The sequence below is a fragment of the Molothrus aeneus genome, chromosome 14, assembly GCF_037042795.1.
Source record: "Molothrus aeneus isolate 106 chromosome 14, BPBGC_Maene_1.0, whole genome shotgun sequence".
Classification (NCBI taxonomy): Eukaryota; Metazoa; Chordata; class Aves; order Passeriformes; family Icteridae; genus Molothrus; species Molothrus aeneus.
The window spans coordinates 3,194,905-3,338,586 of NC_089659.1; the positions used below are offsets into that span (position 1 = coordinate 3,194,905).

At 44.0% G+C, this 143,682-nt stretch overlaps 3 protein-coding genes and 1 long non-coding RNA gene across 4 annotated transcripts; 2 read left to right on the plus strand and 2 right to left on the minus strand.

Moving 5' to 3' along the window:
- Positions 1-16,056: 16,056 nt before the first annotated feature.
- LOC136562633 (calpain-5-like) lies at positions 16,057-61,258 on the plus strand. Its single transcript, XM_066559577.1, has 12 exons — positions 16,057-16,221; positions 40,900-41,031; positions 41,872-42,080; positions 42,443-42,635; positions 46,963-47,156; positions 48,738-48,815; positions 49,992-50,187; positions 53,221-53,343; positions 55,284-55,486; positions 56,608-56,729; positions 60,079-60,215; positions 61,076-61,258. Exons 1-12 carry the CDS (start codon positions 16,057-16,059, stop codon positions 61,256-61,258), a joined length of 1,935 nt encoding a protein of 644 aa, XP_066415674.1.
- Positions 61,259-65,216: 3,958 nt separating this feature from the next.
- Positions 65,217-75,993, minus strand: LOC136562798 (serine/threonine-protein kinase PAK 3-like). Its single transcript, XM_066559804.1, has 12 exons — positions 75,891-75,993; positions 74,944-74,993; positions 73,994-74,101; positions 73,405-73,558; positions 72,431-72,494; positions 71,613-71,661; positions 70,198-70,310; positions 69,244-69,361; positions 67,914-68,013; positions 67,600-67,796; positions 66,471-66,608; positions 65,217-65,376 (listed from the first exon to the last, which is right to left on the minus strand). Exons 1-12 carry the CDS (start codon positions 75,991-75,993, stop codon positions 65,248-65,250), a joined length of 1,323 nt encoding a protein of 440 aa, XP_066415901.1. The 3' UTR covers positions 65,217-65,247.
- Positions 75,994-77,974: 1,981 nt separating this feature from the next.
- On the minus strand, positions 77,975-79,493 carry LOC136562668 (uncharacterized). Its single transcript, XR_010784543.1, has 2 exons — positions 79,304-79,493; positions 77,975-78,731 (listed from the first exon to the last, which is right to left on the minus strand). It is a non-coding gene; the product is annotated as an uncharacterized lncRNA (long non-coding RNA).
- Positions 79,494-137,834: 58,341 nt separating this feature from the next.
- Positions 137,835-139,671, plus strand: LOC136562556 (transcription factor SOX-3-like). Its single transcript, XM_066559462.1, has one exon. The coding sequence runs from the start codon at positions 137,893-137,895 to the stop codon at positions 138,847-138,849; it is 957 nt and encodes a 318-aa protein (XP_066415559.1). The 5' UTR covers positions 137,835-137,892; the 3' UTR covers positions 138,850-139,671.
- Positions 139,672-143,682: the final 4,011 nt, after the last annotated feature.

Sequence of the window (143,682 nt, forward strand, 5' to 3'; positions counted from 1 at the left end):
AGGAAGTGCTCCTGCCCATGCAAAATGTTCTGAAAAACCTGCTGTGTGCATCTATCACAGCTATTCCAGGGACTCTGGAGAGAGAGTTAAAAGGAAATCTAAATGCTGGTAGTGTGGCACCCCCAACCAGCACTGCAAGCCATTGGAAATGATGCTGCTGTCTTTGCAGGAACTCCTCTGGCACATATGGAATCACTCCAGATTTATTGTTGTGTCAGTGAGAGCAAAATTCAGCTTCCACAGCCTGGCCTTCCTGCTGCATCAGCCTGGATCTAGACAGAAATGAACATCAGGGATGCTGGAACATGTTGGTACATCAGAGCAGCACGAGTGTTTGCTTCTGAAAAGTCTCAGTCCAAGTGTGTCAGCCCTTATGTGGTATCAGTTGCTTGGACTGAAGTAACTTCTGGCCTGGTTCAAAACCCCTTGGCTGCTGTCTTCTGCTTTTCCTGGTTTGTGAAGACAACAGAGAGGAGAATATTAGAGCCCTGGAAATGATGCCAAACGTCTGTGTTCAGATTTTGGGCTTCCTGAGCCATCAAATCCAGAGTTCGACCCCACTTTCTGCTGCTCCCTTTCACCATCTGCCATCAAATCTTGTGATTTAAAAAGCTTTTTTCAGGTTGTCACCCCAGGCTGGCTCTGTGCTGTGCTCCAGACAGCACACCAGGCAGTGCTGAGCCACGTTCTAAAGCAGAGGTGTCCCAAAGGATGGGAGTGACCATAACCATGGGGAGATTCTCCAGGGAGATGTGAAAACCCCTGAGTGGGATGAACACCCCAGTGGCACTGCTTTAATTGTATCAGTGCTTTGTCAGCCTCATCAGGCTGACCTGCATCCTTAGCTGCCTTAAAAACTTATGCAAAAGCATTTAATATTCATATATTCTGAACATGAGAGACCTGACTAAGAGTTCCCTGGTCTGGTTTTGGCTGGGAGAGAATTAATTTTCTTTGCAGTAGCACCGGCTGTTGTGGTTTGGAGTTGGTGTGAGGATAATGTTGATAACACTCTTGCTTTCAGCCATGGCTAAGCAGTGTTTGTGCTCAGACTTTTCAGCTTCTCATGCCCTGCCCAGAGGGGAGATTCAGGGCACAAGGAGCATGGAGGGGTCACAGTCAGGACAGCTGACCCCAACTGACCCAGGGATATTGCAGACCATCTGGAGTCATGCTTATCACATAAACTGAGGGAAAGCCATCCATGGGCTGGACAACTGCATTGTGCATCACTTGCTTTGTACATCGTAATTCTCTTTTATTATCATCATCATTAGTTTCTTCATTTCTGACACATTAAACTCTCTTTATCTCAACCCATGAGTTCTCTCACTTTCACCCCTCTGACTCCTCCCCATCCCCTGGGAAGGCAGTGAGTGAGTGGCTGTGTGGGGTTGGGGTTAAGCCAGGGCTTGGGGTTAAACCAGGGCTTGGGGTTAAACCAGGCCACCTGAGATCATCCCCCTGTGTGACAGGGCAGGGGCTGAGCTGGGCAGCACTGCTGGGAGGCAGCACAGCTCCCTCCCTCTCTGATGTGGCCTTGGTGTCTTTGGGGACATCGCAGGGTCCCTGTGAGTGCCACAGCCCGTGGAAGAGAACACTGGGGGAAGCAGAAGGACCTTCCTGGGATCTGCTCAGGTCTTCAGGGTTGGTGGAACAGGAGAACTCAGTTGCTCTTCTTGGGAACAGGAGGGGGACAAAGATGCCACTCTGACATGGCCTCAGTTTTGCTGAAAAATAAGGCACCAATGCCAACATAAGGTTGAATTAACACAGGACAGAAGCCTGGAATAACCTGCAGCCAAATCTGTCATCAACCTGTAAAATGGTGTTTCTTCCAGTGCTGCCTAGAAAGGTGAGCAGCACCTAGAGCAGGGTGCAGCAAAAAAACCTTCATTTTAAATTAACACACGACCAGCCTGGCCTCTGGAGAGAGCCATATTTGTGCAAGCAGGAAAGAAAATCTTTGGAAAATGCCATTCTGTCACAAATTGTCCATGCTTTAATTAAGAAGTCCTCATCAGGCAGGAAGATAACTATGAGATCCATGAGGGGAGGAACACATTTATCTATAATGAAATCAGCTCTCAAATGAGGTCGCCCACCCAGGCACTGCTTGTGCACACGCCGCAGGAGCAGGAGCCCAGTGCAGGGAGATGAGGCCAAGCTTTTGTAGCTCTGCAAATGAATGGGTCATGCTGTGGGTGGGGAGGGGACACGAGGGGGGGGAACACAGTTACGTGCTGGAGAACTTGAGGACAAGGGCAAATGTGTCCTCCTGTGCTCTCCTCTTAAAGGACAATTCCCTTATTCCTGTGTTTTGTGACAAAGTGCCCTGGAACAGGCTCCAGGCACACACAGGCCAGTGCAGCATCCCCACAAGGCATACCCCATTAAAACAGAAAACCACCTTTCTGTCCCCTTGACACAGATTTAGGTACATAAAACCAAGCCTGCCCTTAATATCCTTCATTTTTTAAATGACTCACCATACTCTGCTTTTCTGGTCAGAAAAGTAGATCATCTAAATGCCAGGCACCAGAACTAGGAAAGGACTATTTAGAGCAGTAGGCTAAAACTCAGGAGACTTTTAGCTCTTGATGTGGCCACAGGTTTCTGTGTCACCTGGGGAATCACCTGGGACCACAGAAAAAACACAGCAAGTGCCCAAAATGGGCTTAGAATTTCTTTGGTCTCCAGGCACCAGCAGGATGGGGATAATCACACTTCCAGCAGGACAATCACACCTGCAGACTCCACATGAAGAGTTTCACCTGGGAAAAAACAACAGCACAAGAAATCACCTGCACTGTGAGAGCAGAGCTGGCACCTGAAACTGCAAGAAGACAAACATTCACTAAATAAAAAAATGGCATTGCATGATCAACATGCCACCAAAAATGGCATGTTCCAAGGTGGAACATCCCAGTGTTCAAAGCAGATGTGAACTGCAGTGAGCATGGCCTGGGCACTGCAAAAAAACCCTAAAGCTTGGTGCAGTGGGTTCTATCTGGGGGTGCAGAGCTGCTCCTGTGCTGAGGGAGGTTTGGACAATGTTCCTGCAGCAGCAGCATCCCACAGAGCAGGAATGACAGGGCAAACATGAGCCAAACCCCGTCCAGCTCCTGCCAACATTAAACAAGGCTCTGATTTCAGGCTGTGTGAGAGGGGCAGCGCTCCTGGAGGCCCTGGAATCTCTGATGGAGAAGGGGAACACGCTAAGCCTGAGCACATTTCTCATGACCCTGAGACAGGAATGGCTTTATCCAAATCCCACCGCGAAACAAGAGTGCTACAGGCAATATTTTAAATATTTAATGTTTACACAACACTTGGAATACAAATGGCAATTCAAAGAGAAGGGAACTCCTGTCTCTGTGAGTTCCTCAGGGAGTTTTCTCTTCATGTGTGTTTTTCAGCTTGATTGACGCCTGCCCACACAGAGGGCGAATGGCAGCAGGGGATGTGTCCTGTGTGCCCCAAAAACACCGGTCCTGCTCCACTGCACAGGACCCTCACTGCCAGAGAAGTGGGGAAGAACTGGTGATTTCAGCTCCTTTGGTCCCCATCCCACTGGGCTGCCCCTGGGCAGCTCCATCTCCTTCCCTGTGGCATTTATTTCAGCTCCACGTGGGTTTGGGTCTGCCTCCAGTGCTAAGTTTTTATGTTCCCTGTGGCCCCAGTCCTACAACCTTCATTTCATAAACATTACTTACCTGTGACAGAGTTCACAGGGGTTTTTGGATGAGGGAAGAGACGAGGATCTGACTCCATGTTTCAGAAGGCTGATTTATTATTTTATGAAATATATTATATTAAAACTATACTAAAAGAACAGAAGAAAGGATTTCATCAGAAGGCTGGCTAAGAATAGAATACCAAAGAATGATAACAAAGGTTTGTGGCTCAGGCCTTGTGTCCAAGCCAGCTGGGCTGTGATTGGCCATTAATTACAAAGATCCAACATGGGCCAATGCCAGATGCACCTGTTGCATTCCACAGCAGCAGATAACCATTGGTTACATTTTCTTCTTGAGGCCTCTCAGCTTCTCAGGAGGAAAAATCCTAAGGAAAGGATTTTTCATAAAAGATGTCTGCAACACTTACCTAGTAAACGAATAAAAAAATACAACAAAAATACTGTATTGCAAAACATTAGTGGCACATAAAAGCAACATAATAACAGAACAAAAAAAATTTATGGATTATATTTTTAATATTACTTCAAGCTGTACTGGGCCACATCCTGCAAACCCCTCATTCAAGGACAACTCTCCCCACACAGGCTCTGCACCAGCCTCCAGCAGTGCCTAGGGTTAGGGTTAGGCTTCTGAAAACCACAAAGCCCAGAGCTCCAGGCACAATGCAGCTGTAAAAGGCATCCCAAGGGGGACAAAAACCAGGATGCCTCCCAGACTCAAGCTGGCACCAATGGCAACTCAGGCTGGTTTGTCAGTGCAAGTGGCTCCTGCAAAGTGACATCAGGAACCTGGGAGGATGAGTTTTGTTTGCCAGGGAAAAGGGCTGGCGTTGGTGTTCGGGGCCTGGGGGCCGGAGTGGCTGGCTGGCTCCTGAAATTCCACATTGCACAGGATGCCTCCCAGACCCAAACTGGCACCAGTGCCAGCTCGGGCTGGTTTGAGAGTCCCAACTGCCTCCTGCAATCTGCCATCAGGAACCTGGGAGGATGAGTTTTGTTTGCCATGGAAAAGTGCTTGTGTTTTTGTTCAGGGGTGTTGTCTTATATATCAAGAGTTCCATTATCATTATAGTGCAAGGATTCCATAGCCTCAGAGTTTTGTACCTCCTCGATGTTTCTCATAGGCAGCTCCTCTAAGCACTGACTATTCCTGGTCCTTGCAGTGGTCATCTGACTCCAGATCCCACCAACCCACTCTTTTATACCACTGTTCTTATTGGCTACAGGTGTGGTCTGTTAAGATCAGGCCTGCTCCTAATCTTTAGTAATTGGTCCAGCTACAACTCATTGGGGGATAAGATTACATTCTCTACCACCTTCATTTACTCATCCTGTACCCCCCTACACAGGGGCCTGTGGGTGCCCAGTCATCTGCTAGGGTTCTGAAAAGCACCAAGCCCAGGGCTCCAGGCACACTGCAGCTGCAAAAGGCATCCCAAGGGGAACACAGAATTATCAAAACATGGCTCTGTCTCTGTGGCCCTCCACTCAGGGCCATAGCCCCCTGTAGACTGACATTGGTGGTTTTCTCTGAGAAACAATCTCACCAGGTTCCTGAAGGCAGTTTGCAGGAGGCCTTTGAGTCTGCCAGGGTAACCAGAGTTTTATTTCGCTGCAGATTTGCTCTGGGCCATATGGGGTTGCCCCCTCCTAACCCTTACCTTCTCCCCTCAGCCCTCTTCTGTAATGTCTCCTTCTTGCTCCCCGCCCCTACTCCAACTTCCAGCCCAGCCCTGCCCCATCCCTCTCTCCCCCCACTGCCCACCTGTGACTCCCTGCAGCTGCACATGGGAGCCCACTGCTGGCAAGGCATAAACATGATATGGCTGGGGGTGAAACCCCGTGGGGCAGGGACAGGGTAAGGACTGAAGGGCTGGAGATAAAATGAAAATGCTGCCAAGAACCTGGAGCAGCTTCACCTGACAGCAGTGGGGAGATGGAGAGCTGGAGTGGAAACTGGACTGGCAGTGAAGTAAAGCTTGTGAGGCTGGAGCTGAAAGAACTGTGGGGTTGGGATGGGAGAGCAACTGTAGTGGTGGAGCTCATGGTGGGGCTGGGCTGGCAAAGAAAGGCAAGAGGTGCAGGGAAGGGAAGGCAAGGAAAGGTGCATTAAGGCAAGGGAACACAAAGCAAGGGAAGAATATGCGAGGTCAGGCAAGGGAGCTATCACACCTTAGCTACTCGTCCCTTGCCTCGTCTTTCTCACCCATCCCTTGCCCTTCCCACCCTCGCATCCCTGGGCGATGCCGCCACCTCGCGGCCGCGTTCCCCCCTCCCCGGGCTCACAGGAGGGAGGGAGGGGAGGATTTCGCGTGTCCTGCAGGGAAATAAATCCCGGGGCCCTTCCCTCGCAGGGCTGTTCCCCTGCTCCTCCTTCCCCCTGTGACCAGTCTGCCTGGAAAATAACTCCAAACCCCACTTCAAAGCCTGCAGGGTAGTGCTGCCTTGTCTTTTTCGAATTTTTTCTGCTGATTGTGGTTAAGGTAGTTGGGGGTTGGGGGATAAAGCCTGCTCTGTACACATTCAGCCTCTGTTACAGCTGTACACAGGGGCAAAGCACAGCCCCTTCTGTGACTTCTGTTCTAGGGATTGTCCTCCTTTAACTCAGTGCTAGCAAGCCACCAGTCTGGGGCTGATCCCTTACTCCAACCCCTCATGTCATTTATGCTTTAGGACAAAGTAGGAAGGAACCTGTTATCAAAATTCCACAATGTGAAGGATGAGTGATCCAGGTTCAAAATGCTGTTGTTGAGCAAAATCAGGCATGACTGAATACACAACTCTGAAAATTTTCAGTGAATCTTGCTTAGTTTTCAGATTTTTTGGCTCTTCTTTATTCAAACTGCTTAAATTAGAAAGGGTAGAGTAAACATGTAGGTTTTAAGTCAAATCTCTGCTGGAAACCACCTCATGTTTTATTAATAAATTGCCCCATGCAATTAAGTGAATAATAGATGAACATATCTCTGGTGGGACACAAGAACCTGGCAGCGGAGTGTGTGTGCAAGGTGACGGGCAGGAATTCCTGAAGGTGTGATGGGCTCTGAGCTCAAGGTGCTGAACATACAGATGTGGGGTATAGAAGACCTTGTGAAGGAGCAAGTTCTGGTGGTTCCTTGCACTGTGGTGTCTCTTTACAAAGCAGGCTGGCTCTGGGCTCTGGTTTGCTGCTGAGGGTGCAGGAGGAGTCAGGTTTAGAAAGCAGCAAGTCTGGAGCAGGGGAGAGTGTGGTGGGGCACTGCTCAGGGAGTGCAGGCTGTGCAGGAGAGCAGGGAGCAAACTGGGGACACCAGGAGATGCAGCACAGCCATGGGTGGAAACCAGTCCAGAGGAGGTGACACATCCACCAAGGAAGCTAAAGGCTGCAGGGTTCATTCAAGGATTTCAGGTACGATGTTGTAAGGTTAAATGGTTCACAATAACTGAGACCTCTTTTCCAGGTTTTTGGGTTTTTTTTCCATTAGTTGCCATCTGTGTAGCTCATCTTGCTGCCTGTCCAAAGGAATTTCTGTTTCTGACAAGACTTCCAGCAGGAGCTCCTCCTCAGCCCAGACAAATCCCATCCAATTCTTGGATTACACCGCTCACATCAAAAAGTTCTCATGGTTTTGTTCTGCACTGGATCAAAGCAAAGGCAGCTACTGCGAGACCACTTCTTATAAGCTGTGAATATTATTATCAGCTCAGAGAGTGGAATTTTGTTGTGCTCTTGTGGGAGTTTTCATGTTCTTCCCTCAGCTGTGCAAATGAATCACAGTGTGCACGTAATATACAGGCATCAGCTTTTTATTATGATTTAAACTCTGGGCTACTTACTCAATCAGGAATTGGAAACACATGGCTTTAGTTTGTAAGGCTTTTTTACTCAGGGAATGGTAAAACTGTAGTGGCAGCTTCCAGGGACTTTCAGTCCAAATTTCAGCGTGTGTTCTAAAGGAATTGGGGTAAAAGAGCAAAGAGTCCTGTGGTGAACCTTGCAGTACAGAAATTTGTGATACTTCTTAATCTTCTTCAGAGTAGTTTGTGGATGTAACTCATCCCCTGAGGTCCAATCTCCTCTAGGAAATTTGTTCAATAATAATGTTGAGGAGAAGGAATTAACCTATTTGTAAACTTAGACCAGTTATGCAAAAATGAGGATTAAATGGAGGAAGAAAACGGGGGAGAATATATAAAACTATGGTACAGATGAAATTTTGTAGTGCATTTTGAAATGGTGCTTGTTCACAAATGGGACTACATTTACTAAAATACAAATAAAAGCCACGTAATGGCAAAATAAAGGTATTATAGTCCTCAAATCAGAAAAAATTCAAGTCAAAGTAACCCAGATGTTTAGGATTTACCCAAGAGGAAATTGAGGCTGAGCAAAGTACGGAGAGAAGCTTGTTTTTCCAAAACAATTTCTTGTTGAGAATTTCTTTGTGTCCTGCTTTTTATTTTGCTACAGCACCTAGAAATGTATTATTTTCTGTGTTCTAAACTTTGTTACCCCCATAAAGTGATACCAATTCCTTTAACAGGACAGAGAGAAAAGAATGAGTGCTGTGCAGTCTAATAAGGAATGTAACTTTTTTTTTTCATGGTGCACATTAATCTGCTGTTTTCCCTCCAACCCTACAAAAAAAAACTTAAAAAAAAATCCAAACAAACCCTGCAACTCTTGCCAAACAGCCTGGCCTTATCTCCTTCTTTAAGAGTTCATTCACAGTTCCAGCCACAGCTGATGGTTTGTGTGTCAGGAGCGCAGGAGCCTCTGCACTTTTGGTCAGCTCGGGGCTTTCCTGGTGTCCCTGGGACATCCCTGGAAGAGTTGTCCCAACACACACCCCCCTGGAGATGTGATCGTGGTACAGCCCAGAGAATTGCACTGAAGAAGCCGAGGGATCAGTGTTTGCAGGAGCTGCTTTGGAGCTGGGTGTGCCCAGCAGGTCTGACCCCAGCCAGGTGAGTGCCTGACGGGTGTTTGCTGATTAACACCTTTAACACCTTTGTCACCAGGAATGAAAGCTCTGTGTGAACCCTAACGAGCCAACACAGTGAGAAAATGCTTTGGATTACTTGAGTTTGTTTAATATATAGTTCTTTCAGAAAGTCACAGCTCTGTGCCAACTCTGAGCCAAATTTATTGCAGGATTTATTACCAAAGCGTGGGTACTCTCCTTTCTTCTGGGACAACCAGTTCTACTCTTCTCTCTACAGGCATCCTTACAGTTATTGTCCTTTACAGACTGAGAAAGTGTGATTTGATCTCTGCTCATATAATTCCATTTGCCATCCTGTCTCTGATCTTCCAAAATATTGTCAGTTCTCTCCGTGGATTCTTTCACTGTGAAATTCAAGGGTTTGTTTTGGTTTTTTTACTTTATTTCGTTGTTCTTGTGAAGGAGAGATTTTTGTACTGTATCTAAAATAATTGATAAGTGGATATATAAAATAATGGAGTGGCCTGATAAGGAGTTACTGATTAATTTGCAATCTCTTTTTACCCTCTTTATTTAAACTAACTTTTCATAAAAGGCAGAATGGAGAGGTACCGGAATTCTGAAGAAAGCTTTTTCCTGTGCTTTCAGCACAAAACCTTGGCTTGAATGAATTAAGTGACGATGCTATTTGCATTTTCTTCAGAGCTTTTTATGGATCACTTGATTGGATTAATGTTAATTGTAACAATTGCCATCTACTGTACTAAATGACTTTTTAAAAAAATCTAACTGGAATTGTACCTCTCTGATGTTAACTGAAAATGTGTCTGATTCTGAGGCTATGCTGGAAGCCACTGAAGGACAAGGTTTCTTAAAACATGAGGACACCTGTGCACTTTGGAAAATCCTGAAAGGAGCCATGGGTTTTGTCTCTGCTTGCAGTGATCTTTAAGAATTTCAGGATTTTGTGGAAGGTTTCACCTGGAAGTCAGGTGGAGGCAAAAGTCTTCTCTGCTGCTAATGCCATTGCTTTTTAAATCTTTGCCTTTGCCTGGTGGGGGGAGAGAGAGCAGGTAAAGTGTTTCACGGGCAGCTACTGTGGGCAAACTCCCATGGGGAGAGGGAGTCCAGCCAGAGTTTATCCCCTCCAAGTGTGTTCTCCCAGGACTTTGACTGGTTTTGACTATGAAGTCAGCATTGTACTGCTGAACAATCACGGTGTATATTGATATCACTCTGTTCTCAAACTGAAAGATCCCACACCCCCTGACCATCAGCCAGCCCTACAAATCTGGGGTGTTTCTGCTCCTGCCAGGTGCAGCTGCTCCCCCTTGGGCACAGTCACAGCTTTCCTCAGCAGCTGTTTGCTTCTCTACTCCCATCCTGAAGGGTCAGAATGAGTTTGCACTTCATCTCACCGAGAGCTGGTGAGATGGAGAGAGAACGAGCTGTGAAAATCAGTGGCAGGTTCTTGGCAGAGCTCCTGCTCCACTCCCGGGCTTAGGGAATGTCAGGCTTGGTCCTGACCCAGCACCCGCCCTCTGCAGTGCAATCTGAGTTCTGACTCCTGCTCAAGTACCACACAACCTCTCCTATCCCAGTGAGATGAGAAAGAAGAACCTGGTTAAGCACTGTGCTGCTGCAGTACCAGTGTTGTAATTAATTTTATTGTGGAAAAACTTTGGTTTATAGCCTGTTGATTCTGCCAGGCCGCCATGCTGTCTGTGAAAGCAAACAGCTTGTGGGCTGTCCAGTTGCTCTCCCCCACATTCCTGCTCAGAAGTGATAGGATATGGGTTGGGATACTCCCAGATGAAAATATGTGGTTTTCTTTCTCGATTTTAAGTGTGGCAAAACTGCACAGCAGAACAAGGTTGGCATGGTCCTGTTTCTGCAAGAAGGCAAATGCTTGTGTCTCCTTCCCATAGCTAATTCTTGAGCTGAGCAACAGAGAAACCTTCTTTGTATGCCTATAAAAGTCCTGAGTTACAGAGGCTATAGTCAAACTAACCTTATTTTGTTGGAAAGCCCAAATACTGGGTGAAAGAAGGGCTAATGCTGCACAGCCATGGCATCCCCAGAGCACACAATAAACTTGGTGTTTCACCCAGTCAGGGAGAGCACTGCCATCCAAAACTACTGAGAACCCTGGATCACAGTCATTTATACTGGACAGGGTGCTATTAAATTATCCTGTGCAGCAAATTTGATCAACATTGAATATATTCTTACTAATGCAATTGCACATCCATGCAACACAGATTTAACACTGACTTTATACATTTTTATTGGCTTATGCAGAGGAAGAGAGGAGACCCAGTCCAGCATAAAGCCTCCCAGTTAATGTCTTGGGCTGTTTAAAGAATTTGAATGAGTAAATTTCTCCAGAAGAGATGCTTCTACTGCAGCAGTAGCAGTGAAATAGCCAAGATCATAAAACCACAGTGTTTATGAAGTGGAAGATTTTCAACTGCTTTAAGTTCCCCTATACTTAATACAGATTTGCAAAGTCACTGTGTTGTAAGGGCCTGTGATCACTCTGCACAGCAAGAAGGAGCAATAACCTTTTCCAGCTGGAGATTTGGAAGTTCCTTTAATTAGTTTAACAGAAACCCAGTTCAGAGTAATTTAAAGCTTTTGGCTGCAGGGCTGCTTTTTTGGAGGCATTCACTGGTTTGATTGTTCTGAAGCAAACTCTGGAGACAGAGATGTTTGGGAAAATACAAAACTATGTTTGCAAACAGTGAAATACTTGAGTCCCTGTTTTGCTTTTGTAGTCCAAACAGTGGCTTTGAGGTTTGGTGAGGAGTTAATGTTGAAGGAGCAGAGTTTGGAGCTGGGATGTTTTTTGTGCTGTCAGGACAGGCACACAACTGTGTCACAGACATCTTTTCATGAAAATCCTTTCCTTAGGATTTTTTTCCTCCTGAGAAGCTGAGAGGCCTCAGGAACAAAATGTAACCAATGGTTATCTGCTGCTGTGGAATGCAACAGGTGCATCTGGGATTGTCCCATGTTGGATGTTTGTAATTAATGGCCAATCACAGCCCAGCTGGCTCGGACAGAGAGTCTGGGACAGTTGCCTTTGTTATCATTCTTTCTGATTCTAATCTTAGCTAGCCTTCTGAGGAGAACATTTTCTTTTATTCTTTTAGTATAGTTTTAATGTAATATATATAATAAAATAATAAATCAAGCCTTCTGAAATATGGAATCAGATCTCCATCGCTTCCTTCAACACAAGACCCCTGTGAACACCATCACACAACTGCAGGTACAAAAGAGAAACCTGAGAACCAGGTGTGGCCCTTAGTCCTGCCAAGGTGACAACTTGGTACCTGCAAACGGACAATAATCTTCAAACTGGGTTCATACAATAACAGAATGCTTTGGGTTGGAAAGCTCATCTCATCCCACCACCCTGGGCAGAGATATCTTCCAGGCTGCTCAAAGTCCAGTCCAGCCTGGCCTTGAACACTTCCTGGCATGGGCAACCTGTGCCAGTTCTCAGGAAAGAATTTCTTCCTGGTATCCTAATCTAAACCTCCCCTCTTTCAATTTAAAACCACTTTCCCTTGTCCTATCAATCTCTGCCCATGTAAAAAGTTGCTCTCCCTCTTTTTTTTGTAAATTCCCTTTAGGAACTGAAAGGCTGCTCTAAGGTTTCCCTGGAGCTTTCTCTTCTGCAGGCTGAGGCACCCCAGCTCTCTCAGCCTGGGAGGCTCCCCCAGAGCATGGAATATGCTGTGTGCATCATTCCTGGCATCCCTCCATGGCCTTCCCAGTCAGGGGCTCCTGAACCAGCAGGAATGTGGGCCTGAACTCAGGATTCTCAGGAAGAAGCAGTTTCATTTTCAAAGTTTTGTCCAACCGTGGCCTTAAATCCTGCCTGGAAATGCACTTTGCCCTTTTAGTCCTGGTGCTGTGCATGGAAATTCCTTGGAGTCCTGCAGCTGGAACAGCAAAGTGGGGTGTGTGATAGAATTTATGTGTTACAACACATCAAGCCTCCTCCTTGCAGAGGAGTTTCATCTGGCACCAAGGGCCCTCTGCAGCTGCTTGGCCTTTGGGGCTGGAAATGCTGGGTTTGGTTAGGAAAAACCCAGCCCTGCTGTTCCTGAGCCCCTTGGGCCAGGATGGGAGTGGGAGGGATGGCTGGGCTTAGCAGCTGCAATAACTGCTCTGCCTGGGTTTTTACCTTGCATGTCACTTGGTCACACATAGTAACCAAACTGGGATGAGAGCAGGTGAATTCTGTTCAGGTTTGTGTGTTTATTGCATGAATTCAAGGATAAGGAGGGTGTAGTTCTCCCACACACACCTGTCTGGACAGTCAGTGCTGTTTGTTGTGGATCTCCTGTGTAGCAGCTGGGGGAGAGAACGGTTAAGACAGGGAAATGTGAGTGTAAAGAAACACTGTTGGGTAGTTTAACACTCGAAGCTTACCTTAATGCTCTGGTGAATACCTGGATTTCAAGTGGATGTCCCTTTAATTTCTGGCTGCTGCTAAGGCCAGGAGCTGCTATTTGCCCAGTGCTGAATGGGATTTAGCTGTGCTCTGGCTGGCTCCGGCAGAGGAATCATCTCTGAGAATCAACTGTAAGTAAAACTGAGATTGTTCTATGGTCAGGCTGAGGAGGGGACTCTGCACCAGCTCCACTTCACTCTTCTGCTGAATCCCTTTTCTTAATCAAAATAGGAAACTCTCTGGAAAAACAGAGGGGCAGAGAAAGACTTAAAAGCTGCAAGGTTGAAAGCTCAGTAACGTGAGACCTCCTGTACTTCTGCTGATACCCCAGGGGATTGGGTGACCTGTAGAGCTCTTCAGCGGTTTTTTCCCCCTTCTTTTCTCCTCTGTCCCTCCCCTGCAGTGGTCCCTTCTCTCTGCAGAACCACAGTGTCTCTGGGCTGGGGTGCAGTATTTTTAGGACTGTGTTTCTTAGTCCACTGTGCACAGCTGATGGGTATCACATGGCAGAGCAGGTGCCAAGCCCTGCAGTGTTTCCTCAGCCCTGCAAGGTTGGAGTGCCAGCTGAGCCAGGGTAAAGCTGTGGGTGTGGAGCAGGGGTTGCTCTGCTGCCCCAGCTGCAGGAAGGAGGAAGGAGTGTGTGCTTCTTAGTTTGGGAGATTCAGTCATCAACTGAGTGTCAAAAACTGGGACCTGCTTCAAAAATAAACCTTGGAATGGGAGCCAGGTCTGCCTCAGGCCATGTCCTGGTAGGTGAATGCTCCAGGAGAGGTGGGCTCAGCTGTGCTCCTCCATCCTCAGCACTCAAACCACCAGGCTGTTGTATAGAAACTGCCCTGGCATTCTTGATGGAGGGCTTTCCAACAAGAAAGAGATCTTTTTATTGAATTTAAAATGGGTAGATCTGGGTTCCTGTGAAAGTGGGTTCCTCCAGATGGTGATGAGACTTCAGTTCAGGGCCTTCTGGGGAGGGGTGAAACATTCAGCAGCCAGGATGAGCAGCCCTGGGAGCCTGAGCCCCTAAAACACACTGCAGATATCACAGGGAGCCTGGAGAGGGGCAGGAGAAGAGGCTGGCAGGAGAAGCCTCCTCCTTGTTGGTGTTTCCCTCTCTGTGCAGCCCAGGGCAAGGCAGTGCTTTGTCACCACCTTCTGTGCATTGCCACAGAACATTCCAGGCTGTTGTGGGATGGAGTGTTAATCCTGGAAGGACTCACGTTCCTGTCTGGCAGATAGGTGGGGAGAAAGGGCAGGGGAATGAGGTCATGAAAGACCTGTCTCAATGAATTAGGCAGTGACAGAAACCTCATCACCCAGGGGCTATTTTAAAAACAAATAGACTCGGTTTAGAATGTTAGATAGGTCATGGGGAATTTTTAATGATCAAGAATGCCAGTTATCATGAAATAATCTATATCCCACCCAAATTAGTCAGACTATTTTGTTGTGGTCCCTGAGGTACCTCTGTAAAATTGACAAGTTGTTCTACACTTGAATTTGAAGAACTGGTTTGTGGGGGGAAGCAAATCTATTTGCCCTGTCTTGGGAGGCCACCTGCCAAGTGAGAGGCCTTGAGACTTTTTATTGAGGGAGATAAGTAAGCAGAAAGCAATAGAATCACAAAATGGCTTTGATAGGGAGGGATCTTAAAGCCCATCCAGCCCCACCCCCTGCCGTGGGCAGGGACATCTTCCACTATCCGAGGTTGCTCCAAGCTCCATCCAGCCTGGCCTGGGACACTTCCAGGGATGGGGCATCCACAAAGAGCTTTCACTCACAAGAACAAAGACCACGATAAATTTGATGTTTCCAAGTGTTCCTCATTACTCTTCTGTATTTCTCTCACTGTGCTCACTTGCACACCTGCAAAAGCTTGGTTTAGTTTCCTGCAGATTTGTGGAATCTCATCCAGTTTGTGCTGCAGGTGGCTCAAGGAGCACCAGCTGAGCTCCCTGCAGCTGGACACAGCGGGTGGCTGCCAGGACCGTGTGGTGCCATGCTCCAGAGCAGGATGTTGGTTAATTCAGCCTGCACTTGTCTTTATTGCTGTAGGCAAGGAAGGGGAGATACATCTCTAACTCCAGCCTGTGTCCAGAAGGAAGAGGAAAGGGACTGACACACAGGACCTTTCAAAAGAGGGTAAGTTCAGATGCTCTCGCCTCTCTCTCTCTTGAAGCGGAGATAGCATCCCTCATGTCCTCCAAATGTCAAACTACCCTGAGTGATTTCTGTAACTGATTCCTCATTTGTAAAATGTTTTAAAGCAATTTATTTGAGCTCTATGGGTGCGACCATAAACCTGCCAAGTTTGATAATCAGGATTCTGGGAATTATGGTTTGAAACACGTTGTTCGGGTTTTTTATTGTTGTTGTGCTTTTTAAAGATACTTTTAGTTCTCGTCAATTATTTGCAAATATTTTCTCCTTCTGGGAAACTGTTCCCTGAAAAGTAACATGAAGTTCAAAGATGATAGTACAAGCCAAAGTATTGTCACTTAAATTAAGATGGAGAAATGTGGAAATCTGGTTTTGGTTTTTTTAGGCTCAAGATTTGGAGTAGATAATTTGAGCTTTAGAGACCAGAAGAGGAATGTAGGACAGAAAGATGGCCCAGCCCTTCACACATGGTGCAGACTGAGAGCCAAGCCTCACTCTGCTACCTTTCCAATCAATTAGACAAAGCAAAATGTTGGGTTTGTGCCTGCCCTGGCCCTTTCCTGATAAAAATTCTGTTCAGACAAAAATATGATCCCTATCTATAAGATCTTCTTGGGTTTATACTTTCCCAGTCTTTAACCTAATCTAATTTATAATCTGGGGTTTTTTGTTTTATTGTAAATAAATCAGTGACCTCATTTAGAACAAGTTACATGCTCTCTTGTTCAAGACCAGGGAGTGGTACCAGCTATGGACTTTCAAGAGCCTTCATAGTTTGTCCAATATTGATCTTATCTAGACAGAGGATGTCCTCATCAGTGCAGCTCTTCCGAGATCAGAGGTACCACGAGCTGAAGGGGCAGTGCCTCCAGCAGGGGATCCTCTTTGAGGACCCTGAGTTTCCAGCCTCGGATGAATCCCTGTACTACGACTCAGCAGCAAAAGGGAAAGTGGAATGGAAGAGGCCAAAGGTAATGGATGGGCGTGCTTGCACTCCTGCTGGCTCCTCCAGCAGAGACACTTCCACCAAGAGGTGTCTGAGCAAAACTTTGTGTCTTGGTTTGGAAAGACAGGAGTCTGCTAAGGAAGGCAGGAGCCTCCCCTGAAATGGAGAATGTAAACCCTCCCCACCCCTCCGAATTGCTGTAAATTTTAAATTAAGGGGCTCTCAGGCAAAAATATGGAAGTGGAAAATAACAGTTCTTTAATAGGGAAGAAAAAAATAAAAGGATAAAATAAACAATGCAGTGAACTAAAGCAACACTGCCAGAGTCAGAACCCAGCCTGACACCCTGTGGGTCAGGGTGCTGGCAGCAGTGCCATTGGAATTGTGGCTCAGCCCTCCTGCAGTGTCAGGGGTGGCTCTGCTGGAGCAGGGATCCTGTAGAGAAGGATGGATTCTGCCTCTGAAGATCCAGGGGAAGGAGAGGCAGCTGCTGCTCCTCTGGGGAATCCAGTGCAGAAGCTGTGCTGGTGTTCCAGAATCTCCAGATTATATCCAGGTAGGAATGCTTGGCTCCTCCCCCTGGGCTCACATCTCCCAATGGGATGCTGTAGCTCTTATCAGCCATGCAGGGACATTCAATGGCTGTTATCAGCAGATGTCCCCTCCCAAGGAGGAGTGATTGTTGTCACTCAAAGAGAGATAAGGCAAACTGCCCACTTGACAAAGGTAATCTGCCATACAGATGGTAATGGAAAACATCTTGCATTGCAATCTGGAACACTTTGTTCTGTTCTGAATTGCCACCCTCTCCCTCAGCTGTTTCAGTTTGGTTCTGGTGAAGCCTTAGCAGCAAGTTCTACACAGAGAGAGTGGGAACTTCTCCTTTATTGGTTGATGCCAGCTCTGGTCTCTGCATGGCTGTGCTGAATTCACAGTGGATTTTGTCTCTGACTTGTGTAGAACCTCAATTACCCACCAGTGATTTTCTGTGCCAAATGATCAGCAAATGATCTGTAAGCAACCAAGAATGCTTGTGTCTGTTTGCCACTTTTACTGGCATCTTAACGGGAAAACAAATATGTCATTTGCTTTGAATTGGAACTAATGTAGTAGGCATTCCAAATCATTAATACCACCTATATCTGTGGTCTGTTAATTCATTTGCTCTGAGGTTTTATGCTTCACATGTATTTTTAAATCAGTTCACAGCCATAAGCAAACAATTCAGAAGAACAAAAACCCATCCCCAGTCTGGCTTTCCATCAGTGTCATCTGTTCTCTTACTGTGACAAGTGTAATGGAGAGGACAGTGGAAGCCTCCAGCCAGATGTATGCAGTATTTTTGCCCTTAAGCATGATGAATCACTCCTTTACTTCACCCATGTCCACTTTTGGGATTGGAGTTCATCTTCTGGAAGCACAGACTTGGGTGTCTTTCCTTAGAAAACACAATGCCAATGTGATGTCCTTCATATGCATCTGGGGCTGTTCTGTGTCCTCTGTGACAGGGAACAGCAGATGAGGCTGACCAAGGCTGGACTCTCTTTGCCAGGATGGCCTGAGGCTGCTTCTCTTTTTTGCTTCTCTTCTTCTTTCCTGGTGGTGCTCATTCCTCACAGCAGCTTCTCTACTGGAATTCCAGTGAGCAGTCCAAGGGTTGCTTTCCTTCTTCTCATTTCAGTTTTCCAAGTAAGACATGAGACTGAAGAGTGGGGAGAAGTAATTTGGGAAAGAAAAAGAAGACATTCCAAAGTCTGTGGGTTTATTTTTATTTCTGAGCACTTTACTGTTTATTGGAGTCTTTCATCCCCTCCTAGAAGAGGAAATACTGTGCAACCATTCACAGTGAGGTCAGGAAGAGTGTTTGTTCTTCATAAAAGATGTGAAGCAAGAGCTAAACTCTAGCCAAGGATGCCATTTTGGGCCATTCTTGTGCGTATGAGATTGTTCAAAGTGGTGGTCAGTGGTTTGAAGCCTAATTGTAGGTCAGTGATTTCCTTTGCATTCAGTTATTACCCATTAAACAGGATGTTAATGTAGGAAACCTCACATATTAATTAATGTTAGTTAATTAATGTAACATATTTATCCTAAAACCAAGCACAGATTGACCTGACCCTCCTGAGATGTTGAACCATATCCCACCAGTCCCTGCCCTCTGCCAACCAGAAGTTCAGAGGGTGAATTCTGGTGTTGATGCCAACAACACAGAACCATAGAATCTTCTAGGTTGAAAAAAGACTTTTAGGTTGAAAAAGCCTTCTAAGATCACTGAGTCCAACACTTACCCAGTCACTACTGAGTCCATTACTAAGCTGTGTCCTTAGCACCAGGTCTCTAAGAAACCACTTCCAGCAGCAGTCAGTTCCAGTGCTTGACAACCCTTTTGGTAAAGAAATTCCTCCTTGTATCTAATCTAAGCCTCTCCTGGTGTGTGAATCCTTTGCTGGTGTTTCAGAACTTTGGGGTCTGCTAATACCCCAGTTCCTCTGAGAGAAACCTGTGAAATAACTGGGCTGAGCATGACCATTTCAAAGGTGCAGCATCTTCCAGAGCCCTTCAGCTCATGCAGGAAGCCTCCTGGGGAGGTTCTCTCTGGAGAAAACCTGCTGGTTTGTTGGAAAAAGGGTAAGAAACATTCCCTCTGGTTAGTGGACATTCTTTCTGCCTGCTGATATTAGCATCATCCTGCTCTTTTCCTGTGATTTCCTGGAGTTTCCCCCCTCTGCCAGGCTGAAGTGGGGCTGGGGGCAGCAGTGTCCTGCCAGGAGGGGGGTCCTTGGCCACCTGTTCTGGTTAACACTGCCTCTGTGTGGTGGTCCTGCTCAGCATGGCCTGAAAATAGCCAGCAATTCCTGTCACTGCTGAATGGATGCTTTGTCTTATTTTTAACTAAACCTCGGGTTTGTGTGAACTTTTTCACTGACCCTGCAGAAAGGATGGAATCTCAAGGACATCTTTGTCAGTGTTAAACAAACAGCAGTGATCCCCCAAGCAGGGCAGGCAGGCATGTGAGGAAGGAGTGGGTAAGTTTGCTTCAGAGATAAACAGTGTTCTTTAGCTATTCACAAAGGAAAATAGTCTGATCCTACAGAATGAGGCTTTTATCATGTGCTTGCCTGGTTTCCCTGCTTGACCCAGTGTTTTTAAGCCCTAATTCTGCTTTCATCTGCATCTTTGCTTTATGAGGGGGCTGTGATTGCACCCTGATGTTCTGGGAAGACAGAGCTGGTCTGTGTCCATGAAACAGCACAGAAAGGCACCGTGAGGCAGGGCTGCTGATCTGCTTCCCCAGAAACCCCTCCTGTGTCCCAGCCCACTGAGGGACACTACTCTGTTTGATTGAATTCCCATTAACTCCAAAGGTCAGATACCTGGCTGAAGGTGGGCAGTTGCATCTGCACAGCCCAGTGCCCTTTTTCCTGGAAATACTGCATGCCATGGGCCCCATTCTCCACTCTTCTCACCAGTTTTCCAGCCTTTTTCAGGGGTGGTTATCACCATGGAAGTGAAAAGTCCAGGAAATAAGGCAGTACTGTGTTCTGGAATTATACAGTGATAGGAATAGATGGAACAAGTGTCTCCCCACTTCCCAAATTGGGGTGTGTGTGGGATGAGCAGGTTGGTGATTTATCCAGGGCTGAGGTGCCAGAGGATCCAGGAGCTCTGACTTCTGCACCTTCACATGTTTATTGGAGGCAGCACCAGCTTTTGTTTGCTTCTAACTGGTGGGAAATGATCCATTGTCTCAGGAGCTGAAACATCTTCATATTTACAAGTGCTGATTGAAACCCTAAACCCTCCCCTCCCTTGTTACCTGAAGGCAGAGGAAGCTTGGGGCAAATCCCTGTGTAGGCATTTAGTCTGGGTGAGCTTTACATTTTGCATTAATGTTCTTTTTTCCACAGGATTTGTGGTCTCAGTGTCCTCCAGAATATTCAGCAATAACCCAGTTGTCATAAATTTCATGGAATGAGGGTCATGAAAGATTTGGCTGTCAGGTTAAATGTCCCTCAGATGTAATGCTCTTCATCATTTAATTCCTGTCTCCTCTGTAGCTCTGTCACTCCAGTCTTACCCTGTTTTCCACTTTGAACAAGACCAGAGACATCTGCTTATGTTTGGGACTGCTGTGGAGCCCAGTGGTGCCTGCAGGAGAGGGAGGTGTCCTGGCACTGTGTCAGGCTTTGAGCAGTTCCATGACCACTGCAAGAGCAGTTTTGGGGCATGGAGAGGAGTGGCAGCTCCTCACACCCTGGGATATCTGCCAGGATGGGGCCTGGGGGGAATGCAGAGCTGGAGGAGAGTGGGTATGAAAGGGGAATGCCATCAGCTGGCATGGCAGTGATGTGCACTCCTCTCAGAGCAGCTGCACTGCTGCCTTCTGTGTGACAAATGCTGGGCTTGTAACAGCCCCCGTGAACAGGGACACTTCCCTGGTCTGCCAGATCCCCTCTCCATGCTCCCAGCTCCCTTCTGGAGTGTGGCTCATGGTTCAATGATCACTTTTCCACATCTGAATGTGCCTTTTTCATTCCTTCAGCCCCCTTTTTTTCCAGTTAAAAATATGGAGCAACAGCAATCATCTTGCTTAATTAGAATAGGGGTCCCTCCCCACCTCTCCTCCTCACCCCTAAAGATTTGCATGATTATAGTTATTAATACTTATTCTGCAAAGGCTACATGTACTGAAACAGCTGAAGTTTAGGCTTCTGTTTCCCTGCCTATCCCAGAATTGTCCACATTTCTCTGCTCTTGGTGGTCCTTGACTCTTGTTCAAGTGTAGGTAAACACAAGTTGCAAAGCTCTGTGTGCTGACATTCGTGTTTGCACTGGAAATAATGGCACCTGTGGCATCTGGGGGGTGAGGAAATGTGTTTCAAAAGGTGCTGAACTTCTGCTGAGCTTTGAGGGAGCTCACAAATCCTTTCATGTGCCTCAAGCACAGCTGGGGACACAAAGGTGGTTTCAGGTTGTAGCCTGTGTGAGCCAGTGTCTGGTGGTTTTGCTTGTTTGCTGGGCTTCTCTGGGACCTGTCTGTAGCAGAAAAGGGCTGTGAAAGACTCAGCTTTGCACTAAGATGAAATCAATCCTGTACTGTCTTCTTTTCCTTGTGTGTCTGTCACATCCTGGATCTCTACACCGTGGATGTTGTCCTCACAGAGAGTCCAGCATCCTTCAGTGGGTGACTTTCAGACATTCACTCCATGAGTGCAGCTGTACAGGGCTACTGGAGGATTTCAGGACTTTCTAGATGGCACTGGTGATCCTCTCAACAGGCACTTTGTGTGCTGTAATTAGCTGTGAGTGCACTAGCAGGGAGGCTGTTTGCCATTGTTGGAAATAGTTTTCCTTGCCATTAAAAGCAGATTTAGCTCGTGTTCTTCAGCTACAGCTCATTATCTGTGGAAAAGTTGAAAGTCAGATATTCCTTTGTTAACTGCATGTGTGTGTATATAAAGAGAATGATTGCAGTGCACCTTATTTTTTACAGAAGGGCTTAAGCCTTGCAGACTCAAAAGTGGTATAAAAGGTCATAGGCAAAGTAGGCTCTGACCTCAGTTTAAACCCTTCATCTTAAAGAAATGGGAAAGCTATTAAGAGCTAAGCACTGGGGAGCAGTCTGCCCTGGAAGATAATCACAGATTGATGGGGAGGTTTCTGTACACATTAATCATGGTTTTTAGGTTGAAATTGTGGAGGCAGGGCCTGTGTACTCCTCCAGACATGGTGCAGTCCTCTGTTAGTGTAGAGGGGGTGGGTGAGGGGACAACAACAGGCAGATGGGTGTTGCAGACATCTTTTTATGAAAATCTTTTCTTTGGGATTTTTTTTTTCTTCCTGAGAAGCTGAGAGGCCTCAGGGACAAAATGTAACCAATGGTTATCTGCTGCTGTGGAATGCAACAGGTGGATTTTTGATTAGCTCATTTTAGATGTTTATAATTAATGGCCAATCAAGGCCCAGCTGCCTTTTATTATTATTGTTTCCTTTCTATTCTATTCTTAGCCAGCCTTCTGAGATGAAACTTTTTCTTCTATTCTTTTAGTATAGTTTTAATATAATATATATCATAAAATAGTAAATCAAGCCTTCTGAAATATGGAGTCAGATCCTCATCTCTTCCCTCATCCAAAGACCCCTGTGACCACTGTCACAGATGGGAAACCACCAGAAGCAAATAATTCCTGAATGATGGTGAAGCATCTTTTCTTTCCTCACTGAGGACAAACCACGTACCCCAAAGCTCCTGCAAACGGAGTCTGGCACTGCTGCAGTTTGAGGGGAGCTCTTCCAGCTCCTGGGTGCCCGGAGCTGTGGAGCTGAGCTGCAGCATCTGTCCCTGCCGTGCGGGTGTCGCTCTGCAGAGCGGGAGGAGCCGCCTGCCAAGGGCTGGCCATGGCAGGAGGGACAGACAGGCGGCTCCCGGGCAGGAAGGCGTTAACCCCATCCCATCCCAGCTGCGGGAGGTTGGCACGGCTCCCGAGGATGCAAGTGGCAGCACAAAAGCATCCTCTCCGCACCCGTTGCCCTGGCAACTGCACATTCAAAGGGCGGGATTGGCAGCGGGATCCTGCAGGAGATGATGCAGTTGCAATTAAGTCGAATTGTCTTCACGTTGTTAGAATTAATTCTGAGCTGGGAGGGAAGGGGAGGGGTGGTGGAGGTAGGACAATGAGCTGCCACCCCTCTGAGATGCCGGCGTGGGCAGGGCTTCATCGTGCTCTGGGCTTCTTTAAGGGTAAATTAGTGCTGGCACTTGGCTTCTGAACCTTGGGGGTTTTTTTGTTGGAGCGACTAAAAATCAGCCTCGGGAGCTTTATTTGTTTAATGAGGGTGGATTTGGTGGAGTGAGTGATCTGCTGTGCAGCTATTGCTGTTCTTGCATCCTGGTGATCCACAGACTGGAAATGTAGGGATCACCGAGATCCATGGGGATTGGGCTCCTAGGAGGAGGTGTCCAAAAGTGGGACAAGGAGGAGGTGTCCAAAAGTGGAGGAGGTGGCCAAAAGTGGAGGGCAAGGTCTTTCAAATCCAGGTCAAAACAAGTCTCACCCCTTCCTGTATGGCTGCAATTCTGGATCAGCTGGGTTCAGAATCTTCTTTCTTCTTTTATTTGGTGAAATCAGTTGTTTTGGATATTTTTATCAGCGGCTGGAAATGTAATGTCATTTTCAAGAGAAGTGTGGCTGCCTGGTTTTGCCCTGGAGTGATGAGACAGAGGAGGTCGATTGTGATTTGGTGCATGAGATACATGGGAATTCACTGAAATTCAAAACTTTCTAAAGCACTTAGCAGCCAGGATTTTGAAATCTAAATGTAATCTAAATAAGAGTTCTAATAACTCAAATACATGATGCACTGATCTACAGAGATCAAAAAAGTCACTGGAACCCCTTGGAACTGGAATTCTCATTTTACCAACCAAGAATGGAAGTTCTCATAGAGCACATCATGATAGAATAACATTGTCATTCTTTGTGCTACCCTAATACAATCCTGTAATCATTTTGAAATTAAGAACAGTCCCAGCTGTTCCAAGGAATTGAACATTTTGAGGAGCACACACATTTTGTAAGAATGGAAGGGAGAAATAGTGGTTTTTTTGTGGGAGAAAAATACTGGGTTAAAATACTTTTTGGTTTTAATTTTAATGTTGCAACTTTTCCCCAAATGTGCTAATAAAGCTGAAATATTTATTGAATTTTTTTTCTTGGAGGCAAGGAAACATTTTTCAGCCCTGAAGGGCTTTCCCTTGTTGGTGATTTAGGGTATTTAGAACAGCATGTTCTGATGGTGTCCAGCCAAACAATTCACTGAAAACATTATGGGCTTTGTTTTATTTTTGCCCTTCTCCCATTATTATTTTCTCCTAAGGTTTTGAGGTTGGGTTGTTTTATTTTTTTTTTCACTGAACATGTTCTGAAGAGAAGATGTGGCACCCTGGCAGGTGAAGATAGGCAGCTCCAGGCAGCTGTTTCCTACAGACCATTGCTCTTTTTTGGCTGAGAAATAGCACAGGTGTATTTTTTTTTTTGGGAGTGTGTTTGTGTGTTTCACAACTGGGAGGTTCATTTGGGATTTCTTTTTTCATAGCTGGATGGAAAAGGAAGAACCCAACAGGAGGATTTTTGTTACATCAGGCATGTAAAACGTGCTTTACAGCTCACAACATCTGAGAGCAGCCTCCTGAGGAACCAGGAAGACTCCAAAGGAGTTTCCTGTATTCCAGGCTGGTATTATTATCAATGTGTTTGTTAGCTAATCTTTTCTGGAGCCAACCTGCAGTGCAAAGGGAACGGCCTTTATTGCCACAGCAGAAGACACAGCCCCCACAAAATATACCTTGTTGAATATAGTAAAAATACTTAATAGTCAGCTGAGGAAATGTTATGTTGATCCCAGGAAAAGGGGATGGGAAGGTTGAAATGCCTACACCGTGGCTACTGTGCTAATTCATGTTCAACATGACACTGATCCTTTCTCTGTGGCTATGACATCTCTGCTGCAAGCCCTGCCTCAGCTTCTGCAGGTGTTCTGCTGTCACCAGACAAACTGGAAAACGTGTGTTGACTTTGTCTGCAGGTTTGGCCTATTATTATTCTAAAGTAACCTTTGTCACCAAAGCCTCCAAGTAATAATTAACAGGCTTGTCTCTGGAAATCTGATGGGCATCGGACCCTGAGAAAATCCTGTTAAGAGCAAATATTTCATATTGGATTGCATTTTGCTAAAGAGAATTTTAAATTAAACAATATAAACTTCATATACAATTATCAATTTCACAATGTAACCCCTTAGCAAGCTTGAAAATCTTGATTAATTTGCAACAGCATTTCTGCCTGTGATGAGACCAACCCGATTTCTAACACAAAAATGAAGCCTGGATGGTGGGCTGTGAGGGCATGAACCCAGAGCAGGCAGGCAGGGATATGTTTAAATGGACATATGCACATGGATGTGTGTACATGAATGGGGCAGGAGCTTGGGAAGCAGGATGCTGAAGGGTGAAGGCTTTGGACTTGCTTTGCCACCCTGATGAGGTCTCTGGTGTCAAGATGACCCTGAGGTGTTAGAAAGTCTCTTTTTCCCAGCCCCAAGACCGAAGAAGGAGTCAGGATTCTTCTATTCTGGTGTTCAAGGTTGTTTATTTTCTCTTATCTATAACATTCTTTCTCTGACCTGCTGAGGTCTGTCCAGCAGGTCAGTCCATGGCACACTGCCTGCCCTCAGGGCAGTGTTGTCTTTTATACTAAAAACTCCATGTACATTATTTACCATTATTTTCCAACACCTATCACCTATGTCAGACAGTGAGCTTCTACCTTAAACCAATCCAAAAGTGCCAGCATCACCCAGAACATGGAGGCCAGGAAGAAGGAGAAAGAAGGACAGGGTACACCCAAATTCCTCCATCTTGGGACCCCGAGCCCTGATTCTAAAAACCCCAAAAATCTTCTTTTCACCCTGTGACAAACTAACTATCATTCTGCTTAAACTTTTGTGGCTTTTAAATCCTCATATAAGGTTGGTAATTTTTTCCATGGGTCGAAATCAAAGGCACAGGGGTCTTGAGCTCTGTGCCAAGGTCTCTGAGCCCCCTGGCAGGGGCTGGAGCCATCCAGGGCAGCCAGAGGGATGTCCTGGGTTCTGACACCACCCCAGGGCACATCTGAGGCATTCGGAAAGCAGGCAGAGCCCCAGAATCTGTGCTGTACAATTTCAATGGTGGTAGCTTTATAAGGGAAATATATTATTTTTTTTTTTGTACTAAGAGTGATGGGAAAGAGGATGGGTCCAAGGAGAAGTGACTGGGCTGAGCAGCCACCAGACACAAAGGGTTGTTGCAGATGTGTTGTTAAGCACTTCCTTTCCCAGCTGTTTGGGTCCGGGAGGCAGGAAGTGGAGCAGAGCTGTGTGTGGTGCCCCCAGGACTCCTCTCACACAGCCAAACAAACAGGGAGGAATCTCTTAATTCCCTGAGTCCCTCCCAGCAGTTATTGCTGGCAGGGGCTGGGATTCCACTCTCAGCCTAAATGGCGAACAAGACATCCGAAAAATAGGAGGACTCCAAATGATGCTACCCACAACCACTGCATGCCTCGCCCTAACAGGAACAGCATTCCTGGCAGGATTCTACTCAAAAGACCAAATCATTGAAAGCCTAAACACATCCTACCTAAACACCTGAGCCCTGCTTCTAACCCTTCTAGCCACATTGTTCACCTCATGACCGTATTAGCACAGACCGGCTTCGTTCGAATTCCACCCTTAACCCCAGTAAATGAAAACAACCCCGCAGGAACTTCCCCCATCACTCGCCTTGCACTCTGAAGTATCCTGGCAGGATTCCCCATCACCTCATTCATCATCCCCACAAAAACCCTTCCAATAACCATACCACTTTCCACTAAAATAACTGCCCTGATTGTAACAGCCCTAGGCATCGCTTTAGCCCTAGAAATTTCAAAAATAGCCCAAACACTCATCCTCACAAAACAAACTCCTCTCTCAAACTTCTCCACATCCCTAGGATACTTTAACCCTTTAATCCACCGCCTAAGCATAACCAACTTCCTCAATGGAGGACAAAACATTGCCTCCCACCTAATTGACCTCTCCTGATACAAAATACTCTGCCCAGAAGGACTGTAGCCAACCTGCAACTAATAGCAACCAAAGCTGCCACCACCCTCCACTCTGGCCTAATCAAAGCTTACCTAGGATCACTCCCTTTATCCATTCTCATCATCCTCATATCCACATACAGAAACAACCAACGGCCCTCAACCTTTGTAAAAACCACCAAATCCTGAAAATCATCAACGACGCCCTAATTGACCTCCCAGCACCATCAAACATCTCAACATGATGAAACTTTGGATCTCTGTGAGGTGTTTGCTTAATTACTCAAATCGTCACAGGGGGTTGTGTCCAGCTGTGTGAGCCTTGTCCAGGTCCCATTTCCCAGGGTCTGCAGGCCACATCCAGGCTGAGGCTGATAGTATAGGGATAAAATGTTTCTAAAGTCATGGTATATTCAGGGGAGGTAGAAAGAAAGTTAGGCTTTGTAGGCCCTGGGAAATGTTAGCCCTTGTGTTTGCCAGATCATGTGAAACTGCACCTGTGTAAGCAGTATATGATAAATGATATAATTGTTAATGTGATGATTGCTTAGTAATTAGATATAATTATTGTTTAATTGTAAGAAGAATCATGAGAAGCTGTGTTCAAGGATTTGAGGGGGATCATGAGAAACCCATGCTTGCATGAAATCAATGTATACAATGGAACAATGGAAATTTAATAATATGTAGTTATAGAATGATAGAATATAAAAAGCATGTTCATCCCAAAGCCATGTTGGAGTCAGATTTGGGTCTGTACCCCTGACACCCAGAGCTCTCAATAAAAGCACCTGCATATAAACATTCTGTGATTATGTGTTCCTGAGCACTAACAAGGTGAGTGCAGGGTGCTGTGGCTCTAGACCAGAAACCCTGAGAACCTGATAAAATTCCATTTCTGTGTCTGAGAAGGTCCACCAGGGACAGGATCAGGAATTCCACACTGTTGTAGGATTTTGTGTCTCTCCTCACCTTTCTGCAGCAGGCTGGTGATGCCCAGCTCTGGCAGAGTGCTTCACCCCAAAGAGATCTTGTGTGTTAATTTGAAAAATGAAAATATGGGAGCACACAGTGCTCCAGAACTTGGGAGGGCCTCACTGTTTTTGAGACGAGTGTTTAATTTAAGAAGCTCTATTGAGACTGAAACAGATACTGTTTTGTACTCTTGGGGATGTTATTTTAAGGATGTGTCTTTTCTAAACAATAGAAACTTATAAACATAGTTTAATTCAGTTTTAGTCCCACCAGTGATTTATGCTGGTACACCTCAATATTAATATCAGGGTTTTTGGTCCCTGGCTCCTTTCAAAGCTTTGGGAATCTCACTGTGTTCTGTTTGTCACCTTGTCTGTCCCCCAACAGGCTGAGTATGGGAGGCATCATGAAAACACTGTTTGGCATGTTTCCATCTTGCTTTCTGACTGGATAAAACATTCCTCCCATAATATTCTGTCCTTAATGTTTTCAGCTGGGGAAGTTGTGACATGTTCCTTTCTGGAATTGCCGAAATGTTCCCAGAATTGAGCTGTTGCGCACCCTTATTCTACGAATTCCATCATTTTATTTTTATTTTGCCTGGAAAATCTTGTTAAGATGGGGCTTGCCCAGAAGAAGAGCTGAGCAAGGCACCATAAAGCCTGGAGGTCTGAGCTCTGCAGTGCAGTCTGGTGACTGAGTGCACCCCATATGACATCAATGTGATGGCCCAATCCCACTCCTGATGTCAGTCAGAAAATTCTTTGGTTTTAGTTGTGCCCTTTGTTGCTGTCTGCATCCTGACAGGAAGCAAAAACCCCACAGGAAATAAAGGCCACCCTTTATTTCCATAGGATGGAGTGGCAATTTTGGAAAGTGGCAGCTTGCTCAGTGGGATTATTCACCCAAGTCTTGCAGGACTATAATTAAAGGCAAACATTTGTAAATGACATGCATGCTTGCCAAGCAGACAGCTCTCCAGATGCCAGTATTCTGTTATCTTCTCTCTTGGCACTTTTTCCAGTTTGTATTTCCCTCCCTCAGATTGGATGAAGGCTTTCTTATGTTGTTGTGGTTGTTTCCTCTAAAGAAAAAAAAAATATTAAACTACTTCAATGTCATTTCTAGAGCACAAACAGTACAATTCCAAGGCTCTGAATGTTTCTTTAAAGTTTAAAATGTCAGGTTTCATTTAGTTGGTTCAGTTGTCATTAGATGAAAATTGGTTTCTCAAACCATTTCTGTTTGTCCTGAGGCAATGTGGTGATGGCAAGAATGACATGGTAAAATTTATTTTGAGACTGTAAAACAAAAAGCCTGAGGATCATATCCCCAGCTAGCATAAGTCTTCTTACAGTAATTGGTAGTTCATTGATTTAGTCTTCCAAAAGAATTAAATGTCTGACTTCTCTGAAGCAAAAATTACAGCCTAAACGTGCCAGTTGCAAAGGAAATGGAGGTATTGTTCTGTCAACACTCTTCAGCAAGAGTGGAAAGCATCCACATCCAAAAAATGCTTTCTGTGTGAAGAGCTTCATGCTTTTGTCATATTATTTCCATATTTAAAAGAGTATTTGGGATGAGCTGGAATTTGAGGTTTAGTAAGCCATTCTGCCTTCAATTTGCAGAGTAATTTGTTTGAATTTCATGCTGTGTTCCTGTGATTCAAATGTATGTTTCCTTCAAGATTAATTCTATTTAAAGATTAAATAAATATGTATGTTTTCTTGGCTAAAAAGAAGCTTTTAAAAATCCTTCACAGCTGAAAGAACCTTTTAGAACTGCTTTCTTGCCTGTATGTGGCAATGTTTCTAACTTAATCACAAAGGCTCAAACATTTTGAATTTGCATTCTTTTTCCAGCTTTCAGGAAATAAAATGTTGCTCCTCTGGAAAAAATACACTTTTTGTTAGAGCAAGGGTTATCTTACAATTATTCAGTTCTTGCACTGAACTTTGGCCAGCGTTGGAGGTAGCAGAGGCCACCTTGAGCTCCTCATGTGCATCAGGAAATGGAATTTGTGTCTGGAGCTGTCCAGGAGCCATCTGGCCACTCCTGGGCTTGGGAGATGCACAAGTGGCTCCCCAAGGTCTGCTAATAAAGGGTGTCTGTGCTGTAGAAAGCACACTGAGGTCTGATTTTTGTCTGGAGACAGCACTTTCTTGTCTGATACAGTGAATGATTATCAAAATGGGGTTGGTTTTTTGCCTAAGACTGTACTGAATCTTCAGTCCTGTGATGGTGAGTAAAAAATTAAATCTCATTTAGCAGTGATCCACCTGTGGGCTGAGCTTTGGTGTGCATGTTTAGAGCTTTATTCCTGCTGCAAGTTTACCATGGGAGCTTTAAGGATGCACTTGTGGGACTGATAAAAGACAAAAATTCAGGAATTTGTGAGTGACCACTGCTTTTTCCTTCTCCCTTCAGATAAGGGCATTTAAGCCTTGGATTTTCCTCCCTAAATGGAGATGTGAATGCAGCACCTCATCCTCTGGCCTCTCCTCCCTCACTCTCTGACTCTGTTCTCCACAAATAAAACTCCTCACAAGTGACAGTTGCCTAAAAGCTGCTTTTCACATTTGGGCCCATGACCTCACTGGTCAAACAGCTGGTGTCTGCACTATAAGAGGAATAACTCAAATTTAATCCAAATATTTCAGATGTAACCCAACCATGGCATTTCTCCTTCCTGATCTTAACGAGCACATTTATTCCCCTAAAATGCTGAATGTCTTATGAACAAAACCAAAGCTGTATGTGCCCGTGGACAGAGGTGGATTGAGGGGATTTGCAAGCACCATCAGCCCCTGGTTTAGCTGAAGTGAGGATGATTTGCAGCTGAGGATCTGCCCTGCAGCTCTGCATTGGGTGGAGTGCAAACTGCAGACCCTGAGGGCCAGGCTGTGCTTGGAACACACAGGGACCCCAGGTTAAGCTGCTTGTGCAGACATTCCAAAATCTGCAAAGAATTAAAAACCAACATTGCCCCCAGTGAACATAATGGCTGAACTGTAAACGCTTATGTTGTAAGACAAGGGAAAAGCAACACTGACAAACCTCAACATTATTAGAAACAGGCTCCTCTCCTGTCTTTTGAGAGTTAAGAAATGTTTCCTTAGGTTTTTCACTGACTTCACTTTAGCTGTTAGTCCCTGATTAAATAAAGATGATGAAGTTCTCACAGCAATTCCTAGATATTTGTAGAGAATCTTCATCTTCAGAGGAAATTTTGTGGTGCTTTGAACACACAACAGGAACTGGAGGTCTGGATCCCTTTTGTTTTACCCAGAATGTGGCTTCAAATCCATAATTCCAAATCAAACACTTTGTGTTCTCTGGGAAGTGCTGTGAGGTTGGGCTCTGTGAATGCTCCTATGGCTGCCAGTAGTCATTGCAAGAGATAGGAGGGAGATTATAGGGATTCCAAAGATTTCTAAGCTGGTAAATCAGGAGGGTAATTTCTCAGTGATGGCACTGATGTTAGTGTTTAACAGAGAAATTTGTCTGAAATGAAGTGATGAATTCAATTCAGTGTATTTACATCACATTGGGAAAATCAAAAATTAGCTCAAGCAGTGAAAGAGCTATGGAAAGAAACAGCTTGATATAAATAGGGAAAAAAGTTTCTCATTCTGTCTTTGCAAGCAAGAGGTCTCTCAAATGTCTGAACAATTTAATCACAAAGATGAAACCCACTGTGCCTCAGCTGGGATAAAGCCATGACCAAGTAAATGTTCTGACTCCACCCTGACAGGCTGAGTCCTCCCAGGCAGCCAAAGGCTCTTGTCCATGGATCTGTCTGACTGGATCTGCTCCAGTCGTTGTTTTGGGTTGAAGCAGAAGAGAATCCAAAATTAATGATCATTAATGGTGCTAGGAAGCTTACAGACTATTTAAACAGTGGTAGAGCTCCACATTTTCACAAGTCCTTAAGTGATTACAGCATACAAGTTCCTCTGGCTTTTCCATGGTTTGGGCTTTTAAGCTGCACAATAATAATATCCAAAGGGACATGCAGAGTTTGTAAAAACATTAAAGCATATTCAGATGGTTTATCCTGGAAATTCTCTTGAGGCTGGAATGAAGAAATCCTCAAGATCACTTTGTATAACAGCATGTTATCCAAACATATTTTATTCATTTTAGTACTCTAATAGCCATCTGTGCAAGACAAAATCATCTACATAGAGGGAAAAGCATGGGCTTGATTGCCTGGCAGATACAGCAACTGTGATTTTCCTTAATTTTTCTTTGGAAGTCACTGATGTGGGTTTTTCAGTGTCATCAATCAAAACTGAAGAAATTTATCTCACATGCTGATAACTTTATTGCTAAATGAAAATCTTTCCAAGACAAAGTTTAAAAAGTTGTTTTAGAGATAGAAGCTGCTGTTTGTTTTCAAGATGTGTAAATCAAAGCCTTCCTGGTAGTTACTGTGAATTTATGAGTCTGTGATACACTGATTTGGCTGAGTCATAAAAGTGCTTTCAGTATTCAGGATTAAAATGAAGGCTGCTGTGTCACTTTTGAGGCAATGTTTTCATAGCTTAGAATTTGAACCCTCTATCTTCCTGAAAGAAAAATACTCTTGTTTACATGTTCTAAGGCTCCTCTTTGCCAGAAAGGATGTCCAGACTAGAATTTAAAGTCTGATATGTGTCATGTTGGGACAGAGACCCTGCATAGACTCTGACCTTCACCGGCTCAGCAAAGCTGTGCTGTGCTGGCTAGAACAAAATTTCTATTAAAAACCAATTCCAAATCCAAAATTTGTTACAGCTAATAGTCTATGAAGCTTGTGTCTTATGCTCAGGGCTTTATGTCATTTTACAGTTCCTCTTTTTATGTTATGAAGCAAACATCTAGTCCAGAATGGTGTGGGGTGGATTTCTGTGCAAGCTGCCACTGGATAGGCCTTGAACTGTTATCCTAAAGCATTCACAGATTTTTGCTTGAGGCAAAGAAGTGGGAGAGCACCTCAAGGTGCAGTCTGAAAAAGATGAGAAGGCTGGGAGAAGAGGATAAAGGATTTTTATCCTTAAGTGTCCGAGATAAATGCCATGATTGGAAGATAGTGGAATGTAGGCTGAAACAAACCCTGCTGGAAAAGGGATGTGGAAAGGAGGAACGTTTTGCTAAAGGGGTTTATGCTCTTTAATGTGGTGTTTAGACTTATGCTTTTTAATCTTTGTAGTCTGTGCATTGCCACCGGGCAGGGGAGAAATATCCTTTAAGGAAAAACAAATCATCTCCCAGATTAATCAGAATTTTCAGTCCAGACAATGTTTGGATGACTTGACTTTAGTTTTGCCACAAAACACTCAATGTAATAAAAAAAAAATAAATGTGACTTTGCTGAAATCTGCCTGATACTCTTTTGTAAACAGCAAATTCCCTTCCTCAGACAAGGCAGTGATGGAGAATTCCATCTGCATCAGTTGCCAGCCCCCTGAGACACAGCAGAAGGTCAGACTGGACAAGTACATGGCCCCTGAGCCAAAATGATGCTCATTATCAGGCAAACAAATATTTTCCTCCCCAGACAGAGCTGGACAGTCAGGAGTACTGACCTGGGAATGGTTTATTCCACACTGCTCCAGTGCTGAATATTTCAGTGCTGTGAAAAAATGTGTGTGCCTTTTTCCAACCTCCTTTTCTTATTGTTTTTATTCCCCATCTGAGGAAACTCATCCAGGAATTTGATGGACAAACATGTTTTGAGGAAGCAATAAAAAGCTGGAGCTGAGCAGTGGGTGGCCTTTGAGTGTGGTGAGTGGCCCTACAGCCCAAGTCTGACCTCAGCCACGTCAGGGGGTTTAGGAAATGATGTCAGGGAGTTGCTCCAAGGACTGGCTTTGTCCCTGGCCATCCTCCTTTATTGCATTTAATGCAAAAAACATTTCCCCTGCTTTGGTGCATGGTTACATTCAGATTTTCTTTCAAATGCTGCTACTACATTTACTTGGTTTTCATGGAGCATCACCAACTCAAAATAACAGTAAATCCTTGTAAAAGCATTTTGCAAGAAAACTTCATATTAGTGATCCTAAAATGGTCCCTTTAGGATGGAAAATTATCACTTTTTCCCAGGAAGTTGAAATATATACCTTTTTAACCAATTAAATTGGGACTTTGATTAAATTTTTCCCCCCCATCATGTCACAGTTGCTGTAGCATTGGAATAGCTGAAAATCAAGTTTCCTAGGGGTTGGAATTGCTGTGGACTGTTGGTTTATATGATCAGTAGGACACAGGGCTCTCTCCTGGAATTGCTGTGGACTGTTGGTTTATATGATCAGTAGGACACAGGGTCACAGCAGCATGGCAGTGGCAGGGTGATGCCTGTGCACTGCCCTTTGGAAGGACCTGAGCTCTGCTTCCCGGGGAGTTTGGATACCTGGCTGAGAGAATTCGATGTTGCCTGAGGTGAATCCTGTCCTAAGAATGGCATCTCTGATTGCTGCTGCTGGGGAAAAGTCACACAAATTGAGTTTAGAGAAGGGAATAGGTCCAAGGGGAAGAAGGCAGAAGGCAAAGGCTGTGTTCTGGTAAATTCAGTGAAAATCCAAGTGTTCTTCTCTGTCGTGAACGGCGGCAGAAATGCCTCACACAATATGCGTGAATTGCAAATCTCAAAGTTTATTGAAAGCTCACCATATTTATATTGGTGTTAATGAAGCTTATACATATTGCAAAAGCTGAGCTCATTATTGGTTAAAGCACACTCAGATCAACCACACCTACTTCTATGCTCTAATGATTATTTTGTTTCTATGTTTGCATTCTTCTAGCTTCTCTACCTAGGATATCTACATTTTCTGGCAAGTGATTTTCTCCCCCATCTTCGCGTTTCAGCGAAGGTCACTGTGACCTTTGTCAGTGATTGGGCACAGGTTACATAATCCCCAGCTTGTTTCCCCTATCCTTATCCATCGGTATCACATCGAAATGGCCTTTCTCAGCTAACCAATTATCCAAAAAGCTCTCTACACTTCTCAAACAAGGCAGCTTTTCTCTAGAGGTGTTATGGATGTGCTGCAGTTCTGTAGCAGCACAAACTCAGAGGGTGCAGCAAGAGGTGATTTGAGGTGGTTTGTCCTTGTCTGAGGGCTCTGGGAGAACAGCAAATCTTTCACTGGAGTCTGCAGTGGCAGAGGACTGGCAGAGCTTCAGCAAAGGCTTTGTCAGGAGGTTCAGGAGGAGGTCAGCCCTAGGGCCCATCCCTCAGTGAGCCCTGCCCAGCCCTGTCAGCATTCTGGAGAGAGCAGCTGTGCTGCTCCAGGGGTCAGGTGAAACCCACAGACAGCCAGGATACACACCACACTGCCCAATTCCAATTTTTTGGGGGGTTTTTCTTCCAAAACATTGGTTCAGATCCTCCCCAAGCACACGTGTCCCACAGGCAGGGCAAGGCTGAAACCCATGGACTGAGCATTAGTCACCACTAGCCCCAAACTGAAAAAGGAAAAAAAGAACACTATAAAAATGTCTGTGATGCATTTGGTTTTGTAACAGGATTTAGCAGAGAGGGAGGAGGGGCAAGAAGCATTTCTCAATCCCCAGATAGCTGAGTTTTCTTCTACACAAGGCTGGAGCTCTGGCATGTCCTTCCCCTTGCTCCTGTGCTGCTCAGTCTCTCTTGAAGCAGCACTGGGCATTTTCTCACTTTCAGGAACTGCATGATGGGCACAGAGCTTTCAGAGGAATTGCACATCCTGAGCTCAGGGTGGACAGACAGAAACCTGGGGCTAAACCTGCCCAAAGTCCCCTCCTGGTCTCAGTTTCAGTCGGGTCACGTCTGACCCTGGGTTTTTTTGGATGCCTCCTGTGGGGTCACTTCTCTTTTTCCACTCCACAGGCAGATGTTTTTCAGCCACAACAAGGTTTAAAAGTCTTTAAGAGTATCCAGTGCAGTTGGGCTTTGTCCTTTTGCTTCTTGGGGCTAACTGCAGGTGCTGTGGCACACAGCCTGTACTGGGGAGAGCTTCTGTGGCCATGCCAGCACAGCTGGGGTTTACTGTAGGATGGACAACCCCATTCACCTGTTCAGCTCCACGACCACACGGTGCTGTCTTTGCTGCCTTCCTTTAGATGAGATTGGTTCAGTGCCAGCTGCAGCCAAAGCTGGATTTTCCCATCCATGTTCAGAAAGAATTGCCTTCCCCCTGCTCCCTGCACTGCCTCTGCAGGAGTTGTCTCAGGATGATGTGAGGCTGGGAGAAGGGAGGAAAATGGAAACAGTTCTCAGCTCTGACAGAAATCAACCTGCTTTAAAGAATTTAAGGCAATGGTGACTGAGCTTAAGTAGATCAGTCTGATAGTGCCTGCCTCTGTAGGTCTCATGTGCAAGCAAAGGTGGATTATTTGTCATGCTAGGGCTGGGTTCTTTAAAGGGTGCTGGCAAAAAAAGAAGCTCTAAAAACCTTTGAAATGTTGCAAACAATTACTGGTCTTCTTTCTTATTCCCTTGACTGAATATCTGTTTTTCTCTGAGACAGCTGACAGGCCCTAATCTGTTAAAAAATCATGTTTCCCTTTTCGTGGATGTCTGAGATCTCTCTTAGTGTTTTACAGTTAATGTTTTTTACAATGCAGCTTCAGTTAATGCCTGTGAAGACACACAGCTAATTAATTAACCCTCTGAATGTCTTTCTCCCTATTTCTAACCAATGCTGCATAACTTTTAGTTAATGAATATTGGTAATACTCACACCAGGAGATGCATCTTCAGAGCTAAGGGGAATTTTCTCCTTCAGCTAAATTCCTCCAAGAGTCAATGCATTTATCAATGCACAATCAGCTACCTGCTGTACTTTCAGTGGTGCATCTGGTCTCAAATAAAACCCATCCTTTCTTTTTAATTTTTTTTTTAATTTTAGGGAATTGTGGCAGAACAACACACAAACCATTTCATGGCTCCAGTGAAATGAGTGGCTGTTGTCTCCCATGGTTCACATTGTTTTGCAAAACTCTTTCATGGGGATGCATAGCTGGAGAAATAAATTACACTTTCAGGTTGTGTTGCTGGAGTGCTACAGGAATCTCCCCCATCAGAATTTTCATTGCTGCTTGGATGAGGGGCTAGGAAGGCAGGTGTGGGAATTCTGTAGGATCCAGACTGGGATAGGATTACAAGCCAGTTGACCAGGTTGCTCTGTTACAAATAAAGGGACCATTTAAAATCAGGAAAAAGGGGTTTGTGAGCCACTTTATTCCTCACAGCATCAGTGTCTGAATGTCACATATTTCAACTACACAGCAAGGATGGGAGGTGACACAACCAGAATTCTGCCATGCAAATGAAAGCCTGGTAGGACAATGAGGGCATCAGGGCTTTCAGCAGAACCACGAGGCCCTGAAACCTCCAACCTCACTTCCAGACTGTTCCCAGCCCAATTAGAGCTCTGCAGATGGTGTTTATTTCACTGTGTACATGTGTGAGGGGAGAAATGGGGAGAGCTCTGCACTTGGGATGCTCCCTGCAGGCACAAATACTGCAGCAACTGCTTCTATTGTGGGGCTGTGTCAGAAATAGGGGGGCTGTCAGGCATTAATGGTGTGTAGTGGGATCCTGTAGTAACTGCCTTTAAATGTTTCCTTGGAAATGGGAACATATTTCTCTCCTTCACAGCACAGATGATGCATGATGAGCCTGAGAAAAAGGATTGGGGTTAAACCATTGTGTCTGCAAAGGAGGAGGTTCTGGTGGAACTCACAGCCCCAGTGCTTGGGTGCTTAGGCAGCAAGAGAGAGAAGGGATTGGGGCTCCTGAAGTGCCTGGATCACCTCTCCTGTCAGTGTCTCCTCCTTGGAATTCCTCTGATAGTAACTGGCTTGATCCTCAGCTATCCTAAATTGGGAACATTATATTGTCACAGACATCTTTTATGGAAAATCCTTTCCTTAGGATTTTTCCTCCTGAGAAGCTGAGAGGCCTCAGGAACAAAATGTAACCAATGGTTATCTGCTGCTGTGGAATGCAACAGGTGCATCTGGGATTGGGCTCATGTGGTTGTTTCTAATTAATGGCCAATCACAGTCAGCTGGCTTGGACAGAGAGTCCAAGCCACAAACCTTTGTTCTCATTCTTTCTTCTTCTATTCTTAGCCAGCCTTCTGATGAAATCCTTTCTTCTATTCTTTTAGTGTAGTTTTAATATAATATATATCATACAATAATAAATCAGCCTTCTGAAACATGGAGTCAGATCCTCATCTCTTCCCTCAGCCTGAGACCCCTGTGAACACGGTCACATTATATATCCTAACTGCTGGAGCATTTAGAAAAATATATTTTTAAATGTTTTTTTCAATGTCTATTTTTACATGCTTGGGGCAACCAAAAATGCTTAAAGACCGTCGAAAGGACTGCAGAATAATATATTGAAACAGCACATTTCTAACTTGTGTTGGGGGAATTGTGGCTTAGATAGATAAAAGTATTCCTAAGAATTTACTGTATGGCATAAATGGTGAAAATCACAAAGCCCAGAAGAGAGCAAAGAGCTGAAATGAGCTCTAGGCTGTGCCTCAGTGTTATTGTGTCTCATCTGAGCCACACAGCGACAGTCACCACAGAAGCTGTTAAAGTTACATTAATTCTTTAATTTATTAATTTATTAGTTAATAAAAGAAACAGAATTGGTGGCATTTTCTTACATTGTTCTTCAGCCCCAGAACTCCAGGGCTCTTAGATGGTTTAATCAGAAAGGATTTATCAGGCAGGATCCTGGAGAATTTGGTGGCTCTGATGGGAGCAGGGAGGTTCTGTTTCTGAGCTCTGCTTCCCATGTTTGCTTTGGACCCCAGCACTCAGCAAATGCTGATCTCATCCATAAATTTTGGCAGCTGGCACATGCTGCTCTGTTTTTCCTCTGAGGACTTTGTGAGATGCAAGACACACTTAAATTAAAACATGGCAGTTTAATGTGGTTATTTTTATCAAAACAAACCAAATAAGATCTTTGTAATACACAGCAGTGCTTAATTTCTTTCTAAAACTAATTAAAGTTTTGGCTTCCACTAGTGACAGAAAAGTTTGGACAGTTTTAACCCCAATGGCTCCATTTATCCCTCATTTATTATTCTAAGAAAATAACATTTTGAAAGGAAAAACAAACTAGAAATTATTAATGCCATAGATGCCAGGAAATGGGATATAAAAAGGAATCTGGCCCATGTGGATGAGAGATGTGTGCTACCACCATGAAAGCCAAGTGGCCAACTGATGTCCAGCCCTGCAGCTAGGTGGATTCACATCTCTGAAGAGCCATTCCATGTCAGAGCATCCAGGGAGGCTGAATGAATCTGTCCATGATGCTGATGAGCATCTTGTCTGTGCTCAGTTTTCCTCCTGGGCACCATTCTGTTACTCAGATTTTTGTTGAGGTCTCTTAATAAGCTTTGAATTTTCTCTAAGTGCACACACGTGAGAATTCCTGACAGGAGAGCAGTGTCATGCAATGATCAGTTGTTTGTTTCCCAAAAGGCATTTAAAATGTCTGTTTATTTTATGAGAATAAAATAAACTGTTATTTAATGAGAAAAGCCTCCTGCCAAAAATATGATTTCCTTAAGGAGAATGGCTGCAGCTCTATGAATTCCATGCTGTGAGCTGATTTCAGGACCCATCAGCTAAACCAGCCTGGGTTTTGAAACCATCAGCTGAGCACTGAGGTGGCTCTTTTCTCTGGAAATGAGTTAATCTGGCACTGATTTGTCAGAGTCACATCAGAGGGATAGATGCCTGTGGTGTGTGGCCATGCTTGGGTTGCACTCCTGCTATTTTGGGATCATCATCTTTAATTGCCAAAGGGCAGAGAGAATTCCGTAGGTAAGGAGCACAGCTCCTCCTCTGCTGCTAATGGCAGACAGGACAGACTGCAGGAAATCTGGAGTCCCCTGCCATTTTGAGATGAGATTGAGTTACTTATTCTGCTTTTCTAATGCTTGGATATAGGATCATCTCCACAGTGTTGAAATTCAGGTTTATTAAACTGTGAAAGAGCAGAACTTCTCTGCCATCTTCTCAGCCAGGAAGAGCAGTGACTGACAGGAGAGTGCCAGGAGTAGTCACTGGCTTGAGCCCTGCAGGTTCCACACCAGTTAGGGATGAAGCGTTGGTGGGAGGTTCCCTCTCCGTTCAGCAGGACACCTCTGCCAAGGGTTTTGTGGGGACAAACACATCACTGCTGCAAAATGCACCCCTGTGCCTTTCCCATGGTCCAGGAAACTGAGGGGTTCTCCCTTTAGTGCAAGGGCAATCCAGGGAGGAGCAGGGAGACATCCCAGCCATGCTCTGGTGGGAATCTGCATGTGGATAGAGATGGAGCCAGGAAAGGAGGGACAAATAGCTCTAACAGGAGCCGGAGCCATGAGAGTTATGAGACCCAGAGAATAAAAAGTGTGCTTCACAAAGAGTGTTCTCCTCCTGCTGTGGTGCTGTGGGGTCACTGCAGTGACCCAGGCTGTTGGTGGAGGAGGGTTTCCAGTGTGTCAGCCAGAGGAATGGCAGGGAAGATGATGCCTTGGAGTGGCTACCTAGAACAAGGCAAAGGACAAAGTTAAAATAATAAAGTGGGTATTTATTAAAGGCCTTTAACAGGTTCACCTTGGGCAGTGCAGGAGCCTGGCAGAGGCTACACCCAAGATGGACAATGGTCATGAGCTCTTTGGGCAGATCAAGTTTGTTCTATTTGCATATCAGAGGTTCATTCCCCAATTACAGCTTCAGGTAATGAAGTCACATTCCCTCAGTTTGCTGCCCCCCAATTTACTTTTGTTTGTACTTTTCAGACCCTGAGGCTGTAGGCTGTCCTTGGGCTCCTGGCCCAGAGGAATTGTTTTGTCTGACCAAAGTGTGAAGACAGTAGTTAACCCTTTATATGAAGTGTAGAGTTATGCACTATCACAGCACAGGATTTGAAAAATATAAAGGCTAAAATCTTAAGGCAACATTCCTCCCCCCTTTAGAGGCTTGACAAGGAGAAGCTCAGAGCTCAGGTGTCAGCAGTATCAATTCCTGCTGCTTTCCTTGACTGGATGGATGCTGTGATCATGTCGGGAGTGGAGTCTCCAGTAATCTCTGGTTTGCTTTGCCAGGACCTCTGTGAAGATCCCCACCTGCTTGTGGATGGAATGAGCTCCCACGACTTCCACCAGGGCAAGCTGGGGAACTGCTGGTTTGTGGCTGCGTGCTCCTGCCTGGCTTTGAGGAAAAGCCTCTGGCAGCAGGTGGGTGATTGGTGTGTGTGGTGCAGGAAACAAAGCAAATAAACCAAGCTAACCTTGGTTGTTTTTCTCCCTAGGACTAACAAGGGGTGAATTTTGGTGGATTCAAATCTTCCCTTTCTTTAACGTGTTCCAGGGCAGTCTGCCCTGAGAATAAACCTCAGCACAGTGCACTTGCTGAACTTCCCCTTTGTGAAAAATGCATGTTTTATGATTGGCTTTTCACAAATATTAAAATGAATATTATATGTGTTATGTTAGAAAGATATGCTGTATTAATTTTCTTGAGTAGTGTGTTAAATATAGTTTTAGGTTATAACATAATGTTAAAATAGAAACTATGTATGTAGGATATTTTTTTAAAGAAAGGAATGAGGTACTCACATGGAGATAGCAGCCACAGGACACCTGAATCTTTCAAAGAGAATTTATTGCTCTCTTATCAGAAGAAACGAACTTCTTCCCACCTTGCTTAGCCCTGAAAATGCTGTCAGGATTCAGAGGAAGCAGCTGACACTGCCCAGACAGAATCCTGTGTTTGAATGGAATTTATGCATCATGTATGAGATGTATGAATATGCAACAGGCTGCTGCTTTTAAGGGTTAATCCTCTGTTAACGTGGGTCCTTTTTCGGGCTTATTTTGCCCAGAAAGAGGTACCTGGACTGTTTGTAACTCTTTGTTTTTATTGTTTCCTATTGTCCTAAATCCTAATTGTCCAAATTTCTATTACTCTAATTATATTTTTACAACTATCTTTACAACCATTTTATTACTATTAAACCTTTAAAATTCTAAGAACAAGTGATTTGGAGTTTTTCCCACCCTTCCATGGTTTCTCAGGTGATTCCAGACTACAATGAGCAGGAGTGGGACCCCAAAAACCCAAGGAAATACACTGGGATTTTCCGTTTCCGCTTCTGGCGCTTTGGAGAGTGGACAGAGGTGGTGGTGGATGATCTGCTGCCCACAGAGAATGGGAGGCTCATCTACTGCCATTCCAACGTGAGGAATGAATTCTGGAGTGCTTTGCTGGAGAAGGCTTATGCTAAGTATGAGCTGGTTCCTTGTCCTTGTAGTCCTCAGTGCTGTCCCTTTGTCTGTTTTGTCTTTCAATTCTGTCAGACTTTCCATGGGTTTTAGTTTTGCTGCTGGCAGAGAACCTAAAAAAGACTGAAAACTCCTTCTTTAATCTCTGTTAAAATCATAAATGACTGCAATACTGTCTACTTCAGCAGCCCAAATCCTTAAGGATCCTAGAAACCAGGGAAGATTTATCTGCAGTTTGCTCAGGCTTTTTTGTTCTGTTCTGTTTTGTCCTTAGTGAGACACAAACATGTTCCCTACATTCAAGCCAAATTAGAGCACTTGTTCCAGCCCCCTGTAAACTGAGAACGTTCTGTGTTGCCCCCAGGCTGGCTGGATCCTACCAAGCCCTGGATGGAGGCTGTGCTGCAGAAGCCCTGGTGGATTTCACCGGAGCAGTGGCAGAATCCATCAGTTTGGAAGAGGGCAAATATGGTGAGGTTATTTCTGAGCAGATGAAATTGTTTGAAGACTTGATGAAAGTGCATAAAAGAGGAGGCTTCATCAGCTGCTCCATTTCGGTAAGTACAGAGAGACGGATTTTAAGGGTTTATTTCAATGAAAATATTCTGGAAGAAATACCATTATTAGGATATTGAGTATGTCCTTCCTTTGCATGGTTGGAAAAGCTTTGTATGGAGAAATCTAGCAAGTGCTTCCAGCTCCAGGAGCCACTAAATACAATCACAACTGCTTGTGCTGCCACTTCACTGTGTGTCTGAAATTCTTTTTCTCTGCATGGTCACAGTTGTGAATTGACCTGAGGTAAATCCACCCTAATTTACACAGCAGATAGCAGCATTCAACTGCTTTATTCCTTAGAGAAATCTCTTTAGAGAAAACAGTTCTGGCACAGAGCTGCTGAGACCTCTTGACTTCGGTTGTGCCAGTGCAGCCAGGGTAACAGTGGAGCTAAGCTGAAGGGCTGAGCTCACCTGGTTATTCAGGTAATGCTATTTGATATTGAATATATTCAATATAGTCCATATATTGAATAATCTCCCCACTGGCATTAACCTGCAGAACTTGTTTGTGCTGGCTCATGTGGGGCTCAGGTGTCTCAGTGCCCACATTAGGAGCCCATGGTCCTGAAGTTCCCTTGGTCAGTAGGGAGGGGATGGTTTCTGGGGAAGATTTACCCCTCTCCAGTCCTGTGCTAGAAGATGGATGAATAACAGCTCCCACAGGATGCTCTGTGCTTCACAAAGCACCCATGGCCCAGCCCCTGGCCGCAGGAGGAAAACCATTGACAGCTGGACTGAGCTTCTTCTGTGCAAGTCTGCAATGTCAGGCCCTGGCTGGAGAGTGCTGGAATCCTCACCTTGTCCACAGCTGTTATCACATGTGAAAGGCTAACAAACTGCAAAGGCACCTGAATATTTCCTTAAAAATTGTTTTTAAGTGATTTTTTAAATCATTTATCATGAACCATTAATCCAGCAGACCAGAGAAAAGGGATCATTTTCTAGGAGCTGCAGGCTTGGCATCTAAGTGCACTTCAGCATCTTCCTCCCATGGCCACTGCTTCAGTTGAAGGCCTTAGTTGATGCTGATCTTAGTTAAATCACTCAAACATTTTGCTTTAATTTCCCGCTCTGTGAATGAAGATGATTCACTCAGAAATTGTGAGTATGAAGAGAGTTGTGGAATTGTCAAGAACAGCAGAAAATCAGCTGTTTTGGGGGTTCCTGAAAACGTTACCTGTTGATCTGGCCCTGGCCATGCATGGTCCTGCATCAGGGCCTGGCACCAAAGAGGAACACCTGGGCTGGCCTCAGCTCTCTTCACAGAAAGCAGGAGGCACAAGCTTTCCCAAATCCACACAGCATTTTTCCACATTCACAAATCCACACAGGATTTTTCCTGGGAAGGCAGTGAGAGAGGGGAAGAGAAAACAACTCTTTTCTCTATTCTGTGCTCCTGTTGTGGAATGTGTTAGGAAGGTTGCTTACCTGAAGGGATTTGTCAGTTGGATTCTGCTGAGGATTTGTTTGATTCCTTGGCCAGTTGGCTCAAAGCTGTGTCCTGGGTGCCTCAGACAGTCATGGGTGTTTCTTTAGTATTCTTTAGTATCTCTTTAATATAGTGTAGTATCTTTTTAATATAGTTATAATATAGTATTAAGTAATATAGTATGGTTTTAATAAAGGAATTGTTCAGCCTTCTGAATCAATGCCAATCATTCCCCACATTGGGGGCACCCTGAATTTGATACACCTGGTACATTCTGGGACACAAACTTTACCCTGAGATAGAACAGGGACTGTCCCTTCAGCAACATCAGGAAACAGCTCAGAAACAAGAGCTTCAAGGTCTTCAAGGTCTTTGGGTTTTGTTTTACCCTTTTTTTTTTTTTATAAGGCCTGAATTTTTATCTGCAAGAATTCCATCTGATTTGCTCAGAGCAGACTGCCTGGTGTGAATTGTTACTGCAGACATTGTTTCCAGAATGATGGGCTGCTCCCAAATGCTAGAGCAGTTCTGTTTGTTAACAAGAATTTACTGAGGTGATTGACCAGGACACGGGGAGCTGTATTTTAAAGAGCAATTAATTAGGCAGTTGTAATGCTTCCACTGATTCCTGGCATTATGTTTCTGCCTTCCACATTAAACACAAATGCTTCTAAACATTGATTACAGAGTTTGCCTGCATTTGTCACTTTTTGATGTAATATACACCGAGTGGAGCTTGGTAGGTGTAGAATATTTAATACTCAAGTGGCTTCATTGCTGCCTTACAAACATGTCATCATTTGCTTTGGATTACAGAATGGCCCTGAGCATCACCATTTCGAAATCTGAACAGACAGGAGATGCTTCAATATCTCATTTGAATAAAGAAATAAATAAGTATCTTCAGAATGAGGTGGGAAAGGCCAGCAGTGAGAAAAGCCTGGGGGTGATAAAGGCAGCAGGAGAAGTTACAGACTCCTGTGCTGTCAAGGACTCTTTGTTTGCTTTTAGTTGTGAAAAATGCCAGTGAAAGTGTTACACTGGAGGGAGCCCAGAGCCAGGGGATGTCAGCCAGGCTGGGGGAACACTTGAGCTGATTCTCTGGGAGCTGCTGTCGGTGAGAGGCACAGAGGCCTTGGTGACACTCTCACAGTTGCCAGCCCATCTGTCAGTTCCAATTTGATAGGAATTTCTCCTTCCATCCCCCCCCCCCCTTTTTTTTTTATGTGATTTCTTACCTTTGGGGCTGAGCACTGTTGTATCAGTGCAACATTTGCCTCAGGACAAGGACCTTGTCTGTTTAGACCAGTTAAATTTTGAAATGGGTAAAAATATCTGAGGAAATACTATGTGCATTTCACACTTGTGGTAAGTCCTTATTTATATTTAAATATTCATATATTTATACTAATCTATTCATGTCTAATTATAAAAACATATTTCTATTTAAATATTTGCATTAGTAACACCAAGAGACCACACCTCTTGCTCTCTCCACCCCAGCCAAAGCTTGATTGAGCATTAATTAGGTAATTACAAGTTTACACACAAGGATCTGCACTGAGTCAAATCTTCCTTCCTTGATGTCCAAGGGAATGAATGTTCCTAGGCCCTGTGGGTGATAGATGAGAGAGACTCAAGGATGGCTTGGCTGGATTCAGTGAGGGTGAGGAGAACCTGGATCCAGGACGATCAAAACACCTCAAACATCTTTGTATGGTGCTGCTTTTCTGGGTTTAGATCAGGAGATTTGGATGCATTAAATGAAATTGTGCTATTTTTCAGAGCTTGACTATGTTTATGTATTCTTAGATCAGCATCTGATCAGGCCTAGAGCATCAAACAGGACAGTTTAAGGTTAGCTGAGGGACAGTTTAGGAACAGCCTGATCACTGCTGGAAACTGGGATTTTTATGTGGAGTTTATGATGAACAAACCCAGTTCCTAAAGCACCCTACAGATCTTCCCTTTGCCATGTAAGAGAGCCCTGCCAGGAATGAGTGAGGTACAGGGCACAAGTGGCTTAGAAGCTTTTTCACTTGTGCCTGTGCTCTCCCATTTTTACCCACTGGCAGTAGTTCTTCCTATTAACTTATTGCTTTATTCCAACACAAGAACAAGCATTGGACCAGCAGCTAAATTCATGAGTGCCCAGCTGAGGACACCCCAGACAGTCTGGGCACAGCCATCAGTGTCCAGAAAAGCCATTTGGTAGAGATGCCAACATTTTGGGAGGGCTGATTTTCCATCAGCCTTGTCCCTAACTCTGAGGCCAGGAGGAGACAGACTGGCTGCAGCAGGCAGGATTCCCCTGTGCCCTGGGATTGTCTGGCACTGGAATTGTCTGGCACTAACAACACCACACTAGTGAGCTCCCAGTTCTGATTCCCAGTGCTGTTATTATTATGCACAGTAAAATCACTCAGGAAGAGAATGCAAAATTTTTCTTGTCCTTCCCCTTGAACATGGAGCTGTCAGGCTGTCAGCACAACAGGTCCCCAGCCAGGTAATAATTGATATAGACTCCATGTATTTCAGAAGGCTGATAATTTCTTTATTAAGAAACCCATATTTTTTACCCTAATTCGCTACAAGTGGACCTAATTGGTCCTTTAATTAAAACACCATCACCATTGGCTAATTAAGAAACCACAGCCTGCAGGGGCTGTTTGCTTGACCAAATCTCCATAACACATTCCACATGTGCACACCACCAGGTCAGCAAGTGAAGATAAGAATTGTTTCTCATTCTTTTCTCTGATCCTCTCACAGCCTTTCCCAGAACGATGCCTGGGAAAGTTGTCTGTCTCTCTGTGTGGCCAGAGAGCTGCTGGCACATCAGGTTCCCCAGAGATGTGAGTTCTTTTTGTTCAATTGTCATTTTTCACGCCCAAGGAGTCCCCTGGGCGGCCCAGTGAAGCAGAGACAGCGATGGGGCTGATCGTGGGCCATGCCTACTCCGTGACTGCCATCAGGAAGCTGCGCCTCGGGGACAGCCTGGTGCTCTCCTTCAAGGCAGAAAAGATGTTCATGGTCAGGCTGAGGAATCCCTGGGGCAAGAAGGAATGGCTCGGTGCTTGGAGTGACAGGTAAGAGCTGCAAAGCCAGTGCCAAAGGGTGAAGCTGTGCTGGGGCACTGCAATTTGTGGGTAAACACTGGTGGGACACACTGATGCTCTGAGATGGCTGGGCCTCTTTGCCATCTCTGCCCATTTTCCTCTGAGAAAATGAGCATGTTCTGGAGGAGTCTATGGCTCCCTGGACCTTATTTACTGTTTACATCATTCTTCTGGAACATGGGAAGAAAAATAGCTCAGGAGTCAAGAACACAAGGCTTGTTCCCAGCTTCACCACCGAGCGTGTCTGTGACTCAGTTTCTCACCTGTCATTTCCAGCTGCTAAGGATGGTAAAAGTCTTGTAGATAATTTAAGTGACTGGTGAAAAATGCTGTAAATGTGCCATATTTGTGGTTTCTTTCTAATTAACTTTCCAGTGAATTTTCTTGTGGGCCATGGGTTTAGCAGGTACCTCTGCAGCAAGAGAAATGGTTGCTGGAGGGGATGTCTCCCATCATGGGTGATTTATACATGAAAAATATGTGACAGTTCAGCACTGGGCTCACCAGCTAGTATTTAGTATTTAACATTTAACATTGCACTGTTCTCAGCAGCAGCATATTAATTTCTTATAGTCTATGCTTTAGCTAGCAAAACTCTACTACTTCCAGCGAGATTGGTCTGGATGAAATGCAGAGAATGCACAAAAGAGCTGCTGTGTCTTGTTTAGCTGAAGCCCTTCGGGTTCTCCAGTAGCCTGGCACAGCTGCCACTCACTGAGCAATCTGAGGGTGGCCCATGGCTTTTGGTCTAGCAGAATTAAATTGACAATTTCCAAACAGGTTAAGAAAATGGCTGTTAGGGTGAGCATCCTCCCTTCCCTCCTTCAGCTTTAGCCTCCAGGTGCTTTTGGAGGGGCAGGGGGGAGTTGTGGCTCTGTTTGTCTGGTGTAACCCATCAGGACCAGGGTCTGTTTTGGGTTTCAGCAGGAGGCTGCTGGAATTTAGGGTCTGTGCTCCCCTGCAGCAGCAGGGGCTGTGTGCCTGAAGGGTCTGTGCACTGGAATATCCCTCTGCACACTGGACACTGTGCTCAGGCTCCAGCAGTTTCTGCTCAAAGGCCCCCAGAGAAATCTCAGACCTCAGGCCTGTTTTATTAAGGTGATTAAAAGACAAAGAGAATACTCTGGTCTAAGTGAAGCGTTCAATAAGCTCCCGAGGAGGAAAACCAGGTTTCATTTGAGGGGCCTTCAGGGAATGGAGTCAATCTCCTGTGACCTTGGAAACCAGCTGTTTAAGTGTTTAAGAGTCCTAATGGAGGGTGTGACAAAGGAAATCAATAAAGTTCTGCTCTAGTTGAGCCTATTTCCTATTAATCTCTTTCTTCTTTAGTAGCTTTCAAATCAATTAATGTTTTAAAACCCCTCCTGAAAGCCTCACACTTTCATCAATATCATCTGCCCTTTCGGTACCCTGATATTCATTTTAAAACCACAGAGCAGGAGAGATTTTTGCTTCAATTTTTTTTTTTCCAGGTGAGGGTTTTTATTTTAAATTATTAATCATCTTTATTGTTGATTTTTTTTCCTCTTTTTTTAAATTATTTCCTTTTAGCTCTGAAGAGTGGAAGAAAGTCAGCGATTCTGAGCGCAAGAATTTGGGGCTCACTGTTGAGAACGATGGAGAGTTCTGGTGAGTGGGAGTGATGAGAAGGGTTTGGAGACACTGGCTACACTGAGTAACTGTCATTAATCTGCCATTTAACAGCTTCAAAAACTGATGGGTAAAGTTATCCCAAGGTCTGTTTCTTTCAAACTCCCAAGGGATGACAGGGAAGAATAATAAAAATGGATTTAAAACTAGGAGAACCAAATTAGTAGCTCTCAGAATCTATTGCCTATATTTAGGATAATCTCTCAGAAACCAGGAGAGCATGTGCTGGTTTACATGACACGATGCCCAACAGTGAACATTGTTTAGACCAGTTAAATTTTGAAATGGGCAAAAATATCTGAGGAAGTACCATGAGCATTTCACACCCTGTTTACTGAGTACTATGCCTGTCTGTAGGTCAGCCATGGCTGAGGCATCTAAAAATAGAGTTGCATCCAGTAAATTTTGATATTTGTTGTTGTTGGTGTTTTCCAAGTGTTCATTCTCTATCCAATGTCTAGAGCTCTATTAATTTTGACCTTGCTTAAAGCTTAGATCCTTAGCCCAGCAGGTCCTTCAGGAGATGATCAATATTGCATCAAGTGAGCTGGCAGGGCTCACAGTGAAAATCATTCTGTTGGCTTTGTCAGGACTGGCAGCTGCAGGGTTTGGCTCTGGGCCATGAATAAGCCAGGACATGATGGTTATTCAAAGAGCCATGCTATTTTTGCTGGTGTTGCTCTGCAGTCCAGCCATTCCTTGAGCAGGCACAGCTGAGATGGGGTTAAAGAAAAGCTCTGTCCAGAGGGCAGAGGTTGGAGTCGTGCTCAGGGACAGATGTGACAATAAGGACTGCAACAGTGATGAGTGGATCCTGCTTTAATTGCAGGTGATCTCTTTGGCCTTTGCAAGATGTGTTATCAAATCCAGCCTGGGAGGTTCAAGCAGTGCTTTAGGCTTAGGAGATGCAACAGGACAGATCCTGATCTGACCAAACACACTGAGTGATGCTGCTCTGAATTAAAACTCTGTCATTGTGATTTCACAAGTATTTCCACATAGAAAGCTTTCCAGTGAATCAGTTTGTCCCCTGGACAGCTGAGCAATGCCTCCTCTTCAAATTACTGGAAGATTTTGTTTTGTTTTGGCTCTATGCATGAATATCACTGTTTATTTTTAAACAAACCATTACTTCCCTGGTGTTCCCTGGAGCAGGATGACGTTTGAGGACTGGTGTAAGAATTTCACAGATGTGGACATCTGCAGGACTATGAACACCTCCTGCTTCAGCCTCCACAAGACCTGGGAGAAGGAAATGATGTATGGGGCTTGGGCAAAGCATCCAGAGCCCCTGCTGAATCGATCTGGGGGCTGCTTTGATAACAGAGAGACCTTCCTGCAGAACCCCCAGGTGGGAACCCCTGTGTTTTGTGAGGTGTTTGATAACAGAGACCTTCCTGCAGAACCCCCAGGTGGGAAGTTTTGTGAGGTATTGAAGAGTACCCACTTTAGCTGGGGCTCCTGAAGTACCCACCCTGTTTAGGAGCTGGCAGTGACTACAAACCAAAAGATCTCATTGTCCTGGGGGTGTGCTGTGTGCTGCATGTTTTGGTGCAATTTCTCAGAAGAGTTTTTATATTTATTTAGGACTGATCATGCTTGGGGCTGCTGAGTCACTCACACAACAGAATTACTGACATCCTGCCTGGACTTCTTTCATTTTCCTGGTCATAGAAAGGCAGCAAGTCTGATTTTCTATAGACAGAACTCACTTAACCCCCTTAACAGCTCAGGGATTTGATCCAGTGTATTTAGTTAGTATCCCTTGGCATTAATGTCAGATTCTGGAAGTACCTGCTCTCTTCCCCAAGCTCACCCTCTCATCAGCATTATGGAATTTTCCTTGCTCATCCTACCTGGTCATTTCAAGCTATTCAGTTTATCTGTTCATCCATTCCTACTCCCTTTCCCACCTTCCTGCCTTTCTCTCTCCCAGCACATGCAAATTCAGATATAGCATTGCTGTTACTCTCTGTGGGGTCTGGCACTTACCCTGGTAGTTACTACTTTGAAAATGGATCTTTCTGTCCAGATTAATTAAAGATATTTTTGAATCTGCTTCTGTGCACTTGCAAGGGAGGTTTCTGCCTGCAGCCTGTGTTTTCAGAGCAGGATGCTGCAGCAGTGCAGCCTCTGCTGCTCACATCAGATCTCAGCTTCCCAGCTCATCCTGCAGTTCCTCACTGCTCTGCCTTCTGTCAGTGCCTCATTTCCAGGGGGTGAAGTAATTCAGGTATTAATTCTGTGAGATTCTGGATGTGTTCCAAGAGCTTGTCTGGTCTCATTTGTAAGTGTTTAGCTGTCACAGAGAACAACATGCACAGTTCCAGCTGAGTGCAATGCCTGATGCAGTGGAAGGCCTCTGTATTCCAGTGTTATCTCTGGGCCAGTTGATTAAAAGGCTCTTAGCAGCAGTGCTGGAACACATTTCTGTTATCTTAGGGCCATTACAGGTTATTGTGGCACACCCCACCATAATCTAGAGATAATCTCTCTGTTCTCCTGGCACTGAGGCCTCCTGTGAGGTTTATCTGTGCAGAGAGGGATTGGGCCACTTCCAGTCCCTTTGATAAGGCAATTTCAGCCAAGTATTTGTGTATTCTACGGTCGCCTACTGACTTCTAGATCATTGCCTTCTGAGGTACCATCAGAAGAAGGTCACAGTTGCAGAGCTGTCACCACACCAGGAGAACTTTCCTGGTTCCACTTGTTGTCCTTCCACCCCTCCATGGCCTTGGAGCACCCTGGGCTGCCTGGGGAGGCAACCTGTGTATGGCTCAGGGATTAAAATGTGCCTTAAATTAAAATGTGGGTATTGCTGCATCTTTATATCTCACTTTTTAGGTTCTCTTACAACCCCTGGGACTCTCCCAGGGCCCTGTGCTTTCTCTGCTGCAGTAAGGGATATAAAACACAAATCAGAAATGGATGGGACCTTGCCCAGCAGAGCTCCAAGGCAGAGGGATGTGGATGGTTCTGTAGCCAAGGCAATCTCAATACCTACCTCGGAGCAAAGCTCAATAATTTGGTTTTTAGCAGCAGTCAAAGGAAGAGGGAGGAGGGAATTGAACCAATGATGGTATTCCTCTCCATGCTGCCAGGGAATTTCTACTTAAATCAGAACATGTGGTGCACATGGTACCCAGCTGTGCACTGCTACAGGTTTATGTTTCTATTTATTTTCTTCACATTTAAAAGTCTTTGAGGATGGGTACAGCTTGAGTACAGCATCTGTCCAAACTTGGGGTAAATAATGTCCTCTTCACTCCTCTGGTCCTGACAACTCAGGTTTGCTCTGTGCATGCTCAAAGCAAAATTTAAAGGACTCTCGAATAATGAACAAATTAATTCCTTATCATATAAAGAAATACCTGTCTGACCTTCTTTTGTTCATACTTATGAACTGGTCTGGTAGTGATTTTTAGTAATGTAACTGTTCAAGTCAGATTTAGTAAGATTTATTTACTTGATACTTTTGATTTTAAGATCCTTATTATTAGCATTCATTTTCCAGCTATGCATTGCTGGGAACATCTGCTCCATGGAGAACTCTCCTTCTTCCCTCAAATGTATTTCCATTTGTCTCCTTTGTATAAACATATGTCTTGGTTTGAAAAGCCAGGTGTCTGCTTAGGAAGGCAGGAGCCTCCCCTGAAATGGAAAATGTAAACCCCTCCCTCCAAATTGTTATAATTTTGAAATTAAGGGGCTCTCAGGCAAAGATATGGGAATAGGAATAACAGTTCTTTACTAGGGAAGAAAATTTAAAAAATAAAATAAACAATGCAATAATACAAAAAAACCCCACAGCCAGAGTCAGAGCAGTCCCTGTCCCCTGTGTGTCAGGGGGTGGCACAGCCCCATCCCATGGGGGCTCAGCCCTCCTGCAGTGCCAGCTGTGGCTCTGCTGGAGCAGGGATCCTGCACAAGGGGGGAGTTTTCCTCTGCAGCTCCAGGGCTGCTGCAGATGGGCCTGGGCTCCCTCTGGCAATGCCCTGGGCAAAGGCTGCTGTGCTGTGCCAGGCTCACATTGGATCCAGGTAGGAATGCTTGGCTCCTCCCCTGGGCGCAGCATCTCCCCATGGGATGATGGAATTGGATCAGCCATGCAGGCCATGGACATGGACTCCTTGCCCATGGACAGAAGATAATTAATAATTAATGGCCCATGGACAGCAGAGATCTCCTGGAGGGAGGAGTGGCTGTGGGAGAGATAAAGAAAAAAACTGCCCCAAGAACAGAACTGCCCCAGCTCTGACAGATGGGGACAGAACACACACCCCCGTTTCCAACCTAAGATAACATATTTCCTTGGTGATGGCTTTACCCTCAGCCTCCTGAGAGTAAAATTCCAACAGCTTTTCTCTCTCCTCTCTCCTCCCAGTACCTCTTTGATGTTAAGAAGGCCCAGGACAAAGTGCTGGTGTCCTTACAGCAGGAGGATCGCCGCAAGTACAAGAAAGAAGGGAAAGGAGACAACATCACAATTGGCTTTGAAATCCTCAAGGTAGGCAGCCAGCTGTGCTCCTGGTGCAGAGCTTGGTCAGTTTGCTCAGTCCTGCTTCTCCCTGACAGTGAGATCTTTGGCAGCCAGAGATCATCTCTAGATAGATAGATCTAGATAATCAGTGATCTGTTCATCCATTCCTACTCCCTTTCCCACCTTCCTGCCCTTCTCTCTCCCGGCACATGCAAATTCAGACCTATAACTTCTGTTACTGTCTGTGGGGTCTGGGCACTCACTCTGGTAGTTACCACTTTGAAAATGGATCTTTCAGATAATATCTTTCTGATATATCTTTCTGATATATTATCAGGATTATCCTGGGGTCTGGCTCTGTACTCAGACTTTGTGTGGGCACTGCAGTCTGGCCTGGGAACTCAACTGATTTTAGTTCAGCTCAAACTCTATTTGAATAAATTTCATTTATTAGAGATAAATAAATTTTATGCCTTGCAAAAGAATTTTAAGTGTTTCCCAAAACTTCCTAGAGAAAGGCAAAATTATATTAATACTTAAAACATGCAGGGTTTTTCTCCTTCTTCTGCCTCCATTTCACCAGCAAATACAGCCAGGAGAATGAGGTTGAAAAGTCTGCAGTTTTTCTGTTGCCCCTTAGAAAAAAAGTCTTTTCAAAAGCTGGACTGGTGAGCAGGAAATGAATATATGGGAAAAGGAACCACAGGGATCCCAAAAGGTAATTTAATTGCACTCTCAAGGCAAATTGAGTAAAATGAAAACACTCAAACTCAGAGGAGGGAAGCAAAGAAACAGCAATTTTTCTACTCTTTCACTGAGGATTGGGGTAATCCTGTCATCTGTTGCTACAGCTCCTGGGACTACATTAAATCTATGGCCCTACCCTAAGAAAAAGTCAATTTTTAACAGTTGGTTAGATCTGCTGACATCTGCATCACACCTACTCATTTGCCAATCACCTGTTAACCACATATATTGAAAAGTGTTGTTGCAGGAAGCAGAATAATTTCCCTTGTTCGTGTCTGTAATTTGGAAAGGCTTGAAAAAGAAAATCACACCTTTCTAAAAGCTTCAGTACTCTATTTTTATTTCTAATCAATAATTTTTCTATTTTAGATATATTCTAACACACCAGGCTCATTAGCATGACTAAAGACCTTGGGAAGAGAGCTGCCAGAAAAGAATGAAGGGCTGCCTTTGCTCAAGAGCTGCTTGAGAGAGAGGTTTAGATTTAAACTGGCAATACCAGTGCTCTGGGGAGGATGTTAAGAGTTAAGCACAACTTCAAGGCTTAGAAGAAAACATGCATGGTTATTCTGTGGCTTTTGTATTCAGGAAAGGGGAAGGGAAACCCAGCTGTGTGCATCTGGATTGGGAGCCTGCTGTGAAAGGCTAGAGAAGGAGGCAGAAGGATCTTGTCATAGTTGAGATGGTCACAAGACAAAGCAACGCTCCATTTTCAGAAGGCTTCAAACTGTTTTTTTTAATAGCATGCATGCTTTTTATACATTCTAACAAAACTCATCAGTTTACACTTTACTCATTGGTCATGAGAGACAAACAAAGTGCTCATTGGAATAGGCAGTTGTAGGTTTCTCTTCTTTCTTTCTTTCTTGGCTTGTATGTCAAGGACCTTGGTAGAAAATTCTTTTAGGGATAACATGGATCCTCTTATCAAACTTCTCTCTGGCTCACAGAAGTCTCTGTAAAACCTCTTCCTGTGGGATCTCAGCCTTGTCTTTGGGCTGTGTGTCCATCTCTGGAAGTGTTCCAAGCTCTGCAGCAGCATCACATCATCTCTTTCAGTGGGCTCCTGTCTTTGCCAGCCCCAAACTTTCACCTGCCACAGCTTAACTGGATGAGAAAACACTTCCCAAACAATTTGCCTTGTTGGGTCAAAAGCTGTGTGGTGCTCAGGGAGAGCCCTGCCCTCAGCCCTGCTGTCCCTAACCCCTCTCCTGCTGCAGGTGGAGGACAACAGGAGGTACAGGCTGCACAAGCTGACGGTGCAGGAGAGAGTGGCCACATCTCCCTACTCGAACACACGCAGCGTGTTCCTGAGGAGGACCCTGCAGCAAGGCCGCTACGTCCTGGTCCCCACCACCTACACCCCAGGTGTCCCCACAAAATTCATCCTCAGGCTCTACACAGATGTGCCCTCAAAACTCAGGTGGGTGCCACTCACAGCTGCAGGAGATCCTCCTTAGCCCACAGGCTGCAGTTCCATGGGAGGGGTTGCCAGGTTGTCCTGCAACTCACTGGCTCATGTGGCTCCAGAACTGGGCCCTGGAGACATCAGGAGCACTTCTGAGAACATCCAGGTTTGTACATTGTTAAAAAAAAAGTTAGAAACTGTTGTGAAATAGTTGGTAGATCGTTAAGCATGTGCTGTTAGTTTGGTTGTTATATTGTAAAAGGGGTTAAAAGGGTAGTTATAAGAAATCCGGTACTCAAGGTACCAGAACACACCTCAGTAAAGTGCACCACGAGCCAGCCTGGACAGAACTGTCATGGCCAATCGAGCACCTTAAACCTTCATGCAAATGAAGGATCCAAAAAGAAACCAATCCAAAGGGACAAAAAACAGGATCAAAAGGGGCTTCTGACCCACTGAATCTGTGCTGCTCCATCTGGGCCATCGGGGCCATCGCTGCTGAGCAGCCCCAGCACCGGCGCTGCAGAACCCTCGACGGGAACGCTCCTGCTCGGCCCGGGGCCCCCTTGCTTTGGGCCTTTCCTTTTCTTACAAGAAATGCTGAAATCACCTTAGCACCGGGAGCCTGCTCTTGTTTTTATCCTACATGGTCAGGAAATGTTTAGTTAAGGGCATCTTGGATGATTCCCTTTGAGTCTTTTGGCTTTTTTACTTCAGTTCTTGTAGTGGCCCCCAGTTTCAGGTCAGGACCTTGAGCACTGGTGCTTGTGATTACAGTGATGGTTGTTGTTTCTGTGGCCATCTCCTCTGAAAGCAGTGGCTGCTGCAAGAGTAGAACCAGTGCTTCATGAATCAGGCTCACTGTATTTATTTCTTGATTTGATAGTATTTTCCACTATTTAAAATTGGGGTTTTTTTCACCACTTTTGCTTCCACGCAAAAGATAACACAAATTTGTTTGACTTTGCTTTGCTCTATTTTTATTTCTCACATCTGTCATTTCTGCACCACAGAATTCAAAAATGGCAGATGAGGAAAAACTACAAATCTCATGTTCTAAAAATGCCAGATTTCCACAACCATCGATTGTTTGCTTGACATTCTTTGCTTAGGTTGCTTTTTCCATGATTTTTCAGGGAGCTGGAGGCAGATAGGCCTAAAATGACGTGTTGGAGTCTTCTTTGCGGCTACCCACGCAGAGTCACCCAAATCAAAGTCCACTCTGCAGAGGGTTTGCAGAAACAAGACAGATCAGGAGGTAAGTGCAAAGAGAGTCTGGAGGAGTGGGATTGGCTTTCAGTCTTCTAAAGATGATTTGGGTTGATATGTAAGCAACCAGAAATTATCCAAAGAGGATTTATGGGATTTGTTCTTCCATCTTGCTGTAAAACCTGCTCCAGAGGAGAGATCAGATGAATATGGGGATGCACAACAGCAAGTTACGGGCAGGTCCATAACTGGTCAGGATGGGCAGGAGTAGCCAGACCCTCCTGAGGAGCTAATTGTGGGGATTAGTAAGGTTCTTCTGTCAGGCCTGTGTATTTTCTAAATGGAAAATATCCAGGAGGCAGCTGAATGGCACAGACTCATGTAGTGTGTTACATTTACCTCATTAGAGCACTTCAGGGAGGACTTTTTGGTTTTCAAACAATCATTTTCAGCTGGGTAAGGTAGAACAGGGGTTAAATGCTTTATATAGAACTGTGTGTCTGTCAGAGGAAGTGTCCTGAAGGACACCAAAATGCCTTTATAGCACCTGATGTTGAGTTAATTAGGAAACTTGTCCAGTTGTCATTAGCTTTTTAATTTTCTGATAGCCTTCATTTTTCACAGCTCAGTGCTGGTTGTTATTAGAGCCCTGTTCCAGGCCAGAGGAAATTTATTTTATTTTTATTTTAAATGTTTATTGGAAAGCTCCTCCTTGATGCTGTCTTTGATCCATTGCTCTGTCTGGACAAGGTAATGGATGGTTTGCTGTAGTCAAGAATAGCGGATGATTCCAGACTCAGTCCTGGATGCTCCTTGTGGAAGTGCCTCTCTCCAAGTCAGTATGTTCTGAAGTGGATCCAGCTGTCTGTGAGCCAGGCACAGTGGCAGGTCTGCAGGATGATGAGGAAACTCTGTGCTAGAGGATTTTCTGTCACTCATTCCCCAGCCTGGTTTTAAAATGGCTCTCACTACTGTCTGTCAGGCCTTTTCCCTGAGTTTCTCTTTGAGAACAAATCACCTTTTGCACTTTTAAGTCTTCCTGCTGACGTTCCACGTTGGATTTGCACATTGAATTGTTTTTCACTGCTTAGAACATGAACTGAGTGTTGAGATCTGTGGTGTGTGACAGCCCTGGAAGCAGAGACTCTTTAGTGGGAGCTGCCTTGGGAGCAGCCTGAGAAGCAGAAGGAAGGAGAAGCAGAGATTCACCTGCAAGAGGCAAAACAGCCTGCTGTGATTGCCAGGGCAGTGCTTGTGTCTCAGCACTGTTCCTGCTGTTTGTGCCATGCCCTTTTGCAGTGGCTGAGGCTGTCAGAGCTCTCCAGGTTCTGGGAAGAGCAGTAGAGAGGAGTGAGAAGGCAATGTTCCCTCAGGAATGTTTTCCTGAACGCCTTTTGCTTGGGTACAGTGCTGCAGGGTGTGGGTGTTAGATCCTTGGAGCACTTCTCAAAAACCCAAAAATTAAGCCTTAGACTACTGAGCCCAGATTTCTTTAAGCCTTAGAAATGCCATTACTGTTCAGGTGTTTCTGGTTTTTACAGATTCCAACTTTTTCCTTTGCACTGTTCTTTTGTACAACTTCCCAAAGCAGCAGCATGGCCAGGACTGAGGTAGGAGAGCTGCCATGGGGTTCAGGGCAGAGCTGGAGCCATTTGTGTGCCCCAGAGCTGAACCCAGCCCTCCTTCCACTGCCAGAGCTGTCTCCTGAGCAGCAGCTCCAGTTTCATTCCCACCTCATGGCCAATACCAGGACGTTGCTTTTCCACTCTAGCAGACCTTGGTGTTTTTTCTTTGTCCTGTAAATAAACCAGGCACAGAACTGGGCCATCCATAGCTGAGAACATCTGATCCCCCATGTGCTCTCCCACTGCTTGCTTTTGTTGTGGAATTGGAGCCAGTTTTCCTAAAACAACTGTCCCATCCCACACTGCCATCACAGGGTCAGAACATTTTGGAGCATCATGGCTACAGGAACATTTTGTGTCCCCCTTCTACCTCCCTCTGTGAGGTCTTGCTGAGAATGTGAATGTTTCCTTCAGATATTTTCTTTCCTTTTCCCTTCACTTTGCCAATCCCCTCATTAACTGCTCCCTCATCCATCCAGCAGATGTGCCTGTCACCTCTTTAGCTCTGTGCCATTTCCCCACCCCTCCTTATGCTCTTTATCTCTTAATTACTGTTAATGATCGGGTGTTGCTCAGCTCTTTGCCCTCGGACAAAGCTGTTAACACCATTGGGGTGACAGGCAGGACCCCGTTTTATCCAGATCCATTTTCCAAATTGCTTTGCAAGGAAGGCAGCTTTTCCAGCCCTGGTGACACAGCCTGGTGCTACCCCGTGCCCCAGAGCTGAATTCGCAGTTCAGTGACACAGAAGGCAATTGCCCATCAGAAAAGCCAATATCCTGCTACCTGCCATGGAGCTGTGAGGGGTTGTCAGGGAAACAGCTCTGGCCAGGTGTAACCACAGAGCAACATATGGAAAATTCTGTGTCTGCCTTAGATGCAGCTGTTATGTGGTTTGTTCGTGTTGGTACCTGGTTGTGTTGGTAAATGAGTGATGAGTTTGAGGGAGATCATCTGGGTATGGTTTGTTAAAAAGCTGAAGTTGCCTAAAATTGTGCTGCCTTCTGGCTGCAATGGTATTTTCAAGTAGATGGTGAAATAAAGTGTGTCAGAAACTCTCATGAGCCTGACTTACAGATACCCTGGGTTTATTTATAATCTGTATCTAAGAAGTTGCAAGGTGTGGAAAAAAAAGGTATTCTGTGATTAACAACAGAAATGGACAGAGTTATGTTGAAATACAAAACATGGTATTGCCTTTGTTTAATTAAAAGTTAATTAGAAGATGAAATGGCCCATTCTATTTGAATGTGCTTGGTGTTTCCAAAATGGTTCTTGCTCCTTATTGTAAAGGAAAGAGAATATCAACTTTAGTAAGAAATAAAAATACTCAGTGTAAAAACAAGGCATTTCTAGAATGTTGAACAATTGCAGGGGGTCATATATGAGGGTTAGATTGGATATTAGGGAAAAATTATTCCCTGTGAGGGTGGGGAGGCCCTGGGACAGGGTGACCAGAGAAGCTGTGGCTGCCCCTGGATTCCTGGAAGTGCCCAAGGCCAGGCTGGATGGGGCTTGGAGCAACCTGGGACAGTTGAAGGTGTCCCTGCCCATGGCAGGGGGTGGAATTGGATGGGCTTTAAGGTCCTTCCAACCCAAACCATTCCATGATTCTGTGTTTTCACCTGGACAGGGAGCAGTGGCTGTGACGTGCTCTGGTGCCCGGTCCTGTAGTGCTGCCAGGCACAGGAGGGGATTGGCTCTGCTGGGTTTCTGGGCAGCTCTCAGCTGCCATTCTGTGTGCCCAGAGCTGTGCTGCTGACTGTGTTCCAGGAGCAGATCCCTACGTGCTCATCAAGTGCGAGAACCAAAGCCGGCGCTCCCCGGTGCAGCACGACACCACCAACCCCGTCTTCAACACCCAGGTGATCTTCTACAGGAAGGACATCGACAGTCCTGTCACCATCCAGGTGAGACAGCCACAGGGCAGCTGCTCGGGGCAGGGAGGGCAGCACAGCAGCAGCCCTGGGCTTCAGTGGGCCAGCTGCACCTTTGTGTGACCCAGGAGAGAAGAGTGAGAGCCTCTGCTCCCCTTGCTGGGCTCTGCCTGGAGCTCTGCTGCTGCTTCTGCTCCACAAACACCAGCTGATGGCACTGGGGGATCACAAGGAATGCTTCATTCCAAGGAATGTTTAATTCCAATGCATATTTCTTTCCAAGGAATGCTTCATTCCAAGGCTTTGAAGGAATTTACTGAATTTGTTTTGCCCCATGTCGTACCTGATGAAACAGAGACAAAGAAAAGCCAAGCGCTGTCCAGAGTCAGTGTTTGAAACAAACCCAATGCTAAGGCTGTTATTAAGAAGTTTTCTACCCTGAATTCTAGTCCTGTGAGAACTAAACCTCACTGTTTACCTCAACAGTAACTGGAGAAGTAGAGCCTGGCATTGTGATGATGCAGTCCAGGAAATCTTAGTCCTCAGCCTAGTCTGTGGGCCAGGCTCTCAAACTCTACCACTGAGGAGGTGCAGAGGTGAGCACAGGCAGGCAGAGCAGCAGACAGCCTACTGTAGGTAGGTTTTACTGCTGATGAGCTGAAAAAGGTCATTTTTATTCCTCTCCTAGGCAGGCTCTGACCTAGAAAGCAAAAAGCCGCATTTCTCTCCTTATTTGCATAGTCTATGTAAATGAGCATGCAAATCCAGACTCTCCCTCATGCTCTCCAGACAATTAGCTAAATTTAGACGCCCACTTTTCCAAAGGGTTATCGGGGCTGACCCTTCCCGGCAGCGCTGGCTCAGCCGCGTTCTTTGTGTCCCCCGGTCGCCAGGTGTGGAACCGCAGCCTCCTGCGCGACCGCTTCCTGGGGCAGGCGCTGCTGGCAGCGTCCCCCGGCGAGCCCCGCGAGCAGCAGAGGCTGAAGCTGCGGGACAGGGGCGGCGGGGAAGCGGCCGAGGTGCCGGGACACATCAGTGTCACCGTGCTCTGCAGCGATGACCTCGGCGAGCTCTGAGCGCCGCGGAGCCGCACGGAGCTGTCACCTCCCGGCAGCACGGGGAGCACATCAGCATAATCGCTTTAAAGGGGGGAAAAAAGCCCGCCGTTGGGAAGGGGGGAAATGCATATTAATACATATCTATGCTCGTGATACAGCTCATGCAGTAGGAGAGTGTCGCAATACAACGCAAAACAAAACTACATGGACCAGCAAAGGAAGAAGAAGGGTGGTTTATTTCTTGACTCTAACATTTATAGACTTTCCAAAGTGACAGTGGATTGGAGGATAAAAGTGCCACGTCTCCAATGACACTGGACAAACCAACAGTAGTCTATCAAATTTCTCCTCCTCCAGAGAGGAATGTAAAAACAATAATTATTTACATCAAAGTGCGTGAGAAACTCCATTACAAAAATGTAAATATCAGGAGGCTTAGAAGAACAAGGTGACAGGAGAGGGGCCAAACGGAATGCTGGCAGGTGAGCTTGTGAGGATGTGAGCATCCTTGAGGATGCAGGCAGGAATGCCTGCAGCTCCATCAGGCACCCACCAGCAGCTTGGGGACTGGCAAATACAAGGGGGATTCATGGGGATTTTTTTTTCCACATCTTTCCCATAGAAGAATACAAATTTGTTGATGAATTTCACTACAGATTAGGTGTTTCTGTTCCTTGGTGAAAATGTCACTACTCGAGGAGCTCAGTCATAGCTCATGGCCTTAAGACCATTCTTGCCAGGACAACGTTAAAACAGAGGGGCAGATCTTGCAGTGCCTGTTTGAACACCACAGCAAATAAGAGCTTTGTTCACCCCAGGGCTCTCAGACTGACTTTCTGATTGTTCTCTTCTCCACCTCAAGCTGGTGACTCACAGTTTGGTATCTCTGTCCAAAGGCACCTCACAGTTCAGCTGTGGCTTTGCTCAGAGCACAGATTCAGTAATGGGAGCCTCCTTGCTTTGTTTAAGCCACATAATGCTAAAAATGGGATAACAGCCCTCTTGTTTTGGTACGTGTAGCACCAGGCTGAAAGAGGAGAAAATGAGCTCATGAAAAAGGTGGGTTTATAAAAGCAGGGTGTGCTGCTCCCTGGCACTTGTCAGGTCTCACTCTCAAAATTTTGCAGTCATTTATTGCTGGCACGCTGATGTTTGATGGAGTTTCACTCAGGTTCCACGGAGGATGGGTGTTATTTCACATTTCCCTCACAGCAGGTGCCTGGTGCCAGCTCTCCCCTTGCCCTGCAGCCCTGGGCAGGTTCCCTCAGCAGCTGTCTGGGGTAGGCACGCTGGGGAAGTGACCCTGGCAGTGCACGGGGCTCTCTGCCAGACACTCAGAAATGGATTTTACACAGCTGCAGATTCTGGGTGGGAAAGTGAAGCTGAAGGACCATTCTGCCTTTTTACAGCCAGGAAATTTGGATTTCTAAGCTGAAAGACCATTCTGCCTTTTTACAGCCAGGAAATTTGGATTTCTATGTGCCTCACAGCCATTTCAGCCACACTGTGCGATTTTTACAGTTTATGAAATGGCTCTTGACAGAGCTAATGTTTTCACAAAAGGTCTCCTCAGGGCTCCAAAAGGATCATTGCTGTGGTAGGAAAATGCTTTCTTTGACATGCCAGAGATGGTCTGTGGGGCTGTGAATGATGCTGCAGTGCCATCAGCTTGCATGTACCAAGGACCAAAATCCAGCTCTTTTCAGACAGTTTGGGCTCAGGCCCTTTGGCACAGCAGAGATCTTGTCAGAGGTGTGAACTACAGGCCCCACAGGCAAGTGACATTCTCTGTAAGCTCATGGCTTCAGGGCTGCTTACTCCAGAAACGTTTGTAAACTGAGATTTCTCTCTTTAAAAGCATAAACTGTCATGCAGACCAAAGCTTGGACAAGGGGAACTGCAAAGGTCAGGGCTGCCCTAGTCCTGCACTGAGAGCTGTTTGCTTGGCTTTTCCTCACACTCTGCAGGAAGCAGCTCCCACAGCCCAGACCATAAGGAATCCCAGTGTTCCTTATGGGATGGGGGCCATTCCCTATGGGATGGGGCCATTCCCTATGGGATGGGGCCATTCCCAGGGCTTAGCTTGGCCAAGGGTCAGTGTTTGGCCTGAAAAACATTCCACACTGAGATGGCACCAGAGGTTTGTGCCTCCCTGCCCCACGATTTGGCTGAGGAAGCTCCTGAGTCCCTTGGCTCTTTCCTTGCAGCCACACAGCCCTGGCCCCCAATCCCAGCACCACAAACCTGTTCCAGGCTCTGTCCAGGGACACAGGGAGTGTGACCAGCAGTTCCTGGGCATGTACAGCCTGGCAAAGAGGGAACTCAGGGTGGGGGGCACAGACATGGTGACTTCTAGGCCTTGCTCACTGTGCCAGCTCCAGGCATTGCCCCAGTTTGTCCCTGTGGCACGGGGACAGGCACTGCTGGCCAGTGCTGCCCTGAGGGACTGGCAGTGCTGGGAGCTGTAGGAGGCTCAGCAGGATGCCTGCATTGATTATTTTTGGGAAGTGTTTGGTTTTCCCATCAGGAAGAGCTGATCCAGCCTGGGAACACAGCTGGCTCTGCTGGTTTACAGATGCCTCTGCCGTCCCAGGTGAAGCCAGGCAAGGGGAGGCTGACAGGGGCTTGTGCTGCTGCCTGCTTCTAACATTGGTACTTAAAATTGTTCATTTTGTAACAATATCAGCATGTGGGAAAATATCTTGGGGTTGGTTTTTTGGGAGGGGAGAAGGGCTGCATTTATGTACACACTCGAACCACCTCAAAAATAAAAACAGGTGGAAACGGGTGTAAAATATTTCATTGCAACATTTTGTAACTTTTCAATAGGAAGTGACCTAAATAAAATTTTACCAAAAAATTCAATTTTAGCGATTTCTGCGCCGGCGGCGGCCGCGAGAGGGCGCTCGGTGTCCACCCACACAGGTGTGACCAGGGCCAGGTACCGACACCTGACCGCGGGTGCCACACACCGGGAAAAAACGGTGTTTAATTTATAGAGGGTGCCACACGTTAGCCTATACACGCTATTATAGCTCTCTACACACTGTGTAACAATTATAGAAGCACCTCTGAGTGAATATAAAAAATTTATATATATATATATATACACACACATATATGAATATAAAAAAATTATATTTTTTAATATGTGTACATGTATACATTCATACATATATGCACACACTATATATACATACACCCCCAATATCTATGTATATACAGATATATATATATTATATAATATATGTGTATATATATTTTATATATGCGTATACATATTTTTTATATCATATATATATATATATATATATATATATATATATATATAAGGAGCATTATGTAAGGAACTACAGTTCAGGAGAGTTATGGGGGGTTGTGCATAGGGGACAATATAAGGTACAAGGTAAATATATGAAATATATGTCCATAGCTCTGTAACACACTATCTATACATATAATTATATAAAACCGTTATATATATAGTGTATATATATATAACTAGAATATATAATATATATTCTATAAATATTTACACATATAATAATTATACACAGGTATATTTATGCATGTGTCTATGTACATTTGCACACCTCCCCCCATTTAGCAATCTATGTTATACACATATCTTTTTCTGTATTCTCTATATATTTTTTGGTGTCAACGTGTTCTGCCAGGTGGAGGGAGGACAGGGAATTCTCCAAACACTCCACAGTCCCAGCTGACTGTGTATTGAACAGGATGTTTTGCCTGCCCCATTTGGCTGGAAATGCAATTGCACTGTCTTCCTCACCCAGAAGTGCCACAAGTGGGCAAAACCCAGCCCTTGGGCATTCCAGGGGCAGCATGGTCTGGAGCTGATGGATGAAGGAGGCCCTTCCCCATTTCCAAACCATACCAAAACCCCCATATTGGGACTTTCCCATCTTTAAGAAGCAACTAATAATTCAGAAGTGAATGGAACCATTGAGTGAGAAGGGAGCAAATCTCCCAAAGGAGTGAAAATTTTATTCTTTCTTTTGCTCTGGGTTGGCACTGCTGTCCTGAGCTGTTTCTGTGGCCTGACAGATTTTCCTGGCTACACAGATCAAGTCAGGCAGGACAGAGAGACTCATGGCTGTTCGTAGAAATGGATGCTGCCCAAAGGGAAAAAGAAAGAAAGAAAGAAAGAAAGAAAGAAAGGTACCATTACTTTCCAAAGCCAGTTTCTCACAAGAGGAAGCATGATTCCTCTGCTTACCAGAAATACACATAAATAGGACTGAGGGGACCATCTCCACTTCAGTCTTAATATTCAGGACCTTGCTGTCAGAGGCAATAATCAATTTATCAAGATGTCCTCAGCTTACTGGGATTTTGACCCTGCCAGCACTCTGGGAATGCCACTTGCTGCCTTAGGGCTTTTTCCATTTCAGGAAACTCAAAGGACTCACTAAGGTTCCTTTTTTCTAAAGGTAGGGGCTGCTTTAGTTGTCAGAAAAGATGAGTGCAAGGTGTTCCACAGGGAACTCCAGCACCTCTAAGAAATGTTGATCCCATTAGGATTTAGGGCTGTGCTATTCTGAAGAACACTCAGGTGCAGGTTTTCAGCACCAAGACAAGAACAGCCACATCTCTGACTGCTGGGCTGGGACTGGGTTCCTTTTTCACCAACACCATTTTGGGCCTCTGTACCTGGCACCAGTCTACTGCAGTTCTCTTGCCACCAGCTAAAACTGAATGCCCTCCCAAAATACAACACAGAAGTGGTCAGAGGGTGGATGGAACACCTTTCCTCTGAGGAAAGGCCAAGAGAACTGGGATTGCTCAGCCTGGAGGAGAGAAGGCCCCAGGGAGACCTTTCTGCTTCCTTTCAAAACTTCAAGGGGACCCATTTTTAGTAGGGCCTCTTGCAAAGGGACAAAGGATAATGGTTTTAAATGAAAAGAGGAGAGATTCAGGTTAGGTCTAAGGAAGAAACTGTTTATGCTAGGGGTGGTGAAACACTGGCACAGGTTGTCCAGAGAGGTGTTGGATGCCCCATCCCTGAAAACATCCAAAGTCAGGGCAGACAGAACTCTGAGCAACCTGATCAAGTTGAAGATGTCCCCACTCATGGCAGGGAGGTTGGACCAGATGGACTTTAAAGGTCCCTTCCAAACCAAATTCTTCTGTGATTCTACTTTGCAAAGCACCCAGACTGGGGATTAACAGGAGAGGAGACTTTGCCCTGCAGCCCCTGGGCCTTTACCTGCAGGAGCTCCCTGGCTGTCCAGCGCATGCTGGGGTTGGTGTCCAGGCAGGAGTGCAGGAAGGCGTGGAACAGAATTGACATCTTGCTGGGCATCCTCAGAGGGGGGTACCTGTTCCGGGCAATCAGGCGCTGAGCCTGGGGACAGAGGAAGCATGGGACAGCCACTGACCATCCCTGGGGTGACAGCTCCACTGCAGGCCCCTCCTGGCTTTTCTGGTGCCTCTCAAGGGGCTGTGATCAGCATTTGAGGGCAAGGAAGGAGGGAACTGTCAGCCTCCAGAGCAGTGATGATAATGAGCCTGAGTGTAGCTGAGCTGGTAAGAGCATGGTGCTGGTAACAGCAGTCCCCAGATGGGCCATGCACTCAGGGGCCGGACTTGGTGATCCCTCCCTCCTCAGAATATTCTGGGATCTGGAAATCATTCTCTTCATCTGGGTTTGCTGCCTTATACAAGGCAAAAGCAACCCAAAAGCCAGGGAACTTTTTAAAAAAGAGTGGAAGACTGAAATCTTCAAAACTGTTGTCTTCCTCAGGAATTAACTGTGCAGCATTTAACCTGGTTTCAGCTAATAGTCATGAGATTTTATCCTGCTATACATTCCTCCGCTATTCCTTGCTTGTTTGGTATAAGAACTCATCATTACATTTTAAGGAATTAGGATCTAAAACTGAAAACTTTAAAACATGTTTACTACAAGTAGTTTTGCTAAAATACACTTTTAGAAATTTTTTTGGTAATACATAATTATGGCATCACTAGAATCAGTGACCCTCCCTTAAAGGTACTGGTCAGAATTTGAAAAGACTTCTGGACCTACAGACACACTTGTAATGCTTTTCATAATAATTTCCCAATTGGAGAAACTTGCTGCTGTCATTCCCAGCTCCAGCTCAGAGAGAGATCAAACACAGCAGGAGGAACTCAAGCAGTGCTGGAGGCCAAAAAGACACATTTTTGCACTGGCACAGGTCACTTCTCCTCTGATGAGACATTCTGCAGGGACATTTCTAGAAGTGGGCCTTGGTGGAACTATTTCAGGCTGATTTGAGTGGGATTTTGCTTCATGGGAGACAAAACATGGCACTGATTGTCAAGACAGTGACATCTGACTGTTTGCACCTTACCTGGATGGGGCTTTCTTTGAAGTATGGAGGTTCTCCCTCCAGCATTTCAATGGCCACAATCCCAAGGGCCCAGATGTCCACTTGGGTGTCATATTCCTTTCTTTTCACAATTTCTGGTGCTACCCAGTAAGGAGAGCCAAGCATCGTGCACCGTGTGCTCCGCTCCGGGGTCAGCTGAGCACACAGGCCAAAATCAGCTGAGGAGGAGAACAAAAATACGGTCAAAGCCAGCTTGAACCATGAAACCAAGCACAAGAATTCCCCACTCTGTGTCTGAGAACACAGGGATGCTGTGCCCGACCAAGAACACCTACTCAGTTTCACAGATCCGTCCATCCCGAGAAGAATATTGTCACTTTTGACATCTCTGTGGATCACGTTCTTTGAATGAAGAAAATCCAGGGCTTTGAGGCACTGAGACAAAACCCATGAGGGTAAAAGTTAATTAACCTCATTTCATCACACAAGACAAGGAAATGACTCTAAAAGATTGAATTTCTAGGTGAAACACCAATTGTTGATATAGACTGTCCATTCCTAACCCAGCCAGAATGGCTGCAGTGGCTCTGCTCTCTCCATCCAGGTGACAAAGGAGGATTTGTCAAAAAAAAATTCTCTCCCTCCATTATGAAGTGGATCACTTTTGTGTGGGAGGCTGCATGATGAGGTTTTATGTTGGCCTCAACAGCACATTAAGCAGCACAATAGTCATTTTTCAGAAAGAAACACCATTTGGGGTGCAATGCTCTCCTTTTAAGCTGAGGGCTGTGAGAAATGAGGCTCTGTTTTAATTTGCTGTTAGTTTAAAATTCTGCCACCAGCATGTTTGCTTTTACAGGCCAAGAATGCAGTGCAGATATGCTCCAGTTTAATGAGGCAAAGTTTAGAATGTTAAATAAATTTAAAAAAAGAGACTGACAAAAGTGTCTAATAACAGAGTATAAGAAATGTAGTTGTATTGGCAGGAAGCTCACTCAGATGCCCTTTGTCTTAGGTTGACACACATCTTGCAAATGTACATTTAGATGAGAAAACAATGAGTGACAACTATTGAGAGCAAAGCTATAAAGTGGACAGGTTCTCTGCTGCATGGCATTGCATTACAAGAATACTCAGACCCGGGATGGTTATTACAAGTAGTATAAACAGTTCACAACACCTCACAAAAATGGAATTTTTTCCTAGTCAAATCTTCTGACAAGAGGATCTAGGTACACTTTGTGATTTCTTGGCACGGCTTTTGGGGGTTTCTTTAAGTCCATTTCTTACAAAATGCATCTTTGTGAGTGACCCCATCTTCTCCAAGACTGCCCATTTTCTGTCCTTCACTGCCTGTGGTTCTGTTGGCAGTGTACTATTACATTTGTATTTTTAACTTTCCTAGTAAAGAACTGTTATTCCTATTCCCCTGTCTTTACCTGAGAGACTCTTAATTTCAAAATTATAATAATTCAGAGAGAGGGGGTTTACATTTTCCATTTCAAGAGCAGCGCCTGCCTTCCTTAATAGACACCTGTCTTTTCAAACCAAGACACCCTTTTATTTTACATTTCATAACAGCAGCACTGAAATAAACCTCTGAACACAAAGTCACTCCTGTCCCACCCTGTCCAAGCCATTGGAAGCACGAGCAGGGTCCCTCACCTCCTTGCTGATAGCAGCTATCATTCCTTCCTCCATTAAGACTCGGAGAAGAACGCTGGTTAAAGTGCCTCCATCCACATATTCCATCACGAGCCACAGGTCTTCATTCACCAGGTAGCTGAGAGAAGGAAACAAAGGCATGGAGATGAATGTGCACAGCTAAATGACCTTGTGGAAAAGACTGCAGGGGAGTTTTGTTTCCAGGTCACTTGTAAATGGAGGCAGAATGAAATGGAGAGACATTCCTTGTAGGCTACAGAGTATTTGGAACCTGTGCAGTCTAAATAAGAAAGGCTCATGAGAAATGAAAAATGCAATTTAGTAACAGCAGAGACCAATCTGAAACCAGGAGACTTGCCATCAACTGAATCATTATCTTAATTTATCACTTCCACCATTCACTCCAGGAACAAGGCAACACAACTGCAGAGTTATCCATGGGAGGAGGCTCTGCAGCGCTGAGGACAGATGTTGGCCAACCATTTGGAAAACACTGCGTAAAAGACAGTCAGAAACAGGAAAAACTATGTAAAAGCTGGCAAATTATGTGATTCTGCAAATGAGAATTTAGTCTTCCTGGCTTCCATAGCAATGGAAAATAATGGGAACAGCCCAAGGGAGATAATACCTATGATGGTTTATCAGCACTTATTTTTAAGGCATAGAAAATATGATCAACCTGAAAAAAAAAAACCCCCAAACAACACAGAGGTATTGAGCTGACAGGCTGTTGTTTTAGTAAGACATGGCACATCCAGGTTTTTGAAAAGAGGTTTCCAACTACATACACCAGGAAAGATTAATGGAGACCCAAGGCCATCTCCACCCATCCACTGGAGATGAATAGAGAAATAAGAAAGAGCTCCATGTTCTGCCAGTGCCCAAAGAGGTTTTTTAACCTTTGTCTTGCCATGTGTGAACAGACATGCCCATGCTAACAGCAGAACCACTCACCTGTCTATATAATTGACAATATTGGGGTGCCTGTTTTCCTTCATGATCTGAATCTCGTTGACAACGAGTTCCTTCTTGCTCCGTCTGCGGAGAGGCATCTTCTTTAGGGCCACCTGAAACGAGAGTGGAGCCCATGGGCTCCAGAAGTTCTGCTGCATGAGAGCACTGTGGCCACAGCTCTCTTCACAGAGAGCAGCAGGCACAACTTCCAAGGACTTTTCCTGGGAAGGCAGTGAGAAGCACAGAGAGAAGAAGAGAAAACAATTCTTATCTCTATTCACTGCTCCTGTTTTTTGCACATGTGGATTGTGTTATGGAGATTGTTTACCTGAAGTGATTGTTAATTGGACATGGGTGAAAGTCATTTTGAGTGATTAGCCAGTCACTCAAAGCTGTGTCTGACTGTCTGGAGACAGTTATGGGTTTTCTTTGGTATAGTTATAATATAGTATTAGTATGTAATATAGTATAGTCTTAATAAAGTAATTGTTCAGCCTTTGAATCGTGGAGTCAGAGCACATTATTTGCTGTGTTTGGGGTGCCTAGCTTGGATAGAGCAAAATGACCATGGAGAGAGTGTTTTTGGAATGATGGGGCTGGGCTGTGCCAACTGCCCTGTGACCTTCTGATCAGACATCAGGAAGTGACAGGACAACAGCTGATTTCTCCACTTGCTTGGGTGCCACTTACAGGACACTTGCCAGACACATTTTGCCTTCTAAACTCTGCAAAAATTTCCCTTATCCCTAATAAAATTTCCCTCACAGACTCTGACAACACCCTGCACCCACATTCTTCCTGATGGCCTCAGTTTATCACCTCTGTTATTATTTACACAGGTTTTTGCAAGCAGGATTTTGTGACTGTGAAAATATATCAAAACAGCTGGGAATCCTTCAGCAATTCTATAGGGTCTGGGCATTATTTCAGCAACTGCTGCTGGTCTTGGTTGAGTAACAAAGCAAACACATGCGTACATGATGGACAAAATCCCATCCTAAAAGATCATAGCAGTTACACACACAAAAGAAAATTACAATCCCACAACATTTCTCAGTTCTTGAACTTCAATTGTGCTACTCCAAGTTTGATTTTACTACTCCATGAGCAATCTGAACTCCACAGTTGAGATTTGCAATTATTTTCTGGGTTTCTAAAGAAATAACCCATTCTCTGGCATTTTAAGCCTTAATTATGTCCCTCTCTGCAAGACACCACTGGCCCTCTAGCATTCTTTCTGGACCTGAGTAGGAACAAAGCCTGTCCAAAATGAGTTTTGCAGGCTGCCACTGCTCTGTGCTTGAGGAAGGGTTGTGCAGGAAAGCTCTACTGGGCACCCAAAGCTCCAGCAGAGCTCACAGCAGAGGGGAAAGCCCTGAAGAGCTGCACAGTGTGCTGGGGGTGTTGGCACTCACCTCATTTCCTGTGGCTGGGTCCGTGGCTCTGTAAACAGTCCCGAAACCCCTGGAAACAAAAGAGCAGTGAAGAAAGGAGAAGCAGTTCAGGTGCTGGGAGTGAAAGCCAGCCCAGCCAGGAGATCTCTGCTGCATGAAGTGTTTTAAAACACATTAGTTCATCTATTCTTCAAACAGCAGCACAGTAGCCCTCTGTCATGCAGGGTGTTCAAGGGAAAACCGAGAAGAAAACTGAAGAAAAAGAGCTGGAGCACAGATCTTCAAAACCTAAGAGCAGGGTGAGGGTGTCCTTACAAAAACTGAGAAATATTTAATTTCTTTTCCATTTTGCTTTGTTGTGTTAGGTTTTTTTTCTTTCTTTCTGTATCTCTGTGTGTCTTTTTTCCCAGGGAATGCATGCTGCAGATTACACAGGGTGGGATTTTGTATGACAGTGTGAGAGCTTATTATTTCATCTCTGGTTTCAATTGCTAAACTATGTGGTTATAATCTGGATTACTGAATATTTTTAAAGCAAAATATTTGAAATAAATGTCATTGAGAACTTTTATCTGACAGCTGTGGGGTGGTAAATTGCTCTTTTAGGCAATAAGGTTTGAGGGATGGAGATTTCTCAGGTCCTGCTCCTTGTTGCAGGTGAGGCACTGCCAGCATGGAGTTTTCTTTGACAACACCTTCTGACCACAATTATTAATTCTGACTTGTACTGTGATGGAGGATCTAAACCCACATCATGTTTGGAGCTTGCCTGGATTCACACTTGATGTTACAGCAGCAAAATGCCCAGCCATGGTTTTGTAGGAGTAACTGGGACTTACCCTTGGCCAACTTGAACAAAATCAATGTATTTGGTCTTAGGGTCCCCCTCGTTCACAATGCCCCCTGAAAGAAATGAAATGCAGGATGCTCAATTCTAACAGACACCACCCTCCAGCAGATGGGAAATGCAGCCCCACTGTCTGGCTGTGAGCCCTCTGTGGGCAACAACAGCAACAGAGGCAGCTCCAAAGCACAGATATTTCCACATATATTTATTTTTGAAGAGTTACCTTGACAGGAAAAAAGCACCTGGAGAAATATCCACAGGAGACAGAAATCAGGAAAGACCAGGTACCAAAGCAAGAATTTGTTTTCTACAAATGTTTTGGAGAGCTAAAACAACACAGCCTTCATTTTCCTGGGAATAAACCCTTTGTGTGATTCAACAAAAGGTTGAATATTTCTGAAGATTAGGTGCACCTTGGGTTCTGGGATTCATTTTTAAGAAATGGTGCAAAGTATTTCCAGGAGAGAAGGGGACCTTCCCAACTTTCAGCAGTTCATCAAAGGATTGTCTTTATGATTTGAAAGAACAGCATCTCATGTTATAATCAATAATGATGGGGCTCTAGGATCCAGGACATCATGGGTCACCAGGCTAAGTTCTGGTGATAACCTTGCCTGTGCCATTTGAAGGACCACACTGCTTTTCTTCAATCTAATAGATTGCTGTGAAGTATTTTTGCTCCAGTGACTTGTCAGGAGACTAAAGAGAATTTAGGAACCAAAATATCCTGCTTGATTAAGCCATCAGCACTCAGGAGTTCAGTAGTTCATTCCCTAGGTCAAAGCACCTTCTGCTGACTCAGAAACCATCCCTGCTTTTGCCTTCAGCACAGATGGAAGGGCAGGGAAACTGAACCCAGTCTGAGCTGCCCTGAGGAATGCCCAGAGAGAATTCCTGCTTCCTCTGTCCCTTTGGTGCAGCTGAGGCTGGGACACACACACCAGGCAAGAGGCACAGCACACGTACTCAGCTGCTCCAGCACTTCCTCTATCACAGGGAATTTCTTCTGTGGCCGGACCCTGGGTTTGTCCAGAGCACCTGAGCTTCTGCTGAGGGTGTCAGACAGGAGAAATGTCTCATCATCTGCATCTTCAGCTCCCAGCAGAGAGCTGGTGTGGATCTGTGATGAGAAATCAGTGTCAGGAAGGGAGCAGGCAGGGATCCCCTGAGCTTGTATTCCAAATGCAAACCCTCAGGAAGATGCCTGTCAGCCATATCCAGTGCTCTTAAACTGCTTTTTGCTGTCCACATCACAAACTGAATGAACAAAGCCAAAACAAGTTCATGGCCAGTTTCATGTTCAATTTTCATGGATTTTCTCAAATAATCTGTGCAGAGGGGCAGGTATATCCAGGAGACAATTTCTCCTGTATCCTGCAAGGGAAACTGATGACTAAAAGGGAAATTCCAACCCAATTTTCCAGGTGCCAGTGGCTGGGGTGAAGCACAATGTCATGGCAGGACTCCAGCCCTCAGCACCTCCAGCTGTGAATGGCAGCTCCTGGCTGACCAGAAACTCTCAATTGCACCAATGGTAACCAAAGCTGGCACTTACTGATTCTCCTGAGGAAACAGCTGCAGGTTCCTTGTCCACCTTCTTCTCATTTTCCTCTTGTCCAGGAAGGGAAAGAGCCAGCTGAGGTCCTGGGGGCAATGTTGTGGCCTGGGGACAGGAGTGAGAGTCTCCCTTCTGCCATGTGGGAGGTTTGATAGTTACAACTTTCAGCTGCTTTGACATCAGAAACTGATCTAGACATGCATGTGGTCCTACAGTCCCAATTCTCTGTTGCACGTGTCACAGTACAATTTAAATATCTGTAAATTATGGGGGGTTGAAACAACCTCAGCTGCTGCTCTGCAGGGCCAGAGCACTGCATCAAGTTGCCCCAAATTTGCTTTTTCCAACTGCTTTAAAGCTTAAAGGCCACTTAGAGAACTGAAGGAAATCAAAGGCACCATTCTCCACCTTCACACCTCACTGGTGCTCTATTTAAAATGTTTAATATTAACCCTAATAAATTTGGCCAGTGGATGTTATGCCTCTCTCTAGGATTGTTATTGCAACCCAACATTTATTAGTGTGGATTGTTATTTAAAACTTCTTTCAATGGTTCCAGTGAGTTACATTATCAATTATAACCTTATTTATGCTCAGCTATAAATCCAGCTGTACTAAAGATAAATCATGAAACTTACTAGAAAGGGAGTTCTAAGTTGTTAAAACTAAATTAAAATGGGGCAATTACACAGTTTGAAAAGGACTGTGAATTAGATATTCCACCATGGCTAAACCCACAGTCTTCCCCCTGCAAAGCCAGACTTTCATCTGTCTAAAAGCCTTGAACAGAAATTGAGGAAACAGCCAGGGATCCCTTTGCTGCTGCTGCAAAACCAGACAGGGACATTTTTTCAGGCTGGCACGCTGTTGGAGCAGGCAAAGCTCATTCACAGCTTACTCCACAGTTCTTAAACTCTAGGAATGTCAAAGGTTCCTTTCCCACTCACCAAAGGACAGGTTGCCATGTATCCACCTCTGGATAACTGGATGATCAGATCTGCAGTGGGCAAGAGAAGATGAACCAGATGCTGTTAGAAAACTGCCTCTTGTGGGGCATCCCCCATGGAACAAGTCAGCCCAAATAAAAGAGTGTTTTTATTTCACATCATCCCTCCAGGAGCAACAGTTCTTTTCCACAGTAAGGAACAGAACAGGACAAAATACCAGATGAATTTTTTTCTATATCTTTCTATTTTTTGTGCTGTTTCACCAGCAAAAAAATAGAAACTCAGTCAAGAAAATGTAAATTGTTCTTTAATAGTCAATGATTCTGCTCTGCTCAAGAGCTAAAGAAGTTTTTGTTTTGTTTTTTTTTCCCTACTATTAAATTGCATATGTTGGTTCTCTTTAGCTTGCTGAAAATGCTTCCCTAGAAAAGCTTTCCCAAAATCCCCTTAGCTGTGTGAATTCTATTCTGATACTGCACAGGAACAGCTCCTGGGTTCAGGAGCACACACTGTTGGGAAGTTACATCTCCTCATGAAGGTCATCACTATTTTAGCACAGGTTGCTAGTAAAATCTTTTAATTATGGGGGGAAAAAGATCTTTTCCCTCAGTTCTGAAGATAATTGCAGTTTTTGTAAGCACTTCTGAAAAGCTCTTCCAGGCTGCATTTTGGAAACAGCAAAGTGAGGGAATTACAGACTCCCCAAACTGTTGTGCATAGTGAATGGAACCCCCACAGGGCTCCCCAGATTCCAAATGCTGCCCCAGTGGGACAGCAGAAGCTGTTGACATGAGCTTCCCCTTTTAGCAGAAGCTGTTGACATGAGCTCTACCAAACCAATGCCATCTCACTGTCGTTCCTGTTCCAAATTCAGCTCAGTTCCTAAGGGAGAGCAGAAAGTGATCCCAAAGCCAGATATGCTGCACCTAGGGCAAAGCACTACTCACTCCTCAGATGAGCTGTCAGCAGCCAGGGTTTATCTGGACAAAAATACAGCCCAGATGCAACAGACAGAAAATCACACACTGCGGCAACAAGTTCCTGGATCATTTCTGCAGAGCTGCGCTAGAGCTTGCAGAGCAGCATAACCCAAAATCAGCTAAAACCCTTGCTGGTTGGCAGGTAGCCCACGGAGAACTCCTGGAGGAGGAGGATCCTCCTGGAATGCCAGCACAAGGGGCATTGAGGAGGTCTGGGCTGCAGGAATGGCAGCGTCCTGTTGGCACTGCGGGGACGTGCCAACCTTTCAGTGGCAGCCCAACGGGCCCTGACATCACAGTGGCAGCAGCTGCAGGTGCACACTCTTTGTGGAATGGTTCCAGGCTGCTTCTGCAGCAGCTGGATGCTCAGTTTTGCTCATTCTGGAGCCTGACATCCCTTTATGGCAGTGAGATGTCAGCTTTCCTCGGGATGCAAAGCTCCTGTTTCTGTATGGAGCTCACCATGGAAATCATCACTTCCATGGAGTAAAAATTTAAGGCTAAACTCTGTTGTATTTGCAGGGTTTCCAGATGAAGGAAGGAATGATGAATCTGACTCCATGTTCTTAGAAGGCTAATTCATTATTTAATTATACTATACTATATTAAAGAATACTAAACTAAACTATACTAAAGAATACAGAAAGGATACTTACACAAGGCTAAAAAGATAATAATGAAAACTCATGACTCTTTCCAGAGCCCCGCCACAGCTTGGCCCTGATTGGCCAGTGAGTGAAAATAACTCACCAGAATCCAATGAAACAATAACCTGTTGGATAAAAAAATCTCCAAACACATTCCACACGAGCAAAACACAGGAGAAGCAATGAGATAATATAATTTTCCTTTTTCTCTGAGGCTTCTCAGCTTCCCAGGAGCAAAGGGATTTTTCCAGAAAATATAACTGTGACAAAAGTCATTTTCCTGATGATTCTTTGATTCCATTACAAAACTCTTCTCCACTGGTAGACAAAACACTGGACTTTTGATGCTCAGTAACAAAAACATCTTGCTGAAATGGTCTCTGCTGTGAGATTAGAGGGTAAACCCCACCCTGATGGAATTAATTTTCAGCACATCAGGGTGTGGGGGAAAGGCTCTGCCTCTCACAATCCTAACACTGAGGTGCTAAGGACTCTCCTGGCTGGTCCAGCTCCTGTAGCTCTGCTGTCAATGTACAGAAAACAGAGCTTGGAAAAGCCCTGATGCCCCTACAAAAACATATTCCCTTGGATGTGAGGGAACCCTGCAGGATCAGCTCCCTCAGTGGACAGACAGCTCTTCAATCCTCCTCTCCAATTTCTGTGTGCACAGAAGATGTGCTCAGGCTCTGAATAGCTTTTCTCTCTGCAACAATGGAATATCAGGGCCCTTTCAGAGCATAATTTCATCCATTTCTCTCCCTTCCACCCTCCCATGAATTACTAATTTAAAGTGACTTAATATCTATTCTCTATTCCCCTTCGGCTTTGCATATTTTAATTATGCCTCTTCCTAATCCTCATTTTCCCAGAACAGACTTAAATAACCCAAATTACCCCATCAGTAACTGTCTTTGATACCTCAGTTATTGCAGCTAATTTGCCATTTTTGCCAAACATGATATTTTTGAGGGGATTTTTTTAACACCAAGTGATCACACACTCTGTTCCACCAGCTTTTACCTACAAACCAAAGCGATCTGCTGCATGAAATGTCATCTCCATCAAAATTTGCTTTTTTAAAGTATTATAAAGTATTATTTTTTAAGTATTATTTTTTAAGTATTATTTAAAGTATTATTATAATATTATTATTAAAGGGATTTTTCTGCAAAACACTGAGGCTTTTGTCAGAATACAATGTTTGCCAAGAGAGAAGCACTCACAGAGCTATTTCTGCAGTGAGAGGGCATCTTTAGCCAAGACAATAAATAACTACTGATCCCAGAGAGCTGCTGCCCACAGGCTCTGAGGAGTGGCAGCAGCCATGTGCTTGTGCAGTGCAAGAAAAACAGCACTCAGATAAATTAGAAAGCTCCTAAAAAGAAAACAAGTTCACACTCTTAGTAAATAATGCAGATATTGGATCTGTCATTTTATTTGAGGAGGCAAAGAAAATGTGACCTTGGCATTTTTATTAAGCTTTTCCTCTATCACTTTGAAGTAAACATTTGAAGGGTGAAATTCCATTTATTTTCAGGAAATACAGATCCCAGGGGCAGGGGACAGGCAGAGAGGGAGGGGCTGCAGGAGCAGTCTGTGCCCCTGGAGCTGTGACAAAGGCAGACTGCCAGGCACTGGGCACACTGGCTCATCAGGGTCCTTGTGTCTTCCCAGGTTGGAAAGAAGCCCCTTGCAATCCCATCCTTCTCTGCTCCAGCCTACTGAGTGTCCTCAGCAAGAGCAGCAGTAAGGAATAGCATTTGGGCATAAGGCATCAAGTTAAACCAAACCATCCAGACAAGAAATGCCAGCAAGGAACGTGGAGCAGGATTCTGAGCTGCCCCAGGGCTCTTTGGACCTGAGCAGGATTCTGAGCTGCCCCAGGGCTCTTTGGACCACATTTGAGTGTAAAATGTGGTACTGAGATCACCAAAACCAAGAGGGCAAAGCCCAGAAGTGCCATGAGCTTCTGAGCAGTGGGGAGCACTGCCTGGGGATTAACCACTGGAATTGCTCCAGGCCTGGGTTTCACTTTCCACCTGCTGAGGCAGGGAGATTTATCCAGCTTCAAGCATGAAAGAGCACGTCATGTTTGCAGCGTGCCCTGCTTCAACAGTGATCTTCTTATCCCTGGCATCTTCCCTTCTCCACGAGCATCCATCTGTTAGGAAATATATTTGGAAAAAAAAGTTACTTAAAAACTAGCACTCAGGAACGATTCCTTTTCTCAGAATTTCATTTGGTGTTACATGAAGAGCTCTTTCTGTGCACGTTATCAAAAAATTTACTCATTTGGGCTTTCCTACTGTATGGGGTGGCTTTACTTTGCCCTGCTTGTGCAGCTGGCCAGGGTTTACTTTTACCGTCACACATCCCTCACATCCGCACTTGGATCGTATTCCTGCTGAGCTGAGAAGGACAGACCGGGACAGCTTCATGGCAAGGGATCCCACACCCTGCAGGTCCGACCCCACCTCAGCTCGGAGCTCCCCTCACGCTGCACACCCCGCTCCGGGCACAGGCCGTAGCCCCCATCCTACACACGGAGAGGGGGAGCCCGCCCCTGCTGCCCCCATTGCCCTCGCACAGCGGGCACCGGCCGCTCCCGTGTCACCCCGCAGCTCTCCGTGCCGCCACAGGGCCTCACCACCTCCGCTGCCTCCCCTCACGGCGCGGCCCCGCACCGCCCGTCCCAGCGGCCCCGCAGCCCCGTCACTGCCGGAGCCCCCTCACCTGCTGCCGCGCTCTCGCTGCTGGGCTCGTCGCGCAGCTGCATGCCGGTGAGGCGGAGGATGCCGGAGCTGCCCGCCTCCTCCAGGGCTGAAAAGGAGAGGGCGAAGTGCGCAGGACCCTCAACCCCGCCGCTCCGGTGCCGGCTCGGTTTCGGACCCTAACGCCTGCCCGGCCACCATCTTGGCACGGACCCCGCCCGCCCCTCAATAACTGCGGAGCCGCGGCCTCTGCCCGCCCCTCGGCCGCTCCCACCAATCAGCGGCGGAGGCGGGGGCGAGGGGCGGGGCTAGGCGGTGAGGGGGCGGGGCTGTGAGCCGCGGGCCGCCAGGGGGCGCTGCGGGGCCAGGACTGAGGGGCCTGAGGCGGGGAAACTGGGAATGGGGGAAAGTGGGAATGGGGAACTGGGAATGGGGAAACTGGGAATGGGGAGAGACTGGGAATGGAGGAATTGGGAATGGGGAGAGACTGGGAATGGAGAAACTGGGAATAGGGGAGACTGGGAATGGGGGAAACTGGGAATGGAGGAATTGGGAATGGGGAGAGACTGGGAATGGGGAAACTGGGAATGGGGGAACTGGGAATGGGGAAACTGGGAATGGGGGAAACTGGGAATGGGGAACTGGGAATGGGGAACTGGGAATGGGGGAAACTGGGAATGGGGGAAACTGGGAATGGGGAACTGGGAATGGGGGAAACTGGGAATGGGGGAAACTGGGAATGGGGGAACTGGGAATGGGGAAACTGGGAATGGGGAGAGACTGGAATGGGGGAAACTGGGAATGGGGAAACTGGGAATGGGGAGAGACTGGGAATGGGGGAAACTGGGAATGGGGGAACTGGGAATGGGGAGAGACTGGGAATGGGGGAAACTGGGAATGGGGAAACTGGGAATGGGGAACTGGGAATGGGGGGAGATTGGGAACGGGGGAAACTGGGAATGGGAAACTGGGAATGGGGAGAGACTGGGAATGGGGAAACTGGGAATGGGGAAACTGGGAACGGGGGAAACTGGGAATGGGAAACTGGGAATGGGGAAACTGGGAATGGGGAGAGACTGGGAATGGGGAAACTGGGAATGGGGAAACGGAATGGGGGAAACTGGGAATGGGGGAACTGGGAATGGGGAGACTGGGAATGGGGGGAGACTGGGAATGGGGGAGACTGGGAATGGGGGAGACTGGGAGTGGGGGGAAACTGGGAATAGGGGGAGACTGGGAGTGGGGGAAAACTGGGAAGGAGGAGAGACTGGGAATGGGGGGAGACTGGGAATGGGGCAACTGGGAAGGAGGAGAGACTGGGAAGGGGGCAACTGGGACTGCAGAAAAATGGGAATGGGGGAAACTGGGAAGGGGGGAGACTTGGATAGGAGAGAGACTGGGATAGGAGGGAGACATGGGTCACTCCTCGGGCCCAAAGGTCACCTGCACCAGGTGCTTCAGAGCTTCACCTTTCTGGAAAACAGGAGAAATACCAAGCAAAGAATCTTCATGGCAGAGCAAAGGGAATAGAGCCTGGAAGAGCAGTTTTGATCTCTTCTGTTTTCTCAAGAAGACAGTTTTCAAGTGACACCGTGCTGTTAATAGGATGAATTCACATTTAACAATAACTCATGAGCTCCTGGTGGTGGAGTGGCACTCAGGAGCTGTCCTGCTCCCAGTGAGGAGCTGGGAGGGCTCCTGTGGTTCCCTTCATCAATCCAAGGCACAAACATTGTGTGCAAAATGCAGAGTACCAGGAAAGTCATGGGATTTCTGGCACTGGAGCCATTCTGGTGTAGAGTGGAGATCCTCCATACCCTCAGGTACAAATGTGTGCATGCAGATACTGAACAGTTCCTGGCACCTATTCCCACAGCTACCCTGGCTTGGTCCCCAAGAAAAAAACATTTACTTGCATTTGAATTGTGTAGTTCTGGGTCCATTTCACTGGAAGTGAACAGTCATATATATATTTTGCAGTTACATATTTAAAACCTGTGATATGATGCTCTTTATTTTTGCTATTGTTGAAAACAAAACATAAACCAGCGAGGAAAATAGAATTATAGAATCATTAAGTTTGGGAAAGGTCTCTAGGATCACCAAGCATCAGCACTGTCACCATGCTCACCCCTAAACCGTGTCCTCAGCTGCCATTCCCACATGGATTTTGAACAGTTCCAGGGATGGAGACTTCACCCCCTCCCTGGAAGGCTGTTCCAGGGCCTGACAACCCTTTCCATGCAGAAGTGTGTGAGAGAATCCTGCTAAGTTTAAAGACAGAGAAAGGAAATAATTCCCAAGCTATTGTTATTTTTCAAAACTCTTTTTGTTTTTGATAAGAACATTAGATTGCATAAATGTTTCTTATGAATGCACCTTTCCCATCCCAGTGATTGCAGTCTGATTTTTCCCTCGCTGCTGTTGTGAGAGTACAAGGGTTTAATGCAATCCTAACTTGCCACCTCGTGGCATTTCTGTGGATTAGCAGCTCAGTTTTCTGCAGTCACCTTCAGATTGTGTTCATTTCCTCAGGACAGGGCTCCTGTTTGCCCATTCACCCTCCCAGCCAGGGAAAACCAGCTGGGGGCTGTTCTGCAGCCTGGAGTGGCAGAGACATCACAGATGGTTGAACCAGGAGCTGTGTGGCTGCTGGAATTGTGGTGGACCAGAGGAAATGTGACACGTGCCAGAAGATAAAATAGGGATAGCAGACAAAACAGCATCTATTCATTTTTAACTAATTTTTTTTTTTTTTACTTAGCAATTGTATAGAATATTTCTTTGCTTTTAGAGCAATGCCTATGTTTCATGCTGGGAAATATTGGATTCCTTCTATCTTTATAGGCAGGAGGAATATGAAATTTCAGGGAGGAAAAACCCCGTGAGATCACCTACAGTTGTCCTTGTTCCTGCTTAGCATAAAAGTGCAAATTTAAATCTTCTTCACAAATATGTGTAACTCAACAGAATTTTGCTTTCTTGATAATATTCCAATTGCTGTCATTGAGATGGAGGGGGTTCTGCTCTGTTTATTTTTTTTAGTTACAATTAGAACTATGCTGCTTTCTTTCAGCTGTTTATTAACATGTTTGGGTTTGGTTTGCTTTATGAGAAAGCAGATAATATGCCAGGATGAATTTCTAAACATTTTTTTTTCACTTGAATATAGAGATTGAATTTTTATGAGATAATCTTTCACTAGCACAGAAAGTTAAGAGCTTGTAGATCTTCCAGAGGGAATGATTGTTTAGAACAGCTTCTTTCCTGTGGAGGGGCCTAAATGCTGATTTATCAGTGCTGAAAGTAATCTGGATCTTCTTTCTTTTATTTCTCACCTTCTTCCTCTCCCCTTTCCCCTCCAAAACAAAGCACTGACCCTCACAAGCTTTGTTTCAAGAGATGAACATAATCTAACACAATATTAAAACCAGTGATAAGTAAATAATGAATTTTCAGTGTTTGTCTGCCTGCTGGGGTGAAGACTGCTGTGTAAATAAGTTGACCCAGCAGAACTCCAGTCAGGCTGCTGGAAGCAGTGCACCAATCCCTGCTGCATCCATTGCAGATTCACCAATCCCTGCTGCATTCACTCTCTCCAGATGAGACCTGGGGCACAGTAATTACACTGCACATCGCTGATTGCCTTTTCTCCTGCTGCTAATTGTTACTTCGTGGTTAGCTGAATACTTAATAGGGAAGAAGAACATCGTGTTGCATTGTATCCTTTTCAATTGTTTTTGTTTTTTTAATAATTTTTGTTCTTTTCTACTTTGGAAAAGGAAGAGCTGGCTGCTGGCAGGGAAAGTCCTTTTTGTTTTAGTATTGAATAAATTTAAACACAATTGTTAAGAATTGGTAATTGATAAATTAATTGATAATTAATAATTGATAAATCAGCATTTAGGCCCTTCAACAGGAAAGAAGCTGTTCTAAACAATCCTTTGATTTATATTCCATTTGATCTAGACTCCATTTATATGGTGCAGAAATAATCTTGGGTTTGTTCTTTTTAAGGTTTAGGGGAGAATTCCAGGGATCTCCTGGCTCTCAGACAGTTACAGAATCATAGAATATCCTGATTTGGAGGGGACCCACAAGGAACATCGATGTCCAGCTCCTGGCTGGCCTTAGGGTTTTGCTGTAACCACAGAATGGGACCACAAGAGGTCAACAGCGACCTGTAATGGCTACTGCTCCTTCTTCCTGTAAATGAAACACTTTCTAATAAAAACACCCAATCAGACTAGATTTTCTAGTTATTTTAGAGAACATCTTCTATTGTTTATAGAAATAATTATAAGATTGTTAACAATCTCTTTTTCTAAAGACATTTGAAGGGTGATCATCGAGCACTCATTAATTAATCTGTTCACCTTTATACAGAAAGGAAATTATCAAAAACTAAGTCAATTATCAAGAATTGTATGTTTTCCAGAGATCATGATTGGTTTTGTTCACATAATAATAAAATAGGCCTACATTCACTGTGTGAAATTTGTTACCATGGCCATTAATGCAGAAATTTATTTCTATATCTATATACATTAAAAAAAAATTTCACTGAGATGTTAAAGTGGCACATTAATTTTCTTCTTAAAACTTGAATGTGTTGTGTAGGGCTAAGACTTCCCAGCTGACCACCCTCTGACAGCTTTTATTGTAGCTGTTTGTGTTGATAGAAAGGAAGCATTTACACATCTGCAGCTTTTATTAGCACCTAAACTTCAGTCTGGGCAGCTGGAAACTGCATTTCTTTCTCACAACCCCCTTTTTTAATCATTCTATGTCTCATAATCACTTTCTCCTTCATCAATCAGATGAAGACCTCAGAATTAGCTGTTCTCCAGGGTGAAAAGGCTGGATGAGGGTAACACCCCAATGGTTTGGGAAGGGACATTAAAGCTCATCCAGTTCCACCCTCCACTATCTCAGGTTGGTCCAAGCTCCGTCCAGCCCAGCCTTGGACAATTCCAGGGGTGGGGCAGCCACAGCTTCTCTGGAAAACATTGTAATAGCAAATACAAAATATAAAAAAAAGGTCTCATAATACTTTCCACCTGAATGACACAAGTATGATATAATAATAATAATAATAATGAATAACTGATGTAACAAGGAATTGCTGCTGCATATTTGCTCCTTTTGCATCTACAGGTAATTCAGCAAGTTCCCCTTCAGTTTTGAAAAAGAGAACATTTTCATGTACATGCTTTCAGAAGCTTTAAAAACATGGGATGCCTTGAATAGAGAGAGTTCAATTAAAGGAAGTAATTTCAGAATATAATTGATAATTTTTAAGTAAATGTGGCCTTGTAACAGAATGCAGATGGCAAACCCACTCTGCAGCCGACCCCGGGCTGTGATGGAGAAACAAGCAGGAGGTGCAATACATTCTATTAATTATTTTCACTGCTACAGTTGTTTGCTATATAATACAGGTCAACAGGGGTTAGCCTGAAGCTTCTCCTAATATATTAGTAAATAAATTTGAACAGATTTTAATTTGCTAATGGAAAGGTCTGAGCCAGTTGCAAATAGGAGTGGAGCTACTTTGTCTTGCTCATTGCTATGCAACATGGCTGCTGCCAGCCATTCATACCAAATGTTACATTTCCATAAAGCACAATGTAATTTGTCACAGGGAAAAAGGGGAAAACCCACAAAAATAACAACAGCAACAATAAAAACCCCAACTCTGTGAACTATATTAAAGATAAATGTGTATCATGGAGCAATCATCCTCATAGAGCTGTAGAATGATGAACACCTGCCCCTGCAGGCCTGCCAAAACATCCAGCATGGAATCTTTGTAATACTTGCATGTTTCAGGGAGAAGTAAAAGTAAGATGTGCTATTTCCAAGGGGTATAAAGAAGAGTGAGCCTTTTCCCATGTCTCCTAATGATTTCTCAGCCCTGTTCCAACTCACACACCTTCCAGTGCTGCACATCCACACAAATGTAACACAGCATGAGATGCATCAACTACTTGTTTCTCTCTTTCTCCTCATAAGATCAATCCCTAGGATGGGTTTTTCCCCTTTGTAAATATTGATAAACATTCTCATTTTACAGATGCAGGAACAGAGGCATCCAGGTCTGTGTCTTGCCCAGATCTAGGCTGGAATTGGGAAGAGAAGCTGTTCCCAAGCCTTGTAGCACTGCTAGATATTCCTGCCTCATTTTTTACACTGCTGGGCAAGGACTGCTGCCAGCAGAGACCACCAGCACCTTGAAGCAACGGCAGCTGCTCCCCAGGTGCAGCTGCTGGCAGGGGTTTCAGCCCAGCAATGCCACCCTATTGCTTCCTCTTGCTGACTGTGCATGTCTTCAGCCTCAACATTCCTTAGATTAGACCATGAAGCTTCCCTCATGGGCATGAAGAATTAAATTGCATTAACTCTCTGCTAAATTTTCAAAGTTAGGTTGCCCAATTCAGTCTTTCCATTATAAACAATAAATATTAATGCTGGGATGATTAGAAAGATTGCTGTCACTGATGTATTCTTCAAACAGGCTTCTGCTGGGGAGAGGGGGAGTGTTGGAACCCTGGAAGCTGAGAATTTTAAACTTCCTGTGCTGAAAGGCACAGACCCACAAGAGAATACTGTATTTGACCTCAGACCATGGAGAAAGCTTCCAAAATGGAATGATAGAACTGGGATTACAGGTGTGGAGTTTGAATAGAAGTGTGTAATATCACAGGGTGGAAAACTTAGAGTTTAATGTTTTCGAATATACAAATATATATAGGGCAAGATGGAGGTTTTAGGGCAGTGGCTGGTGCTTCTTCTTCACCTTCTTCTCCAGGGGTTTGGGTGGTATTTTGTAACTGGACAGAAAAGTCTGCATTGAGGACTTCAGGTGATTAGTTATTGGGTTAAAAGTAAAAATAATTTAGGTGTCATTTCATTGGATAGCTTAGCCTTAAAAGACCTTGTATAGAAGGATAGTTGGCCATTTTGTAGCTTGTTAGCAGAATGCTGAAGAATCACAACTTGCAAGATTGTGATATAGATAATAAATAATAAACATTTGAGCCCAAACAAGAATTAAGGTCTCTAGCACTTTCATCCCGATCCTGACAAGGAAAAGAAAGGAAGATAAAAACGAGATAGGAGAAGGTTGATGCAAACAAGCATTTGAGGGTTCATGCATAGAGCGTTCACCAGTAGAAATATCTGTCCTTAAACTGTGTTTGCCTTATCTGCACACGGAATGGTTCTCACCATCAACACATCTCCAGGTTTAAAATGTCTCTTGGTTTTCAGCCGTGCTTTTTTGTGAGGTGGGGTTCTGTGCTCGGGTTTGGTTTTAATGACCTCCTGGTTTTAAATATTCTACCTGTTTGTGTTGCTCGGATGCATGAGGTGACAGGAAAGGCTGTTAATGTTTAAACCTTTGTGAGTTTCACCTCTTCTTCTCTCTTTTGTGATGAAAAAAGTGGCACTCCATTTTAAAACGGACACAAATTAAGAAGCATCTAAGGATTAGTCCCTTAATTACAATAATCCTTAAAGGATTATTCAGAGATTGGCCCTTACTAAAGTTTTAAACTTAGCCATGCATTTTAAATCAGCAGCAGACTGATCTGTGGCCCAGCAACAAAGGAGAGGGTTCAGCATGTTTGCATAAATATATTTAGGTTGAGAAAATAGTCTACAATACAACTACTGATGCAGGTCCTGCTTGTTACTGCTCAGCTGCTTGCCCAGTGAATCTCACTTGAATTTTGCCACTTTTCAGTAATTCAGTGTCCTGTTGCTGCAAAGAAACAACCAGAAAGGGGAGCTCCCAGGCTGGTGAGAGTTTTCAGGTAAATCCCTCTCTACCATCCCTCAACCCTGGGTGAGAGCAGTGGGTAAAATCCTCAGGTTTTTTCTGGTCATGTGGATTCCTACATCCAGAGGTTTCTGCTGCTTCTTTCTGTAAAATATCTCAAAAAATAAAAAAAATTAAAATATCTCAAAAACCTTCTAAATGGCAGTGATAATTTCACTGACTGTCCCTGCAAGAAACATTTACTTTCATAAACAATGTACTTGATTAATTAAGATTCCAGAAGTTCAACTCACTATGAATATTTTCATATTTTAGTCTGATATTGGAAACAACTCTAATTTAACTGTTTCAGGAAGGGTAGATGGTAAATTATATTATATTATTATTCTATTCTATTCTATTCTATTCTATTCTATTCTATTCTATTCTATTCTATTCTATTCTATTCTATTCTATTCTACTTTTTTCCTAAATTGTTGTGTAACCCTCAAGCTTCACCTTGACTCCTTCCAGAAGCAGCCAGAACTACTGCCAGGTGGCTGAGAGGATAAATCAAATTTAAAGATATATAAAATATAAAATATATATATTATATAAAGATATAATATATATAAAATATATATAAATTTAAAGATATATAAAATATAAAATATATATTTATATATATAAATATAAAATAAATCAAAGAATTTTTATACAAAATTTCACCCATTTTATCCCAATGAAGGAATAGTAAAACTTTTACTAAAATTAATAGCAGAGAATTTTCCTGTGCTCATTTCCACCCAGGAATGTCTTTGCCTCCAAAAGAAATTATGCTGTGCCTTTGGAGCTCCTGTTATTAGAGAGCAGCTTAACCTGGGGGCTGTGTATCTACATTTTTAATAACTTCACTGTACTGGAGCAGTTTGTATTTTAGTTCCTATTTCCATTTCTCTGCAGCATTTATGGGCAAACCAGTGCAGAGAAAGCCACCTTGAAGTTCCTCAAGTGTCATTGTCGTGGCTCAGCTCAATAAAACAACCCTGTGAAAATTAAACACCAACAGGTATTGAGGGGAGGAAAATTAATATCAAAAGTATGTGAAGTGTTCTAAATTATGGTTAAAAATTATGTTATAAAATGACCCTGAGAGCTGTATCTCCCATGGTAACAAATCATTGTATGATCAGAAGTTTTTACTCACTGGGCTCATTAAATTTTAAGCACTGTGCCCCTGCTCTCGTTCTGCTCCTATCTTGATTCGTTCCCTTCTGCTTTACCTGAAGCAGGTAAAGCTTTTCTGGTTTTCTCCTGTGAAAGCTCACATGAAGATGTCAGAAGCCAAAGACAGCAATAAAAATTAAAACACACAAAATCTGCGCAGCCAAAAGAATTTAGGTTTTTAAATATGTTCATATTTTATTGCATTTTATACAGTGGCTGAATATTTTGAGAATAGGAACAGTTCATTTGAATATGTCTGATGGCAAGTGTGACACATTGAAAAGTTTTCCCTGCATTATTCCACAATAAATACTGACTAGAAATTAAGTGATAAATATATTTATCACTTATGTGATAAAGTTTTGTGAATTAATTTTTGTGAATATATCAGAATTTACTCATTTTTTGGCTAGTACACAGCGTAATAAAGGGTTTTATGCAGGGTGATAAAGGAATTACCTTTATTTTTATTGCCTAAATCTTAAGAATGAAAGCAGTTGCTTTGGTAATAAGCTTAAAGAAAGTTCTTTTGAAAATTAGTTACACATGTCAGCTTCCTATTTAGGATAAGATTCCAGTCATTGATACTTGAGATTAAGAAAGAATAATCCACACATCCACCAGGAAATCTGCATTCTGGGCAGCATTTCCCCTACATGCTGCAGGAATTTGGAGGAAGTCTGTGGGAAAGGCATTAAGCTCTTAAAAGCAAAACTAATTTTAAATGTCTTTGAAAGCAAAACAATACAATTTCTATGGCTTTTAATGCATTTTTGTGTGCATATAAAAATTAGTGGCATTTATCTTTTCCTTATATGATTGCAGAAAAATAAAATCTTGAGGCAACCTCACATTGTTTTCAAAATCAGATCATGATTATGTCTCTTACTGTGGAAATGCTCTGCTTTCTAAAACCAACACACAGGTATTCAAATCAAGTTAAAATATATTTACTATTATTATTTTTTGAAAAAAAATATTACTTGAAACATATTTTTTTTCCTTTTTTACATGTTTACCTAAAATATGTTACTTCATTTTAAGGAAAATATATTGTGGGGTCAATATTTAAAACAATTAAAATTAGCAGGTTTGTTTTTTTTTAATAAAGCCTTTTTATATAACAGGTGTTTTAGCACTAAAAATATATTTATGGCTATAATTTTGAGAGCTTTGCTTCACCACCCACTTATTAACAGCAGATTTTGGGTTTGTCTGTCTGTCCATTTTCTGCATTAAAGTTTTCAGCAGCAGAGCAGAGCCAGCAGTGCCCTGGGAGCACATCCCTCAATGAACAGTGAGGAAGGGCAGCAGTGATTTTAGGATTTGCCCAGCCCTCTACATCACTATGGAAGAATATTGGTAACTGCAGCTGATTCTCCCCAACCATCTCCTCCTGGATTAAATGGAGATCTGCATGTAAGGCTTATTTATGAGCTATAAATCAGCTGTTTCTGTGCACAGAAATAATTATTGCAATAATTATTGTGAACAAGGAGTTCCAGTAGAGATAGAAGGTCTCCTGACATTTCCAGTGTGAAAGGTGGGAAATCCTGGATGCCTGTAAAAGATGGAAGTGAAGGTGGGAGATGGAAATGATGGAGAGGAAGAAGGTGTGGGCTTTTTACATTGATGTCTCAGGTTTTAGCTTTTATATTTTTCACATTCTGAGCTGCTTTAGTGTGTGGGTCTGGGCTTCATATGAGGGGATGCTGAGCTCTGTGCACAGAGCAGGGACACAAAACAATTCCTGCTCCAGCTGGGACCAAGGACAAATGATCCAAATCTCAGCCCAAGAGCACAAACACCGTGGGCTGGAGAGAGAAAAACAAGAAGGATGGGACTGCATGGGCTGGAGCTGGAGTTGGACAATGAACTCCAAGATGCAAATGGAGCAGAATTTTTAAAAGTGAGAGACCCCGTGACTGGTTGGGGGTTTTTGTCACCATTTTGGTTCATCTTGGGTGCAGCCCTGGCTGGGCTCTTGTGCTGCCCAAGGTGCATCCATTGAGGCCTTTTAATAAATTCTTGCTTTATTCTGTAACTCTGTCTGGCCTCTGTTCCAGCCCAGCCTTCTCAAGGCATCAGCCACATGGGTTGTCCTCCTCAATGAAAGTCTGAAAATGTGGAACATCTGAGAATTCTGCTGCTGTGGGTGACTTGTCTGAGCTTTGGGAGCAGGGAGTGACCTGAATGCTTTTCCCTGGCCCTCCCCACGTCCCCAGGCAGCCCAGAATCCCACAACAGCTGGGGCTGGAAGTGACCCCAGAGTGATCCCCCCACCAGGGCAGGGTCACCCAGAGCAGGTGACACAGGGACACATTCAGGTGGGATTTGGATGAACCCAGAGATGCCACGATTCCCTGGGCAGCTGTTCCAGTGCTCTGCCTTCCTCCATGGAGAGAAGCTCATCCTGGTGCTGAGGTGGAACTTCTTGTGTTTTATTTATTTACACCTCGTTCTGTTGTTGGGCACCACTGAAAAGAGTCTGGCACCATCCCCTGGCACTCCTTGGAGATATTTATGTGTATTAATGGGATCCTTTCTCAATCTTCTCTTCTCTGGACTGAACAGCTCCCTCAGTGCACTTTAGATTTATTTCTTGAGGAATGCAGGCTGAACCCAAGACAGCAGGAAGTGGATAAAATAATGAATTACCAATTTCCAAACAACTAAAGAAATATCTGTTATCAGACAACCATTTTGGCACATCAGGGGAGAATATTTAGTGACTCTGTTAAGTGCCTGTGTCTTTCCTGGGGAAGGCACTGCTTTGGGAAATGGAGAAAACCTTTATTTCCTGCTTTGCCACATGGCTCCTGACAAGTCACATCCCCTCCTCTGCCAGTGCTTTTTGTATGTGTCCCACAAACTTTTTGTTTGTGTCCCACAGTCTCCACAACAGAAACTTTCTCCTCCTGCTTGGTTGTGCAGCATTCATCACCACAGGATTTTTATTTTGGCAGGAAAATCTTTTTAAAACATAATGTAGTACTAGTAATAAAAAGAGATAATATGGAATACATCACTCCCCAGGACTAGAATAAGAGGTTACTACAAATTCACTGCATTCAGTTATGCATGTCCTTTGCAAATTGACAGAATACAAATAACATTTTCCCTGCACTCCCTGACCTATTTTCTAATCTGCTTCTGCTTTCAGAAAAGACATAATAACTGTCTTATTTTTACTCACCTTTCTGACCTTGATTCATCTGTGCTATTCCTTTTGTCCTCATCAAATCAGCTTTAGCATTGAGAATGACTCTTTAAAGAGAGAACTTATCCTGCATGTGTTGCTTTTTCATTCCAGGCTCTGTGTGTGTGTGTGTCTTCATCACCTTATTTACTATAACAATTAATTACTTTGTTTTTGTTAGCTGATGGCAGAAATATCCATGTCAGTGTTCATAGAATTGATATCCTTTAATGCCTCTCTTAATTTTCACCATGGCTCTTAATTGTTACCAGGCTTCTCAGCTCTTTGTTGGAAGATCATTTACTCTGGTGAACACTTCATAATTTCCCAGCACCATCCTAAAAATTCCATGTCAGTTTATTCTAAAATTTAACCCATGATCCAGGAATGTCCATAAAATACTCAGGGCATTATGGGGGGGAAATGCCATGAGATGATTCCTAGGATGAGCACCAGTGATAAGAGTTGGACTGGTTTGGTGCAATGGGAAGATGAATATTTTATTGCAGTATTCAAATCTGTAGTTTTACATTCTGGAAAATACTGATGTTTTCTTGGCTTTCTGTCCAACCATTTGTTAGGATTTTTTTTTCTTTGGTTTGTTGATTTGTTTTTTGGTTTTGTTTTTGGTTTTTTTCTTGTTTGTTTTTGTGTTTGTTTTTCTAATTTAAATATTTTAAGATTTGCTCCATGAAAATAAACAAAAACCTGGAATGATGCCCCAGCATGACCTCGATACAAAAGACTGAAGAAAAGCAAGAATCAATACATATTCTTGTGGCATTCAGAGCAGGCTGGCTATATGTTTATGTGGCTGTCATAGTTTTAAAGGGATTCCTAACTCACACCCATCTTTTGAAACCTCAGCTAAGGGAGCAAGTGGACCTAGTGCAGGATTTTTGCTATTTGAATGTTTAGGTACAGGAGTTGTTGCAGATTGAAAACACTGGGGAGTAACCAAGAGGAGACTTTCCAGTTTTCAAAGCAGAGCTGAGAAAAATTGAAGAAATATCACCAAACACCTGCCCCATCAGAGGTGATGCCATATATCACACTTAGGTGAGGCACTTTAATGCAGGGGACACTTGAAATTATTTCTGTGAGCAAAAATTTCAGGGTTTTGGTGCTGGCTTGCCTCTCTCTGCTCAGTCTTTATTAGACCTGCTGCTGCCCGTGTTATCTTCAAGTGGAAAGTTAAATGGGACTAATGCATAATCCATGAAACCTCTGCACACCATTTCAGAAGGTAGGGCCATCCAAAAGTTCATGCTAAGTAGACTGCTCCATTCAGCAACAAAGTGACATAAAGCACCCACTATTCATTCAATAGAACACTCAAGACAGGGGGCAAAAGTGCTCCAGAAAAGCAGGTTTTGCTGCAAGCAGCTATAGACACATTTTTCATTTCATCTTTCACCCAAACCTTTATCACCAGGGTGAGTACTATTCAACTGTTATAGGAGATTGGCTCTCTCCTGATAATGTTTTTTCAGCCTGTTTGCTGATGTCAAGAACACTGAGCTGCTGTATCTCTATTGCACCTTTACAGAGGTGAAAAAGAATAAAGGCTTGGAGCCAGCCCTTTGGAGTCAGCCCTTTCTGATAAAAAAAAAAAAAAAAACAACCCAAAACATACACATTTAAGGAATCTTTTATTTCAGTGTGAGCTCTGCTATATTAGTCAGTGTAGATTCATCAACTCAGCTCTTCACTTATTTAAAGGGGAATTCTTATTTGACTTGCTTCTGCTAAATCAAGTAAAGGCAAGAATTTCCAAAAAGCTCAGGGTTTCAGGGAGTTTTTGCCTCTAGACTGATAATGGTTATCATCACCAGGGAATAGAAGCTGCACCAAAGTAGAATTAAAAGAACTAATCTGACACGTCATTACGTGCATGCAATTATCCAAAAACTTAGGGGCTGTGAGTGGTTCTGGCAAAACCAGTACTGTAAGCTCTGCCCTCAAACAGTCTATAAACTAAGCAGAAGTCAGCTTTGGTCCTTTGGAATGTTTTATTCAGCAGTAGACTCTTCCCAATGGGCACAGATACCCTTTCTCCATGGCAGAGGGAAGTGGGGGCTGTGCCAGCACCGTCCTTCTCCAGGTTTACATCAGCCTCAGGCAGAAAAGAATTCCATGCTTTGCTGGAATTGTGATTGCCTTCCTCTGGTTCTGCCCTGAGCCTTCCACGTCCTCTTCAAATGGAACAACAGCCATGAAAAAAATTCCCATTTCCACAGCAGAAGTCAAGAAGGAGAGTTCTGGAAAAGGAGTCACCAAGGCAGCTGGATGGACACAATATTTTTAAAAAATTCTTTTTCCCATTTACTCCCTTAAAAACACATTTGGGTGAGACCCAGACCTTGAGCTGCCTTTCCTGTCCCTGTTCCCTCCACCCAGGGTCAGCAGTACTGGAAAATCCCCTCCCTCGTTGTCCCCTCCCGGAGCATCCCTCTGCTTTCTTCAGTTCATTCTACTGGGTAAAAGCACCATGATTCAAAGAATTTTATAAAAAAATTAAAATAAAAAATAGATAATAAATATAAATAAATATATATTTACATATATATAATATATAATATATAATATATAATATAGAATATAGAATATAGAATAATATTATATAATTATATTATATAATTATATTATATGTATTTATATATTTATTTATATATTAATTTATATAGTAATTTATATTTATATATTTACATGTAAATATATTTCTATTTAAAATATATAAATATAGAAAAATATAAATATATAAAAAGCTATAAAATATATATACTATACAATAATAAAATATTGATAAATATAACTATATAGAATAAATATTTATATTTATATATGTTATTCATTATATAGTCAATAGATAATATTTTTATGTATATTATAGTATCTTATATATAAATATATATCTAAATAGAAATAGAAATAGAAATAGAAATAGAAATAGAAATAGAAATACAAATACAAATACAAATACAAATGCAAATACAAAAAAAGGGGAATTTGGGTCCAGGAAGGGAGAGATTGGGCTCAAAAATGGGAATTTGGGCACTCAGGGGAGGTTTGGTCCCAAAAAAGGAATTTTGGTCTAAAAAAGGGAAATTTGTGCCAAAAAAAAAGGAGAATTTGGGGGAGAAAAGGAGAATTTTCTAAATAGAAATATATAAATATAAATATAAATATAAATATAAATATAAATATAAATATAAATATAAATATAAATATAAATATAAATATAAATATAAATGTGTAGATTTTGCTCTGGTTGTAACTCTCCAGAGAAGCCGGTGGGGTTCCTGAAGGACAGGTGTCCTGGCACAAACCCTGGGCTGCCAAGGGCCCTAATTAGCAGCTCGATCAGCAGAGAGGGGGAAGCAGCGCCGGGAGCCCCGGCCCGGCCCAGCGCTGGGGCTGAGCCCTGCGGGTCAAGGCTGGGGGGCAGCTCCGCCCGGGCTCTGCTGCTCCCTCAATAGAGGAACTCCAGCCCCGCCATTGTCAATCCGGCACCTTTCAAAAGCACTAAATTCACTTAATTAACGGGCTTGGGGAAAAAAAAAAAAAAATAGCCTTCCCTAGCAAGTCTTGCATCAAATGGCACTTATGTTACCTTATATTCTGAGCACCTAACCCTATTAGCATGGCATTGTGTGCTCCTCTTGGAGTGCCTTTATGGACACACCAATCTTAACATGCACACTCATAGAATACAGGCAGATTTAGCAGCAGTTTCAATTAAATTGACATTACCAAGGAGAATTTATGGCTTCTTTTTAAAAAAAATTATTTTCTGCTATCTGTTATACACCCTCAATTTCACAGAAGAGCTTCCCACCCCCCTCCGCCATATTAATATTTCTTCTTCCATGCAATTAAATCACTTTCTCCATTGAATTTCATGCTTTCCCTGGTCATTTTGTTCTTTTCCTCCTTCTTTTTTTCTTCCTTTTTTCTTTTTTTTCCTGTTGACACAAGGCAACACTTTGCATTGCTGTGTTCTCATGGGGGATCAGTTTATTGTCTGCTGGGTCTACAACACAGCACAAAACCATATGCCTCATTTTCCTTCCAAAGAGATGCAGGATACACTAATTTGTACAATAACACAATGTGGAGATAGCAATTACCCAGTTTTACCCTGTTCTGAGTGTGATTATTCACACTTGTGTAATTCTTAGGGCCACAGGCACGAAGGAATCTGCACTCCATAAATTTGTTTTAACAGTGGATAAGTGGAGTTTTCCTGATATGAAACTCAGATTCCTCAGAAATCTCTTAATAGGGTCTCTTGATGCTGTTATAAATACCTGTATTTATTCCAGTGGGTAATGTTTGTCAGTGCTAATGTGTTTAGCTTGGAGTAGATGATGATGCTCTAAATTAGCTACCAGTGAATAACTACGTTATACCTGGCAACTTTGATTTTGATTTTTTCTTTTGGTCCTAAAACATCCTTTTGCATCTCCATTTTTCTTCTTCCTAGAAGTCTCTCTGTTTTGTGTCTCTTCCTGTAGATGAAAATCTGGAAAGGACATTCCCAGCTCTGAAAGTTTTAAGTGAAAACTATTCTGAATATAAAAGGTATTATCAGATGGTGCTTTCTGAGCAATGGCAGCTGTGAGAGGTTTTCCCTCAAGAAAACAAGGTTATCTTCCAGATATCTGATGAATGATCTTAAAGACGACAGGGCAATACTTTTCTTGGTGGAACTGCTTGCTTTTGTGGCCAAAAAAACAACTCATTTTTTGCATTACCCTGGTTAATTAGGCTTTCAGTTGTTGTTGTGAGTGGCCACTACCTCACAGTAGCCAACACAGATCAGATGAAATCACAATCAATATAAAATACAATGATTTTACTGTATAATAAACCTAAGTTTGGCAGCATTGACCCTCAATGAGTCATCCTGGGGACTGACTGGACCTAAATATTTTTTTCTTTTATTAACTGTCTTTCTCTTTGTTTTTCCCTCTTTGATTTTTTTTTTCCTTTGGTCCTAAAACATCCCTTTGCACCTTTGCATCTCCATTTTTCTTCTCTTTCCTAGAGCTCTCTCTGTTCTGTGTCTCTTCCTGTAGATGAAAATCTGGAAAGGACATTCCCAGCTCTGAAAGTTTTAGATGGAAACTATTCTGAATATAAAACCCACTATCAGCTGGAGCAGGACTGAGCAGTTCAGGGTCACCCCCGGGTCCCCACTCCTGCCTGCCTTATCGGATTTGCCGGGTGTGTTATCCTGCATCCCAGCATTTCCATGGGGGAGGGATGGGCAGTGAGCCCCAGCCCTGCCCAGCCCAGGCAGGCATGCATGCCCTGGGGCAGGAGCACATTTCCTGTTCGCGCCCCTCCAGGCACTGCAGCCTTGGAAAGTAAATCTTTCTCTTCTAAGATCGGTCTTTTTTCAACAAACCCTTTTTACCTGATCTTCAGTTTCTCAAAGACTTTTCCTCTTCTCCTTGTTTCTGTTATTCACTGGCCATTCAAAGCTGACCTGGTCCAAAGCTCCACTCTTACTTTCTTAACTTTGGCATCTCTCTGCTTTCTTCTCTCTTCAGATCATCCTACTGGGTAAAAGCACCATGATTTAAAGAATTTTTTTTTGCTGTGGTTTAAAATAACTGTATTCTTTAAGGTACCTTTAAGGGACATATTTGACTGAATTATATTTTTAATATATTTTAATATATATATAAATAAAACATATCTATAGCATGTTATAAAAATATATAAAATATATATTATAATATAGATATTATATACAAGATATAATATATTGTATAAATATTAGTGTTTGAATAGTATTATATTATATTATAATATATATTGTATATTATATATTATATATTATTTAGTATATATTATATAGTATATAGTATATATTATATATACTATATAATATATAGTAGATATACTATATAATATATAAGTATATATTATATAATATATAATATATAAATGCCATAATATATATAATATATATACTATATAATATATGAAATAAGAATGTATAATAAAATATATAAAATATATAATGAAATTTTATATATAATATAAATATATATAAAATATATAAATATATAAATATATAGAAGATATAGAATAAAAATATAGTGTTCAATCAAAAATGTCACTCCAGTATGTTAAAGCATACAGGGATTTCGAACAAGAGAAAAATTCACTAAGCATCTGATGGAATGTCACCAAAAGTCTCAAAATGTGTAATTAGGCAAAGAATAGGGAAAAAAAAAAAGATAAAAGCACTTTGATAAGATGTATGGAGGAAAATTAATGAATAAAACCAAGCAAAGTGGGTTGAGATGAAATTTTATGTCCAAGAGGTGGACTAAAAGTGTATTGGTAGAAAAACTGGGGGTTTTCTGGTAGATATTTCAAAACACATCCCCTACTGCCTAAGCATGTGTAAAAAACCAAGACATGAGGTGCAACTACATCAGAGATATTCTGTAGCTCTTGTTTTAGGCTTTTTTCTAAATTATGTTTTTATGAGACTGAGAGCAATCTGAACTCAATACCATCAATTATTTTAAGCACTTCAATTTTGGTTAATATTTTCCTTTGTTAATTTTGAACTGAATTTGTGCTCGCTGTAATCCTGGGACTCCAAAAGATAAATAATGTAATCATTAAACAACGATGCACAGATAATTCTTTTATCCCTACACAGGAAACTCGTGTGACATGATTTTAGGAGACTGATCTCTTGGATAAAACTGAATATTGTGAGGAAACTCTTCTAGGGAGCAGCAATGCAGACTTGGTTTATCTTCCCTCATTGCCAAGGACAAGCTTCCCCATTTCTCTGTTGGTCCATTCATTCCCCCACTGCAACTTTGAGTAAATTGGGACAAAATTGGATATGTACATGTTAAATCACATCTGTGCACTGCAACTGCTGGAAAAAGGGCTCCTGATTTGTCTCCAGAAGAAGGATTAGCAGAACTCCACTTGTGCATGTGGCTTTCAAATGTGATTTTCTTTTCTTTATGGCAGAGCACTAAGTCAATGCTCTAACTGAATTTTACAACTCTGGGAATTATTACAACTTTTCTTTAAAGCAGGAAAGTCTAAGGGCAGTCAATAAAAGATTTTGGGAAGGGTCTGATCACCTGAAATTGCAAACAAGGTTGGCACTGTAGATTCCCAAGAAATGGGATTTTTCTGCCTACTGTGGTCTTCTCTTGGGTTGAAATTGGATGCATTCTTTGATAAATGGGCCCCCAAAGAAGAAACATGTACACAGCTGTGATAAACCAGCTTATTTTTAAGTCAGATTTATGAATCTGAATCCACAACTGAAAACAAGGCCATGCTGTGGGAATGAAGACGAATATTTAGCACAAAATCAGAAATGGGTTGCTGAAAATAAGAGATTGTTAAAGTTATGGTGAACATGTACGAATTGCAGAATATCAGCAAGTCTTCTCTGCTGCAAACGGATCTAAAGCAGCTTTCCTGTTTCCCCAGCAACCTTGAGCAATGCTAGCTTGTTTCTTTGGAAGTAAATTAAATGTGACTTTCAAGTAGTTCATTATTTCAGTGGCCACAATGCCTTTTGGAAGCAAGGACTTTCGATAAATCATATTAGGATTTGCTGCACTTCTGAAGGGAGGCAGATAAAGGATTTCTGCAGAAATAGTTTTCAAATCTAGTACTTCCTTTTTTTTATAGAAATAACAAAAAAATTGTTTCTATTGATACAGAAAAAAAAAGAATAAAATGTATTTGCTGTGTGTAAAGAAAGGTTAAATATTGGTTGGTGCTGCAGGTAGATGTGCAGAGCCTTCAGCTCCACCTGAGCTGTGGGGCTGAAATGCTGGAAATTGTCACATGTCTGGACTTGTGGTTTGGAAGGACAGGAGTCTGCTAAGGAAGGCAGGAGCCTCCCCTGAAATGGAGAATGTAAACCCTCCCCCCTCTCCAAATTACTATAAATTTTAAATTAAGAGGCTCTCAGGGAAAAAAAATATGGGAGCAGGAAATAACAGTTCTTTAATAGGGAAGAAAATAAAAGGATAAAATAAACAATGCAGCACACTAGAACAACACTGTCAGAGTCAGAACCCAGCCTGACACCCTGTGGGTCAGGGTGCTGGCAGCAGTGCCATTGGAATTGTGGCTCAGCCCTCCTGCACTGTCAGGGGTGGCTCTGCTGGAGCAGGGATCCTGTAGAGAAGGATGGATTCTGCCTCTGAAGATCCAGGGGAAGGAGAGGCAGCTGCTGTTCCTCTGGGGAATCCAGTGCAGAAGCTGTGCTGGTGTTCCAGAATCTCCAGATTATATCCAGGTAGGAATGCTTGGCTCCTCCTCTGGGCTCACATCTGCCAATGGGATGCTGTAGCTCTTATCAGCCATGCAGGGACATTCCATAGCTGTTATCAGCAGGTGTCCCCCAGAGGGAGGAGTGGGTGTGGAAGAGATAAGGAAGACTGCCCACTTAATACAAGACAGCTGCCATACAGATGGTAACAGAATACATCTTGCCTGGCAATCTGGAACAACACAGAATGTCCACACTCAGCCCAGCCCCTCCAGTGCTCAGGACTTGGCATCCTGAGAAATCTTCCAGCCTCTTCCATGGCCCACCCTGTGTGTGTATCCCAACTGTGACATCTCCTGAGGCTCTGTAGGATGCACAAAAATGGATTGGACAAGGTTTTTGTATAGGAAAACAAGGCAACCCTGACAAAGGGAGAAATGATGTACCTGACTCCATTGATATCAGAAGGCTAATTAATTACTTTATTATACTATATTATTCTATACTATATTACATTATATTACAGTGAATCTGCACAAGCACTCAACTGAACCAAATCTTGTGACTGTCAGCCAACAGTCCCAAGACACACGTGTATTCAATTGGTCAATGACTCAAAACACACCAGAATCCAGTATTAATCCTTTTCAGCTAAACAATCTTTCACAATGCATTCCACTTGTGCACAACAAGAGGCGCAGCAACTGAGATAAAAATTGTTTTTTCTTTCTCTGAGGTTCCTCGCTGCAATTCCCAGAAAATACCCTTGGGAAGTTGTGCCTTGCTTTTCCCTGTGAAGAGAAATGTGGCCACGTTTTTGTGCTGGTTTTTGGCCTGCCTTTGGTGGCAGTGCTAGGAGAGCAGTGCACAGGAGCTGTGCAGGTGGAGCCACCCCTCCGTGCTGCCTTTACATGAGGGAGGCATTTTCCTCTTGGAGAAAAAGACAAAAATCTTCCAATTCAGCGACCACAGATTTTTTAATCTGGGTTTCAACCTGACACGGAGAATCTCTTGCTTTGCCTGTCCATGTGAGTTATCTCATGAGTTTCCATCAATTTGTAGCTGCTTGAAAATGAATCCTTTCAGGTTTGGTAGTGGCTTAAGTTGTTTGGTAGGAGTTCAGTAGACCTGCAGGTCAATCAGTTCAGATTTAATTTCATGTTCGGATGAAACCCTCTCAGTGTTGGTATTTTCCAGGCTGGGAGAAAAGCATTCAGCTTTGGTGCTTTATTTTAGTGGAATAGGATTACAAAGGAAAGCATTTTGGGGAGGTCAGTTTTTGGTTGTTTGGTTGGTTTGGGGTTTTTTTCCCCCAGATATATGTGTTTGCTGGGAAGAGTTTATGGTAAATATTTTTTTAATGAAAGCAAAAATCTGTTATAGAATTTTTTTTTTTTAGCCAACAGAAGTCTGTGTAATAAGAAACCCATTTTTCACTTAAAAGCAGTGTCAAGGAAGTGAGATTGTTGTCAAAGCAATGTGGATCATGGCTGGTCCTGGCTGAGCTGATCACTTTACACAAGTTATTTCAGTGCATCATATTGCCATTCAAAAGGAGTTTGTATGGAAGGAAGCACAGCAGAGAATGGAGGAGCCATTAACCATGATGTGGAATACCACATCTCCCATCACCACAATTCACTAATTTTTGAAAAGTTTACTGGGCTGGAGTCTTGTTCTGTGAGGTCAGAAGAGCTGCTTTTGTAAGAACCATATCATCAGTTTATTTTCCAAAGTGTGATTAGTCTAAGAAATCAATTTGTAACATCAGAAAGTGAGAGTTCCTCATGTGTATGAATTTAGTCAAGAAGTTTCACAGTTATCAACATGACATTTTGTTATAATAACTTACTTCTCCTTCTTAAGAAATAAATTTTTAAAAATATTGAGAAATGCTAACCAAAAATAAATTAAATAGCACATCTCAAAATCCTCAGAACATTTGACTGGCACATTGAATATTTTTGAGATTGTTGATGTGGGAATATTTACAAATGTCAGTGTTTCTATCTCATTTGGGAAGAAAATTTCAAAATAGACTGAAAAATGAAAGTAATGCCAGTCCCCTCTTGAAAACCTTGTCCTAAAGATTCTCTGATTGTCTGATAAAGGGCAGCCCCTCAGGTGTGGGGACAATTCTTCTCCCAAAGAAAGCAGCTGCAGTGGCACCTGGACCTTCACAAGAGCTTTTCCTTGCTTGCACAGATTTGGGGCTGTGATTCCAGGTGGAGGCAAATCTCACACATGGCAGCTGAAATTGTCGTGGCATCATGGGATGGTTTGGGTTGGGTTGGAGGGGACCTTAAAGATGCCCCAGTCCCTTCCTGGTGGGCAGGGCCACCTTCCACCCAGAGGATGTGGTGCCTTCCCTGGTAAGGCCCAGCCCTGGGCTCAGTGCCTGTCCCCAAATGCCAGCCATGGCTCTGTCCTGCTGCCACCCTCACCCAGAACCCCCAGGCCTGGCTCAGTGTCCCCCAGTGTGAATGTTTCCTTCCTGGTGCTCTCATAAGTGATTGCTTGTGGCATCTCCCACCCTTATCTCTGCTGGTGCAGCCCCCTCATGAATATTCTGCCCATATGGAGGACTTTGCTCTATCATTGCCCATTAACAAGGGGGATAATCACTCATCCAGTTATCAGGAAGTCAGGGGAGGCCTTTCCTTGAGCCCTCAGTGCTGAGAATCCTGGGACACCAAGGGAGGTTAAACGTGCCTGACATTATCACCATCACTTTTTTTTTTTCAGTGTAATTACTGTCTTATAATAAAGTTGATCTCAGATAAAGAAACTGGGATATTAAACTCTGTTTGGGCTAAAAGAGCACATTAGTGACTCTTTTACCTTTTTTTAGTCATAGGACAAAATGCATTTTGAGGCTGATTACATACAAATGAGCATTCTGTCACCAAACTCTGCAGGAGGTCACCACTGTACACAGAAATGATGTTTTAGTGCACAATTGCTCCAGTGTAAATGCAAGAGGGGAGGGGAAGGTATAGGGAAGCATCATTCCTAGCAGCAGCAACACTGAGTTTCAGGTTCAGCCTGAAAAGTCTTCACCTGCAGAGAATTTCAACTGTTTAATAAGATTAATGAGCTTTACCTGCCCTTTCTCAGCTGCTGCATGACAATTTAGGCAAGCTTTGAAAAGCCAGTGCACTAAATGCATTCTTCCACCTTAATAGAACTCAGTATTTTTGCAGAAGTGGCTCACCCTGTGCAATTGCAATAAATGTAACTCAGAACTGGTTGAGCTACCCTTCTCCTGGCTATTCTGGATCTTGCCAGCACTGCAGCAGAGCTAGTGAAACCAGCTGGCTGCTTCACTCAGGGTTTTAACACTAAATTAGGTTTTCTTTAAATTCCATTCTCAAAAAAACCCCAAACCTCAAAAAAACCAAACAAAAACTCAAAAAGGCAAAACCAGCAACAACCCCCCAACAAACAAATAAACAAACAAACAAAAAAGCAAAGAAAAAAATCCACCAAAAAATTCCCCCAATTATATTCAGTTGCACAAACATCATTATTGCTGTAGCTTTCCCTCCTGGAAATTTGGGCAAGGGACATCCAAAAAATGAGACACAAAGTGTTTCTGATACAAGGCTGTATCCTTTAGCTAAAATGGGAAATACTTGCTCTGGAACCTGCAGTTTTCAGTTGTTCTCTCTGGACCCTTTCCTGTTTTGTATCTGCCTGAAAAGTTTCAGTCTTGTACCTGGATTTCAATTTTATTTTCCTGCAAGCGATTATTTGGGCAGAAATTAATGTTTTGATATACAAAATTTGCTCTCACTGTGCAATATTTCCCTACTTTGCAGGCTTTAAGAAACTCTCACAGGATTTTATTTCTTATTTGTCTCTTAACATTTTTCAGTTCATTTCAGGAAATAATAAGCTGCTGATTTCTTGAATCACCTGATGTAGTTGTCCACTGCTCAGTGTTGCTGTCTTTAAGAGCATTTTGCTGGGCACAGAGGTGACACCTAATTACTGATACACAGCTCCTGCCAGCAGCAATTTTCAGAGTGTAAAATCTGTTCATAATTGAGGGAGAGAAATATGTGAGGTATTGTTAAAGTCATACTTGAGTAGGAAAGCTTTCAGGAGGAACAGAGTGGAAAATAATGGATATAATTCCTGGTAAATATGATATTCTGTCTTAAGGATCAGTGGGAACTCAGGTGCCATGATATCAGAAATAACACTGAATTTAAAGCTGAGAAAATAACAGTGTGAGGCCAATGAGAAAAGACAGAGACAGTCTGAAGGTGCCCAAGTTGACTTCTAGGTCCTTTCCAACCCTAAATATCCTGTGATTCTGTGATTTTATGACTGCTTAACATGGGACAATATTGATATTAACTGACCCCACCTCTAGATGTAAAGAAGCCTCATCTGAGAGAAATAATGTTATTTACAGGTTATCTTCATCTGCAGAAAGAAATGGAAATACCAATTAGGTAACTATGAAGTGGTTAAGATTGCAGACTGGAAAAACAAATACACCTGACCACCCTATTCCATTTAATGCCATTATGAATAATAACTTTCCCAACCCAATATTACAGTAATAACCAAAAAATCCAGATGTTCACTTGGCCCTACACATCTTACAAGGCCTCCACCACAGCACATCCATCACCCCAGTGCCACACAGGAGCTGCATTCATTTCCTTTCAGATGGCCTCATCCCTGCGTTTTGTCCTTTTTTAAATTCAGTGTTGAGGATTGAACTACACCTCCCATGGAGCAGTGCAGGCTCCTCCCTGCCTGGCTGGGTGCAGGACAGCAGCCACTGCAGGGACTTTTCACTTCTTCTTTTTTCAATTTCAGCGTTTGAAATTTGTCCCACAGACTCTTTATGGCGTTGGAAATGCATTTTTCAAATTCTCCTCTCTTGTATGGATTTTCTCTAGCATGTCTGAGGCAGCTGCACAGGAACATTTGTTACATTAGAGCTGGGCAAGGAAACAAAATCGTATGTGGCTAATTAACTCTGCCCTAAGTGTTAATGCTGAGACTGTTGGGGTGATTTGTAGGAAGATGGGCTGGGAGGCATCATGAAAAAATGGATTAAAGGCTTTTTGTGTGCTGGGAGTTGTTTAGGAGCTCTTCTTCCCTGTGAATTTTAGTCAAATATATTCTTGCCACACGTAGGGAGCTCAACACAACTTCACACACTCAAGCAAAATTCTGATGTTAAGACAGTCCCAGACATGTGGGCAGCTGGAAAAGTTTAGAAATCCTTATTCCTGAAGTTTTATACCTCCTAATAATCTCTGGAAAACAAGAAAAGGAAAAATATAAAGGTGTTGGTAATGTAATGATTTCTTGAGAACCCGTTTAATTATTTCCATGAGCCTTTTCTGCAGCACCAACCCCTGCACTGCTGAAGTACATTTTAGTGTTCCTTGGAGCATTTATGTAAATAATCCCAGTCAGGGGTGGGGTTTTGGGTTTGCTTTGGTTTTTATTCCTTTTGTACTTCTGATGGGGACCTTTTGTCTCTGACTTTTCAACCTGCAAGCTGAGGAATACATCCAGCATTGTCCTGCTCTTCATGCCTCAGCACACATATTCACCCTCTGGAGCTGGCATTAACCTGGGGACAGTTCCACTTTTTAAAGCCAAAAGTCAGTGGGACTGTACTCATAAGTATTCTCTGGAAGCAAGACAATCTGATGGAGTGGCCTTCAAATTATACTTTTGAAATGCTGAAAGTTAAGAAATATAATTAAACTGCAAGTGCATTAACATTTATATAAAATATAAACCAAATGCTTATCCTGATTCACCAAACAAATCACAGTTTGAACATTATTAAAAAAAAAAAAATCCCAGCTACTTATCAACAGCACCATTTGAAATTATTGCCAGTACTACAACTCTAAATGCATAAGATGCCTTAAATACAAACCCTGAACATTTACATACTGATTCCATGAGCAAAGCAAAAGGTATTTGCCAGTAACAGTACAGGACTCAGCATTTTTATTGTCTGAGTAATCCTGGTTCGCTCTGATATGAAAATTCAATTATTTTAGAACTGGTCGTCTCATTAAATTTTGACAAGGAGCACAAGCTCAGTACCAGCTCCAGCTCTAAGAGGCTGTGGGAGCCTGACAGCTCCACGGTGAATTTTAAAATGTAGTATTTTTACAGGACAAGATTATCTGACAATTTTATATTAAAAAAGAAAAAAATTAATCAAATACATTGTAATATCCAACACTGCTAACTTGGCCTTTTTGTAGATATTTTTATGAAAATTTATTGTAAAAAAAAAAAAAAAAGGAGTCCACTGTTTATTGCATCTTTTCCCCCAAACCCACCTCCATGTCTTATGCTAGGGAAAAAAAAGTATCTTTATGTGAGCAGCAAGTATTTAGCCACTCATTGTAAGCATTTTTTCCTTTCCTCAGTGGAAACGTGTGTTTGCAACCATTTTATAAATATTATTTCCATCAGTGGCAAATCTTTCATTTCACCCCCATATTTACCATCAGTGCTATCAAGGGATGTTTAGACAAAGGGGGTTTTTTGTCAGAAAATGTCAGTTCACTGAAATGAAAACTTTTTGACAGGATCAGAGCACTTTGGAAAGACTTTCAGTGGAAAAGGCTTCTCAGGTTTAAGGTCTCTTTCCATGAGCACCAGACTGTTGGAATATTTTGATTTACAGCCTGACCCTCTTGTAGCACTGCCCTTCCACCACCTGGACCATCACAACCTGATCATGAAGCTGGTGCTGGCTGTGTCATGAATTTCCTTTCTCCCACCCTGCTGAGGGTGTGAAACTTTTATAATCCACATAAATTAGAGAGCAGTGGATGGACAATGTGGCAAGTGCCCAGCTGAGGGTGAGATTTGGGAGAGTACAAAGGGCTCCATGGCCTCTTGCCATGCTTGGAGCATTCTCTTGAGCTGTAGCAGACCTGGGTGTGTTTTAGTTCCTGTGGAAACAATATTGAATTAATTTGCAACCTAGAACAGCTCCAATTGGAAATAATTCAGCATTCCATCTCTTAAACTGCTTGGTCCTGATGGTAAAAAAGTAGGGACAGTAGAAGAACAAAGGTTTGGATTGGATCTTTCATACCATAGGTAAGAGCTTTTGCCATGGGATTCACAGCTCAGGGAATGGGGGTGGAGGGAAAAATTGAGGTTTGTTCCACCCCAACCCAGAATGAAAACCTGGGGCAATCCTGGGAACACTCTGTGGGTCACAGAACATTATTTCCCTGTTCAGCTCTCACCAATCCTTGTATCACAGAGGTCTGGGCATTTCCAAGTAACTTATTGCAGCTGTTGAGCAGTCAGTGAGCAGAGAGTGTACAAAATGTAATTTGCTGCCAATTTGAAAAGCCACTGCAAGCAAATATTGATTTATTAAGCTTCTTCATGACTGCTGCTCAAATATTACTTGAAGGCACACATTGAATTTTCAGACTGATACTTCATCAAGCAAATAATTTTTTTTATTTGTGTTACATTATTTCTAACACTTTTTTCTTACGGCTGTAGAAGAACTCAGTAAATCAGAAAGTCTGTGTACTTACCACTGCAATATCCTTATTACTGCAAATTTAAGATAATTATATTAAGGAAAGAAATCATTAGATAATAACAACAATTAGACTCAATTATCTTAAAGGTCTTTTCCAACCTAAACAATTCTATGATTCTATTGCAAGGTCAACACAAATGTTTCTTTTAATGTCTGCCCCAGGATTTCTTGAGAACAGAGTGAATGTTCAAAGCCTAAATGTCACACGTGGGCCAGCAAAAGAGGATTTCTGTTAAACTTGTAAATATCAGTGACAGAGACCCTCTCCCTGTGGCAATCTCTAGAGGGAAGTTATTCAAGGGGACCTTGTGGGGCAAATAGGAGACATGCTGGACTACCCCATGTATTGCTCAGGGCCAGGGACATTTGAAATACACACTTCCTAGGGGAAAAAAAAGCAGTTTGAAATTTTTTTTGTCTCCATATTTTAATTAACTTCTGTGAAGGTCACACATATCTCTATCTCTGCAATGCACAGTGTGTCAGTCATTCTAAAAATCTGGATATTTAGCATTATCTTGCCATTATAGTCCAACTTTTTTTTTTTTTAATCCAAAATTCCACTTTAGTGATCAAATTAAAGAGATGACAAGCTCCCTATCCTTACAAGCTAAGCATTTTATGTTTTATACTCAGATATACTCTGTGTGATATAAGATGAGACTTCATAATGGGATTCAGTGCAGTTGAGTGCTAAATTATAGCAGGCTTATATCACAGAACATTACAACAATGAGAGGAGAATTCATATCATGCCTTTAGGAAGAGAGGAAAATTCAGACTTTGCAATTAAAGTAGTAACCTAAAACTTTAAAATAATTTAAACAGTTTCTGAATACATGTAATGTTCTGCACTTATCTGCAGGCAGGATTGGCAGCTGTTTGAAAGGACCCAAGTGAAATGTGGACAAGGTGTATGTTATGTCCTCAGAACACAGATCTGTCATTTTCTGCATTGTTCAGGGATACATTGGTATTGAATATCTCTTTCCCACAAATTCACAGGCTCCATGCAAGGCTGGAGAGAAAACCAGTGTAATGTTATCGGTAAATTGATGTTGCATACAACTTTATGATGGTCCTGACAACTGCAGTTTGTGAATTTGCCAAGGGCAGCCTAATAAATGATTTTCAGAGATGAACACTGAGCTGTGTGGTAAAATAATCCTCTCCTTCAGAAGGACAGAACTGCAATTTTCTTGTAGACATAATTTACAGAATTATTACTGACAATTTTATAATTCCACTGGGTGAAACACTGGGGGCTTGAGAAGAGAATTTCTCATCCTTTTAAGAAGAGGGAAATTTTAAACAGACAGTGTGTCTATGGCATCTGTGTAATAACACAGGAGGAACCTGACCCAGAAAACCAGTGGTGGAATCCTTTCCTTATTTAAATCTTCTGCCTGTTTGAAAGCTGAGGTGCTCTGTGATTCACAGCTTTGGAGAAGATGTAAAAAGAGCTCAGGTTCACATTCTGATTTCTCCTCACGTAGCTTTGGAGTACAGTCAATAAATGCATTTAGAACCAGGTTTTTCCTATGAGCACTGCTGCATAAAAAGATCTTGCACAGCTATTTAGGAGATTTCCTCCCTGATGAAACCCAGAAGTTTATGTAATTGTTTAGATTGCAAATCATAGTGAAAATGATTCAGTCTAAGTGTCAAGAAGGAAGAAAGACATAAAAAGGTATAGCAAATTACACTGATATTTGATGTTTAGATTTCTTGTGGAAAGATGGTTTATAATCTCAGAGGAAGAAGAGAAAAGGGAATAGTGTTCAGTATAGATGTCATGTCTTCAGCTGGTTTAGACCCAGTCCTCTGGCAAGTGAAAATGTTTACCAATATCAGTGAACTGATTGAAAATCAATGCAAATAATTTCGATGAAAGAGCTGGAGGTGTTGTTGTGTGACTTAAACTTGAAGGCCACTTCAAAGCAAAATGCCCTGTGCTTGTTTGATTTCTTCCTGATACCAATGGAGGCATCAAACTCCCTTCTCTTTTAGCTTGGAAAATGTATTTCCCAATGGGCTGGACAACTCACAGGGTTTGACCTTGGTAAAGTCAGCATTACAAATATGGGTTAAACTCTACCCATTCTGTGCAAATTCCAACATCCAAGGACATGGATGAGCTGCTGTGAGACCCCTCCAGCTGCAGTCATGGAAGGACCAGGAGTTTTCCATCCAACTCTCCTGGCTGGAGTGATTTGACCCCTTCTGTTCACAGCTTCTGCTCCCAAGGTCAGAGAAAATCTGGTTTGTGGTGGTGCCTTGTAATGGACCCCAGAACAGCGTGGCTTCAGTTCAATTTCCACTCTGCTGTGTGAGGGTGCTTCTGGCCAAAGGCAGGATGGGAAAATACAACTAAAATGGGAAATGGCTCCTAGTACTGTCCTAGAGGGGCCTCTGAACATGGAAGTGGAAAGGAAAATGGAAGTGGAAGTGGAAGTGGAAGTGGAAATGAAAGTGGAAATGGAAATGAAAATGGCCATGGAAATGGAAATGAAGTGGAAACAGAGGTGGAAATGGAAGCAGAAATGGAAGTGGAAATGGAAGTGGAAATGGAAATGAAAGTTGAAATTAAAGGAGAAATGGAAGTGGAAATTGAAATGGAGGTGGAAATGAAAGGGGAAGTGGAAATGGAATTGGAAAGGAAGTGGAAATGGAAATGGAAAGGAAGTGGAAATGGAAATTGAAATGGTTGCAGCCATTGTGTTTTGCAGCAGTGCAAAGGATCCTCAGCTGGTTACAATCCTTGCCTTTAGGGGAAATATTTTTAGGGGGACTCAGGGAACAGCCATTTAGGAGGATGTAATCAAGGCCACCCTTCCCTGCTCAGAATTCCTTCCCTGGCACTCGGCTTGGAGTCACTCCTGATCAGTTCTGGCACTTATCACATCAGTGGCAAATCTGGTTTTGACAAAAATGAATGTGCTTGGTGCCAAGCTTTGGACACACCTGGATTCCAGATATTTACTGGGATAGCACAGACAAACCAAGCAATGTCCTTTCTTCAAGGAAGGCTGAAAAATGCAGGTGATGTCTAAATTTGCGTCACATACCTAATAGGACTGAAAATAAGAGGGGAAATGCTCTATAAAACACAGTTACATTCCACATTCTGAACTCAGGAGCAGAGTTAGTGGATGATACACCAGGGTTAACAAACAAACAAAAATCCTCCCATGATGAATTGCTCTACCAACATTCATCATCAACTGCTTGGTCTAGCTTGAAATAACCTGTTATCCTATAAAAGAAATTAAAAATTAAAAAATTTGAGAAAGCAATTCTGAATTTATGCTGCATGGGTGAAGCAGCATACAATGAAAACCAAGGCAGATCTGGAGAAATAACACAGTTCTGAGTAAGGGTAAAGTAGAAAGCTCTGCTGCCATATCTGAATTATCAAGAAATAAAGTTGTTTAAACCTTTGCTGGTGTTACTGTGATCTACACAAAGTGTTTCAGGTGTGCTGGTGGAAAAAATAAGATATGTTTGTGCTGATGCAGTTTTTCAGAGTTGGACAAGGTGGGATTTTCATCTGGTGGCACTGAAATCTTAGGCAAAACAACCCAAATACAGGCAGTTGTTAAAATAAGCCATTATCTGCCATGTGCAAGATCTCTGAAATGTTAGGGACTCCTTCAAAGACTGGATAAATGCTCTGATATCTTTTTATTGAGGAAACTGGGAGTTCAGACACAGTAACAGAACTATAAATAGTGGATTTTTCACAGTTTAAAAAAGTATTTCACAGGAATCCTTTTTCTGATATCAGGACTGAAATGTGTGATCTCCTCAGCCTGGGCAGGTGGGTCTGACAATGAATGGGAGGATCTTTCAGTGATTTTGCAAAGTCCTTAATTTACATTTGTTGGTATGTGAACCACAAAAACATTTGTCTCTCTCAGTGCCAGCATTTCAAACTGCACCTAGACTTAAACAGATGGAATTAAAAAATTATGGTTTATATTTTACTCTCCCTTTAAAACCAGCAGAATTTCAGCACAGTAAAGATCAGTTAATTGATGCATTCAGGGCAAAAAATGAGAATCCCATATTTATTGTCCATTTTTAATGCTTTTTTTTCCCTTTCTGAACCCAGACTCCAGGCCAGCCTCCTATCCAAGTTTTCCTTCATGCCTTATTGTCTATTCTGTTCAGCTATTTAAAAAATGTTGAATATCAACAATGGCTTTCACTAGTGTATTGTCAACTTTTGTATGAAGCAATCTTGGTTGAATGAGAAGATCCCAGAGCTTATAGTTCTATCTACTGTGCTGCACTGGCTTTCTGCTTGAATGTGTGTGACTGATAACAGGACAAATTTCTACCTTCGTTATTACATTTCAGCTACATAATTCATTTGCCAAAATCTTTTAGGAAATATCTTTATAACACGTTGCACAAGACATCAGGTAAGTGCTTGTAACGTAAAAATAAGTACGGATCCAGCAACTGCCTTGTCAAATGTTGTTTGTTAATTGTAGATCTGCTTCTGCCATGTTGTTTTTCATGATTTTGTGGGGAGCTGTGTGCTGTGGCACATCTCTAGCTGAACATTTTTGCTCACACAAAGGAATTTGTACTGGATCTGCACTGCTGTTGAAGTCTGAAGGCAATATTTAGAAATATCTTGTGCGGGGAGGAAATGTTGCAAACGTGTGCACAGCTTATGGGTTTTTCAAATAACAGATTTTGCCAATGTTATTGCCAATGTTCAAGCTTGTTCTGTCTAGAATTTGGGGTACTAACACTGCTTAAAGCTTTTTTTATTTTTAAAACTGCTTCTCAGTTTTCACAGTCTGATATAGTTTTATTTTGCATAGAATATAATTGTAATTTAACTTATAAAAATCAGTCACCAGTGTGTCTTTGGATGGGAGCTGATTTTCTGGACACTCTTCAGGAAATCCAAGGATTCCCCAGCAGTGCTCAGTTTATTCATTCATTTCAGTTAACAGGTTGCTGGACAGGTAAAACACAAGCAGCTGTTTTCCTTTCCTTCTCCACCTTTTTTGCCAACAGTTAATGTTATTTTGGAAAGAATTCATTTTAGGGGTCGCTTTTCTAAATTATTTGATTGCTACAGTGACATAAAGGGATCCTGCTGTACAGGACTTGTTCTTGTTAAGGAAATGAAGCAGAATTTCCTTTGCAGTTTGTGTTTTGCTTAGGTTAGGAGAGCAGGATCCAGCTCATCATCTTGAATATCAAAAATTCATCAATACCTTCACCATGTATCATATTTAATAGCATTTACTTAGATTTTTTTTCAGTTTTTACACTAAAGAAAAGGAAAAGACAAATTCCCAAAGGCAACAAATCCCCGTAAGGGCTCCACCAGTTCTGGCTCTGAGTGGTCATGACCAGATTGATGCTCCTGAGCTGGGGAGAAGCCCTTGGATATCTGCCTGCAGGGGCTGTGTGCTGCAGCAGGGCTGGAGGTACATTATTTCTAACTCATATACTCTAATTGTAGCTGAGTTACCCCCAAAGCACCAAAAACTTGGCTGGGGAGATCCCTGCTGGGTGGAGTTTGTAGGTATTGAGCAGGGTCCTGTTTGACACCCTGTTATCAGTTTCCCATTAATTCATCTGCTCGTCCCTTTGTCCCAAACGCCCCACTCCTTTCAGGGCTGGCTCTGCTTTGTCTGTGCCCTGTCTGCAGGCAGACAATGACCCTCCAGTACCTTGCACTCTGTGTTTGTGTGCCTCACCAAAAAAAAGCAGCAGCAGATGCATCAATTGCTCCTTATTTAGGGATATTTACTCAATTATATCCTTATCAAATGCATGGAAGGTTTCTGTGTTTTGAAAAGGGAATGGAAAACAGCTTAAAAGGCAATTTATTTCAGTGGAAATTCAAACTTCAGGGGAAAAATGCTGTTCTTATACAGGTACTCTGCCACAAACAGTGGCAACAGATTATTTGGGGACAGCATGTTAATAATAAAGGTTTGTTTGTTTAATTGCTCGTTGATACCTCATATATTTATAGTTTTGCTAGTTTTGAAACATTGTACACATGCTAATACATGCTGTTGTTATACTGATCACTATAGCAGACAAAGTAAGGGGATTTATTGACATATTTAATAATACATTTTTTTTTGCCTGAAGGAGTTAAGGGTTTTTGTGTAGGCAGCATTACAGAGATGGCACTCAGGCAGGGTAAAATGTAGGATTATTTTATATCAAAAATTAGGAACTGATATCATGCAGAGGCTGCAGAGGAAGAACAAAACTTTATCTGGTTTTGTCTTTTTAATTACTCAAAGAAAACTTTCTTTAAAAACAAACAAAATTCCATTACTCTTTAAAATCAATCTTTCTTTATATTTCAGTCCTCATTTTAATGGGAGGAGATTCACCACTGGAAAAGCCTGAGAGAAAAGTTTCCTGAACCTCTGGAGGAAGATGGGGAAGCAGCAGCAAGCACAAAGGTACTTTGTGTTTTATATTTGTGTATTTGTGCCCAGTGCAGCTGGGATGTTTTAATACCCAAACCAGAACACATCCCACCTCCCCAGAAGTGCCCAGCTGATCAGCCAATTTTTATATTTATTGCAGAATCATTTTCTGGGTTTAATTAAGAGATTTACCAGTTACTGAGTCAATACCTGAACATTTCCTTGGCCCTTGGGAATCCTTCCCATATATCTTGTGAAATCCAGGTATTTGTTAGGAGTCATAATGACAGCTCTGGTTTAAAACCCCAGAACATCCTGCCAATGATAACTGTGGTGAACTTTGCTGGTTTTGAGAATTTATTACTTTTCCATAGTGAAATAATGGAATGTTAGTGTTCAGTGATCTTTTTGTATCAGTGGATTCCTGAACTCACACAGCTTTATCAAGAGGATAAAATGGGTGTTCCTTTGTGGAATCTGCTTTACTATATACAATACAAATTGTGGGGGGGTTCTAGTCTGTTTTTTTAATTTTTGAATTAAAATTAAAAATAAACTTAAAAATTAAAAAAATCTTTTTGGTTGTGTAGCAACAAGTTAATTCCCTTTCAAAACCAGAAGGCTCTCTGTGGAAATGGATCCTTAGGAGGCATAAAGGCTTTAATTATAAATTGATTTTCCTGTAAAGATCACCCAGAACCCTCCATGTGAGCAGTGCTGATTGTCCAGAGGATGTCCTGGGACCTTTTCCTTAGTTGGGCACATCAAGGATGGTGTTTGGGCTGGCTGTGTGACACTGGGTGGTGGCTGATCTCAGGGCAGGGTGGCTCTCACTGCTGCCTCTGCTTTTTAGAGCTCTCAGGTCAATATTTTGCATTTCAATAGCTTTGTTCTGTAGAGTTATCCCTCACAGGCATCAGGCAGGACTCATAATTATGAAGGAGTAAAGATGTTCCTTTCCATTTGACAAGAGGGGAAGTTGAAATGTGAGGTTTGTTGGTCTGAGATCAGCCAGGCAGCCTGGGAGAAGAGGAAGATTTAAATCTTGCCAGTGGAGGTGTCAGAACCCAGTCACAGAGTCCATCCCTGCAGTGCCACAAATGAAACTTTGGGGATAGGATTGTTTCACATTTTACATTTGGTTTCAATGACCACCATTCCCACTCCTGGAATAGACAGGAAAATGCTCTTTGCCCCTCAAAAGGCACCCCTCACTCCACATACAAATGCATATTTCTCACCTTTCCAATTCTCTTTTTTTTTTTTTTTTCCTGGAAAATCTCACATATATTCTGTGACAGTTTTAAGCAGGGGATGATGCTTCACTCCTGCAATATTTCCCTCATCCTGAAAGACCAGGGCAGCCCTTTGCTAGCACAGCTGCTCCAGTCCCACTTTCTTTATCCATCCATCCATCATCCGTCCATCCATCCATCCATCCCTCCATCCATCCCTCCATCCATCCATCCATCCATCCATCCATCCATCCATCCATCCATCCATCCATCCATCCATCCATCCATCCATCCATCCATCCATCCCTCCATCCATCCATCCATCCATCATCCATCCATCATCCATCCATCATCCATCCATCCATCCATCCATCCATCCATCCATCCATCCATCCATCCATCCATCCCTCCATCCATCCATCCATCATCCATCCATCATCCATCCATCCATCCATCCATCCCTCCATCCATCCATCCATCCATCCATCCATCCATCCATCATCCATCATCCATCCATCCATCCATCCATCCATCATCCATCCATCATCCACCCATCCATCCATCCATCCATCATCCATTATCCATCCATCATCCATCCATCCATCCATCCATCATCCATCCATCCATCATCCATCCATCCATCCATCCATCCATCCATCCATCCATCCATCCATCCCTCCATCCATCCATCCATCCATCCATCCATCATCCATCCATCCATCCATCCATCCATCCATCCATCCATCCATCCATCCATCCATCCATCCATCCATCCATCCCTCCATCCATCCCTCCATCCATCCATCCATCCATCCATCCATCCATCACCACAGAGCTGGCTCAGCTCCTGTATACACAGGAATTTTTATCTGTTGACTCCATCATTGTCCCTTTGTAGAGGGGAAGAGAAGAAGGGCTTGGAACTTTGTGGGGGTGTGTGGTGGGCAGTATAAACCCAGAATTTTGGGTGTGCATCTGCCTTGTCCTGGAGAAGTCCAACTGCTTGGTAAGGCAAAGACCTTCACCAGGATTTGGACTGAGGTCAGGGTTGAGCCCTCACATGCTGTGACAGCTCACACAAGTTGGAATATGAGCCCAAACCTTTCTCTTTCTGCATTCTGCTCACTCTGGGACCCCCCAAGCACAGCCCATGTGCTCCTGCCCTGGTGTCCTGCTCCCCAAAATGTCCTTCCCATGGAGCTGGTCAAGGTTACTGTTGTGCTCTTCTGACACATTATCAATTACCCTGCCAACACACTGATACTGGACCTGTAGTTTTCTTATAAAATAAAAAACTGAGTTTAATTAAATCATCAGTAACTTGGACCTAATTATTTCAGACAGTATTTAATTAATGTTTCATGGACACATAATGTAATTAGGGTTCCTTTAATAAGACCTTCTATGACATTAAAATATATGACCTTTATCTTTCTTATCTTCCATAGTCTGACAACTCAGATTTGTCATTTTCACTATAGGTATAGTTTGATTAAATAGAACAGAACATAAAATTAATCTGCCAAATTATACTTGTTTGTTTCTCTCTTTTTTTGCTACTTAAAGACTAATAAGTTAAGTCTTTTAATTAGCAGTGTCGGTAGGAATGTTCATGCTGGTGCTTTACCTTTGTGTTTTTCAGACTGTTTCTTTTGTATATCATTTTTTATGACAAAAGCAGATAACAACCAGACTTTATTAATCATTGTGAAGGATTCAATCTTTAAGATATGAAAAATAAGGAGCTATTCTTTACAGTAACAATGACTGGTAATTTTTTAAAAAAAATTTAAGACAATCTTGCAAAGCACTTCACTTTTCTGGTCACAAACTTTCCAAACATAAAACTGCAGTTTAAATATGAATGAACATAAGTGAGATTATTAGGTTGGCCTACACTTGTTTTCAGGAGCTACAGGTTCTCTCTTCTTCACTCTTTTTTGGGGCAGTTATCAAGATCCAGTGAAAGAGCATTTGTCATATGCAAAATGCAGAGAAGGAGAGTGATTGAAGGGATTTTATAGCTTTCCTTGGAACAACATTCAGCTGATCTTGTTTCCTCACTCACCACAGAGCTTTTCTCTCTCACTTTAAACAGTAGAACTGCTCCAGTGCCTTCGCTCCTGTTTAAATTCCACTCACTGAGGTAAATTTGTATTTGGAAAGACAACACAAAGCTTGAAAAGTAGAAGCGAATCACGGCGCACTTTTTGTTATTACACTAAAGAAGAAATTGAGAAGTGATCCTCTAGAACAGGGAAACAATTTCTGTTGCTTTCTGTTCTCCCACTCAATAAAAAGGAGCAGGACAAAGGAAACTCTTGGCTCAGAACCAGTGCAGGTGCTGAGGTGGAACATCTTTGCTTTGCTCCCAGTGGAGAATGAGGAGAAGGGAGCAGTTCACTGACTCATGCTTTTATTCTCTTCATAAGAGTTCTGACACCAGGGATGTTGTCATGAGAAAGAACATAATAAACAAATTGCTGAGTGCTCCAGAGTAGATTTCAGGCACAGTCTTTGAGGAAGAAGGGAGTTTCCTTTTCTCCCCTTCAGAAAAGAGAAGAAACTCATGGAATTTAAGCCTCTGAAGATATTCCCACAGCTAAAATTAAACATGAGCTGAAGGGTTTTGTTCCATTCCACGGGCAGGGGACAGGCTCAGGGAACTAGCTGGTCTACACAGGATTTGTTGGTGTGATAAGGAAAAAGGAGCAAGGAGCTGAAGTTGTGGTAATTAAGGGTGGGAGAAGAGCCAAAAGCAACCAAGTGCCAGGTAAACCTCACCCCTTTGATTTATTCTCATAATCTGCAATAGTTACCTCAAGCAGCTGGCAGCTCTTTCTGTGTGTAAGCCAAAATTTAACCTGAGGATTTACAGCACAACCACCTGGGTGACATCAACACTGCACCTTCCTTTCCTCCTGCACCCTGAGCCTTTTCCTGCTGACAGAACCAGCCACTGTTTCAGACCTGTGAAAGCTCCACCTGAAACCTTCTGCTAAACCCTGTTCTCTGCAGAACTGTGGATTTCCAGCAGGCCCGTCACACTGTAAAATACATGATGCCCAAAAGAGGAAGAAGAAAAAAAATCCAAACAAAAAAAACCCCATCAAATACCAGAAAGAAACAGAGAAACTGTATCTGAAAAAGTGACACTGGCATCTTACAAAAAATGACAAAAATCCTTGCCTGGAGCCCAAATCTTCTTTCTTTTGCCATTAAAGCATCCAGCACACAGCAACCCCTGACTTCATATATTGGATAAAATTGTCATTTTAACTTAATAAGTCTTAATTAGTAGCTCTATGTTGTTTGCTGATTGCAGACTGTGATTAGTGTTGAGAATGCAGCCACTCATCAGCACCGGGGGTATTCAATTAAGATTTCAAGATGTAATTAAGGCAGTGTCCAAGATTCATCCCACTTGCACCAATTCCCAGTGGGGGAAGAGGATGTGAAGGGGTTAAGCCCAGGGAATTTATCACTGCACAAACAGGCAGCTGCACAATTCCAGTCCTAGCGCTGGCCTGAGTCTGTGCTGAGCAAAATCTGCCACAGAGGAAAATTTTGGGGCTAGGATTGTTTTACATTTTACATTTGGTTTCAATGACCTGATCGTTGTCTCCTTGCAGATAGTTTGAGATATTTTACATCACACATCTTTATAGTCACCACAGTTAGATTTCATTAACAGAGTGAAAATTGAATTATGGCAAGCCTCTGTCTGAGGAGAAAACAATCTATCCATGGATATTCAAGCAATATGATTAATATAGAAAAATCTATGGGATAAAAGAATCTTGATCCAACCATGTAAAAACAGATTAATCTGATTACACAGATTACTGAAAACTGGTCACCTTGGCTACATTAGGACCTTTAAAAGCAAACACAAATCAGTGAATCATTTTAATCAAATTTAATTCAGATTATACACTTTCACATAAAATCTAATTTACTTGGAATTACTCGGTCATGACTTGTCTGCTCCCCACAGGACAAGGTTAAAGAGATTACATTTGGGTTCATGTCAGCAGCATCTGCTAGTTAGCTCCCTGAATGCTGATTTAATGAGAGAGGTTGTGCTCAGTCTCTTGGAAAGACTTCTGGTTTAGGCAGGTGCTTGAGAGATGTTATTAATTTAGTGTGGTACAAAGAGTGATGTTATCATGCTTGGAAAACCCTTGTATCATTATTTTCATGTGTCTAATAACCCTGGTGGGTTTGTTTACATCTGATCAGCTGCTTTTGAGGGTTTCCCTTTAATCTCTCCCTAAATATACTCCTTTAGAGAGAGAGGAGATTCCTGCTAAAGAAAGAACAGGCTTTTTTATATATAAACAATTATCTTGGGGCTTGTCTAGAGGCACAACAAGAGAGCATAAAGCTGCAATATGAATCCAGGAGGTACCAAATCCACAAGTAGGCAATGCCTTACTGTCTCCTGGAAAATCTGCAGCTCCAGTCAGCCCACAGAGAGAACCTTCCTTGTAGCCCACCTGCTCTGCAAAGAGACCCTTAACTCTTTCAGCACTGCAGAGCAGATCCTGTCCCCCTGATGCCTTGGGAAGGCTGCCCTAGAACAGAGACTGGACAGAGTTAAAGAATAAAGCAGGGATTTATTCCAAGGCCTCAATGGATCCACCTTGGGAGCACAAGAGCCCAGCCAGGGCTGCACCCAATATGAACCAAAATGGTAACAAAAATCCCTGAGTGGTCATGGGGTCTCTCACTTTTATAAGTTCCATTTGCATCTTGCAGTTCATTGTCCAATTCCAGCTCCAGCCCCTGCAGTCCCACCCTGCTTGTTTTTCTCTCTCAGCCCACGGTGTTTGTGCTCTTGGGCTGAGATTTGGATCATTTGTCCTTGGTCCCCAGCTGGAGCAGGAATTGTTTTGTGTCCTTGCTCTGTGCACAGAGCCCAGCATCCCCTAATATGAAGGGCTCAGTCCCACACACTAAAACAGCACAGAATGTGAAAAATAGAAAAGCCAAAACCTGAGGCATCACCCCTCTGACCATAGCACTGAGGTTTGGTGTTGAAATGAATGGGATGCATTGCAGCTAGTTGGTAATTGATGAGAAAAGAGTCTCAGTGAGTTCAGCCTGTGGCAGTGAGTGCAGTGAGGGCAAACTCTGTGCTGATGGAGCAACACCAGAGGCAACAATCACTGTTCTACTCCTTCACCCTGTGGCAGAAGATCAGAAGGTCAAAATAATACTGAAAACCTGTTGCTCAGTGCTTCCCTCTTAACCAGAAAATGCCTGTTGCAGACATCTTTTCATGAAAATCCTTTCCTTAGGATTTTTTTCCTCCTGAGAAGCTGAGAGGCCTCAGGAACAAAATGTAACCAATGGTTATCTGCTGCTGTGGAATGCAACAGGTGCATCTGGGATTGGGCTCATGTGGATGTTTGGAATTAATGGCCAATCACAGTCAGCTGGCTTGGACTCTCTGTCCGAGCCAGAAACCTTTGTTATTCATTCCTTTCTATTCTTAGCTCAGCCAGCCTTCTGAGGAGAACCTTTTCTTTTATTCTTTTAGTATAGTTTTAACGTAATATATATCATAAAATAATAAATCAAGCCTTCTGAAACATGGAGTCAGATCCTCATCTCTTCCCTCATCCTAAGGCCCTTGTGACCAGGGTCACAAATGCCCAATGGCTTTGTGAGGCCCCACTGCCATAGAGATCTGTCCATGAGCCCCTGGCAGGGGTCAGTGCTCGGGCACAGGGTGCATCGGGTGCCTCTCTGACCTGATGCCGGGTGGGCAGAAATCAGAGCCACAAAGGGTGATCCCACAGATTCTCCCTGGGCAGATTTCCACAAGGAGAGCAAGGGCAGACTGAGAAACTCTGCACATATCCAAACTTAACTGGTTCCTTAACCCAGCAGGTGAACTTTAGGCTTAAAAGGGTTTCAGTGTCCTTGAAGTGCATCCCTGCCTATGCAGGAGCCTCTCACCCAAGTTGTTCTCTCCCACATCTACAAGAGATTAGCCAGGAATTCACTGGGGAAGTCACACCCATTCCACTGAAATCAATAGCAGTTGCATCAATTTTAGATATCCTGCATGTTTTCTGCTGCCTTTTTAAAGCTCTGTTTATGGTTGTCCAGAAGGGGAAAAAAAAAAAAAAGTACTGCAACTATTAATCCCAGAAGTGCTGATAAAGACTTTTGAATACCAGTTGAAGCTCATTACAAAATTTTACTATTTTAATGCAGAATATCCCTGGTGGAGGGGCTTCAAACTCTCTCAGTAATTACCATAACAGCCTAAGGGTCGAGCCATTAAAATAATCTCTGGCAATTCTGTGTGATTCCTGTTATTTATGAAGAAGGCTGCAGACACAATGTTCTCTGCTGCACCCTCTGTTTCCTGTGGGTCTTCTCCCCTTTCTCCTCCCCTGTGTATAAATGGTCAATTCTTATATATGTACTAGAAGAATGTACAGCTCCAAAATTAATGAATCCACCCTGAAGGAATACCATTTATATAGGACATCCATAATAATATCAAAGAAAACTGGGCAAAATTGAGAAAAATGGGGACATACCTTATTACAATTACCTTCTATTCTAGCATATTTTTCTTATTAGCGCAGACAAAAAGCCAGCCCTCCTATTTTATTTCAAATGAGCCTGGTAGAAGTATCTCATCCACTTCATTTTCATATGAAATTGCACTGTGGAGCCTGGTCCTCCTTGCCTTTACCCAGGCAAAATACTTCTTGCTGTGCCTGGAAACAAAGTCTGTGTCAAGATCACAGGGTTAGGACCTGGGAAATGCACTTTGATCACTGATATTTGTTCTGTGCTCCATGTGACACGCCCAAATCATCTTTTAAAGAGGGAGATACCCAAATTCTGCCCTCACCTTGGCCAGATTTTGGTAAGAACAAGTGTGGGCCATGCTGGGTTTTGTCTAGAAGTGGCAGAGTTCTGTGCCCCTTGTGACATGATTAAGCTTGTGTCAATATATTTTTGAATAGATTTGTGTTAGTGCTGAAATACCAAATAATTCTGGCATCCAAATAATCTGAGTTTACAGTTTTACTCTGACAAAATGTGGAAAGGGGATATTAAAGTGTGCTGCCAGTGTTATGTTTGTGTGACTCTGATAGGGATGTACATCATTTCCATCATGTCCCTGCTGCCTTGGATTATCCCTCTATCCCCAGACTCACCTGAATGAAATTTATAGAGAGAAAGCCAAAATAAAGTAAAAATAACCAAATTATTGCATTCTAAATCTGAAATCTTAAGCACTGAAAAATAGATTTTGACACATTCTGTGTTTGACACAGGAATTTCAATCTTGGAGTGGTATGGAGAAAAGAATGCAATAAAAAAATAAACCCAAAATGCTGACCCTAACAGTGCTAAAAATGGGCAGAGTTCACCCTGAGTTATGAACAGCCCCAATGTGGAATTATCCCAGTAAACAGCAGTTTAATCTGAAATACTGCACAGACACCAAAACCCTGCTGCTTCGTTCAGGATCCTGAAGGAAAGATAAATAGCATTGTCACTCCTCAAAATTAAGATTTTTAGAAAACTGGGAAAAAATGCTGAGCTTAATTACCCTTTTAATTAGCTCACCAGACAGCTCTTTAGCTGCTGTGATTACACAGGAACAAGCAGAGCCTTCCACATACTGTTTCTGTCAGAAATCTTCAGCTGCAGAAAAACAGTTTTTCCTGTTCTTACAGTAATTTTTATTTATAGGCCACTTCTAATGCAAATATTGGCCTAAAATCAAATGCTAAGTGATTTGGCAATAGAGTAGGAATGTAAAGGATTAGAGTGCTTAATGTACTGGAAAGAAGTTTATCAATACTGACAATTCTCACAGTGCTTAATCAAACATTTAAGACAAGTGGAGAAGCAGACAGTGAAGACTTAGGGGCTTTTGAACAATAAAAGCAAACAGACTGTCTTGTTAGAACATGTCAATTAATGGTGGAATAAAGAAACACCTACAATTTAGTTACTCTTTTCATATAGATAACAGTGGCTTTAGGGAGTGAACTGACTTTAAAATGACTGTGAGTAACTGCTGAGGAAAACAAAGCACAACTTTCCTTTTATAATCAAATTTTCCCGTTTGCAGCTTGGTGTAAAAAGGATGATTGAGGATTTTTTTTTTCCTTAAAGGCAATTTATTTTTTAAAATCAACTCATAATAACAGATCTAAGGGTCTGATCCTTCAGTAACACATCTTGTATTTATATTTCCAGAGCTCGAGTCTGGAGAGGAGCAGAGCTGGGAGCTCTCTCTTTCTCTGCAGGGCAAACCTGGGGAAGAGGCTCACACACCTGCATTGCCTGGGCTAGATTTTCTTAAATAACAAGTCTGAAAATTCCTGCTTGAAAATTTGCTGTCGGTTCTGACTACTACCTAAAAAACCCTAACTTAAATCCTGTAGTTTTAGTAAATATTCTTAGTGAAAATCGGGATCCAATTGAAAGAGAAAGGAGTTTCTGGTTGGATTTCAGAGATGGCTGTAGGTTAACTCAGCCTCAGTCCCACTTGTGGCATTGGATTTACACTCAGATCAGAATGCTCTTAGTCTGCCACTTGGTGTCCTATTACCAGAAATAAAGATCTGTAAATATTTTTAAGAAAACAGGTGCTGTAAGGCCAGGAAGGTTAAATTCACATGTGACAGAGAAATAGGAACATACTGCAGACAATGCGAGCAGAGAGAATAGGAAGTCTCTAAATAATAAAAAATAATAAAAATAAGGATGACTGCTTATCAAACTACTGGTAATATGACACCTACAACAAAAACATAATTGGCATCCAGGTACTTAGTGAAATTTAAGTCTCAGAACAGCAGAGCAGGACCCTGAGCTGGGTTAGCTGAAAAACACAAAATGTAAAAAAGATGTTGAGTTCAAGGGTGAAACTAATAAGGAAGCAACATTTGAAAAGCAGTAAGAATTCAAATGGCAATTTATTCTCTTTTTCAGAACTGATTGTGTATAATCCCACCTGTCCTGAGCTCTCCTATGCAGTTTGCTGCTACAATAAAATATCCTGAGCTTCACCTCCCCACATTGCCTTGAGTTCCTGGAAAGTGCCTGTCAAATTCCCCTGAAACACTTCTGGCATTTTAACTTCATTTGTATATAGTTTATTAGTTTATGGTTTTATAGTTCATTAGTTTTAACTCCATAGCACATGCAAGCATTGCCACATTTCAGGTTAGTTATTGTTTGCTACTTGATCTCAATTATTGCTCTAAAATCTTTTTTTAACAAGAAGCTTCTGTTCTATTCATGTTTTCCTGCAAAACTGGAAGACACAACACAATTGTTCTGATGCAATGGATTTGGACTGCATGGCAAGTGTTCTAAACCAGAACATTTTCAATTTGAGAACCATGCCAACAAGAAGAGAGAATTTGTTTAAGAAGCAAAATTAAATCCTTCACCTGGCAGAATGAGTATTGGAGTTTGATATCAAACTTTGCAGATGTGACTCACACCCTGTTTGTTCCTCAATAGTCTGGAAGCTGTCACTGAGTGGGAGCTCGATTTCAGTGGTAAAAAATCCAGTTTGCATTTTGGCAGCCCAGGGACAGTTGTGTTTGCACCGACCCTCCCAGTTCCGAATTTCGTGTTGCTTCAGGCGCTCACAGCTGGACCTTGGAGGTCTGGTGCTCAAACTTAAACCTGCCCTGGCCACCTAATGAATATGCAGGAGAGGTTAATTCGTGTTTGCCACATGCAAATGGGGCTGTCCTGGTGGCCATTCACACCTGCTCAGGGCCCATATGCACATACAGCCAGGGCAGCTTCTCATGCAGATTATAAATTCTACTGCACGTCCTGAAGACTGAAAAATCCCGCTTAAAATCACCCTGGCATTTTTGCTACAATGGTTTTACCTCATTCTGTATCATTCTGTTTCTGCTCAGCCATCTGCATTTTTTTAGATGATTTACCTGGGTTTCTAGAAAGAAGCATATCACCATTAGTGACATCTCTAAGCACATTCCTGTGACACAGAATTCACACCAAACAAATAAAAATATGCCATGCACAACCTTTATTTAGGAATTATTTTAATTGTCATGTTTTGGGCTCCTATTCCTCATAGGTAATATGCAGGTGGAGACATCCATGAATTTAACTAGTTTGAATCAGTCACTTTAAGCCATTTGTAAAATCATCCCAGCAATGTTACCCTCAGTGAATTAAATAATCATTTAATCATTTTTCTACCCATTTTCTAAAGATGGAGTAACTTATCTATTTCCAAAAATAAAATAAAGCAGTTGGATGTATTTTAGTATGATGCAAGTGCATCAAGAATCAAAAATAATCAAAGTCAATGGTATAAGAACATTGTAAAATTTGCATCAGTAGTCATTTATTGTGAATTCTATATGCTTTATCAACTCTAATTTCGTCATGTTGTCATAAAATACTCTTGAAGTGGGAAGACAGCAGGGATTAGTTCAAAACAGAGTTTTCTCAAATATGTCCTGCTCCTTCACCTCAAACTTCAGAAATGAGAATACAAACCCCCTTGTGTGCAGAACAAATTCCTGGGAAAGTCTCATAATTGTGAGATATTACCTTGCTGCTAAATAAATAGACCAAGTTGGGCTCTGTGATGTCTAATTCCTGCCTGCAACCCCACAGTTATTTAAGTGGAAATACAGATTCAGTCTCACACAATGACCACAAAAACAAAACAGGGAGATTTTTTCACTTTCATCTTGTTCTTGCTTTAAATTGCTCAGTGATTGTGTCTGCCACCCTGTGTGTGTACACACATGTATTTGTCCTATCTGCAACATTTATATCAATCTGTAAAACACCAGAATTTGGGGAGCATAAATGAAAAACTAAACAGTATTGATCCCTCCAAGATCAGAGTAATCAGAGCCTATGTTTGATCAATGTGTTAGATCATTTATCATCATCCTTTAGATATTATATCACCTGCAAGTATCTGAGATGTCATTGTGGTGGTTCTTACTGAACAAACATGCTTGATCTGCATCATAAGTAAAAATCATGATTTAAAAATCCCTCTCATTTTGCAAACATGACAAAAGTGGGAGGTGTGTGATTATTATAATGATTTTGGCTCTACTCGAGGCAGTAAAGCAACTAATCAGATATTACTTCAAGTCTATAAAAATGTTGCTGGCTGTCTAATTAGCTCAAAGCAAAATGCATCAAATGAGTAGTGGTAGCAAGGCCAGAAGCTGATAAATGCCAAGGAAAATTCAAATGCTTCTTTAAATTGGAAAAACAGTTCTTCTGACAGAAATCTGAATGTGGAAATTTTGCTCTTTTACTGAGTCTGATATGAACACAGGAATAAGGAGAAAGATCTGATTAGCAATTATTTGAAACAAAAAAAATCCTCTATTTTCATCTCTTGTGCAATGGTATGAGCAGAAAGGAGACCTGTTCATCCACACTTTCCTGGCAATTTAACTGGGAGGGCTCTTTGTGTGCAGGAGCACTACACACATTTCTCTCAGAACACTCAGTTCACACTCACTATGTCATAATTGTAACTTATTGAAGAGTTAATGATGCACAAACGAATACAGAGAACCAAGGCCTTCCAGCTCAGTGTACATAAAGCAACAGCAGCCAACAAACTGGCAATTTTCTTTTGTAACCATCTGGGGTCAGCCCCAAAAACCTGGAGAAAAAGGGATTTTTTTGACCAGTCCACACCCTCTGTCCTCCTTGTCCTTTCTTGAGCAGAAAGTTATCAGCAAACAGTGGAACTCTCTTTGCTCTTCATCTTCCAAAGGTTTTTAAGTCAAATATACCAGCATAAATCTCAATCCTGTGTCAGCCCAGCAGGTCTCATATCCCCCTTCAACCTGGGAGTGTGCAGCTTTCCAAACCTTAAAAATGTGCATTTGGTTCAAGCTCAAGGCTTTACCTGGTTAATCTCCAGCCCTGGTGTAAAACTATCCATAGAAAATGACCAATGTAGGAAGTTGGAGCATTGCTGAATTCTGATTGTGCATTTTCATACAAAAAACAGCACAGGCAACTTTTCTCTGCAGCTCTCATTTCCTCAGGCACTTATAATTAAAGGAATAGGAACACTGCAGATTTAAATGTGTTCTATGGCTCAGGATTAGTTCTGAATAGAGGAAATAGTAACAGAGAATGTTTTCCCTGGCACTGTGGCAGCACTGGAGGAGCCCCTGCAGGAGGCACAGGGTGCCCTCTCCTGGGGTAGGGAATTATCCTGTTTATTTCTGCAGGAGCTGTGGGACATGAGAGGATTATTCCCATTTTTGCTGGCACACCAAGGTGTAGGCTTTCTTTTTTGGGAGCCATCCTAGCTGTCTGTGTCTGTCTTAAGTGTCTTGCGTGAGCTTGAAATAATTTGGGATTTTTTCAGAGTAATTCCTCATGCCTCATCTTTTTCAATGCTCTTTAGAAAGTTTTTTTTTTTCTTTTTTTGCTATAATACTGCAGCAGAGTATTTCCCATGTCACTGCAGTCAGTCTCCAGCTCATTCAAACCATATCCTTTACATATTCCTGACCCAAGTTACAAGGAAATAGAGCTTTAGATGGGATTGCTAACAGTGCTTCTCTTTCTGGATTGCTTTGTGCTGGTGTTTGGTTTGGAGTGTTCCCAGAGAGTTACAAAAGGCAGATCTGACTGTTCCCTGCTAGTCCATGTTGATTCTGAGGACTTTCCAGCTCATGATATTTCTGGGCATGATCCATTACAGAAATGCAAGATGGTTCAAGCCCTGTGATAATCTGATTTAGCCCAAGAGATCTGCTCCCACAGTGCAGATCTCCTGTTTATTTCCCATTTATTTTATATCTCCTATTTATTTCAGACTTTCCCCACATTGCTATTTTGCCCATCTCCTGAATACACCCAGGGCTTCCTTCCCTCACCTGGAATTGTGGTCAGTAAAAACTGCATTTGTTGCAATATATTCAAATACTGTGATAGGAAGAGCCATAAAAGCATCAAGTGGAATTTGTGGTTCATTTTTTAAATGGAATCTGGTGAATAGAAGAACAAGGTCCTCCTTTTTATTTAAAGACTTTCTATGAATGTTGCAGTGCTTTGTGTGGGTTTGCTGCCATTTTTTAATGCAGTTGAGCTTGACTCAACCTGAAATGAGAAGCAGCAATGCTGTTGATAAGCAGCGTTTGTGTTTTCAGGCAAAAGTAAGGCACAAGTGCCTCCCTCTAATTTTCCATCAGCTTTCCTGGGGGCCATTGGCATGCAAATAGAGCAGGCTTGGATCTTTATGGACTTTTTGTATAGAAATTGGAAAGCAGATACAGAAATATCTGCATTTGCACTGATTAAAGTACAAAATTATAAATACCACCTATTTTCTTAACAACCTGCAATGGTTTTACAGCTCCAATCCAAATCAGTGTATGGATGAAACAAGCTCTGTACAATATATTTCTGCAAGCTTTATGTCACTGGACATACTTTAGACATACCTTGTTTGTGAGGTCTTCAAAATCAAAGTGGAATATGAGAGTATTGTGAGATGACACCATTTTCCAAGGGGTTGTAGAGTTCTTTTTTAAAAAGAAATTGAACTTGTTATTGATGGGCTATTTTGCAAAAGTGGGAATGGGGTGAGCCAGGACAAAAAGAAAAGAGAAACAAGCCATAAACTTTGTGGTGGCCCTTCCCTGGCTTCCCCTAAATGGCTCCTTTTGAAGCTTTTTCCTCCTGTAGGTTGTCCTGCACTCCTTTCCTCCCTTCCTAACAGGCTTCTTCAGGCAGTAGCCTCAGGACTGCATCCCAAAGGTTCTCTTTTCCTCCATGATCCCCTCACTGAGCCAGAGCAAGGCTGGGTTTGCTGGGTTCTTCCCTCTGTTCTGTCACCAGATCGTGCTGTGACCCTCGCACAGACTGAGATCACACATCTCATCACCTGGCAGCACCTCACTGCTCCCTCCGAGCAAAGAGCACCAGCTCCCAGTACCCACCCTGCCTGTGGTCCTGGCAGGAGCAGAGAAGGGAGTCCAGGGCCATCAGAAAGGCTTCTTAGCCGGGGAAAAATGGATTTTCCTCAGATTCTTTGCACGAAAAAATCTGTTGGGTACACCAGCAGCACGATCCACTGTGTCCCTCTAGATGCCCCTTGTGTAATTGGTGCTTCTGTTTCAAAAGTGGCCTGGAAATACCTATTTTACAATTTTTACACCTATTTTACACCTATTTTACAAGTCCTTAATTTATGTAGCATTGCATAAGTTCCTCCACTGCAAGTGCCTGCTGCACTTGCCCTACTCGGAGAGGAATTGTTGTCCACAGAGACAATTAAGAGCTGCACCACTGCAAGAAAGGAATTTGAGTAGTTCTTGGGGTACCTTGAAAATCTGGTAATTGATTTGAGCTGCTAGAGAAATAAAGGATGATTTATGGTGAATATCAATTTAAATGGTTCTATTTGTGATTTTGTTCAGATCAGAAATGTGTTTGTCGCATGGAAAGAGCCCATATAATAATTGTTTCTTCGGCGAGCTCCTTGTCCGTTATTTTGTATCTATTGTATATATCTATGGTTATTTTATATCTATTGTATTTATCTATTGTTATTTTATATCTATTATTATTTTATATATATCGCATGCATAAATGCATATATTTGCTTTACAGAAGGCTGGGGAGCACATATAGCCCTCATTTATCGGTGTGTTAGGGGAAAAACGAGCAGAAAGGATTTTCGGGGCTGGTGGAATCCTCTCAGGGGTGGCCACACGCACTGGAATGGTCACAGGAGCCGAGTCCTCTCCCTGCTAACAGCGAGATGTGCTGCAGATAAAACAGGGCCCACCCCTTCAGCACAGCCCCACTCACAAACTGCCCACTCTGCTTTGCAAATCAGGTTCCCCAATTCTCTGTTTGTCTGTAGAGCTCTGCTCCAAGATCTCCTCGCTCTGATAGTTAGAACAGTTTCAGGTGAAATGTGCGGGTTCTGAGTGTGAGCTCGGTCTAAATTCACTCGTTCTCGTGCATCGTGCAGGCAGCTCCTTACCCTCGGCTCCTTTCCAGGGGCTGAGGACACGATCAGGACTGGGAATTGGAGCAGCAGGACTGGGTTTTCCCAAGTTCTTAATCTCCTCAGGGATGCAGATCTTTATGTGGGTTTTGTATTGTAAATCACAGCCTCAAACGACACTTGAGCCCTCATTTGCATGGAGGGAAGTTTTTCCCACTAGTTAGTCCGGGTGACTTTAATGAGACGAAATAATTTCAAATCAAATGACGTTGTAATTAAGATCTTCCACAAAAAAAAAAAAAAAAAAAAAAAAAAGGAAAAAAAAAGGAAGGTTTGTTCTAGTAAAAACTAAGGCAGAAGTTTGCATTTGCATTATTCATAATTTTCTAACTGCTCTCAAGCAGGGAGATTACTTCAAATACTGACATGAGTGACTCCACTCTGGGAGTTAGGAGATCATTCTTTACCAGATTAAACTATCTCTTTTATTCTTCTCTATCTCAGGGCCAGGCAGGAGTGAAGGGAGATACAGACACTAAATAGAAAGCTGTCATTTGTATTTCATACTAGAATCACTTATAGGTAAAAGACAAACATGATTTAGTTTTTGGACAGGGAAAAATAATTTTTCTTGAACATTCACTTTTTCAGAGATGAAAAGGATTTAAAGCCACCTTATCACAGCAAAACCAATTCATATTTATTTGATCAACTCTTTGAATTAAACATATAACTTGATTTCTAAACAAATAATACAAGGAAGGAGACAAAAAGAAAAATAAAGAGAGAGGAGTGGGGAGAGGAAAAGGAGAAAGTATGAAAGTCACAAATAGATTAACAGGAAGGATGAAAAACAATGTGTGTGTAATCTTTGTGATTTTATGGGGGTTTTTTAAAGACGTCTCTCTAGTCCAGCTGAGTTAATATGAGAACAGAACTTGTTTACAATAAAGCTTGTGGTTATTATGTTTAAATCATTACTGAAAGACTATTTCAATTACAACATACTGATTGGATAGTAACAAATTATAATTTACTTGTTACACCTAATCATAAAAGTGTGGTTAGAGAGAAATGGTAAAGGAGGAAAGAATTGTTTCTATGATTGTATCTCAGATTCACAAGAAGACTTGAATTATTTTTATATGCAGGAGAATAATGTTCAAAAATAAGTTACAAACTAAATAACTTGAAAGAGAGCTCATATTTAAAAGTTATTACTTGGCAAGCTAATTTTATATTTTGAGAGAAGTATCATTTCTAAAATAAAAACGGGTTAAAAGTAACGTGGGGAGAACCTGCCTGAAGTAATCTCTCTGTCCTGAGTGTAATGAAAGAACTCAATTTAGTTCAGAACAGCTGGGGTTAGTTTTTGACTATAATCAGAAGACAGCGGAGTGTTATTCAGCGCTTCATTTTCCTCAGGTTCTTTAGTCCTGTTTTGTTTTCTCTGCAGAATGCACACAAGTATGAGATGGATGTGCAAAATGTAATTTTTTGATGTGCAGTGGAAACATCCAGCAACCTAATGTGAAGTTTCTCATGTTTCACCAGTTCCTTTACTGAACATAATCCATCCTGACTGACCTGGAGAATGCTATACTGGGCTGTATGAGTATTACAAAATATGTAACATTAGTTAACTGATTATAATAAAAACAAAAGGGAAACGGGAAAGCTGCCTGCCTGCCCTGTCTCGGGCTTTTTTTTGGTGCAACAGAGTTTATATTCCCCTCTGTGTTTTTCCACTTTCCTTATTTGAAATGAACAGCTGTAATTGAAAAGCAAGAAGCTCCATGGTTTATAGAAATAGGTGTTGTTAAGAGCCTTAGCCATCTAATTTTCTTCCTATTGCAGGGCAGGCTTCCTATTGTCTGTCCTTTAGAGCTAATTTCTTTTCTGATCAAAAGGCCCACATCATTGAAAAGGTAGTAATGACTATTCATTTGCTTGAAACCTCCATTCTGCAGCCTGCAAAGCTTTATTTAGAAACTGCTATTTCTTTCTAAAAGGAAAATCTCATTTATGTCCTCTATAATGTCAATTAAAGTAGAATATATTTTAATTATATATCCTGGAGAGAAACCTTTCAGGATCTCAATTTGCTGTGCCAGTGATACAGGCTGTAGTTTGAAACAATATGTGCCTTCAAAACTGTGTGTCAGGGAGTAGAATTAAGGTGTGTTTTGATTTTAATTTGCCACTAATGAATAGTTTATTTGCAGCTAATTAGCAAGTTAGAGTTTTACAATGAATGTCCGATTTCTAATCCAACTGCTAGAAAGGAGCACGGCCATGATTACCAGTAAATAAGGTGGTTATTGCATCTGTATGGAAAACGCCAGAGGAAAGATTCGCGAAGTTTTAAACGGGGAAAAACCAGAGATGATTTGAGTTTGTGGGGTTCGTTTGGTTTGGGGTTTTTTGTGTCTCCGCTAAAGCCCAGCAGCGAGTACCGGTGGCTGAGGGGGGGATCCCTGTCCCTGCCCTGTCCCTGCGGGGAGCGGCCCGGGGGAAGCGGCTGCTGTGCCCGGGGCCCGGCCGCTCCGTCCCCGCGCTGTCCCCGCACAGAGGGGCCGGGGACACCCGCACAGAGGGGCTGTGTCCTCTCACGGAGGGGCTGTGTCCCCTCACAGGGCTGTGTCCCCTCACAAAGGGGCTGCTGCCACCAGGGCCATCCCACGGGTCTGTGTCCTCTCACGGAGGGGCTGTGTCCCCTCACGGAGGGGCTGTGTCCCCTCACGGAGGGGCTGTGTCCCTTCTCGGGGCTGTGTCCCCTCTCGGGGCTGTGTCCCCTCACAGAGAGGCTGTGTCCCCTCACGGAGGGGCTGTGTCCCTTCTCGGGGCTGTGTCCCCGCACAGAGAGGCTGTGTCCCCTCTCGGGGCTGTGTCCCCTCACGGAGGGGCTGTGTCCCCTCACAGAGAGGCTGTGTCCCCTCTCGGGGCTGTGTCCCCTCACGGAGGGGCTGTGTCCCCTCACAGAGAGGCTGTGTCCCCTCACGGAGGGGCTGTGTCCCTTCTCGGGGCTGTGTCCCCGGGCCAGCGGGGCTGCCCCTGCCGGGGGCGCTCGGAGCGGGGCGGGCAAGCGGAGTTGAGGTGTGAGAAAACGATGGAATCGTTCAGGTTGGAAAACTTGGAGATCAGCGGGTGAAGCTGGCACTGCCAGACCATCACCGAGTCGTGTCCCCGCCACATCCCCGCGCCTTGTAAGGGATGGGAGCTCCAGCAGCGCCCCGGGCAAGCCGTGCTAGGGCTGGATAATTCTTCCAGGGGGTTCTGTACGCTGTAACAGCGAGGGGAAGTCGCAGAAAGTTTCTATTGCTGGCTCATCCAGCGGGGATAAGATTTCTGCCCGACGCTGGGCAGCGGGGGTGGTCTCTTTAGCAATCTATTCTCGGGCTCGTTTTTCCCTCGGTGGTTTTGCGGGAAAACACATGAGCTAAATCTCTGGTTTCCTCGGGGCTCCGCAGCGAGCCCTGGCGAGTTATCCTGTGCTGGTGGTCCCCTCCAGAACTCTGTTAATTGGTAACTCGGGGATGGAGAGAGTCCTTATTAGCAAACTGCCCCCTCCGCATCCCTCCCCTCCCGCTGAAGACAGCTCCGTGAGGCGATTGCCAGGAAGGGCTGTTTGTCAAAGGCTAATAAACAAATTCCTGGCGAACACCTGAATGAGCCAGGGCCAGGAACAACCCAATTAAAAAACGGGAGCTACTGGTTGTTTTTTTGTGGCGGTGGAAACAATCCGGGCTCGAAAAGGGTCTATTCAGAGGGCGCTCCGAGAGGTCTGTTTGCAGCCCTCTATTATTGTCAGAAGCCAAATAAAAGTTCAGCTGGGGGGGCGGGGGGAGGGAAGTGATTAAAAAAAAAACCACCAAAAAACATTCGCCGCTGCCTCCTGAACGCGCTGGGAGGCTCAGTTCAAAGGGATCGAGCTATGACCAAACGACGCTGCCCGGGTTTGCCCACGCACTTCAGATTTTTGTTCATAAATGTTGCGATTTTTAATGATGTCATCAGTAGTAACCCTTGCTTGCCCGGAGCAGCAGGGACAGCTGGAGGCTGTGGTACAGCTGCGATCTCCACGCGGCGAGGCTCCGGGGCAGCCACGGGAAGGACTTGGAGCTCGTTTGTCGGAGCTAATGATTTTGTTATTTATTTATTTGGGAGGTCGCTCCAGCCGTGTCAGCCCCGCGGCGAGGGAGGCAGCAGTGTGACAAGGCAATCTCGAGCTGTGTTTTGGCGTGACACTTAAATTAGAGAATAAAACCAAAAAAATCTCCTAACGACCTTCAACTGTAGAACCGGCCTTAAATGGCCCATTTAGTAGCCACATTACCACGCTGAAAACTTCTGGGGAGGATGTGAATGCCAGCCTGAAACGGGGATCACGTGAACTTTTATCTTAAGCATCGCTAAAAGGCTGGACATTTTCGGAGGATCAGCCGAGCGAGGGTCAGCAGGGTCCAAACGAAAGGGGCGCCCAGCTCCCTTGCCTGGGCAAATTTCGAGGACGAGCCCTCGCTGATCTCGGTCGGGAATTAGGCTGGTGACCAAGGGGATGTTTTAATAACAGGATTAGACGGGGCCGGGTTCCTACATAGACTTATTCTTTAAAAGCCAGCGATCCTCTCTGTCACAGTTCCAAGATTCCCCCGAGCTCTTCTGGAGCCGCAATTAACATATATTAATGGTTCTTTCTTATTAAGCGTTGCTCTCGCAGAAACCCCAGACAGACCCTTTCAAATGGCCCTTTTCAATCTCGGCATCTCTCTCGCGCTCGAGTTGGGTTGTGCTGTAAACTCCTTATCTCGCCTCACGCTCCTTTGTCACCCAAATAAATAAATAACAATAATAAAAGGCTCCTCAGCCTTTGACAACTGTATTTACACGACCTCAAGTGTTCTCCCGACCCCCACCAGACACACGGGGCTTCCCTCGTAGTGAATTTAAGAAAATGGCTCCAGGCATCAGGTTTATTGTGCCGGGCTGGGTCACCTCTTGCTCTCTGCCCCTTCCCTGCGTCCCGGCAGCTCCGCAGGCTCCGTCCCCGTTCCCGGGGAGCAGGAGGAGGCTGGAATTGGCTGCCAAGGGGGTGCTGGAAGGGGCTCTCCAAGCGCACTGCGGGTAACTTTGGGGACAGCAGCGGGCTCGCCTCGCTCCTCCTGCTCCCCACCGGCGTTTGCAGGGCAGGGACAAGGAAGGACAGAGACAAGGAAGGACAGAGCGACAGCCATCGGGGGGCCGCGGGAAGGGGCTGCTGGTGGCGACAGCCCCGGGCAGCTGAGCCGGGTCCCGGGGACAGCCCCGAGGGAAGGCGGCTCCGCGCTCCCCTCTCCGCTCCCCAAATCCCGGCCGAGGGTTTGCGCACACAGCAAACACAGCGCTGCCGCCGAGGCGGGGGACTGGAGCACAGGGTCCTCTCACCCCCTCTGGAAATGGCAATCAGCCGGATTTTGAAGTTTTCCTCAGAACATGTGCGGCGTGGGGAGCGTTACAGCGACCTGTGAAGTCTGAAATCCATCAATTTGTACTTGTATTTTTATTCAGTCGGGCTCAGTTCTTTTACAAGATTAGCGTTCAAGAGAAATGTATTGGTTTGAAATAATACGGACTTTAAAAGTGTTGAAAAGCTTGGCTTTTACAAGAAAGAAAATCTCTAATTTGAGACTCAGGCAGCTCAAAGACGAATTGAAAGACAAAGTAAGAGTCCGAAACTTAACGTTGTAGTATTTATTTAAGCATTGACGGAAAGACTATTCAGGGGGATTTCAGCGCGTCCTCTAATTCCCCATACAGCCCAATTTTTCGTTGCATGCCAGCGTGTCCAGTCCCTCCAACAAACGCTCATATCAAGAAATATCAAAGCATTGTCAGGGTATATGTCAGTCCGATTTCCTACCAGCCGGGCAGGTCTTAAACCTCGACCGGAGAAGCCAAAATATATTGAGAGTTACAAGTTAATTACGACTGGCTGAAGCTTTTCCAAGATATTGCAAAAGTTACACGCGAACCTCTCCCGCCTGGAACAACCCTTCCGCTGCCACCCTCTCCCCTCGGGCTGCCAAATTTTGACTTCGCTCAATACCTCAGCAGCAAACCAAGCAAAATCCAAAGTTCTGACTAAACCATAGTCGGTCGCAAGCGGGACTTATTTCCCCTTGGACGTTGTTCAACAGATCATTTTGTCAAAAAAAGAAATCCGTACAAAACGAGCGAGACCTTCAACTGCTAAACCCCAGCAGCGCTCAGCTCGGCTCACTGCAACCCCCTCCACGCCACCGCGATCGTTCCAGTGTCCCTCCAGAGCCGTGCGGGCTGCAGCAGGGCCGGCAGCTCCTCATCCCCGCCCTGCCCTGCAGGTTTTCTCCTCCCCGGACCGGTTACCGTCCTTACACTCGCGGTCTTGTCTTTAGGGTGCTCCCGGTGCCCGTCAAGCCGGGGAGCAGCGGCGGCAGCATCGCTCCTGGCCGGGCCGCCCAGGACGGGACGGGAGGCTCACACACGTCCGCACCTCAAGGCCCCTGACCCTCCCCGGAGCCCCACACGCCCCTGGGGCAGTTTGCTCATGGCCACAGCGGCGATGCTGCCCGCATCCTCCGGCAGCGAGGCTTTCCCCGAGCAGCCTGCGGCTCGCTTTGCCTCTCCCGCCCCAGCGCTGGCCGGCTCGGAGAGCTGCCCGGCTTCTCCGGACGGAGCTGGAGAGGAGGATGCGGGAGGATGAGGATGGACAGGGATGGAGCAGCCCAGCCCAGCCCAGCCCAGCCTGCCCTGGTCCCCGGTGCAGAGCGCTGTGGCCGCGGTGCTCCCAGCGAGCTGCCGGCCCTGTCCATGCAGGTGCGGTGTCCGTGCCTCTGGCGAAGGAAGGGAAGGAGGGGTAAAGGGAGGGGAGGGACGGACAGGGAAGCCGGTGATTGACAGCTCAAGTGGGCGCCGCTCCACTCACATATCCGCCGCCAAAGTTTTCTTTCACACGGAGAGAACTTTCTGTTGCCATGAAACTCAGGGGATTCACAAGCGCCGTCCCCTCTACCCCCCCTCCCCTCTTTTGGGGCAGCCGAGTGGAAAAGCTCAAGTGGCAGCGGGGTTGAGTGTAGGTGGGGATGGCCGGGAATGCCCGGCCGGCAGCCACCCACCCACCCACCCAGCCCGGCCCCGCGGGGCAGCCGCTCTCCCACCGACAGCCGTGCCCGATCCCAGCATGGCAATGTAGATTCTCCCCCCGGCGACAGCTCAGAAGTGGAAGAGTTTAGCCCATCCATCCTTCCCCCGCCCCTTTATCCGCTCCGGGGGTGCAGTGCGGGCTCCCTCGGTCTGCGGGCAGTTTCTCCGATCTTGGCTTAGCACCGGGCGCCCCAAACCCCTTTGTGCCCGGCAGCCGCGCAGCTCCCGCTCCCAGCGCAGCGCTCCGCCCCGCTCCTCCTCCCCGCGGCTCCGAGGGCACCCCCGGCCCGGCCGCAGCTGCGGGAGCCGCTGTGCCCCGGGGCAGGTGCGGGACGCGGCGGGAGGGGCCCGGCACCCGCGGCATCCCCGAGCCCGGCTCCCTCCGCCCGCCCCCGGCCTGGCCGCGGCCGGCGTGGGGCTGTCGGGAACCGCTCGCTGATTGGCCGCCGCCCCCTCATTTATAGCCCGTCAATCACGGACCCCCGCGATCCCTGCGAGCATCGCCCGCTGCCGCCCGTGGGAGCCGCTCCGCACAGCAGCAGCTCCGCCACCGCTGGCACCTCGGGGAGCGGCGCTTCTGCCAGGCACCGAAACTTCCTCCTTCTCTCGTGTCTCTCGTGGCAGCCGCCCAGACAGGTTCTTTCTTTTTTTTTTTGTTTTGTTTTGTTTGTTTCTTTTTTTTTTTTTTTTAACTTCCTCTCCTCGCTCGGTGCCCGCCTGCCCGCCGCCCTGGCGCACCTTTTACCGGCCCCGGCCATGTACAGCATGCTGGAGACGGAGATCAAGGCGCCGCAGCCCACGCCGGGCAGCACCGGGGGCAACCCCGCTCCGGGGAGCACCGGTAAAGGCGGCGGAGGTGGCGGGGCCGGCAACGGAGCGGGAGCGGGCTCGGACCAGGACCGGGTGAAGCGCCCCATGAACGCCTTCATGGTGTGGTCCCGCGGGCAGCGGCGGAAGATGGCCCAGGAGAACCCCAAGATGCACAACTCGGAGATCAGCAAGCGCCTCGGCGCCGACTGGAAGCTGCTGAGCGACGCCGAGAAGCGGCCCTTCATCGACGAGGCCAAGCGGCTGCGGGCCGTGCACATGAAGGAGTATCCGGATTACAAATACCGGCCCCGGAGGAAGACCAAGACCTTGCTGAAGAAGGACAAATACTCGCTGCCCGGTAACCTGCTGGCCCCGGGGGGGGGCAACGCGGTGAGCAGCCCCGTCGGGGTGGGGCAGAGGATTGACACTTATGCCCACATGAACGGCTGGACCAACGGGGCTTACTCGCTGATGCAAGACCAGCTGGGCTACAGCCAGCACCCGGGCATGAACAGCCCGCAGCTGCAGCAGATGCACCGCTACGACATGACGGGCCTGCAGTACAGCCCCATGATGTCCACGGCCCAGACCTACATGAACGCCGCCTCCACCTACAGCATGTCCCCCGCCGCCTACGGCCAGCAGCCCTCCACGGCCATGAGCCTGGGCTCCATGGGCTCCGTGGTGAAATCCGAGCCCAGCTCGCCGCCTCCGGCCATCACTTCCCACTCGCAGAGGGCCTGCCTGGGAGACCTGCGGGATATGATCAGCATGTACCTGCCCCCCGGCGGGGATGCCACAGACCCTTCCGCCCTGCAGGGCAGCAGGTTACACAGCGTGCACCAGCACTACCAGAGTGCCGGGACTGCCGTGAATGGTACCGTACCACTAACTCACATATAAACTTTGCTGCTCCGGACGCCTCCCCGTCCTAATCCCTAACCCCATCACCGCTCCCTGACTACACCGGGACGTACGGCAGTGTTGCTCGGCTTAGCAGACTTAATACTAACTCTGGAGAAATTTTAAAAAGGAAATCCGTTAGTTGTGTCCTTTTTTTTTTCTTTTTTTTTTGTACAAGAAATAATATTTGAGCAAGTTGTTATTTTAATAGAGCACAACTCCTGCCTCCTAGAAGCCGCTGTGAAGTTTTCAAACCACGGCAACTCCTTTCCTGGTTTCGGCTAGGTTGGGCACTGTTTTATTCGCTTAAAAGTTTTTTGAAAAATCATCTTCCAGTTTGATTTCTAGCGTTGCAATGACATAAACAAAAACCGCGGGCTTTTGTTGTTAAACTCGGTTGTTCACGTTATCGCTGTGGTTTATTAAGTGTTTTGTTACCGACCCTCGCTTGGTTTCCATCCGCAATCTGTAGCTTCCACGACTTTTTAATTTTGAGGTTTTATTCCTTGAAAAGGGGGAGGTGGGAGAGAGCAGAGCTGTACGGGTCGCAAACGCGTTTCTTTTATTTATAGTAAGTTGTATGTCTTGGTTTTTCTTAAGCTGTAAACTTATGTAAATGGGTTTGTGAATTTTACTGTGAAACATGTTTTGACATATCGGATAAAAAACGTTTTAGTTTTGTTACCGGATTCCTTCCAAAAACAAACAAACAAAAAAAAAACAACAAAAAAAAAAGTAACCGAAATACTCCTTCCCTGTTCCTAGTCCTCGTTTGCTTCCTTCTTCCAAACGAAGAGAGATCAATAAATTTTCTATCAGGCACGTCGGCGGTGTCCGGGCGCTTTGTGCGGGGAGCGCGGAGCGGGGCAGGGCCGAGCCCATCGCGGGCACCATCGCGGCCCCGCCGCCCGCTCCGGGAGCCGCCAGCGCTGCTGAGCTGCGCTTCTCTGCCCGCCGAGCGGGGCTGTGTTCTGGGGGGCGGGAGAGGGAGAACGCGCTCCCAAGGTTTGGTTTTCTACTCAAGAGAAGCGGGAGCCGGGCCGGGGAAGCGTCGCTGCCGCCGCGGCCACTTGTTGCCTCTCCGCCCGGCTGCCTTCCTTCCTTCTCTCGGCCGCCGGGGAGCGAAGGGGATTACGGCTCTGCCTGGGCTTGTTGTGGGTTTTATTTCTTTTTTTTTTTTTTTTTTGTAAGGAGGATTTGCCTAGATACGCCAGGTCTTCTAAAATCTTTACAAAGGTAAAACCCGTTGGGGAACTCTTAATTAGACTCCATTAAAAATGAATGGTTACAGGAGTCCCCAGAGGAAATAAATAATTCAATCTTTTCAGTATGTTTGATGAGTGTTTGAAGTCTGGACAACTTTTCTTTCCTTTCCCTGCCCTTTTTATATTTGTTTTAGTTGGTTGTTTTTTTAGGGATGTGCGTTACTCGTGTCTGCGCTGCGGAGCAGCTCCCGCAGGGTCCCGGCCGAGCTGAGCATCGCTTCTCCCTCCCTCCGAGCCCCCTGCTCCGGCCGGGTCCCCACGTGTGTCCCCGGCTCCTGGGCAGGGTCTGGCTCCGCAGCGCGTCCCCGCTTCGAGCTTCGCCTCGCCCGCTCCCGCTGCCCGTCCGCTGCTCGCCTGGGCATGGGGGCAGAGGGACCGCCAGGGCACTGATGGGCTTTGGGTTTGGCTACGGGGACCTGCCCTGCCACCCCTTACCGGGGGCGGTTTCGGGGTCACTTTGCGCCCCTTGGCTGCCCGGGGCTGTCGCATCCGCGCTCCTTCCCCGGCGCTTCCCTCCCGGCCCGCAGCGGGGATGCCCCGGCAGCGGCTCCTGCCTTCCCCACCGGGCTCGGCCAGGGCTTTGCTGGGCTCTCCCAAGGGCAGAGGGTGCTCTGCAAAGCTCCCCCTGAGCCCCGTTCGCTGGCGGGTGCCCGGCTCCCGGCCCCGGCTTAGGGGCAGCTCCCGGAGCGGCTCCCAGAGCGGGGCAGCCCCGGCCCCACTCGCTGCCCCTCCCGGGCCCGGCCGCGCTCCGGTCAGGGCAGCACAGCCCGGGCACCACCGGGCCGGGCTGCGGGATCACCCGGTGCATGAGAACCCAGCGAGTCTCACACCCACAGCTCCATTCTTCCATAAGATTTCTGGTGAAATCTGGCGAACCTTGGGCACTGCTTCTGCCTGGCTGTGCTGCTGTCCTTCAGGTAGGAGCAGCAGAGTATTGTAGCTGGTGCCGTGACCTGCTAGTCCGTGAGGAGAAGCAGATCCATGAGTAACCTGGAGGTCTGAGAGAAGGAGGTAGCATCGGTGGGGTTAGTAGAGTACAGGACATAGGCAGGGCAGCAGCAGGACCCATTTCATCTCAGCTGGAGTCAAACTCTTCCCCGGGGCTCTCCAGAACTGCCAGTGCAGGACAGCTCTCAGTGGGGAAGAGTGAAATTCCCATTCCCTGAAACAATTCTCCCTCCACCTTCCCAGGCAGGTGTGCAGGTGCAGGTCTGACAAAAGCCAGGGCTCCTGAGCAGGTGAGCAGCTGCCAGCACTGGAATTGTACTTGGTGTCTTCAGAGTCAAACTGCAGCTGTATCATTATAAATACTCGCTCTTTACATCTGAGTTTTGTGGAAGTGGATTCTCTGCCATGAATGGGGAGAAATGCTGTTTTTTCAGAGTTTGTAGTATTTTTAAGCTCAAGTTATCCTTGTTTGGCCTCAATTAGGGCTGAAGGAGGGTCTGTGAACAAGTTCCTGAGAGGTCACAGAGAAATGTCTCTGTATAAATGTCTCTGCCTTGCTCCCTCTGGAAGCTCCTACCAATGGTTTGGCTTAGGGCTGCTTTTCCTGATTTACTGGTTTTGAGATGTAAATTTCTCAATGCAGTTTTCAGCTTCCTGGGGCTAAACTTTATCCCAAAGTTCAGAAGCTGTGGCCAGAGCTTGTGGGAAGAGTTCTGGACAGGCCCATGGAACCCCGCCTTGTACATTGACTATAAATACAGATACAGCCTCTTCTTCCATCACCAGGAGTGTTTTTAATTAGAGAGCCAACAGCATAGAGAGAGACACTGCCTAAAAGACAACTTTTTTTTTTTTTTTTGTTTCCCTCAAAGAGCAGCTACATCCTTTGCTTGGGCCCAGGAGATTTTCCTGCTGAATAAATGCAGAAATGTCTTCTCTTTAGATCTGATGGAAGTTTGTTTTACTTGTGCTGAACTCCATTTTTAAATTTGCTGGGTATCTGGCCCTTGACATCCCTCCTTCATGCATGCGGGCATTAAATGAATGCCTTTTTAGCACTGCCCAGGCAGGATTTCCTTCCTCTGCTGCTGTGGGAGAGCTCAGAATTGAGCCATTAACATTCACAGGTAAAGTTCCAAACTATGAAGTACTGGTTGTTTTATGTGCACCATCATCAACAGCTCTTTGCACAGTTAAATCAACTGCAGCCTTATTCTACAGCATCCAGGATAAAGCAAGTGCACACTTTATCTTTAGAGTGACAGAGCACTGGCTCTGAAGAGGTTAATGCTGGCATTAAAGTGTAATGACAATATTTAGGCTTTTGTTTTAACCTGGTTTTGAGGGGAAGATAACACTTGGTGCTGTTGGTTTGTTAAAACCCTGCGCATTGGGTTACATTTTTATGGTTCCTTCCTATGCCAAAGAACTTCAGAGTTAATTTATTGCAACAAAAGTTGGTAAGTTAAAATACTTCAAGTTACTTTTTTGAAACAGCCAGTAAAGTATAAGAATTAGCAGCAGAAACTGACTGTGGGCATTTTAAGAATATTTAAGGATATATGTTAAACTGCATGCTTTTGTATTTCTGCTATTTCTTTGCTACAAGAAGAGATGAAGACTAAATTCAGGAAAAGCATTAGCATGGACACTTTGTGAAAACATTCATAAATTATCTTTTTAGCTGTCCCATGTCAAACTAAGAAAGATACTTCTCAGGAGCATTATTAGGAAGACGGGAACTTGTCTAACTATCCTCCAATGCTAAGGGAAAGGATGATTTCTCAGGAATGAGCACAGCTGAAATGTGAAGCTGGGTGATGCTCAGGGCTGGAATGTTGCTGCTATTCTCAGTGCCTGCAGAAATGAGAAGCTTGATATGGCTTCTTTTCCACTTACACCGTCCTTGATCCCAGATTTCCTATAGTCTTATCCAGTTTATGCACATGCTGCAGATTCAGATTATTTCTATGGCAAACCTCATCGCTAAATTCTGACAAAACTCTGAAATAACAAGGAGAGAAAATTTGAATCCATTTTTTTATAATTTTTCAAGGAAGGTGTGGATAGCCATCATTGCAGATGTGTTTGCATGGGGTTATTTAGTGGTTAATGCAGATTTCCAGAACAGTTATCCACATACTTCCCTATGACAACTTTTAATTGATGCCACTGGATGAAGCAATCAGTGCAACATAGTGACTTTTTCCCAACAGAATGTCCTCAGGATGAGGAATTAATTATTCTTTGCTGCAAATACCATTCACAGCCAACCTCTTTGTGTTGCTAGTCAAGCAAACAGGATTTTAGGTTTGCTTCCTCCAAAGGCATCCTCAGAAGCTCAGTATCCCTATCAAACCTCAGTTTTTCAGTTTCTAAAATATCTCTACCTCCTTAGTGCAGCAGGGGAGACTGCAAAGCACGTGAGCAAACATAAGAGAGAGCAAGAGAACTGGGAGAGGTCACAGCACATTCATAAAAAGATGTATTTATAACTTCTCCATGATGAAAAAAAAATAATTGTGTACCACAGTGCTATGCTCAGCTGCTCATCTTTATTGCTGTTGCTGAGTTCAACTGTAATGTATTTATATTTATTCAGGAATACATCAAATTAAGA

Excerpts from the sequence above, each read along its gene's own strand:
- LOC136562633 (XM_066559577.1), top strand. The coding sequence starts at position 16,057 with ATGTCCTCATCAGTGCAGCTCTTCCGAGATCAGAGGTACCACGAGCTG. Across the intron at positions 42,636-46,962 it reads TCATCAGCTGCTCCATTTCG|GAGTCCCCTGGGCGGCCCAG; the intron begins GTAAGTACAGAG and ends TTCACGCCCAAG. Across the intron at positions 60,216-61,075 it reads ACAGTCCTGTCACCATCCAG|GTGTGGAACCGCAGCCTCCT; the intron begins GTGAGACAGCCA and ends CCCGGTCGCCAG.
- LOC136562798 (XM_066559804.1), bottom strand. The coding sequence starts at position 75,993 with ATGATCCAGGAACTTGTTGCCGCAGTGTGTGATTTTCTGTCTGTTGCA. Across the intron at positions 73,559-73,993 it reads CTGTTTCCTCAGGAGAATCA|ATCCACACCAGCTCTCTGCT; the intron begins GTAAGTGCCAGC and ends TTCTCATCACAG. Across the intron at positions 69,362-70,197 it reads ATTGTCAATTATATAGACAG|CTACCTGGTGAATGAAGACC; the intron begins GTGAGTGGTTCT and ends TCCTTCTCTCAG.
- LOC136562556 (XM_066559462.1), top strand. The coding sequence starts at position 137,893 with ATGTACAGCATGCTGGAGACGGAGATCAAGGCGCCGCAGCCCACGCCG.